Source organism: Homarus americanus, unplaced genomic scaffold, assembly GCF_018991925.1.
Source record: "Homarus americanus isolate GMGI-L3 unplaced genomic scaffold, GMGI_Hamer_2.0 scaffold18884, whole genome shotgun sequence".
NCBI classification, from domain to species: Eukaryota; Metazoa; Arthropoda; class Malacostraca; order Decapoda; family Nephropidae; genus Homarus; species Homarus americanus.
In genome coordinates this window covers 169445-313623 of record NW_024741393.1, presented here as the reverse complement: position 1 = coordinate 313623, position 144179 = coordinate 169445, and the positions used below count along the sequence as shown (strand labels likewise).

Here is a 144179-nt window from a genome sequence, read left to right as displayed (position 1 = left end):
CCTCTTCTTCCTCCTCTTCCTCCTCCTCCCACGCTGGTAAATAGAACTAATACACACGCAACTCTGGTGGTGTAGTGATCTTATACAGAGATACTAGTCTATTCGGTTCTGGTTTGGTATTCCGGTGTAGAAAGCATTGTGTACTGGTGACTATCCGGTGTAAAGCTGGTGGTTATCCGGTGTAAAGCTGGTGGTTACCCGGTGTAAAGCTGTGGTGGTATAGGTGATGGTGTGAAGCTTGACTCTCCCGTCTTGTAAAAACATCAATTGGTTAGGTTAGGATACACCATTTTACCTTAGATTAGGATAGATTAGACATCCTAATCCTTAGAGGTAGAGAGAAGGACAGAGAGAGACTTAATAGAAAAATGACTAGCCAATCCCACAACATAATAGAACAACAACAACAACAACAACAACAACAACAACGCTATTTACCATAATTTCCTCTATTACCCAACACAAAAATGGTGATGTATCTACCAGCGAGGTATTTTAATTAACACCAAAAAAAGTACACCTCATGAAACTCCAACAAAACCCATCACCCACCACACACAATATTACCTGTCTGCTAATTGAATGAAATAACGTCACCTGAATTACCTGGATTTATTTTCATATTGAGAGGTAACATAATTTAGCCACAACAGAAAAATATATAGAGTGTTATTGTAGAGGAAATTGGAATCCCTTTTTTGTGTGGTGGATTGACTGTGGTAAAGTGTGTGTGTGTGTGTGTGTGTGTTCCCAACCCACACACCAACCACCAACACCTACATTACACCACCCATACCGCCCACCTTAAGTATAATGGACTTGGGGGGAGGGGGGGGGGACTTTGCCTTGTAATCCGATGATGTGATGTAATACCACACTCTAGCCCTCAAGTTTGTTGCTCTCTGAACACTCCCTACCACAACTACCACAACCTGCTTACTACCACCACTACTACCACCACCACTACTACAAACTGTTTACTACTATCACTACTTCGACCATCTGATTAGTACAATCAATACCACTACAACCACCACCACCACTATCACCACTATCACCACCACCACTACCACTATCACCACCACCACTACCACTACCACCACTCAAGATCTCGTAATTTATCTAAATACCACTTACGACTGATGTGGTTCTTCCCCTAAATTCAAGGACCCACTATACAACAGTACTCAACTCATGTTCTAGTACTCAGCTAATGTCATTGTTGTACTCTATCAGCCGATGTTTTAGTACTCAACGATGTTATTGTACTCAACTGATGCTCTAGTACTCGGTCGACGTTGGTATCATAACAATATCACCTGGTGTGTTTAATTGATTTTATCCTCACTACACCATCACTCCTCACCCTCCCATACACACCATTATCACCACTTGTTCCAGTTACTTTATCGTTCATCATTCCATTTATTATCTTATTTGCATCTTCACTTATTATTCGGTCGAGTTGTTCATTTATCTGGGTCCATCTAGAACCGGTTTGCTTTGAGGTATGCCGAACCAAATAAGGGAGAGAGAGAGAGAGAGATAAGGAAAGTTAACACGGGAAAAGGGGAAAAACGAAATGAAGGGGAAGAGAAACAGTAAAAAGAGAAAGAGGGAGTGAGACAAAAGGAAAAGAAGTCAGAAAATTAAAAAAAGAAAACAAAGAGGAAGGAAGACAGAGTAAAAAATGAAAGCACTTAATAACAAACTCTTACTTCATGTTGCATATTGCATTAAACAATAACCAAGTGATGATTTGGACAACCTTCCGCTTGCAGCAGTTTTACGTTACATTCATAATAACATTTGGAAATAGCGATATGAAAATTTCAATAATAAATTTGCTGGTGTATTGCATTCGTAATGCTTCCGTCCATGGCAATATGGCATGTCAATTGCATTGTCATCAGCAACAATGGCCGGAGATAATGAAATATTTGGTGAACGCTGCCAGGGTTTATTTCACGAGTGTACTGGCAGAGCATGGAGAGAGGGGTAATATACACACACATAAACCCGAATATACATAGACCAATACACATAATATACATAGGCCAATACACATAATATACATAGGCCAATACATATAATATACATAGGCCAATACATATAATATACATAGGCCAATACACATAATATACATAGGCCAATACACATAATATACATAGGCCAATACACATAGGCCAATACACATAATATACATAGGCCAATACACATAATATACATAGGCCAATACATATAATATACATAGGCCAATACATATAATATACATAGGCCAATACACATAATATACATAGGCCAATACACATATAATATACATAGGCCAATACATATAATATACATAGGCCAATACACATAATATACATAGGCCAATACATATAATATACATAGGCCAATACATATAATATACATAGGCCAATACACATAATATACATAGGCCAATACACATAATATACATAGGCCAATACACATATAATATACATAGACCAATACATATAATATACATAGACCAATACATATAATATACATAGGCCAATACACATAAGATACATAGGCCAATACACATAATATACATAGGCCAATACACATATAATATACATAGACCAATACATATAATATACATAGGCCAATACACATAATATACATAGGCCAATACACATAATATACATAGGCCAATACATATAATATACATAGGCCAATACATATAATATACATAGGCCAATACACATAATATACATAGGCCAATACACATAATATACATAGGCCAATACATATAATATACATAGACCAATACATATAATATACATAGACCAATACATATAATATACATAGGCCATATAATATACACCATACACATATATACATATAATATACATATACATATAATATACATAGGCCAATACATATAATATACATAGGCCAATACACATAATATACATAGGCCAATACACATAATATACATAGGCCAATACATATAATATACATAGGCCAATACATATAATATACATAGGCCAATACACATAATATACATAGGCCAATACATATAATATACATAGGCCAATACACATATAATATACATAGACCAATACATATAATATACATAGGCCAATACATATAATATACATAGGCCAATACATATAATATACATAGGCCAATACACATAATATACATAGGCCAATACACATAATATACATAGGCCAATACATATAATATACATAGACCAATACATATAATATACATAGGCCAATACACATATAATTGTAATGATTGAATATCAGACCATAGCTTACAGCCCAGAGAACCTGGGTTTAGCTTCCTTCAACAGTTATAGCAAAGTAAATCTCTTGAGTTCAGCATTACAAGTCAATTCACCTCATTCAACCACCTTATTGATAGCTACCAGCTCATGATAAGCATAGGATCACCTGAAGAGTAGATAGCCCAATTTAACTCACCCGATGATTGTTAACGCTCTAATGCTATACCTGGTGGGTTAGGTTAGGTTGGTTTACGTTAGGTTAGGTTAGGTTAGGTTAGGTTTGGTTACATTAAAGTGATTAATCTTAAGGTGAAACAACAACTGGGGTGTTTAATCCTCACTTAAACCATCTATCTTACTCCGAGGTTAGAACGACGTGAACTAGTGCATGACAAAGGGACGCTGTCAGACCTGCCTCCTCTCTCTGCTTGGGTACGTCACTCACCAAGAAAAACTACTGTCCAATTTGTTGTGTTTAGGAGGTAAAAACATCTCACCGCCTTCAATAATAATTAAGGTGTGTGGCAAGTACTTCTAAACCGAGTGATTATATTTTGGTCAAGTCACTTATGTGTTTTGTTCAGGCACGTGTATAAGTGTTCATATGTATAAATTTATTCGTTTATGTATACATCCAAGCATATACTCATACACACATGCATACACATACACGTGCATGCACACACACAGACACACACACACACACATACGCGCCAAGTACAGGTATGTGTAAAAGGTTGCGAGCCAAGGTCACGCAGTCAAACCCCCGATATCATCATTGCGTCAAGGTTTGTTTTGTGCGGTGCATTGGAGGAACTAAAAAGGTGGAGTTAACGGCGGCGCTGAAAGGAAATAGTTTTACGGACTTCCTCAATCAGTGTTATAAAAATAGACCCGTAATGCTGAAGATCTGTTTTGTTTACTTCATCCTAAGAGATTAAAATAGCGAAATCCCGGCCATTTTGAAGCCTTTTTGTGCTTTATCTGAAGTGGGATTAAATTAAATGGGATCTTTTTTAATTCTGATGCCATGTTGAACCTTAAATTTAAGTTGTTGTTTTTCTTGCTTGCGTTAACTAGTTAGAGAAGCTCAATCCACCATCAACAACGTTAATCAAACTTACGACCTTTTCAGAATCCTCACCAAAGAACCGGATTTGTTAAAGGAACGTTCGTCATTTGTACGGATTCTCTCAGTTACAGATAACAGCGGGATATTTGAATTAAAGGGGTCAACTGCAGGCCTTCGCTGGTTCAAGGCGAGGCCAGGGAGGGATGCCGGGTTCTTTTTTATTCCGAGATAATCATTAACCAGTAAAACAGGACCTGCTCTCTTCAGTAATCTGCACGTTCAGTTTGTTCTCTGACTGGGTACATAATTTATCTAGTTAAGGTAGAGTTTTAGGTGAGAACGTGTCTAGTTAAGGTAGAATCTTAGGTGAGAACATATCTAGTTAAGGTAGAGTCTTAGGTGAGAACGTATCTACTGTAGTTAAGGTAGAGTCTTAGGTGAGAACGTGTCTAGTTAAGGTAGAGTCTTAGGTGGGAACGTATCTACTGTAGTTAAGGTAGAGTCTTAGGTGAGAACGTATCTAGTTAAGGTAGAGTCTTAGGTGAGAACGTGTCTAGTTAAGGTAGAGTCTTAGGTGAGAACGTATCTACTGTAGTTAAGGTAGAGTCTTAGGTGAGAACGTGTCTAGTTAAGGTAGAGTCTTAGGAGTGAACGTATCTAGTTAAGGTATGGTCTTAGGTGAGAACGTATCTAGTTAAGGTAGAGTCATAGGTGAGAACGTATCTACTGTAGTTAAGGTAAAATCTTAGGTGAGAACGTGTCTAGTTAAGGTAGAGTCTTAGGTGAGAGCGTATCTACTGTAGTTAAGGTAGAGTCATAGGTGAGAACGTATCTACTGTAGTTAAGGTAGAGTCTTAGGAGTGAACGTATCTTGTTAAGGTATGGTCTTAGGTGAGAACGTATCTAGTTAAGGTAGAGTCATAGGTGAGAACGTATCTAGTTAAGGTATGGTCTTAGGTGAGAACGTATCTAGTTAAGGTAGAGTCTTAGGTGAGAACGTGTCTAGTTAAGGTAGAGTCTTAGGTGAGAGCGTATCTACTGTAGTTAAGGTAGAGTCTTAGGTGAGAACGTATCTAGTTAAGATAAAGTCTTTGAGTAGAACCTATCTAGTTAAGGTAGAGTCTTAGGTGAGAACGTATCTAAAAAAAATTTTCGGATGGTCTGAAAAATGGCAGATGAAATTCAATGTGGACAAATGTAAAGAACTCAGTATAGGAGATGTAAACAGGGAAACCAGATACCAGATGAACAACGATGTTATTGAGAAATCCGACTGCGAGAAAGATTTAGGAGTAACGATAAGTAGGAATCTTAAGCCAAGTAAACAATGTGTATTTGCTCGAAACAAGGCTAATAAAGTACTTGGGTTCATACAAAGGAGTGTTAGTTACAAGACTAGCGAGATCATCCTAAAACTATATCTTGCGCTTGTGTGACCTCACTTGGATTATGCAGTTCAATTCTGGTCACCGTATTACAGAATGGATAAAGATTCCTTGGAAAGTATTCAGAGGAGAAAGATAAAACTAATCCAAGGCATTAGGAACCTTGAGTACAGAGACAGGTTAAAGCATCTTAATTTGCACTCCCTCGAGAGACGTAGAGTGAGGGGCGATATGATAGAGGTGTGCAAATGGAAGTCAGGGCTAAACAAAGGGGACATTACAAAGGTACTCAAACTATCCAACCAGGAGCGAACTCGTAACAATGATCTTAAATTAGACAAATTTAGATTTAGACGCGAAATAGGTAAACATTGGTTTGGAAATAGATAAGTGGACAAGTGAAACAAGTTACCAAACATCATCATTAACTCTAATACGCTGGATAGCTTCAAACATAGGTTAGATGGATATATGAGCAATAAGGGTTGGGTGTAAATGGGACTGCCCAGTATGGGCCAATAGGCCGGCTGCAGTTTCCTCCATTCTTATGTTACTTATCTTAAGTACAACACATATAACAGTGAGTGTACAGACCTCGTGGTACCACCACATACCAGGTACACACCTTGGGTCGGGACCCAAGGGACCTGACCTCGTCCGCTAATTACTTGAATTAGCGGGGTACTTGACCTACAACCACACCTCCAAGACACAACAGGGCATGACCACACCTGGACACAGCTGTCCAGATCTAACCAGTTTAGTGTTAATTGGCAGAGGTCAAACGCCGGCTGTTGAGGCCCCATATAAAGGCCCTACAGTCCTGCCCACGAGGTTATTCGGCTCATTCAGATGATTCGGCTGATTGTCATTCTGTCACTCTGGCCATTCTGATTCTCCCGTTCGGGTGGTCATTCTGTTCACTCACTCAGAGGCACGCTCGTCCCCTCCCCAGGTCGGGAGGGAGACCCCCGGGAATGAAATATAACAGTTCCCCTCAGATCATCTCCCGTCCCCTCCTAGCTGAGGGGAGAGTGTAGCTGAGGGGAGAGTGTATCTGTACCTGTATTTGCACCTACACCTAGTGAAGGAAGCGGTTTCACGAAAAAAAAATTAAAAAGTCGATTTATTTTCATCTCTTCATAATTCTCTGGATTATTTTATTGCCAAGTGAGTCATCGGGTTATTCTAATTTACTCTTCATTGTTGATGTTGTAGTGAGTATCAGGAGACAGTCAGAACTACATAGCGTGTGTGTGTGTCTGCGCGTGGACAGGTACAGTGGACACAGTCAGAACGGCATGGTGTGTAATAATAATAATAATAATAATAATAATAATAATAATAATAATAATAAATAATAAATACTAATAATAAATAATAATGAATAATAATAAATAAATAATAATAATTAAATAATAATAATTAAATAATAATAATTAAATAATAATAATAATAAATAATAATAATTAAATAATAATAATAATAAATAATAAATAATAATAATAAATAATAAATAATAATAAATAATAATGAATAATAATAAATAAATAATAATAAATAAATAATAATAATTAAATAATAATAATAAATAATAATAATTAAATAATAATAATTAAATAATAATAATATAATAATAATAATAATTAAATAATAATAATTAAATAATTAAATAATAATAATAATAATAATAATAATAATAATAATAATAATAATAATAATAATAATAATAATATATAATAATAATAATTAACGGTTTATTGAAAGAGCTTGGCAGCCAGAAGGCTGAAAATATACAGTTACATATCTGGGGAATGGGTTTCGAATTACAAATAATATACAAATAACAAGTGATATAAATAAGATATATAATAACGAGATGGGGAAAAGCTCACACTACAGTGCATTTCAACATGGTGACAGTGTAAGGAGTAGTGTTTACTGGGAGTGAATACACTGGTTTATTACAAGTTATTGATAATTTTTACAATGGTTGGACTGGGCTGTTCTTATAGCGATCAGTTCGTGCACGTATGGGCTGGATGCGATTGTGGTGTCGAACAGCAATTCTCGGGCTAGGGATCTCAGGTGGTAGTAGGAGCTGGTGTCGAGGATGGTGTAGAAGCTTCTTACCAAATTTGCAGATGAGGTCGTGGTGATGGTCAATAAGTCGAAAGGGTCAGTGTGTTGAGCGCTTCTTGATATGTGGAGTAGGAAGGGGAGAGAATGATCTTGCATGCCCTCTTTTGCACTTTTTCTAGATGTTTACGTTGTGTAGCATTTAGGGAGGAAGACCAGGTGGGGGAGGCATAGGTGAGCTTGAGAAGTATGAATGTTGAGTAAACACTGAAGAGCTCGGGTGCAGGAACTCCGAGGGACTTGAGTCGGCGGAGGAGGTGGAGACGGAAACTGGAGGATTTGACAACTTCACTGACGTGTGGTTTCCAATTTAGTTTGTTGTCTATGGTGACGCCGAGGAGCTTCGTGGAATCTACAACCTGGAGTGTGTTCGGACCTAAAGTAATGGAAGGAGGTGGGACAATGTCGGAGGAGAGGTTGAAGTGCATAACCATGGTGTTGGTATGGTTGATGGTGACATGGTTGTTGGTGGCCCAGTTTTGGAGACTGTTCAATAAATCCTGAAGGGCGGTATAGTCGGGAGCAGAATTGTTGACGCTGATCCCAATGGTGGAGTCGTCGACATATTTCCAGCGAGCAGGGGTTTCTCTTTGGGCATCATTGATGAGCATAAGGAAGCAGAGTGGTCCCATCTTGGTGCCTTGGGGGACGCCACAGGTGAGTGACTGAAAGGTGGAGACAGCCCCTCGGAAGCGTACAGCTTGGCGTCGGTCACTGAGGAAGTCTGTAAGCCATGGTATAAGACTTCTCCGAAGCCCGAGGTCAATGGCTTTGTTGACTATATTGTGGTCGACTAGGTCGAATGCTTTAGTGTGTGTGTGTGTGTGTGTGTGTGTGTGTCGACAGATGCAGTGGACACCTGGAGACAATCAGAACATAACACAGGTAAGCGGTGAATTATCTTAATGACTCACACAAAAGGTAGATAAGAGAGAGAGTCTCTCTCTCACTCTCTCTCTCTCTCTCTCTCTCTCTCTCTCTCTGTGTGTGTTAATATCAAAAACTATTTTCTAAAATCAAATAAAATCATATTACGTAGAATTATATAATATTAACTAGTCTTACAGTCCCATATTTTGTAACATTAAGCAGTCTTCTATTAACCTTATAATAACGTAATCGCTATAGTAGGCCTATTGGGCCATACTAGGTAACTCTGTCTGGCCTATACTTGAAACTTACATTGTTCAGGTAATATTTCGTCCCTCTCTTTCCATTCCATACTCTTACAACTTTACTATTATTTTTTCAACATTAAATCACGTTATTATTTTTATGTCAGTGATAAAAGTTTTTGTTTTGGTCTTTCTGTAATTTTTTTGTCCTTGTTAGAATTAATTATATGTCCTGTTTTCGTGTTGTGATGGTGGTGGTTGTGATGGTGGTGGTTGTGGTAGTGGTGATGGGTTGTGGTAATAGTGGTGGTAGTATATGGCACAGCAGTTGTGGTGTTAGTAGTAGTAGGCCCTAAGAGGAGATACCATCATATAGTCAATTGAGGGAACTACGCTGGTGGATCCGGTCGCCAAGGCAATGTACGCAATAGGTCTATCCGTGCTCCAACACACAATAAACTATGAAACAACCGAGGTCAAGCAAGTGGCTATACTGATGACCTTATAGGAGCTAACACAGAGCCACATGCAGCTTTTGCAGCATTCACCCATAGAGTCAGACATCGTTGGAACTACCTGATGCGCCCTATCCCTGATGTCGGACCCCTCCTCCACCCTCTGGAAGAAGCCATCAAGGTCGCTTTTATCCCAACACTTGTGAAAAATCCTTACTTAACCCCAGCAGAAAGGTCACTCCTTGCACTACCACCGAGACTGGGAGGAATGGGACTGACTAATCCAGAGGTGCTTGACGCCACAGAACATCAAAAGTCTGGCAAGCTCACGACAGCCCTCACTGAGCACATAATAACTCAGGATGCAACAACTCAGGTGGATACAGCGAATTAAACAAGATTCGACGGTCCATTACGACAGAACGCCCGCACACCCAAAGTGATAACTTTCAACAACTGATACTGCAATTGTCAGAGAACTTGGAAAAAAAAGTAGTTATAGCGCAGGAGGTGGGCGCCTCGAACTGGCTAACAACGTTACTGATAAGGGCAAATGGCTTCAGCCTTAATAAACTAGAATTTACAGATACCATTGCTCTAAGGTACGGTCGGCCAGTAGGTCAGCCTTCCCAGTGCCTGGTTGAGATGTCGACTGTCCTCTCTGCTTGGGTCTGCTTGGCTCTTCCTCAGGGGAATTTTTTTTTTAGTTTAACAAATTTATTGGCAGAGCTTGTAGTACAGTTTGCCTATTCTGAGTAATTCAGTCAGGTCTTGACACTGAGGGTGGTATCACTTCTCACTGTCACGCAGGACAGAGGTTCACACACAAAGAAATACATCATATTCATTAACAACTATAAATGTATAGAGGTCAGATTCAAATGGATAATGTCACTGTTCATTGCCATTCAGGACAGAGGTTCGTACACAAAGAGTTGCATCATATTCATTGACAGTACATATACATATATGTAAACACGCACACACACATATACATACATATACGTATATACATACACATATACACGTACACGCACATATACATGCACACACGCACACATACATACATATACGTCAGTCAGATTCATGTGGGTAATGTCACTTTTCACTGCCATACAGGACAGAGTTCGTACACAAAAGAATGCATCATATTCATTGACACTATATAGGTCAGATTCATGTGGGTAATGCCACTGTTCACTGCCACGGACAGAGGTTCGTACACAAAGAAGGAAATACATCACATTCACCAGTAGCATATATAGGTCAGTGGATCACATACATTGGAGTCATATTCTAATTGAAGACTAATCAGTGTGGGCTAGCAAATTTGGGATAAACAGCAAGAATGTCCTCAAGCACACCTGATTCAATGAAGTAATTACATAGTTCAAGATACAGTAAGTCAGGTGGCCTGAAGTCCTCAGGGGAAGATAGCATCGGCCCCAAAGTCGACAACAGTCGCAGATATCGTCTTTGAGGCAACAGTCATATAAATGCCGCATCGATCTGTGGCTCAACTAACTCAACACGGCTAGGATAGCTACTTATGCATTATGATATTTAATATTAAGGTAATAAAATGGCGGCGAAGGTGTGGCTATTGGGGGAGGCTGGAGGCCACGTTCTAGGAAAGTAGTAGTAGTAGTAGAATTGACATCTCTCTCTCTCTCTCTCTCTCTCTCTCTCCCCCTCGTGTTGTATCTCATCTCTCTCTCTCTATCTCCGTGTTTACATTGTCTTATCTCTGCGGTCTATTAACATATTACTGTTAGCTTCTTGATAATCGTTTCTGATAATACTGACTAGGGTGTATTGAAGCTCTTATCTCTGGCAGTGTGGAGAGGAGGGTATGTGTGCGTGATGTCAGGACAGGCTGTGTTGTGTTGTGTTAGGTCAGGTTGTGTTGGGTCAGGTTGTGTTGGTTCAGACCAGTGTGACTAATACTACCTAGGTTGGGGCCCAGTAGGACTCATACTACCTAGGTTGGGGCCCAGTAGGACTAATACTACCTAGGTTGGGGCCCAGTAGGACTAATACTACCTAGGTTGGGGCCCAGTAGGACTAATACTACCTAGGTTGGGGCCCAGTAGGACTAATACTACCTAGGCCCAGTAGGACTCATACTACCTAGGTTGGGGCCCAGTGGGACTAATACTACCTAGTAGGACTTACCTAGGTTGGGCCCAGTGGGACTAATACTACCTAGGTTGGGGCCCAGTGGGACTCATACTACCTAGGTTGGGGCCCAGTGGGACTAATACTACCTAGGTTGGGGCCCAGTGGGACTAGTGTCTATCACAGCTGGCTTGATAACTTTGTCAGCCAAATACACCACCTTACTGACTTGACTGATTTATGTTATAAACTACCGAGGCAATGTTTATCTCTCTTTATTCAGCATATCAGTGGTTGTATAGAGGCGTGACTCACCAAGATACTTCTCCTGACGGCTGGGTTTCGGTAGTTGAGGTCCGGCTGTTCCGTCAGGTACTTGTGGAGGTAAAACTGCTGCCGCTCCTCCACCCACTGCCACACCGTCCCCCGGAACAAACACAGCTGCCGCACCACATAACGCATTTAATACATTTTATAACATACACCAATATATCAAACATCACGCACAGTTATACACCCTATAATATATCTGTTATGATATACTGTACATCATTGAACACGAATACCATTATATCGTTTGTTCATCCTTAAGTGATCTTCATTATGGATAAATAATATATTCATAAGTCAGATCAAAAACGACTACGGTATAAATAGTCAATTAACATATTATTTAAATTTTCAGACTCTCTCTCTCTCTCTCTCTCTCTCTCTCTCTCTCGGGATGGTTGATACACCCAGTTGTTAGGGGGGATGGTTGATACACCCAGTTGTTAGGGGGGATGATTGACAAATCAGAACCAAAAACAACACAAACCACCTCTCACCCCTCCATCTCCCCCCTCTTCTTACCCTCCCCTCCTCCTCCACCCTACAACCTGGAGGGGAGGGGAGGGGGAACTTGACCATCGCCCCTGTACACACCTTCCCTAAAGTCTGCCTGGATGACCACTGCATGTTATCGTGTCGTTGGTAGCATTCCGTCACCGCACAGCTGACTCCCCCACTACGCGGCCCCCTTCTACGTCCCCCTCCCCCCACGGCCCCTGCCTCGTGTTCACTAACTTCACTCCCTATCAGAGACTCGCCAGGGCAGGACCTACATCTCACGGGTGTCTTATACAAGTAACTGTAGTGAGAGGCGTGTGAGGAGGCCATGTAGTGCTGTAGGCTTGTAGCACAACACCGTCAGTATATGTATAAGAGCGAGGAACGTATATGTGTGTGTGTGTGTATGACGGGTATACAGGTGTAGAGGTGTGACTTAGTATTTGTCAAGAATACAAGAGACTGACTGATCGCTCTGGCAAGTGACGAAGAGAATAAGTCAGTAATTAAATCAAACTAACCCGTGAGTCATGGCGTCAAATGGCGTCTTGTGTGTCTCGCTGTTTTTTCTGTGTTGTGGATCTCTTAACTTGTTCCGCTATGTCAGCACCCCACACGACGACACCACGAAGATCTCAGACGAGGGTGATGGATCCCTCCCTTATAAACGATACCAAGAGATATTTCAGACGAGTAAAAGAAGTGGTGAGAGATATAAGGAAGATCTCTCAACGAAGGGGGCACCGGAGGAGGGCAACCAGCATATGCCCCAAGACCTGCCCCAAGATCTCCTCCACCACGCTGACGATACTCCTGACGATGACCTATACTCCTACCACCAACAACAAACACAGAATCCAGAATATGGTTACCATGATTTTGAGCCAGAAGACGAATCTCTCCACACTACGTTTGTGTTTTGGCGTAATGACGTGTGTAAGTCGACGACACATACGGCGAGAGAAGAAGAGGAGGAGGAGGAAGAAGAGGTAACGAAGGATATAGGAGAGGAAGAAGTGACGAAGAATGGAGAAGACGAGATGGCGGCAGATGGAGAAAAGGAGGTACTAGAGGAGGAGACAGGGGATGAAGGAGGGGAGGAGGAAGATAAGAAGCTAGCGTGGTGGCAGAGGAACATAGTGTATCATTTATATCCCTACTCCTTCCAAGACACTGATGGCTCCGGTATAGGCGACCTCAAGGGTGAGTGTTGGATGACCTCGTGTTGACGGTACAGGTGAGAGCTGGCTGGTCATATGGGGCCCAGTCTTAGACCCCAGTCCTAATAGACCCTAATCCTAGTAAACCTTAATCCTAGTAGACCTTAATCCTAGTAGACCCTAACCCTAGTAGATCCTTATTCTAGTAGACCCAAGACCTAGTAAACCTCAGTCCTAATAGACACCAGTTCTAACATGACCCAACCGAACCTAAATAACCCGACTACTAGGACTGGAGTCGTTTAGAACAGAGGGCCAGCTCTAATAGACACACATACATACAGATAGAGACACACACTTACAGACAGACACACAGACAGAAATATACCATTGTTTGTTGGTGTAAACAACGTGCTTGAAGCAAACGTTTGTAAATACCAAAAAAATAGTGTTAAACTCCATAACATCAATTTTGTCATGAGAATTGTTTTGTCTTTTGTTTGATGTGTGTGTGTGTGTGTGTGTGTGTGTGTGTGTGTGTGTGTGTGTGTGTGTGTGTGTGTGTGTTGTGGACTAAGCTGTAAAGAAGAAGTCATCATCATTAGTTGTGTTGCAGGTATAGCGATGAGGGCAGACTACCTGCAGCAGCTGGGTGTGGCTACAGTGTGGCTCAGTCCTATATTCACCTCCCCCATGGCTGACTTCGGCTACGACATCTCTAACTTCACTGACATCGACCCCATCTTCGGCAACATGCAAGACTTTGACTTCCTCTTGCAGGAGTTCCACGCCAGAGGTGAGTGGTGAATTCCTCTTGATGGAGTTCCTCGCCAGAGTGAGTGGTGACTTCCTCTTGATGGAGTTCCTCGCCAGGGGTGAGTGGTGGCTTCCTCTTGATGGAGTTCCTCGCCAGAGTGAGTGGTGACTTCCTCTTGATGTAGTTCCTCGCCAGAGGTGAGTGGTGACTTCCTCTTGATGGAGTTCCTCGCCAGAGTGAGTGGTGACTTCCTCTTGATGGAGTTCCTCGCCAGAGGTGAGTGGTGACTTCCTCTTGATGTAGTTCCTCGCCAGAGGTGAGTGGGGACTTCCTCTTGATGGAGTTCCTCGCCAGAGGTGAGTGGTGACTTCCTCTTGATGGAGTTCCTCGCCAGAGGTGAGTGGTGACTTCCTCTTGATGGAGTTCCTCGCCTCAAATCACTTGGATAAAATAATAAGTTAAATGATATTGAAGAAAAGTTCACAAAACTTGAGGTAAAAAATAACTTGGTAATTTTTCGTTGACGGGACGTTTGGCAGACCTGAAGGTGGTGCTGGACTTGGTGCCCAACCACACCAGCAACCAACACGAGTGGTTCACCAAGTCTGTCCTGCGGGAGGATCCTTACACTGACTACTATGTCTGGGCTGACCCGAAAGGCTACACTCCTTCCGGCACCCCCATCCCCCCTAACAACTGGGTGAGTCAACCATCCCAAGAGAGAGAGAGAGAGAGAGAGAGAGAGAGAGAGAGAGAGAGAGAGAGTCTGAAAATTTACATAATATGTTAATTGACTATTTATACCGTGGTCGTGTTTGATCTGACTTATGAATATATTATTTATCCATAATGAAGATCACTTAAGGATGAACAAACGATATAATGGTATTCGTGTTCAATGATGTACAGTATATCATAACAGATATATTATAGGGTGTATAACTGTGCGTGATGTTTGATATATTGGTGTATGTTATAAAATGTATTAAATGCGTTATGTGGTGCGGCAGCTGTGTTTGTTCCGGGGGACGGTGTGGCAGTGGGTGGAGGAGCGGCAGCAGTTTTACCTCCACAAGTACCTGACGGAACAGCCGGACCTCAACTACCGAAACCCAGCCGTCAGGAGAAGTATCTTGGTGAGTCACGCCTCTATACAACCACTGATATGCTGAATAAAGAGAGATAAACATTGCCTCGGTAGTTTATAACATAAATCAGTCAAGTCAGTAAGGCAGAGCATCAACCAGAGTCATAATAATCATCACTTTTATGCCCGAAGGAGGTGATGAAGTTCTGGTTGGATCGAGGTGTTGATGGCTTCCGTATCGACGCCATCAAACAGCTGTACGAGGTGGAAGACCTATACCAGGACGAGGCAGTGGACCAAGACTCAGGGCTGACTGACTCTCTCCTCTACAAGTACCTGACTCACAACCTCACCATCAACCAGCCAGAAATATTCCAAGTTGCCCTGAAGGAGTGGAGAGATTTAGTCGACCAGTACAATGACAAGTGAGAGTGTGTGTGTGTGTGTAGGTCATTCTGGGCAGCACTCTACTATACCCACAACGACGTAATAGGCAGAAGAGGTGACTAACAGACTAACTCAGCGACAGCCCACTGCTGAAGGGAACAAGCGAAGATAACTACCAAGAGTCTCTAATGACAATTCTACATGTGGGCGACACAGTGAGATTTAGGCAACTGAGTAATGCATCTAGTTAATGGCGCGTTTTCACGAATATCAGAAAAAATCGAATTCATTTTCATTTCTCCACTCTTAAATATCTCTAATTTCCATTTATATACTAGTTATCCTTCTAAAAATATTATAATGTGGGTAAAACTGCTCTTTAGTTACGCTCTACCACTGAGAGGGGCTTCCGTCATCACAATAAATCTCAAAATTCCGTTTCTAGCAGTGTTTAAAATTGTTAGTTTAGTTACTTGTTCAAAACAAACCATTTCCTATCATATTTATCAACAGAAAACGATATAAACCCAAATCATGGGTAATTATAAATTTATCTATAGACATCATCCGAGCATTTCTATATTGTCTACCACGAAAGGCCTACTTGTTTACATACAAAGAATCTAAAACTTACACCAGTGTTTCTTAATTGTTAGTTGTGCTTACATGCAAAATTTCAGATCTCTATGACAAACACTTCAGAGTTTACAGTCAATAATATGTAGTGACTTTTCAAAGTTCATTATCTCAAAAGTTATTTAATCGTCACAAGAAATTCAAAATCTCCTTTGTTTATTGACCTGTTTGAAAATTAAAAAACATTTACTAATCGTTCTATTTACCCTCCCCCCCCACAGGTTCCTGATAGCCCAGCTGTATGACCCAGACATCAGCGAGATCATGAAGTACTACGGGACCTCCTCAGCGCCTCTCTCTCACTTCCCTTTCAACTTCCGGTTTATACAGTATCTCAAGACCCGCGATGACGTCACGGGCCACACCCTACTGGCCTACATCACCGAGTGGCTGGACAACATGCCGGCTGGAATGTGGCCAAATTGGGTGGTGAGTGTGGCCAAGGTGTTTGGTGGTGAGTGTGGCCAAGGTGTTTGGTGGTGAGTGTGGCCAAACCATGTGGTGGTGACTGGTTAAATATCTATATCACCAGTGAGTACATTTGGACGAGTAAATAAACAAGTGTAGTTTATGTAATTAACAAAACAACGTCATGATATACTTATAAAACTCACCGTGACCTTAAATATTGACCTTTTGACCTAATGAAATGGCAACTGTAGGGAGTGTCTCACTGTGTGTGTGTGTGTCCTATAAGAGGATTCATTATTTACTAAGTGGCACCTCCATCAGCTGAGTAACCATGGCAACAGTCGCTTGGCGTCTCGGGTGGGCGGGGACCTGGTGGACGCCCTCCACATGATGACGATGCTACTGCCGGGGACCCCGATCACCTACTACGGCGATGAGCTGGGTACTGTCCCTCCCTCCCTCCCTCCACTACTACTACCTACCCTCCCCCCCATCTTAAACATTCCATTTTATCCAGTTTGTCTATACAAGATAATTATCCACTACTCATGATGAATATGAATAAGAAGCTGTTTATTATACACCTGTGAGAACTCTAATTAACACACCAGGTGCTCTCCCAGGTATGGAGGACATATATGTGAAGTGGGAGGAGACTCGGGACCCCAGCGGCAAGAACCTGGGACCTGAGAGATACCTGGAGGCGAGTCGTGACCGTTGCCGTTCACCCATGCAGTGGGACGACTCACATAACGCAGGTACGACTCATCTAGGACTCACATAACGCAGGTACGACTCATCTAGGACTCACATAACGCAGGTACGACTCATCTAGGACTCACATAACGCAGGTACGACTCATCTAGGACTCACATAACGCAGGTACGACTCATCTAGGACTCGCATAACGCAGGTACGACTCATCTAGGACTCGCATAACGCAGGTACGACTCATCTAGGACTCACATAACTCAGGTACAATTCCAACAAATCCCTCAGTCATGGCAGCCAAAAGTCAGTCATTTAATCAGTCAATCAGTCAGTCAGTAGTGCCAACAGTGCCAACAGTCAGTAGTGCCAACAGTCAGTAGCGTCAACAGTCAGTAGTGTCAACATTACCAACAGTCAGTAGTGTCAACAGTCAGTAGTACCAGCATTGCCAACAGTCAGTAGTGTCAACAGTGTCAACAGTCAGTAGTGCCAACAGTCAGTAGCGTCAACAGTCAGTAGTGTCAACATTACCAACAGTCAGTAGTGTCAACAGTCAGTAGTGTCAACAGTGCAAACAGTCAGTAGTGTCAACAGTGCCAACAGTCAGTAGTGCCAACAGTCAGTAGTGTCAACAGTCAGTAGCACCAACAGTGCCAACAGTCAGTAGTGCCAACAGTCAGTAGTGCCAACCCTCCTGCCCCCAGGCTTCAGCTCTGCCAACAACACGTGGCTCCGAGTGAACGACAACTACTTGACGATGAACGTGAAGGCGCAGATGGCGGCGCAGGAGAGTCACCTGCGTCTCTACCAGCGCCTGGCGAAGCTGCGTCAGGAGGTGACCTTCACCCACGGGAACCTGACTTTCCCCGTCGTCACCCAGCAGGTGTTCTCCTTCCTCAGGTGAGATGTTACCCCCTGCAGGTGTCGCCTCATGAATCTGGCAACTATAAATAATTAAACTTCTATTATTCTCGGTATATAGACTAATTAAACGAGTTCTATAGTCAGTACTCTTCCTGCCATACCTGAGTCACACAGCCTTTAGTCTCTATGACCAAAGGACCATTGAGTCGAACCAACAACCATTACTCAATCGTCGCCTCAAAAGTGCCAGCCTTCTTTATGTCGTGACTTGAGCTAGTGTGGGGGATGGGAGCTGGGGAGGGAGAGGAGGGATGGGGGAGGTAGGGATGGGGACGGGGCTAGAAGATGTGGGATGGGGGAAGGGAGGGTAGAGGAAGGGTACTAAGATACGTTCTTTCTATCTGCAGTTATGGTGATAAAAAAAGTAAACACAAGAATTCTTTGAGTAACTTCCGTAACTAAAGAAAACAGAAGTTCTACCGTAGTGTTATGGTCTCCCCCCCCTCCCTCCCTCCCCTCACAAGTCTTTGATGTTTATTGTGTATGGTATTTTTCTGTCTGTCTATCTGTAAGTTCTTCCTTCTACTTCTTGTTTATCCTCTCACTCTCCACTGCTCTTCATCTGTCATCTGCCTCTCTCTCTCTCTCTCTCTCTCTCTCTCTCTCTCTCTCTCTCTCTCTCTCTCTCTCTCTCTCTCTCTCAGTAATTACAGGTGTGTTGGTATTACAGGAGCCACCTGAGGTCACACAGTTACCTGGTGGTCATCAACACCTCCCGGCAGCAGCTGTTGGTGGACCTGACGAAGGGCACAGGGCTGCCACCCACCGCCACCGTCCTCCTCCGCTCCGTCACCCACACTACCCCAAGGAGAGTCATCCACACTACCCCAGGGTGAGTCATCCACACTACCCCAGGGTGAGTCACCCACACTACCCCAGGGGGAGTCATCCACACCCAAAGGAAGTCATCCACACTACCCCCAAGGAGTCATCCACACACACACTACCCCAGGGTGGTCATCACACACTACCCCAGGGTGAGTCACCCACACTACCCCAGGGTGAGGTCATCCACACACTACCCAGGGTGAGTCATCCACACTACCCCAGGGTGAGTCATCACACTACCCAGGGTGAGTCATCCACACACCCCAGGGTGAGTCATCCACACTACCCCAGGGTGAGTCATCCACACTACCCAGGGTGAGTCATCCACACTCACCCCCAGGGTGAGTCATCCACACTACCCCAGGGTGAGTCATCCACACTACCCCAGGGTGAGTCATCCACACTACCCCAGAGAGAGAGAGAGAGAGAGAGAGAGGTTCTCACTATATTATATCACTTCAGGTCAGAGGTCAACCTTGCTGTGTTGAGACTGAAGGCCGGTGAGGGACTCGTCCTTAGGCTGCCCACACAAGCTTGAACCCTGATACAACCTGAAGCCTGATACAACCTGAAGCCTGATACAACCTGAAGCCTGATACAACCTGAAGCCTGATACAACCTGAAGCCTGATACAACATGAAGCCTGATACAACATGAAGCCTGATACAACATGAAGCCTGATACAACATGAAGCCTGATTCAACATGAAGCCTGATACAACATGAAGCCTGATTCAACATGAAGCCGGCCCAAGAAGAACGTTCCACACCTGAATCACCTGTCGTCAAACTTTTAATTAAACTTCAACTTTATTATTGATCGAATTTATTATACACGATTTATTATAAAATATATAATAAACTAAAATAATATTAAAAGTAATTATTAAAGATCATTATTTTTATCCTAGAAAATTAATTAACATATTTAAAGTAATTATTTGTTGACGTTCAGAAAAATGTGAAGAAAATTTGAAAAAATAATAATAATAAAAATCATATGAATATAACTCCACTGTTTTGTAGGTCAAACTGTCTTATATTTTCAAATAAAAAAAAAATATTTATATCTCTACTGTTACCACCTCTAAAAAAAAAACTATATCTTCAACACAGTATTACTGTCATGGTCACATTGACGGCTGGTCTGTTTTAGAACCTGATTCTTATTACACTACACGCCCGCAAGACATGAATGGGTAGCTGGTTAGCTACCCCCAAGAAGAAACGCGTTTTTCCCCCTCTTGTTTTACACTCATGATCCCTCCGTAAGCCTCGCCTTTGTGAAGACAGTTGTCAATACATTTTTATTCCACTTTCTACGGGCAAGCTCAATCATGATTAGTTTATGTAAATCAACTTAAGTAATTCGCCAGACCTTTGTCAACTGAGGGTCATCTTTGAATGAGTAACAGTTGGTTTGTTTGTGATTTCTGTCATTGTGTGAGATAGCCACGTCTGGCAGCTCACGAGTATATAACCACTGGCGGGAAGGAGAGAGCGTCCCGTGACGCCTTCTCTCCCGTTGTTCCCCAGATTCAGCAACGGGTTACGAACATCAAGTGTGTGGGCCCTTAGAACACCCACCGGCCGCCTGGAGCCGGTGGATACCTAACAGTTAGCTGTAGTGGCCGATGTCGATGATTCGACATGATTAAAACTGCCAGTCTGCCTCGTGGGGTTGGACCCCAGACTCTCTCCATGTGTCGGGCTTCCACCGATCACAACAGCGGTCGTCAGTCGTCCAGTGTTATACCCTGGGACATGCCTTGAAGTTAGATGGTCCACAGAGTGTGTTGTATTTGTTTAGGGATAATTCTGGGAATAATTATCATATGTTGGGTAGTGAACCCATGTATAAGTTGTTGGTTTCATTAATAACGTGTTGTGTGTTGTGAGTGTATCTCATATGCACTACCAACAGTCTGCGAAGGTATCATATGTAAGTTTGTAATGCCATGTACCACCAGTAAGGTGTGAGAAGTAAAGTATCTGATTGGAGTTGTAATGTGAGTAAAGCCGAGGAGTTGACCCTGGTAACTGTCATGACATGTATCACCAGTAATGTGGGAGAAAGCAGAGTACCCACTGGGAATGGCATGTGAGTAAAGCCAAGGAGTTGGTCCTGGTAAGTGTAATGTAATGTAACACCAGCAAGGTTGTCAGTAATAAGAGTACAGTATCTGAGTAAATTGCAGTTGAGTAAAGCCGAGGAGTTGCACCTTCGAGTTGTATGTTAATGATATCTTTTTCCCTACTTTGATTTCATATTAATAAACCTTTTCTTAGAGTACATCAGGGGTATTCATTTTCCCGCAGTAGTTCACCTTCATTTCCGTCCAAGTGACCCTGATATCAGAATTACAATACCCACGTGCCCTGGACCCTCGCCATGCTACCAAAGAACTGAAGTACGTAGAAAGAACAATTGAAGGAACTAGACTAGAGAAGTGAGGAAGACAAGGGGGGCAGCTTGAAGTTGGGTTGTGAGAGGAATTACCCCCCCCCCCCCTTACATTACCACCGCAAAAATAATTCTCTAACTCTCCATTAGTATCAACTTAAAACATATACGAGAAAAAACAAACCAAACAAACAAATAAATAAACACACAAACGAACAAACAAACAGAGAAACAAACAAAAAACTATCAACTAAAATCTTCTCATTTTTGTCCATTCTAAAAAAAATCGTTTCAATTTTAATTTCTGTAATGGATGGATATAATATTTAACGATAGGAAGACTTAACATAGCTTGTAGTGTATTAAATTTATGACGTAAAAGGGGAGGGGAGAGGAGGGGAGAGGGGAGGGTGATGGGAAGGAGTACAGTTGGAGGTGGGAAGAGGCTTGAAGGAGGGGGAGGTTGGAGGAGGGGAGAGGGGAAGGAGGAGGGGGGTAGGGGGAAGGAGGAGGAGGAGGGGGGGTAGGGGGAAGGAGGAGGAGGGGGCGAGGTAGGGGGAAAGGTGCGTAGGGAAGGGATAAGGAGAATCCATTATACCTCCCTTCCTCCCTCCCAGCCGATAAACTATAAGATTTGGGGATATGAAGTGTAGCCCAGGTCTGTCTGTCTGTCTGTCTGTCCCTGCCACTGTCTGTAAGTCCATCCGTCCATCTGTCCGTAATAACTTCCTCTTAATAACGGATCGTCCGGAAATGAGGTAAGTGCGGTATCCCCCTAATCCATCCTGTCTTTTGATCCAACATATGAAATAGAAGACAGACAGACAGACAGACAGACAGACAGACAGACAGACAGACAGACACAGACAAACAGACACATACATACATAGATCTAAAAGGAATAATGACTTCAGTAATACCGATAAAAATACCAGTACTGATAATAATAATAACAATAACAACTAACATTCGCTACACTACAAAATTTAACCCAACAGGTGTGTGCTATTAATCATTACTTGACACAGGTGAGTGGTGTACCAGGTGTGTTTAAATTACAAATTCACCTGATACTTATTTCACCACCTATTAATTGTTACTTCAGTCGCTTATATAAACTGGATATACTGTTTGATATAGGTAGGCATAAATAGTGCTTGTGATATATATTTCCAGGTATAGGGTGACGTGATCTGTAGTGATGAGGCTGTCAGTCAGATATGGACAGGTATATATTTTTTTCAGGTGTGTATCGACGTCAGTTCAATCCCAGTAATGGATGTCACGGGTACAGGGGAGACTAGGCAGGTGTACACAAGGGTTGCAGGGGAAGGAATGTACACACAGAGATGTATACATGCGTGTGTATTTATCTAAAACAAATAAACACACACATGTACAAACACGTAAACAGACAAACAATTGTATTCTAGTGCATGTATGTGCCTTGTAAACCTGTGTATACATGTATGCATCTATGTACGTATCTACGAGGATGTATACATGTGTACCTTGTGTGCGGCCATTACAGCAATACTCTTAAGTAAACAACCCTCTTATAGCGACCCAACAACCCTCTTATAGCGACCCAACAACCCTCTTATAGCGACCCACATCATCATCCCAGGGCAGGGTTCATGTTTTCCCAGGACGACGAGGAGCTGAGAGAGCTGGCGAAGGGACTACCGGTTACGAGGAATTTACAAATACATTTATTTGTTTTTATTTATTTACACAAAACTTAGGCTTAAAGAAAATAGCGCCCCCCAATAAGAACTGTTTGTCATGAAGATCTGAAATTTTGCATGGAAGCACAACGAACAATAGGCCTTTCGCGGCACAGAATGTAAAGATTTCTACAGGACATCATTAGATAACATTATTATCTACCCTAAATTCGGTCTATGTCGTTTTCTTTTAATACACATAATAGAAAATGTTTTGTTGTAAAGGAGTAACTATAATAAAGTTTCCAAATTCTGCTATTAACGTTATTTCAATATTTTTGTGATGGCATAAGCTAGGACTGAGGAGGGTGGTTAATTCACTAGGAGGAGGGGGGGAAGCTGAGAAATAATGAGAGTCTGGGTAATGTAGAATAAGATGGGATGATCAGATGCTGGGGTGAGCTGAGAGTTTGCTGAACGTGGCTGAGAAGTGGTTTATTAGGAGTCAAAGTGATGTTTAGTTACTTAAGATAGCTGAGATTGCGCCGAGTGCTGAGAATTAGTCGAATTCTGAGAGTTAAATTAAAACAAAAGTGGATGCTTATGATCTGAGAAAAAATTGACACTTCTGAGAGACGGCGAGTAACTGTGAACTTAGTAAATTTTGTCAGTCGTATGATTATAAAAGCTGGGAGAACTGAGAGATATCTGCTGGATGGTGAGAGTTGATTTGATGGTTCCTAGGAAGCTGAGAAGAAATCGCTGAGAGATATATGGTTAACGTCTCCATGGGTGGAGCTAGGAGTAACATGACTGCCAAGTGTTTATGTAAGTTAGTCTCTTCAAGTCCTGGGGTCTTATGAGCGTGTTTCAGAGATCAAATGCTGCGGTAAACTCATCTAACTGTGTCGACGGAAGTCAGGAGACCAATCAAGTGGACAAGAGAGAGAGAGAGAGAGAGAGAGAGAGAGAGACCTCCAATTCTTCCTTCTCTTTTCTCACCTACGTCAACCTTAGCTTTGCATTTCGTAGTTCTTAATAGTTGATTATTTCACTTTTATTCATTAAAAATACTTTCATTAAGTGTTTAGTTCTTTAAGCACAGTAATATAATGTAACAATCCCCAGTCTTTCCTACAGTTCTCGCTTATTTATTTTCCCGAGTTAGCCCTTAAATTTCACCGCGGTCGTCCGTTTTCTGTCACATACCTACAGTAGTCGCATTCATCTTTGAATGTTTACATGGAATTTTTCTAATGTTTTCTTGTACTCTGTTTTATTTACGTTTAGGAATGGAAAGTTTCCTTTAAGGCAAATATTAGAGAGATAAAATTAAAACGACTACAATGAAAAAAAAAACGTATTTACAATGTTTATATTACGTGTATTATTTGTATCGGGTTTTTGCCCAATAGATTCCTATCAAATCAACGAGACTATGTAAACAGAAACGCATCGAGAATTGTACTGCATTGTGAGATCTAATCGGCGATAAGGAGAGTTATATCCTGGTCACTATTCCACTAACAAATAGATAGATGATTTAGTCCGAATATTAAGGTATCTATTGTTTGTTTTTAACTAAGGTTTACAATAACTCTTGATCCTATATAACAAGTCGGTACAGCGATATAAGAATCATTAATGTGGATTATATTTCGCTTTAGCAGTACTGTTCCATAGCCTCGTAAAACATAACAAAACACTTCATAAATACGTAATAAATTAATAAACTATCAATTTACTTTACCTCCCATATACTGAAGACGTGATATAATTCCATCGACATCTGTGTGATCGTTAGACGTGAAGAGACACTGTTAGCTGCTTGAGTAGGATAATATATCACCAATTTCTTGCACACCTCACACCACCACCTCACGTGTCCTGAGGGAAGCGACGAGTGGCGTCTGTGTGTCGTAAGACCTATCGCCCACTTGGCCTTGTCAACAACACTTCGATTGTTAAACGACCTAATGGGTAGTTTAAACGTTGTGATTATGTAGTTAAGTCATTAAATAATTGAAAATATATTTATTATACAGTATATTGGTTGTCATAGTGAATATATAAAGGATTTGATTATACACACAAGAGTCTATAGAATTTAATGTGACCATTGTATACAAATTTTACGTGTATGCTGTGTAGTCTATGTTGTATGTTGTTTATGTTGTATGTTGTGTGGTATGTATGATGCATGTTGTGTATGGTATATGATGTATCTAATTCATTGTTCATACACCTTACTCAAACATCATAGACAGGTAATTATGGGGGGAGGGGGAGGTAGGTATAGTAATTAGTGGCAGGTGATGGCTATGACCGGCGACCTGTGACCTTTTAAATCCTCATTAACACAGCAGCTCTGAACTCTACCACAGCAATAATAATTAGACGCAAATTGTAAACACTCTCTGCTTGTCTTTGTCTGTCTGTACGAGTCCCTCTCTCCTCTCTCCCCCCATGTTTGACTGGAGCCACCGGTCTGTGAGGCAATTAACTATGAGGTGAACAGAACATTTAAATATTCTCATGATGTGTTAATAAGACGGTTCTGTCACTCAAGTGTGTGTGTGTCAGAACCCGAGGTGTAATTGGTGGGGTAGATAATGACAGACGAATGAAAGGAAATATCGGTAAGTAAGTGAGTCAGTCAGTCAGTCAGTCAGTCACCTGGTTGATTTACAGTCCATTAAATATATTAGTCACCTATAAACTGTTTTACAATTACGTGTAAACAGTGTAAATAATAAATCAAAGACCCCCTCATTATTTTACGAACATGACTATTTACATCACACACACACACATACGTCAAAGTTAATTGGAGATGACTAATTAACTAGGTAGTCAATTAGTCTATTCTGGCGACTCTCTACAACGCTTAATTGAAAAGTAATTATGATTTAAAGTGGAGGCAGACTCAGAGTTAGTGGAGGTCAGATGAAATAAAAATATTCACTGTCGGAAGTTCTTGACTCGAGTTAGCAAAATGACTTCTTATTTTAGCGTAAAGATGAGGAGGTGATGGGGGAGGGTTGAGGGAGGTGAGGGGTGAGGAGGGATGGGGAGGGGGGCAGGGATGGGGGAGGGAGGTGAGGGGTGATGAATGAGGGGTGAGGAGGTGATGAAGGATGGGGGAGGTTAGTTTAGGTTAGGTTAAGGTGGCTAGCGAGGAGGGAGGATTTGGCGTTTCAGTAGAAAATTTAACCAATGGATGAAAATTTATGCAAAATACCGTGATTAATTATTTATTGTTTGTTAATGACCTGATGATGACGTGGTATAACAAGGAGGAGGAGGAGGAGGAGGAGGAAGGGGAAAATTAACAAAGAGGAAAATAATTAAGACAAAATTAATGACAGCAGAGTCGGAGGAAATTAATGGAGGGAAAACTGAGGATGACAAGACGCTTCTGATGTGAGGAAAACTATGAGGAAAGACGGTGGACCATGACAGCTGAGGGGGGACAATTTTGACTCCAGGGGAAACAAGGTGGAAAATGACTCCTGGTTTTTGGTTGAGTCAAGTTTGTTGTGGGAGTTTGAACGACAAGAGACTATCACACACTGTCTGTCTTCCTCATCCTCTTTCGCTTTAATTCTTTCCCTCTCTTTCATTTTCTATCTCTCTCTCTGTCATAACTCCCATACTAACAACATTGAAGATTCACCCTTAAGGACAAACCCATTAACCACCTCATTAATGGGTCATGCTACCATTAGGCAAACGACGCACTATTTTTTTTTCTTTTTGCATTATTTTTGACGTAGGAGTTTTAAAGAGTCATCGTTGTCACTTGATATACTGAGAGGTTTTTCTTTTGTCGTTTGTGAAGAGAAATGGAGGAGATGTTTTGCCTAAGGTTCAGGTTGTTGTGGGTGAAGGATCTCTTGTGGGCGTGAGTTGGTAATACCTTTTTTGGGGTGTTTTTTTGAAGGTGTTATTGTTGTTGTTGCTGGTGGTGGTGTTGTTGTTATTTTTGTTAATGTTATTTTGTTGTTGTTATTGTTAATATTATTTGTTGTTGTTATTGTTATTATTGGTTGTTATTTTTATTATTTGTTGTTGTTTTTTATTATTTGTTGTAATTATTATTGTTCTTGTTGTTATTACTATTGTTTTTATTGTTATTATTATTCATATTGTATATTTTCTTATATAGTTTCATAGATGGGCTTGTAAGTTTTAAATCACCTTTATATACATAGTCTTAAAGATATAGACTATCTTCACTATATCAGCACGTTATGAACACGTCAGTTCCCACTTTCCAAAAACAATATCGATTTAAGTAAAAAATGCGCTTGACCTAATTACCTTGGTTTCCGACAGTTGGGGTCAAAAAAGTGCTTATTTAAATTTCATATAAAAAAACTACTTTACATGCTGATTATGGATCTGGGGTCACAATTAAAAAAAACGAGTAATTATTGTGAATTAATGACCTTTGACATAATTAAAGATATTTAAGCACCGTTCACCAGACCAGATCTATCACGACTACCTCTCTGTGGGGTCAGGCATCAACAACACCCACCATAACACTCACTGCACCACACTTTCACCACACTACACCACATCAAAGGCTCATAACAGAAGAATGGTTACAGGAAACAAATATATTTGTTTTATACTCCAGGTAATTGAAATATGAGACTATCTTAATTACCTTGTATGTATGTATGTATGTGTGTGTGTGTGTGTGTGTGTGTATATATATATATGTATTTATGTACGTAATTAAGTTATGGGGAAATTCTCTCTAAAAATTATTCCAGTTATTGGACACCCATTGATGGGGGGGTGGGGGGGGAGGTGGGAAGGAGGAGGAGGGGGTGGTAGAGGGAAGGGAGAGGGGGTTAGAGGGGGGGGTTAATTTCATTTCCCAAATTTCGTTATGATTTCATTATCAATTTGATATTTCACTAAAAATAGCAAAACTAATGAAATGCTTTTTCTTTTTTTTTCAAAGAGCTGTATTTGATTTTATATTTGTGAGGGAGGTAAGGAGGTAGGTAGGTATCCTAAAGGACTACAGACTTACCTGCCTACGTTAACTCAACAAAGAGAGAGAGTACTTACCCCTACAGTAGCCAGGATCATACTAAATGGACCTCAGTCGCAGCTCTAACCAACACGTCGACTTAAGCCCACCAAAGTGACGAGTCATTGACCAACACAAAATAATCACCAACAAAGTAACTTATTAGTCTCTATGTTATTATTATTTCAACATAAACTACCCAATTAAAGAAATGTATTTAATATATCCTTAAATTAAATCATAAAAGGTTATTAAAGATATTACTGTACAGTATATGACAAATTAATTAACTCGAAACAATATGATGTTATCGACCCGCTTCGAGGCTTCATTCATCTGCTTCATCCACAACACGAAACAGTACTCATAAACATTGATCACAAGTGAGTACATCAAGTTTATAAACATTCAACTAAATGTTTATCCTGTTGTCAGCTGAGTATAATGGTCGTAGGTCTCTCGCGTCATTAAGTTACATGTGAACAACAACAACAACAACAACAACAAAAACAATCTATGAACGGGAATTTGACTCAATACAACTAATTCCAGTTGACAATGTATTATCAACATTCAGGAATATACACCCAAAACATTTCCTTGTATGACTAATTACACTTTCTGTCAGTATAGTGAAGCTCTTTAATATACATCCCACAATAGTATAACACTGACATATTAGAAACCCTTGTAACCACTAGCTAATGTAGTCCATATTTTAAAACGTATTATAGATTTTATTAAACTATTCCAACAGGTGACTTAGTAAACCATATTGGAAACATTATATTATATCGTTAGAAAATTTTTAGTCTCCATTTAAACTTTGGAGAATTTCATGGTCAGTTTAATAGTTTGCTTTTAAAACACACTGGACCTTATAAAACACTAGAGGGTCTATTTATATACAATGTTTCAAACCCACACACACATTACAACACGATTCTGTTAACAACGTATTGGGAGATTCTGTATTTGCAACTAGTAGTAAGGCTTTAGAGAGAGAGAGAAAGAGAGAGAGGGAGAGAGAAAAAGACAGACAGACAGACAGATTAAGACAGAGGGAGAGAGAGAGTTCTGACTACCTCCCTTTCTCTCTAATATAACCTTGAAATAACCCTATGACTTTCTCCTTTTAAAACACAACTTTCTCCTCGAATAGAACTTTTACTTTTTTAATTAAGTTTTTTATCAGGTAAATTATCAAACACGGAAATATTTAATTATACAAAATTTTTCAAATTGATAAAAAAGAATAAACCCTCTGGTCTTTGTTCATTTAACTACTGGTTAATAATTAAATTCTTTTCATTAATAGTAAATTGAGATCCAAACTTTCTTCAATTAATGGTGGAATTAAACAAAAAATGCTTTAAATTAATACCTCAATTATGATTCAAATATAATATAATTGTCAGGTAGTATTGGTCCCTGTGGTTACTGCCTGCACCTATGGACCTGTAATTACTACCTGCACCTGTGGACCTGTAATTACTGCCTGCAACTGTGGACCTGTAATTACTACCAGCACCTATGGACCTGTAATTACTGCCTGCACCTGTGGACCTGTAATTACTACCTGCACCTGTGGACCTGTAGTAACTTATCCTGTCGACAGACCCATACTTACATAGTTGGTAATACTGTAGTGGCGAGATAGATTTTTTTTAGGTGGCAATACTGGAGAAATATAAAGGATTTTTTTTAAGTTGATAATATAAGATTTTTAGACCTACAAAAACAGTGAAGTTAAAGACATGGGATTTTATGATTTGGGACCTTTTTTCACAATTTTTCAGAACGTCAACAAAAAATTACCTTAAATGTTAATTAATTTTCTAGGATAAAAAAATAATCAACTTTAATAATTCCTTTTAATTTTGTTTTACTCTTATATAATTTATAATAATAATTCGTGTTTAGTAAATTCAATCAATAATAAGGCAGACGACAGGTGACTCACAGGTGTGGAACTTTCATGTTGTATCAGGCTTCAGGTTGTATCAGGCTTCAGGTTGTATCAGGCTTCAGGTTGTATCAGGCTTCAGGTTGTATCAGGCTTCAGGTTGTATCAGGCTTCAGGTTGTATCAGGCTTCAGGTTGTATCAGGCTTCAAGCTTGTGTGGGCAGCCTAAGGACGAGTCCCTCACCGGCCTTCAGTCTCAACACAGCAAGGTTGACCTCTGACCTGAAGTGATATAATATAGTGAGAACCTCTCCCTCTCTCTCTCTCTCTCTCTCTCTCTCTCTCTCTCTCTCTCTTATCAGTGTGGGTGACAGTGTGGATGACTCCCCCTGGGGTAGTGTGGATGACTCACCCTGGGGTAGTGTGGATGACTCTCCTTGGGGTAGTGTGGGTGACGGAGCGGAGGAGGACGGTGGCGGTGGGTGGCAGCCCTGTGCCCTTCGTCAGGTCCACCAACAGCTGCTGCCGGGAGGTGTTGATGACCACCAGGTAACTGTGTGACCTCAGGTGGCTCCTGTAATACCAACACACCTGTAATTACTGAGAGAGAGAGAGAGAGAGAGCAGATGACAGATGAAGAGCAGTGGAGAGTGAGAGGATAAACAAGAAGTAGAAGGAAGAACTTACAGATAGACAGACAGAAAAATACCATACACAATAAACATCAAAGACTTGTGAGGGGAGGGAGGGAGGGGGGGGAGACCATAACACTACGGTAGAACTTCTGTTTTCTTTAGTTACGGAAGTTACTCAAAGAATTCTTGTGTTTACTTTTTTTTATCACCATAACTGCAGATAGAAAGAACGTATCTTAGTACCCTTCCTCTACCCTCCCTTCCCCCATCCCACATCTTCTAGCCCCGTCCCCATCCCTACCTCCCCCATCCCTCCTCTCCCATCCCTCCTCTCCCTCCCCAGCTCCCATCCCCCACACTAGCTCAAGTCACGACATAAAGAAGGCTGGCACTTTTGAGGCGACGATTGAGTAATGGTTGTTGGTTCGACTCAATGGTCCTTTGGTCATAGAGACTAAAGGCTGTGTGACTCAGGTATGGCAGGAAGAGTACTGACTATAGAACTCGTTTAATTAGTCTATATACCGAGAATAATAGAAGTTTAATTATTTATAGTTGCCAGATTCATGAGGCGGCACCTGCAGGGGGTAACATCTCACCTGAGGAAGGAGAACACCTGCTGGGTGACGACGGGGAAAGTCAGGTTCCCGTGGGTGAAGGTCACCTCCTGACGCAGCTTCGCCAGGCGCTGGTAGAGACGCAGGTGACTCTCCTGCGCCGCCATCTGCGCCTTCACGTTCACCGTCAAGTAGTTGTCGTTCACCGGGAGCCACGTGTTGTTGGCAGAGCTGAAGCCTGGGGGCAGGAGGGTTGGCACTACTGACTGTTGGCACTACTGACTGGTACTACTGACTGTTGACACTACTGACTGTTGGCACTGTTAGCATTACTGACTGGTGACACTACTGACTGTTGACACTACTGACTGTTGGCACTGTTAGCATTATTGACTGTTGACACTACTGACTGTAGACACTACTGACTGTTGGCACTGTTGGTACTACTGACTGTTGGCACTGTTGGTACTACTGACTGTTGGCACTGTTAGCATTACTGACTGTTGACACTACTGACTGTTGACACTGTTGGCACTACTGACTGACTGACTGGTGCCAAATGAACCTAACCTAGCATATTTGATGATTAGGTTAGCTTAGGTTAAGTTAGTTTAGGTTAGGTTAAGTTAACTGGTGGTCAAAGCAAATACATTAAAACACAGAACATAGTTAAGTACTACATAAAATCCCTAAATACACAAAATCCCTTTAAAATAATGAACACAAACTAATATAATTTTGTATCTGAATATCATAATGTGTTCTATGTCAGACGTTTGATAATTAAGTTAACTTTGGAAAAAAAAGTACGAAATAAAAAATAAAAAATTGTGGTAATTCAGAGGAAATGTCGACAGCTTTAATGATTTAATATATTACTAATTAACTAAAAGCCTGATCGTATCTGTGTTTTATGAGTCTACCTGTATAGTGAGTCATAGACGAGTCGTACCTGCGTTATGTGAGTCATAGGTGAGTCGTACATGCGTTATGTGAGTCATAGGTGAGTCATACCTGCGTTGAGTCATAGATGAGTCGTACCTGCGTTATGGGAGTCGTCCCACTGCATAGGTGACCGACTGGGGTCACGACTCGCCTCCTGGTATCTCGTAGGGCCGAAGTTCTTGCCATAAGGATCCTGCGTCTCCTCCCACGTAACATATGTGTCCTCCATACCTGGGAGAGCATCATAGGTGTAATGTGAGTCTATTGCATGGTATGTGTTATGTGAGTCTATTGCATCGTATGTGTTATGTGAGTCTAATGCATCGTATGTGTTATGACAGACTCGTGTACCGTATGTGTTAGCAGCGAGTCTTACGCCCTATGTACTATGCGAGTCACTTTACATCATATGTGTTTTGTGTGTCTTGCACCGTATGTGTTATCTCACCGTCTCACAAGAGCACCTCGGCTGTCTCTACATGAATAATGGATAAGGTCCCTTGCTTAACTCTCTAAGACACTCTTGTAAGACTTCTGGTGTTTTGTGTCGAAAACTGCTGAAAAAATACAGTGGGGGGGAGGGTAGGTAGTAGTAGTGGAGGGAGGGAGGGAGGGACAGTACCCAGCTCATCGCCGTAGTAGGTGATCGGGGTCCCCGGCAGTAGCATCGTCATCATGTGGAGGGCGTCCACAAGGTCCCCGCCCACCCGAGACGCCAAGCGACTGTTGCCATGGTTACTCAGCTGATGGAGGTGCCACTTAGTAAATAATGAATCCTCTTATAGGACACACACACACACAGTGAGACACTCCCTACAGTTGCCAGGTCATTAGGTCAAAAGGTCAATATTTAAGGTCACGGTGAGTTTTATAAGTAGATCATGACGTTGTTTTGTTAATTACACAAACTACACTCGTTTATTTACTCGTCCAAATGTACTCACTGGTGATATAGATATTTAACCACTCACCACCAAACACCTTGGCCACACTCACCACCCAGTTTGGCCACATTCCAGCCGGCATGTTGTCCAGCCACTCGGTGATGTAGGCCAGTAGGTTGTGGCCCGTGACGTCATCGCGGGTCTTGAGATACTGTATAAACCGGAAGTTGAAAGGGAAGTGAGAGAGAGGCGCTGAGGAGGTCCCGTAGTACTTCATGATCTCGCTGATGTCTGGGTCATACAGCTGGGCTATCAGGAACCTGGGGGGAGTAGATAATTAGATCCAGATAAATATATAGGTAGATAGGTAGGTAGGTAGGTAGATAAATTCTGCCTTCAATAGTCTCGGTAAACAACGGGGAAGTTTTAGTGGATCTCTCGTTACCGTTGATTTCGTTGTCTATGGTTCGTACGGTGCGTTAAACCTTTATTTTAAGTAAGCAAACAACGGGAAGCTGATTGGTCGACGGGAAACTAGTTTTGTGACCAAACAACGAGCACTGGGGCAGCCACCACCTCCTCGCCAGAATAGATCACAGCTGGGTCGAGTGGGAGCGCCTCACATAGTGGCCTGATGCGTAACTCGAACTAGCGATCTTTGGCTCAGGAGACTAATGCATTATCCACTCAACTGCTGAACCACAAAACAAGAAATTCTGATGTCTAATTAAGTTACCGTAAGCTGAGAAAGATTAAATTCGGTCTAGATAAGTAAAAAATAAGGTTATGTTCGGTAATAAGTAGAATAGGATAAGTTATGTAAGATTAGGTTAAATTCAGTTCAGGTAAATTAGATAAAAATATGACCTACCTGTCGGGGTACTGGTCGATCAGATCCCTCCACTCCCTCAGGGCAATCTGGAACACTTCCGGCTGGTTGACGGTGAGGGTGTGCTCCAGGTACTCATACTGCAGAGGATCACTCACACCTGACTTGAGGCTCACTGGTTCGTCCTGGTACAAGTCCTCTGCCTCGTACAGGTGTTTCAGGGCGTCAAGGCAGAAACCGTCAACACCTCGATCTAACCAGAACTTTAATACCTCCTGCAGATGTGTGGAGAGAGAGAGAGACGAAACCCCGTAGAGATATTGTATGACTAGACTAAGGAATGAATGCACGAGTAAGTAAGTAAGGGAGAGGAAGGAAGAGAGAGAGAAACAAACAGAGCGAAAGAGAAGCAGGGCAAGAGAGATAAAGAGGGAGGATAGAAAGAACGGAAAAGAAAAAGAGAGAAAAAGGTTATTGGGTCCTTTTCTGTTCATATGATATAGATGCTTCAGTCATCTCGCCGCTAGGGATAAAGTCGACAAGCGTCTGTATTATTCTTATACTGGATCTGTCAGTAACATGATGGTGGATCGTGGTGGGTTATGGTGGGTTGTGGTGGATTCTGGTGGCTCGTGGTGGGTTCTGGTGGCTCGTGGTGGGTTCTGGTGGGTCGTGGTGGGTCAATAGTGGATGAGTTATAATTGGGTCGTGATGGGTTATAGTGGATCGTGATGAGTTATAATTGGGTCGTGATGATGTTATAGTGGGTCGTGATGAGTTATATGGGTCGTGATGAGTTATAGTGGGTCGTGATGAGTTATAGTGGGTCGTGATGAGTTATAGTGGGTTCTGGTGGGTCGTGGTGGGTTGTAATAGTGGTGGTGTTGCTTACCTCTCTCAACTTGTAAACTTGTCAAACATTTTTATTTACCTTCTAACATCTTTCCAATCAACTATGACTCGTCTTTCAGTAAACCCCTTCAAAAACAAAACGAAAATACAGAGTGAGCCATAAAAAAGCATGACAAAACAAGAGATACCCTAAAAAAAACAGACAACGGAAGAGACAAAAAAAAAAGAGAAGAATTTTCCCTTCCAACTGAAATTTCCGACGAACAGATCATGACAGGAGAGAGAATGAATTCGGTTCACTCTCTTTCAGAATTGTATACGTTTTATCGTTGAATAGTCACGGCAGCCGTCAGTGAACACGAGGAAGAGAAGGGGATGGGAGGGGAGGTGGGTAGTGAGCATTCAATCAGTCAGGCAAGCAAATAGTCATTCACTCAGACAAACAACCAGTCAGTCAGTCAATTGAAGTACTATTACAACACCATTCGCCAACATATCAACTTCTGGTAATCAATATTATGTTCTATGAATCAATATGTCACCTGTTGTCTAAGGTCTTAAACACACATCAACAACACATATAAACACACACCTCCTTCAGGAGCACCACCCTGTTGACTCACCTTCATGTGGCTCCTGACGGCGGGATTACGGTAGTTGAGGTCCGGCTGCTCCTTCCTGTACTTGTGGAGGTAAAACTGCTGCCGCTCCTCCACCCACTGCCACGCCGTCCCCCGGAGCACACTCAGCTGCCCCACATCAATGCGTACATCACCTTACAAGTCAAATGGGGTTCCTGTCCTATTGGAGCCCTAATCTATTGGGGCCCTGATCCAATGGGGCCTGTTCAAATGGGGCCCTATCCATATGGGCCCTTGATTAATGGGACCCTGAACTAATGAGTCCCTATTCTGATGGGTATAGATGGAATAAGTTGGGTTAAGTTACATTAAGGACATATGGTTGAGTTAAGTTCCGGGTTAAGTTATGTTAGGAGACATATGCTCAGTTTACGTGCCTGGTCCTGCTTCAAGTCTGGATATATTGAGCCCCGTTACCTTACTGTTTAAGTGGTCTGGACATGAGTCAACAGGGAACAACAGGGACCAGAAGCACCCGAGTAAAAGTTCTGTCCGCCATTGCGTTGTGGTAATATTTGGTGGCAGCGCTCCCAAACCCCTCCCATTGTTTTTATTAATACTAACTTTGCTCGTAACTCTGCATCAACACCCACAAGTTACCGCACTATTAAATTAACTGGGATCACTAATTCGTGTTTTTATGGTGTAATAAAGCAAAATATTGACGTGTATCTTGCATTAATCCACAAGCAATTCCAGTAAAAGTTGAATAATGAAATCAGTGTTGCTTTTTTTTTTCATTATATCATCAGTTTTATTTTTGTTTTATATCAATTAACTTATTGATTAACTTTTTTTTAAAGGAATTTTTTGTGGGTAATTGTTTTCACTAGTTTCCCCTTAAAAGTCTCCAGCCTTGGTTTATTTTCTTATGTTATGTTTACTGCCTTTGATGCATCTAAAAACCTGCCTCTTTGTTTTTATGCTTAAAGTTTATATCACAAGAGTCTCATAAAGTGTCAAAGATATTTCCGTTATCTTATTAAAAGTAGCAATTCATTAAGCTCCGGTCTATAACTTATATCAAAGAAATTTAAGCTTTAATAAATAAAGAGAATGTAACATCAAACATAATCATAAGCTTATGAATTAATAACATTCATAATTGGGCGCACATACATGTTTTCCTTTGTTTTAATTTTAATCTAAACTGCCTGTACATATACGACTAAGAATACAAATTCACGTTTCACCTTACACTGGTGGCAGCGGTGGGATACAAGCTTTATTTACCATAACATATACAATAGTGGATCAACGCAGCACTTGCTATAAGATATTTTCTTATTCAAGTTTTGAGGAAAAAGTGAAGGAATACCTTAGATAGTGTGAAGGGTGGTTGACTCACCCAGTTGTTAGGGGGGATGGTTGACTCACCCAGTTGTTAGGGGGGATGGTTGACTCACCCAGTTGTTAGGGGGGATGGTTGACTCACCCAGTTGTTGGGGGGATGGTTGACTCACCCAGTTGTTCGGGGGGGGGGATGGTTGACTCACCCAGTTGTTCTGGGGATGGTTGACTCACCCAGTTGTTCTGGATGGTTGACTCACCCAGTTGTTTGGGGGGATGGTTGACTCACCCAGTTGTTGGGGGATGGTTGACTCACCCAGTTGTTTGGGGGATGGTTGATTGTTAGGGGGATGGTGACTCACCCAGTTGTTAGGGGGGATGGTTGACTCACCCAGTTGTTAGGGAGGATGGTTGACTCACCCAGTTGTTAGGGGGGATGGGGGTGCCGGAAGGAGTGTAGCCTTTAGGGTCAGCCCAGACATAGTAGTCAGTGTAAGAATCCTCCCGCAGGACAGACTTGGTGAACCACTCGTGTTGGTCGCTGGTGTGGTTGGGCACCAAGTCCAGCACCACCTTCAGGTCTGCCAAACGTCCCGTCAACGAAAAATTACCAAGTTATTTTTTACCTCAAGTTTTGTGAACTTTTCTTCAATATCATTTAACTTATTATTTTATCCAAGTGATTTGAGGCGAGGAACTACATCAAGAGGAAGTCACCACTCACCTCTGGCGAGGAACTACATCAAGAGGAAATCACCACTCACCTCTCGCGAGGAACTACATCAAGAGGAAGTCACCACTCACCTCTGGCGAGGAACTCCATCAAGAGGAAGTCACCACTCACATCTGGCGAGGAACGCCATCAAGAGGAAGTCACCACTCACCTCTGGCGAGGAACGCATCAAGAGGAAGTCACAACTCACCTCTGGCGAGGAACTACATCAAGAGGAAGTCACCACTCACCTCTGGCGTGGAACTACATCAAGAGGAAGTCACCACTCACATCTGGCGAGGAACGCCATCAAGAGGAAGTCACCACTCACATCTGGCGTGGAACTCCATCAAGAGGAAGTCACCACTCACCTCTGGCGTGGAACTACATCAAGAGGAAGTAACCACTCACCTCTGGCGTGGAACTACATCAAGAGGAAGTCACCACTCACCTCTGGCGCGGAACTCCATCAAGAGGAAGTCACCACTCACCTCTGGCGAGGAACTCATCAAGAGGGAAGTCAACACTACCTCTGGCGAGGAACGCCATCAAGAGAAAGTCACCACTACCTCTGGCGAGGAACTACATCAAGAAGGAAGTCACCACTCTGGCGGGAACTACATCAAGAGGAAGTCACCACTCACATCTGGCGAGGAACGCAATCAAGAGGAAGTCAACACTTTCACATCTGGCGGAACCCATCAAGAGGAAGTCACCACCACCTCTGGCGAGGAACCCATCAAGAGGAAGTCACCACTCACCTCTGGCGAGGAACCCATTAAGAGGAAGTCAACATCACTCTGGCGTGAACTACATCGTCAAGAGGAAGTCAACACTCACCTCTGGCGTGGAACTCCATCAAGAGGAAGTCACCACCACCTCTGGCGTGGAACTCCATCACCACATCTGGCGTGGAACCCATCAAGAGGAAGTCAACATCCTCACTTGGCGTGGAACTACATCAAGAGGAAGTCACCACTACATCTGGCGAGGAACGCCATCAAGAGGAAGTCACCACTCACATCTGGCGAGGAACGCCATCAAGAGGAAGTCACCACTCACATCTGGCGTGGAACTCCATCAAGAGGAAGTCACCACTCACCTCTGGCGTGGAAATACATCAAGAGGAAGTCACCACTCACCTCTGGCGTGGAACTACATCAAGAGGAAGTCACCACTCACCTCTGGCGAGGAACTCCATCAAGAGGAAGTCACCACTCACCTCTGGCGTGGAACTACATCAAGAGGAAGTCACCACTCACCTCTGGCGAGGAACGCCATCAAGAGGAAGTCACCACTCACCTCTGGCGAGGAACTCCATCAAGAGGAAGTCACCACTCACCTCTGGCGTGGAACTACATCAAGAGGAAGTCACCACTCACCTCTGGCGTGGAACTCCTGCAAGAGGAAGTCAAAGTCTTGCATGTCGCCCAAGATAGGGTCGATGTCAGTGAAGTTAGAGATGTCGTAGCCGAAGTCAGCCATGGGGGAGGTGAATATAGGACTGAGCCACACTGTAGCCACACCCAGCTGCTGCAGGTAGTCTGCCCTCATCGCTATACCTGCAACACAACTAATGATGATGACTTCTTTACAGCTTAGTCCACAACATGCACGCACGCACGCACGCACGCACGCACGCACGCACGCGCGCGCGCGCACACACACACACACACACACACAGTTATAATACCAGAGGGAAAATGCTGGTGTCATAAACTTCTTAAAAGTCACAATTTAACAATATTTTTCCATATTTAAAATCAGTGAAATTATTACCCCCAAAAATACCGATTGAATTTTATCTTTACAACAATTTCCTGAATAAGAGGAAAACAATAATATTTACTACCTCTGTTATTCCTTCCGTCTTTTTATTAGTTTATTTTGCTTTTAAATATTATTGATTATTTTAAGTTATTTGTACATTCAGTTTTCACAGGAAGTGAGTTTGGTCTATTTTGTTTATGTCAGCTATTAGTCAATTGACTCATCAGGTTTACTTTAGTGTCTATTAGGTAAGATTTGGAGTCTATTATGACTGGGGTTTACTAGGATTAGGGTCTACTAGTACTGGGGTCTAAGACTGGGGCCCATATGACCAGCCAGCTCTCATTCGTACCGTCAACACGAGGTCATCCAACACTCACCCTTGAGGTCGCCTTTACCGGAGCCGTCAGTGTCTTGGAAGGAACGAGGGTACACTTGGTACACAATGTTCCTCTGCCACCACGCTAGCTTCTTATCCTCTTCCTCCTCTGCTCCCTTCATCATTTCCTCTTTTCCTGCCCCCTTCTCCTTCTCTACGGACGGGTTACACTCGCCGTTACCACCTTCAGAAGTAGAGAGGGAGATGGTGGTGTTATGCAGGTCATCAGAATTTGTGTCTTGTTGAGGGTCTTCTTGAATTCCCTGCAGGTGTTCTTGGTTACACGAGGAATTGAGGATATCCATGATGAGCTGTATATCTTGTGGAAGGTTCCCCCCCTGCAGCGCCTCCTTCAGCCCGCCTATAAACACGTTGATCTGCACTAAATGCCCCACTCCGCCTCCTGCCATTTTGCTAGGGAGTTTCACCACCACCGTGTTTACATATTCCACTTCGTCGTCATCGTCCACCTCGTCGTTGACAGGTTCTGAGTGGGTGACGTCTTCATGATGGGCTTCTGTCCTGAGGGCCATGGGAAGTAGAGGGGCAGGGGTCGTAGTCGGTGTCGTGGCGGGAGTAGTAGTTGGTGTCGTGATGGGTAGTGTGGTGGTCGCGGTGTCGTTGTTGGCGTTAAAAGAATCACAACACAACAGTAACGACAACCCACTAAACAGATCTATAGGCGGCATGACTCACCTCTTCAGAATCCGTCCCTCGCTATACCTTACCACCGTCACTCGCTATAACTTACCACCGTCACTCGCTACACCACACCACCGTCACTCACTCGTCTACAACAGTAAGTTCCTCTTCCCTGACTATCTCTATCACCCCACCGAGACTGTAAAAACCCGCTAGTCTTAAGAACTCTCCTGACGACCCAGTGGCAGCGTGTGAGCAGCCTTCGGGAGGTGGAGTGTGTGGGTTTTATAGGACAGGTGACGCGGGCTTGTCCTTCACCTCGCGAGATGACGAGCGCTTCTTGTCAAGGTCTCTTCGTCGCCTCCGTCGCTTCGCTGGTAAACAACAAGACTTCACCCTGAGATCAACAACCATTTTGCTTTTATCTTTTCCATCTATTACATGAAATTTTACCAGAATCAATATTCCATTAGTAATTCTATAAATGTAGGTTATACAAGTATACCCAATCTTACATTATATTATTGAGAATTTAATTTCATCTTTTATTTATAATTTATTGGTATTAAAGATTAAGTTCTACTCAAGTTACACTAACCTTCAGACTGTCATGCAGATCACCACGAGAAAAACTCCATTAAACCTTCTGAGGCTTTGAACTGTTGGAATGAGACTCCGAACCGCTTGGCTATCCAGTGCAGTGTCGCATTTCAGGGTTTGCAACAGCTTCGAACAGGAGTGTAATGAAACTTATGCCTGGAAATATCTGTTGTAATCCACCAATGTTTATAAATGTTAAACACTGAGAGCCGGAGATGTTAACATGACTGTCTGGGTGAAAGAAAACAAGTTTATTATTTGTCAAGATAGTTTTATTAGTTAGCTTCTGTCATTCTAACACAGTGTTAACATACTTGACGGTGTGAATCAAGTGGGTCCCCGTGCTAATAAGTCTTACTTTAACCTTATCAAATTTAACCCGAAGAAACCTAACCTAACCTATCACCGAACATAACCTAACTTCATAAAACCTAACCTCACCTAACCTGAATTTAACCGAACAAGACCTAACCTAACCTAACCTAACCTAACCTAACTTAACCTAACCGAACCTAACCCATTATAATCTAACCTAACCAATCAAGGGTGAAATACCTTGGGAGATCACTAGGACTTAAACCCATTAGGAGTGTGGACCTAGCCCTAATAGTATGGCTGGGTCAGGACCTATTAGAAATGGGGGCCAATTGGACCCACAACCTCTTAAAGAGCTAAAAGGAAATTACCCTAAGAAAATACATTATTTATTATATAGAGAGAGAATATTATCTTTGTGTTAACTGAAGAGATGGTAATAAATGGTAATAAATCAACAACAATCCTAACCTGACCTGACCTAACCTGACCCCCCCCTAGGTAGATAGATAGTGACTCATCTCTGTGGATACATTTGTTTAGTATCAGTAAGGAGGAAAATATTAGATGTGTAGTAACTCATTGTGGGGCAAGATTAAACTTGGTTCTATCCCTCCCCGTTCCACCTTCTCTCACTGCCCCTCCTCGCTCCACCTTCTCTCACTGCCCCTCCCCGTTCCACCTTCTCTCATTGCCCCTCCCCGTTCCACCTTCTCTCACTGCCCCTCCTCGCTCCACCTTCTCTCACTGCCCCTCCCCGTTCCACCTTCTCTCATTGCCCCTCCTCGCTCCACCTTCTCTCACTGCCCCTCCCCGTTCCTCCTACTCTCACTGCCCCACCCCGTTCCACCTCCCCTCACTGCACCTCCCCTCAGTGCCCCTTCCTCCCCCTGCTCCTCCCCTCACTGCCCATCCCCACCTAAACCTCTAACCACATAACCTTCCCCTCCATCAAAGAGGTTCCCCTCCCCACCATAACACTCCACCCCATCCTGAACCTCCATATCCGTCCCCATCAACCTCATCTCTACCCCAACATCAACCTCTTCCTCATCATCATCCCCATCTCCTCCTCCTCCTCCTCCTTCTTCCCCTTCCTCCTCTTCCTCCTCATCTTCCTCTTCTTCCTCCTCCCCTCCTTCCTCCTCAGGGGTCGTGAGAGTAATTGTTTGTGTTGTTTCCTCCTGTGTTGTCCTCCTCTTCCTCTCCTCTTCCTCTTCTCTCATCCTCTGCAGCTCAGCGAAGGATGGGACGGAGTTCTTCTTTGGTCTGCCTTTAGGTTTGGTGGGCGGTTCCTTGCTGCCTTCCAACATTACCTGAGTGATTGTGATAATTATGTTAGTTACCTGTGTGTGTGTGTCTGTGTGTGTGTGTGTGTGTGTGTGTGTGTGTGTGTGTGTATGTGTGTGTGTGTGTGTCCGTATATGTATCAGTATGTAAAATAGAGTGAATTTATAATCTTGAATACATACATATATATACATACTGTACACACACATGTCGGTTGGAGGGAGGGAGGAGCTGTGAAGGAAGGGAATGGCAATCAGACGGAAGGAAGGAGTGGGAGGGAAGGAGGGAAGGAAGGAAGGAAGGGATATCGGTCGTACCCTCCACTGACTCCGACGCTTCCACCAGCAGGAGAGAATAACTTGTGTGTGACCCTGAGTTAGGACCCTTCAGTTGGACATAGTTCCGGGTCATGTTCACAAACTATTACACTAAGTTCAGTCATGATTAGTCGGCTTGTAAGAGGGTAGCCGCCTCATATGTGTGTCTGTGTCTGTCTGTCTGTGCAGGAGTGAGTGAGCTGGCGAACGTGTATTTAGCAGTATGTGTGTGTGTGTGGGTGGAGGAAGGGGTGGTGGGGAGGGTGAAGGGTGGCGTAAACGAAATTTGCTACATCATGATGACTCGGCATATTACGTATATATTTGTTTTCAATTTAGGTGTACCTGTTAACTCGTCCTTGTCATCCACGATTCTTCACTATCGTCTAAATCACATCTGCCTCACTATCACAACACCATCATTCTCACTATCATCATCATCACTATCCTCACCATAACTCCCTCAGTTTAGGTTAGGTTAAGCTGTATTAGGTTAGGTTAGGTTAGGGTGTTTAATCATCACGTATAATAGATTTGGGTGTCTGGTCTTCAGGTGATTCATTAGGTCTGGTCTGGTCTGGTCGTTTTATATCTGGGTCCGTCCGTTTTGTGTCTGCGTACGTCCGTTTTGTGTCTGCGTACGTCCATTTTATATCTGCGTACGTTCGTTTTGTGTCTGTATCCGTCCGTCCAAACAGAGACTCGAAACAGATGATATACAGAACTCAAAACACCGTATCAACTTCTCCCGTCTCTACCGCTGTATCCATAATGTCACTGTTAAAAAAAAAACAAGGAAATTCAGCCAATCACAAGCCAGGGTCATCAGTACTAGGTTTGAAACAGGTAATCTGATTGGCTACATTATTAAGTTGATGTTTCATTCATTCGTGTTAATGGAAACAAAGTGGAAGGAGGTTTTGGGTGGGGGGGGGGGGGGGTATTTCGAGGTCACAAATGCACTATGAACTGTGTCAAAGGTGAAGGTTAATGAGGGCATAGAGGGAGTGAGTGAGAGAAAGAGGGAGGGAGGAGAGAGAGAGAGATGGATTTTGCGTATTAAAGATACTTAAAAGGGATTAAGACCAACTCTCTCCCCTTAGCCCTCACCTCTTATATTAATTCTCTCCTCCTAACACCTAGCACCAATAATACTAGAATAATCAACACCAATAACACACACACACACTAACACCAATATCAGGGAAGACGTCTCGGCATCAACCCTCACTGATCATATTTCCCTCCGAGACAAAGCGGCTGAACCAGAGAGCGGATCCAATCCCCTTTGAATATGACAGACCGAGACTTGATGCTCCATTGTTTTGGTGGGCCAATTTCAGGCATTTATACTCGCCTCAGAGACTGTTTCATTGTCGGGGGCGTAAGATAGTACTGGATACACGATCTAATCTTATTCCCGCGGTCTTGTATTCAATTTCAATCTCTTCTTAGATACTGATTTATGTAGGATCTGATTCCATCCAGTTGATAGAGTTTATTGTGTTTTGTTATGATTCACGGAGATCCTCGTTGCTTATTGGTCAGTGTCGATGTTTTTTTACCCAATTAGAGAGGTGTTTATTTTTCATTACTGTGGCCCGTAAATATGTGTTAGAAGTTAGAGAGGAATTTACTACAGTTAAATGTGTCTTGGTGGGAGTGATTCTTTAGCTCGCGGGATTGTAAAGTGTGATTCGCTATTCCCCGGAGTTAGACTGATCATGGTTTGTGGTATAACATGACATAACGTAACATAACCAAAACATAACCTAACCTAAACGTATTTCTAACCTAACCTACATTAATTTTAAACTAACTTAACTCCACGCACCGCTATAGCATATACTAATCACCAAACCTAACCTAACCAAACACCCTCCGTTGTTATAAGCTAATCCCGTTCTGAGTCCACATAATAGGTTCTGGTCGGTGTGGAAACTGTTTGGTCGACCCGTCAGACAACAAGAGAGCCTTGTTGATCCCCTACGTCTTAAGAGATGTTCCCACCCCTCCCCTACACCTACCTATACCTCCCCTACACCTACGCACCCCTCCCCTACACTTACCTGCAGTATACCTCCCCTTACACTTACCCACCCCTCCCCTTACACTTACCCACCCCTCCCCTTACCCACCCCTCCCCACATGGACAACCTTCGTGTAGTAATTGCCAAAGTAAACCATCAGTAAAGGGAACCATCACTTACTCCTGACGGGGTGGCAGCCGGTGGGTGAACAAACGCACTCGGTAAAAGACGTCGTAAAAACACACACACACACACGCACAGGATGTCCCTCTCTAAGCCGAGTGTTAAGAGCCGACCCGACACTTCTACACCCCAGGCTGTCTGTGTTTACGTTGTGGGTGTAGTTGTTGTTGTTGTCGAAGGGGTGGTACTCTCTCTCTCTCTCTCTCTCTCTCTCTCTCTCTCTCTCTCTCACCTGTTTCTTCCACTTCATCCGGCGGTTCTGATACCACGTCTTCACCTGTAGCTGCGTCAGGCCCAGAGATCGAGCCAGGTCGACTCGATCCGGTGTGCTCAGGTACTTTTGGGCTTCGAACCGTCGCTCCAAACCAACCAACTGAAGCTCTGAGGAGTCGAATCTTTATCAATGGGAGGGTTGAAATAGGGGGGGGGGAGAGGGAGAGAGAGGAAGATAGTGAGGGAGAAGGGAGAGAGGAAAGGAAAGAGAATGAGAGAGGGAAGGGAAAAAGAAAGAGAAAAATAAAGCAAATCCAAATATAATCAAAATAAATAAATAATTCTACCGTACAATCTTAATCACTCTTCTAATTCATTATCTACTAATCACCCAACCTAATTACCGTATTCAAATGTCCAAGTAATCACTCCTATATCTATCACTTATATATGTAATAATTCATATATCAATATATTTACCTACTTAATTATTTATCTACGTAATGTATCTATGTATTTTATCTAATTAATTATTCATATACCTGTTTCTCTTATCTATACCTTTCATTAATTTATTACACTTTTTTATTATCATCTATTTATTCATTTATGTATATTTTTATTCATATACATATTTAATCTCTTTCCCTCTATCCAATCATTCATTTATCAACTTATGTATTAATTCCCTCATTTATTCATATATCTCCACGTATAATTATCAATCATTTTATCTGTTCCTCTTCATTAATTAGCCTATCTACTTATTCATCCACTTATTTACGTTATTATTAATTTATTCCCACGTGGCACTGTTAGTAGAGTGCCAAGGGACAGTGCCAGGCAGCCCTTACCAGTGAAAACAGTACGTGATCGGCGGCACTTCTTGGTAGAGGTGTCAGGCACGGCAGAGGGTCGGGTCCTTACGTACACTGGCACGGGAACAGGGACTGGGGGGCTGTTACTACGTGCTGGCGTGCTGGGGCTTGTAACCTCGTAATCTGGGGGAGAGAGAAGGGGGAGGTTATTTTGGGGAGAAAGAAGGGAGGTTAGTCTAGGGAGAGAGAGGGAGGGAGGGGAGGGAGAGGGAGAGGTAGGGAGGGGATGGTCTGGGGGGGAAGAGAGAGAGAAAGAGAGAGAGAGGCGGAGGGGGAGGTTAATCTGGGGAGAGAGAAAAAGAGAGGGGGGAGGGGAGAGGGAGAAGGATTACAGAAAAATCCCAAATCCTACATACAAAACACTCCCCAAATCCCACAAAGGGAGTTGGTAAACACCTTGGGGTTGGCTCATTAAAACCCCTAGTGCATGTTTACCTGTATATCCCAAGGTGTGTCTACCTGTAATTAAGAGTTGTAGTCGTATTTATCATCATGTATTCAGAATGTATCATGTGTGCGCGTGTGTGTGTTAGTGAGTGTACATGCCTGTCTGTCTTTCTGTGGGTATCTGTGATGTGTATGTATCTTTGTGTGTGTATAAACTCTCAGTCTATCTCTGTGTAAGTATGTACGTGCGTGTATGTATGTGTATCAAAATATGTATACCCTTCCCCCCCCCCCCACGAGAGGTAGAGAGGGCGAGAACCTAAAGGCACAACTCCAAAAGGTCGGTAATTGGACAAGGTATCAGGTGTCGCGGTTTAGCACTCTCTTGACCCCAGGTTGTAAATAGAAGAGGAAATATCGATCTTTTCATGTCCGTCTGAATGGCAGGTTTGAGTCCATTTCTGTAAGGCAACGCGAGTGTGTTGTTTTTTCTGTTTTTCCTGTTTTTTTTCATGTTTTTTTTACCGTTTTTTCTGTTATACCTGAATTTGTTTAAATGTGTTGTTTCTACTTGCTTTTTTTTTCTCTATTTACGTTGTTTTGTTTGTTTACGAGTGTTTGTTTTTCTGTTTGTTTTTTGTTTTTTTTTATCACGTGTTTTTTCTTTAGTTATTATTGTAATATATTGAAATTATCCCATGAAATACACACACACAGACACACACACATACACACACACACACACACACACACACACACACACCTGCTAACTCGGGACCGTAAATATCATTCTCACTGTGGCTGTGCGCATTTGAGTGGGTTAAGCCCCTTACCCAATTTACTAGGACGGAAATACCTATCTGAATTGGCAGAGGAAATACAGTGGCGTGTTTTTAAGTGAGAATAAATGATAAGTAAAATTGCTTTGCTCGATATACTGGGTGGAAGTTGGATAATGTGACGTATATGAAATTGAATATATAAGTAGGGTTATTAATGGTGTAGTTCATAATACTTTGCTATATTACGTTATATTATTGGGTAGGAGTAACTCTGGGTATATTACATTGTAAGCTAGAGCGGCTATTTTTATTTTCTGGGACGATTCGTTACATTTCGTTGTATTTTATCATTTCGTTATACTTTAGTTATATATTATTCCGTTACAAACTTACCCGGATAATCCATACACATAACCCAATTCAAGCTAGTTATTAAATTACCAAGTTAATGGAAAAAAATTTAAATAGTAGTATATGTGGTGGAGTTCAGTGGAAATTAGTTTTGTTACCCCCATAATTTCATCCTTTTCAGTTCCGTTTTCTGTAATTGGTTCATGACCAGATGCTCTAGCTTAAGCTGTCGTGTTACATCCGCTGAAACACACATTTACGGTCGAGTTACACGGCTGATTACTCTCTGCCCCACTACCAATGACTGGGAATGAATTAGCAGTACCGAAACCCTCGCATCATGGTGGTGGTGGTGGTAGGCAAGAGAACTAGGCTTCGAAATGAGTGATATTTGGGAGGGTTGAATTCTATTAAACCCCCGAACTCTGGAGCTGAACACGAGTATTTACATTTTCATTCTCCACCTCTCCCCCCCACCTCACTCTACCCACTCAAGAGGGAGAGTGTGTGGGAGGAGGAGGAGGGGGAAAGTTGCGTGGGAGGGTGAGGGTAGAGTGAGGCAGAGTGAGTGGGAGGGTGAATAAAAAAATGTTGCGTGGGAGGAGGATAAAGGGGAGTGATGGGAGGGGAGGGAGGGGGGAGAGGAGAGAGGGAGGGGAGAGGAAGGGAGGGGGAGGAAGGAGAGGAAGGGAGGGAGGAGAGAGGGAGGGGAAGAGCAGTACTTGTTGACATTCCCGCGTCGTGTTAGTTGATTCTGAGAGGATGCCACACACCCAGCCGCCTGCCCTTGTCACCCTCCCCACCTCCCTCAACCCTGCCCTCCTCCTCCCTACTCCCTCCCTCTCTCCTCCTTCCCCTCTCTACCCCTGCACCTCTCTACCCCCTTCCCTCTCCCTCTACCCCCTTCCCCTCTCTACCCCCTTCCCCTCTCACTCCCCTTCCCCTCTCTCTACCCCTTCCCTCTCTACCCCTTCCCTCCCCACCCCTTCCCCCCTCTCTCCACCCCCTCTCTCTACCCCCTTCCCTCTCTACCCCCTTCCCCCTCTCTCTACCCCGTTCCCCTCTCTACCCCCTTCCCTCTCTACCCCTTCCCTCTACCCCCTTCCCTCTACCCCCTTCCCCTCTCTACCCCTTCCCCTCTCTACCCCCTTCCCTCTCTCTCCCCTTCCCTCTCTCTACCCCCTTCCCCTCTCTACCCCCTTCCCCTCTCTACCCCTCTCTCCTCTCTACCCCCTTCCCTCTCTCACCCCTTTCCCTCTCTCTACCCCCTTCCTCTACCCCCTTCCTCTCTACCCCCTTCCCTCTCTCTACCCCCCTCTCCTCTCTACCCCCTTCCCCCTCTCTACCCCCTTCCTTCTACCCCTTCCCTCTCTCTACCCCTTCCTCTCTCTACCCCCTCTCTACCCCTCTTCCCTCTCTACCCCTTCCCCTCTCTACCCCTCTCCCCTGTGTAATAACTTTATCCAAACACTACCATTTGTTTTAGCAATTTGTACTTAGACAATTGAATGGACTTAATTGTTTTTCTCTAATAAAATCATAACACCCTCCTCCCCCTTTTCTCCCTCCTCCCCTTTCTCCCCCTCCTCCCTCCTCTCCCTCCCTCTCTTCGTACTCCTCCTCGTACTCCTCCTCCTCCGTCGTCTTCTCCTCTCTTTCCTCTTTCAAATATAGTTACAGAATCATTTACAGGATTTAGTATAAGTCTGTCTGATCTGTAAATATTGTCTGTCTGTCTGTCTGTCTGTCTGTCTGTCTGTCTGTCTCTTACTCTAGCCTTCATTTCTTGTCTTTCCGGTGGATAGACTTTTCATTACTCTCTCTCTCTCTCTCTCTCTCTCTCTCTCTCTCTCTCTCTCTCTCTCTCTCTCTCTCTCTCTCATTACACAACCACCACACCCAATCAGGATACGAACAGTACTCTCTAAACCAATCATAAGCAGAGAGATAATTTCACCAGCATCAGGTACCATAACACGAGTCAAAATTCAGTGGGATGACGGGCGGTTTAGTCGTAGCTGAAGATGTGGCAACTAGAGTGAACATCGGCCCAGATTAGAACGGAAATTGTGTGGATTCGAGCGACAGATCACTAAAGAAGGAAATTGAGCCGGAAATTATATTATGTTGTAGCGTTGGTGATGGTGTTTGTGATGTTGGGGGTGGGGGAGAGGGGTGTTGGGGGAGAGGGTGTTTGGGGGGGTGGGGAGAGAGGGGTAAGCAGTGGTGGTGGGGGAGAGGGTGTTGGTGGTGGAGGAGAGGGGTGTTGTGATGAGGGGTGGCTGGGGGGGTGGGGAGAGGGATGTTGGTAAAGATGGGTGATAAGTTGGTGTTGGTGAGATAATAGTGGTGTTGGTGACATGTTGGTGTGATGAAGATAACACCAACAAAAATAAATTAATCTTACACGGATATAAAAAATATCTTGATCATCGTCTCTGTTATGGTGTTGGTCAGGCTCGTGTAGATAAACACAACGCGCGTCCACCAGCTTAAACAAAATTGCGTTCTGCGTCATATACTAAATCCTTAATGCGTATAAAGACTAACCACTAATGCGTAAAATACCGGATTTATAAATTTGTGTATATGGGAAATATAAATTATGCGTTCATGTAAAGGACTTTGTGATTATTATTTAATTTGTTTTTTATTAAAAGTAATATTGAACGGAACTTGATATCTAGTGTGTCCTGTGTGTGTGTGTGTGTGTACGTGTGTACGTAAGATAATCACGACTGAATAATAACTGTGATTAAATAAGCAGTAAATAATGAATAGTAATAATAATAATAATAACACCTCCAGCAACAACAACAATAATAATAACAACAATAACAACAATAATAATAACAACAATAACAATACCCCTCGCCACAGTGAACAAGTTATCAACATAAATAACAAAATATCCCTCATAACTGACAATATTCCCGGGTATTAACATAACTATTTCAGAATATTTCAGAATTCATGTGAGTCTGTAGTCCATGTAATTCAATTTATGTTTTACCCGGGACAAAAAATACAAACTTTATTTTGTATTTTGTATTTAAAGTCTAATTCTAAATATACTTACAGATTATATACAGTGGTATTTTGGGTAGGTTTTGTAAACTGTATACATTAATTTATACACTAAAAAGAGAAAATATGATTAAAGATTTTTTTTGGGGGTGGGGGTAGCCTCGTTAAAATTCAGGATTGAAATTTTTATAAATGAGTAGAAAATATGAGTTTTAATATTAATTTGTGTGTGGAACATTTTTGTGTTTTGTGTGGCATTTTGTTTATTTATAATGGATTATTTCTTTTGAAGGCTCTCTCTCTCTCTCTCTCTCCTGAAGGTGTTCAGAGACAGCAGCAAGCGACGATGTTTACAAATAGCTTCAGATAACCTTAACGTCACTCGCCCACCTGTCCTGTTAATTACTTCCCCGACCAAGAGGGTTTTAAATTACCTTCTGTTACCTGTTGATCGTGTCACTCTGTTGGCTCTACCTGCTGTGTTGTGGCCCTCTACTGGCACTATACTCTCACCCGGGCCACACACACCCCTCACACACTCTCCACCCGTCCCTTATTACACTAAACTGAACTAGCTAAAAGGAGGGGGGGCCGGGAAGAGGTGAGGCTGGGGGCTGGGGAGGAGGCTGGGGGCTGGGGAGGAGGTGGGGCTGGGGGAGGTGAGGTGGGGGTTGGGGGTTGGGAGGTGAGGTTGAGGGTTGGGGAGGTGAGGTTATGGTAGGTTGGTAGTGCATGTGTGGGGAGGGGGGTAGAGTTGTAGTGGAGGGAAAATGATGATTGTGGGGGTAAGTGGGGGTAGGTGGGGGGTGTGGTTGATGGGGTGGTAAGGAGGGGGTTGTAGGGTTGATGTTTCTAGGCTGAGCAGAATATCAAGGTCTCAAGGGGTTTGGATCGAGTCCCTTAACGCTATTGTGGTAAAAAGTATAACTCGCTTGTGGCTTACATATACAGTGGTCCCTGATCCTAGCCAATTATATCACTGGGATATCACAATACTGACGTCATTTGTTACGTCCTCCCACCCCCACAACCAATCACCTCGTACAGGATCAACAGTGACGTCATTTGTTACGTCCTCCACCCCCAACCCCAAGGATCAACATGAGTCATTTACGTCCTCCCACAACCAATCACCTCGTACCAAGGGATCAACAGTGACGTCATTTGTTACGTCCTCCCACCCCCACAACCAATCACCTCGTACCAAGGGATCAACAGTGACGTCATTTGTTACGTCCTCCCACCCCCACAACCAATCACCTCGTACCAAGGGATCAACAGTGACCTCTACTGCATCCAATCCGGTTGTAACACGCCGAGGCCTGACAGTGACGTCTTGTCAAAGCTGGCCAATTCGATTGCCGCCGAGAATACAAAGTAAGCTTGACTTGCGGGCCCGACCAATCATCGACGCACACGGAAGGTCATCAGTGACGTCAGTAAATTGTTGGTCTCACACGGCCAACTTATCAAAACAGAATTTTTATCTTATTTTTTTCCCGGGTGAGTCGCCCGAGCTTGGTTGTTACGATAAGAGGCTTTGATACTGGTGGGGCCTGAACTACACCTCCGCACTGCAGACTTGTTTAAAGTTCGGGATCGTGAAGCAGCGCGGCCTGGAGACCAATTTGACTCAGAGTACGACGTGATGCTATCAGGAGTGTATGTGTGTGGGGTGTGTGTGTGTGTGTAGGGTGTGTGTGTGTGTGTGTGTGTGTGTGTGTGTGTGTGTGTATGTAGGGTGTGTGTGTGTGTGTGTGTGTGTGTGTAGGGTGTGTGTGTGTGTGTGTGTGTGTGTGTGTGTGTGTGTGTGTGTGTGTGTGTGTGTGTGTGTGTGTGTGTGTAGGTGTGTGTGTGTGTGTGTGTGTGAGGGTGTGTGTGTGTGTGTAGGTGTGTGTGTGTGTGGGGTGTGTGTGTAGGTGTGTGTGTAGGTGTGTGTGTGTGTGTGTGTAGGGTGTGTGTGTGTGTGTGTGTAGGATGTGTGTGTGTGTGTGGGGTGTGTGTAGTAAACATATTTGCCTTGCTGTCTGGTGCACATTTTATGTAATATTGTACCAAATAAATTATATCCCTGAAACCTCTCTTTCGCCTTTCAGTGATAAACGTACCTACTATAATATCTATATAAGTACTGTATATATAAATAATATATTTCCATTACATATAATAAATTACAATATAACGCACACACAACATAACAACAATAATAAATATATAATTTGTGGCTTAATTAAAATAACAAAAACCAAGATTATTTTTTCTCAGATTTTTTTTTCTTTCTTCTTTCGTGTGAATTTTTTTTATGAATTTGGTAAAAATTTTGGAATTTTTAATTCTTTGTCGAGACTCCGTTACATACATACATACATACATACTCATACACACACACACACACACACCATTCCATAGCATACATACATGCATACATACATACATACATACATACACGTATTCCTTCCCCTAAACTGTATTTAGTTACTATTTCATATTCCCATTGTTACTTTACACTTACAATACTGCAGACAGACATTCATTCACCTTGTGTACTTATAAAGTGTAGTATCAGCGCTCTTAAGTAGTGAAGTAACTGTATTTAAGTACCTAAATACTAGTAACCTTGATAATATCGACTTTTTAAGGAATAACTATTTTCCGCTCTACAATAACTATTTTCCTGTCACCCACAACTAGTTTCCACCCAGAGTATTTTTCCCTCGTGTTCATTTTATACTCATCAAATTTCCTCCTCCTTTCCTTCCTCTTTCCTCCCTCCTCCCTCTTTCCTTCCTCTTTCCTCCCTCTTTCCTCCTCCTTTCCTCCTCCTTTCCTTCCTCTTTCCTTCCTCTTTCCTCCCTCTTTCCTCCTCCTTTCATCCTCCTTTCCTCCCTCTTTCCTTCCTCTTTCCTCCTCCTTTCCTCCTTCCCTCTTTCCTCTCGGGTTGACTCGTCAGCTGGATGCATCGGATAGATTGGTCAACTCTCTCTATTACTTACAACTGAACTGACTCCTTTCTTATACTTGGGAAAACGGAAACTGTATATTTTTTTCCTAGTCGATTGGTACAGCTGAGATATTTATGTTTACATGTGTTTGCAGTTATTTACAGGGGGGTTTCTAGTTATTTACAGGTGTTTATAGTTATTTATGGGTGTTTCTAATTGTTTACAGGTGTTTACAGTTATTTACAGGTGTTTCTAGTTGTTTATAGATAATTACAGGTGTTTACAGATGTGTCTTGTTGTTGCAGTTGATTACAGGTGCTTACAGGTGTTTATAGATGCTTATGAATGTTTAGTTATTTACAAATGTTTACAAACGTACACGTATATTTACAGATACATAAAACGTCTCACTGTACTTGATTTAAGGACGTAAAAGGTGTAAATCAATTCAATCATTTACAATCCTTAGAGATTTGTGGTTTGCAATTCGTCGAGTGATTAATAATTATCTTATTAATGTTTTCTAGAATTTTTTCGCTATTTAGTGATTCTTCTCTTAGGTAAAATAAACTAGGGTGTTTAATTAGCATAATATTCAGGTGAGTTTCTTCAGGTAAAATAAATAATACTAATTACTTAAAGTATTATTAATATCATTAGTTTGGTGCTCAAAGACAGGGATTATCAGAGAGTATTAATCCGGCTTTTAACTCTATCTTGGTTTTGATCGGGGTTTAAATTAATCTTGTTATCATTACAGTATAAATTAATATTAGTTTTAATCCAGGTTAAAATTAATCTTGATATTTCTCTGGGATTTAACTTAATCTTAGTATCAACCCGGGGTTTAGTTTAATCTTGGTTTTAATTCACGTATAAAATATTGGTTTTAATCCGGGTAATAATTAAATTTTGGTTTTAATCCACATCTACCCTACTCTTGGTTTTAATCCACGTTTACTTGGTTTTAATTCAGATATAAAATAATATTGGTTTTAATCCGAGTAATAATTAATCTTGGTTTTAATCCACGTTTAACTTAATCTTGGTTTTAATCCGGAATATAAATTAATTTTTGTTTAAATCCAGGTATAAAATATTGGTTTTAATCCGGGTAATAATTAATCTTGATTTTAATCCAGGTGTAAATTAATCTTGGTAAACACATTCTATTACCAAAAATTAATCCGGCTTTTCTATTATTTACATCATATTAAATCTTTTATTTTTTTATAAATATTAAAACCTAAACCATCCTTAATAAACCTCACTATTAAACCATCTAAAATAAACCATGATTTTTTTTTTTTATATTGAATGTAGATTATTATAAGGATATTGTTGTGTGTCTTAAGACTGATGTGATGAGTGTGTGTGTGGATGTTACTCTTTGTATGCAAGTGTAGATACAAGTCGTGGGTGTACGAGTGTTGGTCTATGGGTGTTGTGTTAGTAAAGTGGTTGGTGATGGATGGTTGGGTGTGGTGGAGCATCACGTACCTTGCAAGGGGAGGGAAGAGAGGAGGGAGGAGTACTGTGCCGCCCATAAGTAGTGGTGGTGGTGGGGCGGCACGAGAGGCACGCCGCCGTACACGTGCCGCCCGCCGCCGCCGTGTAGTGGAAGGAACCTCCTCATATCACCGAACCCGAGGCTCTTGTCGGGTCTTAGGAGTTCCCTAGCTGCGCCATAAGAAGGACGAGGAAATCCGGGTAATAGAGAAGGACGTGTTGACCCCATGGTGGACGGCGATGGGGTCTGCCGGTGGATGCGTAGTGACGGAGGCGAAGGAGGAGGCGGTGAGGGTGATGGTGGTGGAGAAGGTGCTGGGGGAGTGGAGGGGTCAGCGGCCCTCCAGGTGACACACTCGCCGCACTTGTGTGTACAGGAGTCATCATCGACTCGTGGGCTGGAGGTACAGGGTCTTGAGGACTCCCGCGGGTGTTCTTGAAGGCCGTCATCAGTCGCTCGGCCAGCTGAAGGGCTCTTAAGGTGGTGGAGGCAGGTGTGTTGTGGCACTGGTGTGGCGTCGTAGTCATCACCATTACCCGCGGCCTGGACACACGCCTCACACCTGCACGCCTCTGATGAGCCCCCCCGAGCCTCACACGTCCTCGGGTTGACCTGACAATACGTGTCTGTGGCCGTGTGAGCCTCCGACCTGGCCTTAACACCTGGCTTAGCGGCGGCGATAGGATGGATAGGAGGAACTGAGGTTACCTGAGTGTCTGGCTTCACCTGGGTGTTTACCTGGGCGTCGAGGTTTACCTGGGAGCGGGTGGTGAGGTCAAGACCCACCACACTACTGTTGTCGGTCGACGCCGCTCCTCGACGGTCGTGACCCCACAACAAGTCTCTGATGAGGAAGGAGCGAGACATCCTGCTGGGGGAGGAAGGTTCTCGGGGAAGAGATCGAGATGTCTAAGGAAAAATCTCTTCAGTAGTAACTAATATCTCTCAGTCAGCAGGAGAGACACACGCTGGTCTCCACTCCTGAGGGCGATGTGATGACGACCATCCTGACGATACAGGCAAAGACCCGCCCACAGACGCAGTTGTTGGTACAGATGTTTTCCTGGACCTGAATACGTACTTCCAGGCGGAGGAGACTCTAACATTACATACAAATCATAAACGAAGATTCTACTTAACAGTGAAGTTCTTGGGATCGTCTAAAACGGCGTAAATTACAACATTATTCTTCCACCACCGACATTTTGTGTTCACCGTCCACGAGTAACACTGGACCCGCCTCACCACAAATACCTTATTATTATTATTATCTTCACGCTGATGACCCTCACGGCCTCACCAACTAGAGAACATAATTTACCATCAACAATATAACTTCCACGCTGTATATTAACTACCAGTTGGAATTTTTACTCGGTTGGGCGGTTATGATGGGCGGCGTAAGATGGACTGTGGGTGGTGGAGGGTGGCCCGCTTACTGGCACTGCTGGCACCTGGCATCATGAAGCCCCGCCCACATACCCCCCCCCCGGCTGGCCCTGAACCACAACACAACAAAATAATATAATCCAAAACACATTACAGTCTTAATCATATCCTTGTAAACAACTCAATTTTCAACACAACTTTAATTAAACTGTTTACACTTTTATATAATCATACTATAAACAAAAGCACCAGATAGACATAAACACACGAGGTAAACATCTTCCTCCTGGCACCTTGTTTATATTTCGGCATTCCGTGTACCGTGATTGGTCGTCCGGTGCCACAAGTCCCCACCCCCTTGGCACTGTGGGCGGCGCCTCACTATACCCAGTTCGTCACAGGGTATTTAGACCATAATTACATTTTAAGTAGTTGGCCAGGGAGGTAAAGCCGGCGACGGAAATCTAAGAAGTTTAATGCAGAAAGAAAATAAACTTCAAGGGCCTCGGGTCTAGTGAGTGTTATGTCAGGCTGTTCACTCTGGCTCTCTCTTCAAGTGTGTTTTAATTAGGGGATGATTGGCTCTATGACTCACTTAAAACTTCATTACTTTCCCGAGGATTCCAAACTTTCCCGAGGATTCCAAACTTTCCCGAGGATTCCAAACTTTCCGAGGATTCTAAACTTTCCGAGGATTCTATCGTTTTGTCTCTAAGGGGGGGGGAACCATGATGGAGACTTTATTATTATTATTATTATTATTATTACTTAAAAACCTAGATAATCAAACGTATCTTCTTCAATGTATTCTCCATGTATTCTCTATGTATTAAATATTCTCTATGTATTAATGCCAGTAGTGTTGTTAATGTGAGACTGGATCAAACTCTCCTCAACTCTGGCAGAAGTCAAGTGAAGAAAGAAGAAAACATTGAGGAAAATGTCTTGGATCTCTTCAATACAAGTTCTTGAAGAAAATAGGGCATACTTTCTCAGCCACCATCCGACAGGTAACAACGGACAGGTAGCAACGGACAGGTAACAACGGACAGGTAACAACGGGCAGGTAACAACGGACAGGCAACAACGGACAGGTAACAACGGACAGGTAACAACGGACAGGCAACAACGGACAGGCAACAACGGACAGGCAACAACGGACAAGTACTTACCGTGAACTTCTGTTGGGGTCCTTAATCACGTACCACATATAAGGTCGAGTGAAAGGTTTAGACCCGACGCACATGATGCGTATGTTGAGATTTGCTGCACACACACACACACACACACACACACACACACACACACACACACACACATTAAACCCCAGATATAAACTTTTAAACTTCTTATCACTCTTTCAATTACCTATTACCTCTCACTAAAACACGGACTCCCTCCTCCCTCCTCTCCCCTCTCCTCCCTCCCTCTCCCTCCTCTCTCCCTCCCTCTCCCTCCCTCCCTCCCTCCCCTCTCTCCCTCTCCTCCCTCTCCCGGGTGTTAATTCTCACCTCTCACCTTCTCTTCTTAGTCTCTCCACCTCTTCCTCCTCGTCCTTATTGTCCAGTGCCAACTACCACCACTACCTACCAACCACCACCACCACCTACCACCACCCACCACTACCACCCACCACCACCTACCACCACCCTACCACCACCTACCATCCACCACCACCACCTACCACCATCACCACACCTACCACCACTACCATACCACCCACCACCACCATCACCACCACACCACCACACCATCCACCACTACCACCACCATCACCTACCACACCATCCACCCACCACCACCACCACACCTACCACCACTACCACCCACCTACCACCACTACCATCCACCTACCACCACTACTCACCACCCACTACCATACCACCACTGCACCACCACCACCATCCACCTCACCATCCACCTACCACCACCATACCCACCACCACCTCCACCACACCACCATCCACCTACTACCATCCACCCCAACTACCACCACTACCACCACCTACCTACCATACCATCCACCTACCACCACTACCATCCACCTACCACCACCTACCATCCACCTACCACCACTACCATCCACCTACCACCACTACCACCACCTTCCTCTCACACACTTTCTGAGGTCTGTCCGCTTAGGAACCTTTCAGCAAGTGGATTCAGTAGGCGCCCAAGCAAGTTTAACATGCATGTATGTATGTATGTATGTATGTATGAGTATGTATGAGTATGTACGAGTATGTATGTATGTATGTGTGTGTGTGTATGCACAGTATGTGTGTATGTATGTGTTGGCATTTTCTATAAATTGCGTGAGGTGTGACGCACTCGCTGATTCGTCAACGCTGTACAGGTATCATCCAATCATATTCCTCAACACACACTAGGTACACACTCGCTGATTGGCCCACGGTTTCAGGCTTACTTCAGATTTCAGTCTTGTGTCGAGAGAGAGAGAGAGAGAGAGAGAGAGACGGGAGAGAGAGAGGAGAAAAACAGGGAGAAGGGAGAAGAGAAGGGGTGGGTGTACAGTTTCAGGGAGGGTAGTGGGTTGCTTCCATTAGTGGGTATTATGGCCCCTGTGTGATGTATGCCGCCCACCTCTACACGTGGGGGGGGAGGAGGAGGGGGTGAGGGAGGGAGGAGGGGGAGGGGGTGAGGGAGGAGTGGAGGAAGCGATTTTAAAAGGAAATAGGGAGAATGGTGTGTGCGTGTGTGTGTGTAGTGATATATCAGATTTTATACCAATTAAGCCTTTGTTTACACCAGTCAGTTAAGAGAAAGAGATGGGGAAGAGGAAGGAAGGAGAGAGGAGGAGAGGAAGGAAGGGAGGAAGAGGAGGAGGGAGAGAGGGAGGCGGAGAGGAAGTGTCAGGACCAATGCTCAGAACTGTCAGCGGAGAAGGTCGACGTCAGCTGCCCACACTCGCTCCTCTGTCTTTACACTCTCTCTCTCTCTCTCTCTCTTTCTCACCTCTCTCTCTCTCTTCTCTCTCTCTCTCCATACTTTTCCCCTCACTCCTACACCACACCGCATCAATATTTCTTCACAATACAACAATATCCCGTCGGCTTGTCGGGTAAACTGATGTTACTTCGGGTTAACTTCAACTTGTCGGGTATTCTTGCCTGATTCTCTTGTCCAATTTGAGTATTTTATCGACTAGAATCCCTAACCTGACCTGACCTAACCTAACCTAACCGAACGTGACCTGACCTAACCTGACCTAACCTGACCTAACCTAACCTAACCTAACCTAAAAATCACGTTTATTTCATTCACTTGCATATAATAGTCACACTTGTTGCTCTTCCTTCCACCTCCTCCACTCCCTCAGCCTTCCACCTCCTCCACTCCCTCAACCTTCCACCTCCTCCTCCACCCCCTCAACCTTCCACCTCCTCCTCCACCCCCTCAACCTTCCACCTCCTCCACCTGTTTACTCTTCATCAGTCTTCCACTTCCCACTCACTGTACCATATACCTTCACTACTACATAATACCTACTTTATACTCAACGTAATTCACTCGTATCAATATATAAATAATAGTTATACTTTATTATTCATTGTTCTGATGGTCGTACATCGAACGTCAGATACTTTAACTTAAGACGAGTTAACCTGTCCGAGTATTTATTTTTAATTCTGGTCAACTCGAAGTTTGTATTAAATTAGTAAAAAAAAAAAAACTTATGTAACTCAACACCGCCAGAGCCTCATTGTGTTAGGAAGAATTTGAGAGAGACTAGAGGCTTATGTAGTGGTGTAGGAGTATGCTAAGAATATGCTACACTGACAGGGAAACAAGTGAGAGTGTCGCTCGGGCCCTGACAACGCGCGCGGATGTCCCATGTTTTTTTCGATGGAGTGTTTATGGTAAATAATTAATTTCTTCACGTACAAAACATAATTTTTGGTGTTATATGATCAGTGTTTCACCGTGTTTTATCCTATAATTTCCCTCACCCTTCATGCTCTGCCCACTATACGTAATTTGTGATCAAAGTTGGAAAAAATATAGAATTAAAATTAAATATTGTCATCGTTTTTATAAGTTCCTATCATTAAGAGAACATCCATGGAGAAAAAAATAAAAGAAATCAAACAACTAGAGATGTTAGCCGTCTGCTCTAATCTTTACCTTAATTGTCATCTATAAACTTCATAATCGAGTGACTTAACTCAGAAACTATACACAATTCCTGATATATATTTATACATCTACCCACGAAACAACAGTGTTTTATTGTAGTCCACATATACAAATCCTCTTATTTAATAACTATATATATTACCTGTTTCCAAGTTGTTTTCATAAGAAAGATCTAGACCCCCGACTCTGACAGGTGCTGATCCGCCATCTTGTTACTCATCTGCAATCTTGTTACTCATCCACCATCTTGTTACTCATCCACCATCTTGTTACTCATCCACCATCTTGTTACTCATCCGCCATCTTGTTACTCATCCGCCATCTTGTTACTCATCCACCATCTTGTTACTCATCCACCATCTTGTTACTCATCCACCATCTTGTTACTCATCCACCATCTTGTTACTCATCCACCATCTTGTTACTCATCCACCATCTTGTTACTCATCCACCATCTTGTTACTCATCCACCATCTTGTTACTCATCCACCATCTTGTTACGCTTATAGTTTCCTTTCTTATCGTATCGTAACTTTTTATGAAATTTATTGGGAATGATTTTGTAGACTCACTATCATGAATCACCATCACTTCACCATCACACCACCATCACTTCCCCACCATCACTTCCCCACCACCACCATCACTTCCCCACCATCACCATCACTTCACCACCATCACCATCACTTCCCCACCACCACCATCACTTCCCCACCACCACCATCACTTCCCCACCATCACCATCACTTCCCCACCATCACCATCACTTCCCCACCACCACCATCACTTCACCATCACTATCATCGGTATGAAGCTGCAACAGACAGTCAGTAGAGGCCCCGGGAGCGAGGTGTGCCAGCCCGGCCCTGCAAGAGGTTGGTCTAGGGAGGTGTGTTGTCTAGTGACCGGACCTCCCAGCACCGCCCTGATTCACTAAGTCTATTAAAGAAGAGTCGAAGCGCTTCACTCACTCACCTACTATAAACTGAATTACTTCTATACAAAACAACATTATTAAGAGATGATAATTTGCGTCATGGAAGATATATTACAATTTGTGGATCGTTGTGTTTTCTAAGATAAATATATACGTATTTTGACAAATTGGATTACCAGCTCAATGACGTGTGATTTGGAGCTTCGTTCGTGAGTGTTTCGAATCCCTGATGTTTCGTGGGAATGACGTCACTAGTGAGCAGAGTTTAGAACAAGGTGTTGGGTAATGAACTGATCCTTGTGTTTGTATTGACCAATGACACACCGAAATGATAATAATTAGATACCAACATTAATTAATAACTTAACCAAAAATCATTGAGTTTATTTGTCTATCTAACCGCTCACAACCGACTTGTATTGGGTCGTTCAAGAGGTTATTTTGGTTAACACGGCATTGGACTGTACCTGAGGATGGATTACCTGGACACGATGACCTACTCTGCCAGGCGTAACTTAAGGTGACCATTAAACTTAACCGAAGGTGAATTTTGTACATCATAGTTGAGTCAATATGATAATCTCAAGTGCAAAAATAATACACCAGTGGAAATAATTATAACTGATATTGTTTAAGTGTCATAATTTGGATACTTAACGGATGATTATAGTCATTAAACACACTTTGTCTATGGGATAAGATCTCACTTAACAGGGTGATCCAAACTCTGGTTCACTGAGACATTCCGGATATGTTTCTGTAGTAAGTTACTTACCACAGAAACAACCGGTATGTTCCAGTGAACCAGTGGGTTTCAGCGAGTCTCAGCGAGCTGCGTCACATGTTGTACAAAACTGGTGAGAAGTTTATCTGAAGGATGTGTTGACAATGTTCTCGACAGGATGTGGTCACGTCCAGCAGCCTGGAACTCACACACACGCTTCTACGATTACTTTGCTGTCACTCGGAATCGAGTATGACGATCATCCAGCTATGAAACAATTATACGAGTTATTAAGGATGTTACCTTCGTTGGTGAGCTCTGAGGTGATTAAAGAGGCCGATACGGGACCGACAGTGTCGTCCACAGATGTTGCACGTGTGGAGGGCTACGTCTAGTGCGGGAAGGACGGCGACAGCGTAGCTCCTTCTGGCGCTGGTGCTTGTCCTCCAAGAGTTACGGTGTGGAGTGATCGTCTCCCAGGTGAGGGGGTCGATTTGGCACTTTTTTCAGGTTTGTCTTAAGACTTTCCTTTTACCATTTAAGTTGCCCGCCAGCGTTACGTTTACTATTCGTTGGGTGACTGTAAAGTAGCTGCTTTGGCAGTCTACTGTCGTCCATGCGGGTAACATAGCCAGCAAGAATACTGGCATTTGTTCTCTTGTCTTCCCAGCGAACTCAGAGGATGGAACGTAGACTACGTTGGTGAAAGTTTTCAAGTGCCTTGAGGTGCCTCCTGTATGTGACCACTGCTCGATATACTTGCATCTTTTTAGATAATTTCAGCTCCCTACAGCTGAAGACACGGGTACGGAGTCTGCCAAAGGCTTGAGATGCACATCTGATCCGATGCTGAATCCCTTCATCGGTGGTGGACAGGTGGGAGCCGAGATACCTTAAGTGGGTAACATTAGAGAGGGTAGTACCGTTCACCTGGATGGATGGTGGAGGCATGACTGAACCAGGGGCAGGCTGAAAGAGAATCTGAGTTATACGTACATTTATTTCAAGATCGAAGTGTGCATACGCAACTGCGTAGGTGTTCAGGATCTCCTGTAGATCGCGTTCAGTGTGAGTGACGAAGGTGAGGTCGTCTGTATAATGAAGTTCAGTGATGGAAGCGGCCGACACCTTTGTTCCTGCCGGGATTCGTCTACGTTAAAAAGACCCTTCATCCGGCACTGGATGTCCACCCTGCTGGCAAAATTGGCACTGGCATGAGTAAGGAAGAACTCTGACTGGGTGCCATTGTGCACGACACTGCCGTTCATGCTATCGTGGAGTTGCCTCACAATGACGATGAATTTGGGTGGGCAACCCCTCCCCCCACACACACACATTCCTGACATCAACCATCATAGTTTTAACAGCTTTTAAAGACAACGGTGTTTATATTGAGTAAATCATTATCACTTACCTGAGTATTGGATGATAATCACAAGGCCTTAGAGGTGAAATAATACTCTTATGTCAAAATCAATATATATTTATTTTTTACAAGTTATGTGGGTGTATTAGAAGATAAACTTAACGTTATTATCTATATACATGATAAGTAATGAAAATTTACCTGTAGTGAAAAACATAAGTCTTGTTTGAGATGCAGTGACTCGATCAAACTAAAGAATGGTAGATCAGGTTTGGTTAAATTAAGTTACGTTTAGTTTAGTTTGGTTACGTTAGATTACATTAGCATAGGTTAGGTTAGGTTTGGTTAGGGTAGATTACATTAGCACAGGTTATATAAAATTGGTTTATCTCATTTCGCGTGACAGGCAGTTGTTATTATTTTTCATAATTATATAAGACTTAATTAACAGATAAACTTCAATTGTAGGTTTTTACACCGATGATTACACCGGTATTTCAAGAGACAGAGAGAGAGAGAGAGCGGGGAGAGAGGGGGTTCCTAGTTGTCTCTCGTCTCAGGAAAGATAGGATTAATGACCCCTTAGAGACTGTTGTTACTGAAGTATGATGATCGTAGGTTGGCAGGGGTGTCTTCAGGCTGAGCAATGACCCCATAGAGACTGTTGTCACTGAAGTATGATGATCGTAGGTTGGCAGGGGTGTCTTCAGGCTGAGTAATGACCCCATAGAGACTGTTGTCACTGAAGTATGATGATCGTAGGTTGGCAGGGGTGTCTTCAGGCTGAGTAATGACCCCATAGAGACTGTTGTCACTGAAGTATGATGATCCCTGCCTGCCCCGGAGCTCCCTCAAGTCTATATTGTCATCCACTTCACTGCTCAGAGGGTCACATCCGACAGGCGCTTCAAGAGAACGTGCCGACTTATCTGCAACACTTCCTGTAAAACGAGTGTCTGTTTAACATCTTTCCCACTTACCATAACCACGGAATATTAACCTACCATGTTTTTCGGGTTCACTATAATATAAACAGTAATTGTTGTTCATAAATCGTAAAAAATTTAATAAATAACATGTGTATGATCTTACTTTTCCGGTAACAGACTAAGCATACCACGACCACCAACACCACTATCACTACTACCACCGCTACCACCAACATCAGGAGTACAAAACGTGTCACAATGGGAGGGTTGCTTGTGGTCATCTGGGTAGAGTTTCCCTCAGTAGTGGATGAGACAGGCTGGGTCGGGTTTGTCTCAGTAGTGGATGAGGCAGGCTGGGTCGGGTTTGTCTCAGTAGTGGATGAGGCAGGCTGGGTCGGGTTTGTCTCAGTAGTGGATGAGGCAGGCTGGGTCGGGTTTGTCTCAGTAGTGGATGAGGTAGAAGGTTGAGTGAGACAGTTATCATCCGAGTAATGTTTCCTCCAACGGGAAGTGCCTTTTGCCTGTACCTTCATCCCAGATATATAGTTAAATGTATAATATGAGTCCGTATATAATAATATTTTTTCAGGACAGTTACACTTTACATCAACCCCCCAGTACCCGCCCCCGTCTGCCCTGATAGAAACATTATACCCTCGGTCTAACTCTCTAACACAAAGTTTCTCTTTATAAAACCATAATATTGGGTCACTAAAGGTAAGGCTTAACGTTATGCTGATATACTCAAAGTCTCTCCCGGGAACGAAGTAGAGAGTCATATATTTTCCTTCACCAGTTATTTCATGGACTTCCTTTACCTCCCGAGACTTGACCGTAACATCGTAAGAACAAACACTTTTTTTCCTCCTGAGCAGCGGGAGGCTTGTGACGGGAGGCTTGTGTGACGTGACTCTCTCTATCTTAGGAACCAATGACCACTGCCTCTCTACCACCTGGTCGTTACTTGGTAGTTGTAGGTCTCCGGTGTTAACAACCGGCGGGAGCGTCGTGAGGGAGGAAGCTGAATCACCTTTGTGGGAGTGTGACGAGGAGGAGGCCAGAGACGTGTTGGTGTTGAGAGCTGACGAGAGCTGTGGTGGAGACGTGGAGGGTAGCGAGAGCTGTGGTGGCGACGTGGAGGGTGAGGAGAGCTGTGGTGGCGACGTAGGAGACGAGTAAGACGCCCCTGGGGAGAGGATGGTCGTCTCCAGGGCCACAAACACACACAGGAGTCGTCGCCACTCCATCTTACTTTGAGAGACACAAGACGCGTACTGAGTCAGGCAATCCTACTGTGGCGTTTAAATTGTTCTGATAACACACACACAGGATACCGTCCCCCCTTCCTCTCTCTCTGTCTCTCTCGTATTTTTTTTCAGGACGCTGGCTGGCTGGCAAGTTGTCTCGCAGGTTGCTTGGCTAGTTGACAGGTTAGCTGGCTAGCTGTCTGGCTAGTTGGCAGGTTGGTTGGCTAGTTTGCTACTGGTTATGTACTTTTACTTTAGCTGGATGGATGGATGGTTGTGTGTCTGGCTAGATGACTGGCCACTTATGTAGGTATAACTGTAGCCGGATAGAATTTACCATGACTTCTTATACACTTATGTGTTGACAGGATATGTTGTGAGACTTGTAAACGAACGCACACTCATAGAGATGTCGACATAGAGTTTGGCTGTTGTTTACCTAACACTAGCACCATCAAACACTGTATTAACCCTTTGAGGACGATGGTTTTTGGTCCACCTCCTTCCCGACACGGCGACACCCCCTTCCTCCTCCCCCACATCCTCTCACCCCATATCACCCCCTCCCCTCCAGTACATAGTGTTGGAACAAATGTGTCAGCAAGGAGACTGATCCCTCGAGGCACAATCTATCAAACTTTTACAATGATTCCCAAGTTTTGTTAAATTTACACATTCCAAGTCACTTAATGACCACGTCCTGAAATATACAGACACCAACTGAACTGGTTAATATCAGGACAAAAAATATTTACATTAAGTTACACGAATTAAATAAATACTCAAAATGGGTGGTTACCTTAAGTAGCCATCATAACATCAAACAACGTACAAAGTATAAAGTTAGGCGACAGATACTCAAGGTTTGTTGATGTGGATGGAGGTCAGGAATTCATGGTGGAGGCCAGTTGGTGAGCCCCTCCATGTTCGCTGGTATTTACTGGAGGTGTTGTGTGTGTGTCGGGTCACGATCGTCAAGGAACTGACGATGGCAGGTAATATGACATTCAATGGTAGCTAGCAGGATGCGCGCAGACAAAGGAATGTAGACTCGAGCAAGACTATTACTTAAATCAGGAGTAATTATTTATAATTCGTGTAATTATTAAATATTTATTTAACTAAGTTAAATGCAACATGTATATAACTCCCTAAGTTTCTTACATTATTTCTATCGTTTTGCTCTCAACATACTAGATTAGCAGTTACAATAACTACAGTGAGGGTATGGGGTAGATTTAGTTTAGTTTAACAAATTTATTGACAAAGCTTGTAGTACAGTTTGCCTATTGTGAGTGATTCAGTCAGGTCTTGACACTGAGGGTGGTATCACTTCTCACTACCACACAGGACAGAGGTTCATACACAAAGGAATACAGCTATATATGTATAGAGGTCAGATTCATATGGGTAATGTCACTGTTCACTGCCATGCAAGACAATGGTTCATATACATTGGACGTCATGTTCTAATTGAAGACTAATCAGTGTGGGCTAGCAAATTTGGGATAAACAGCAAGAATGTCCTCAAGCACCCCTGATTCAATGTAGTAATGACAAAGTTCATGATACAATAAGCCAGGTGGCCTGAAGTCTTTGACAGTGTCACATTCAATAATATAGTGTTCAAGTGTATGCTTTAAAGGTTTATCACAACGTTTACATGCTGAGTGTTCCGGTATGGGTACAGCGTTACTAACTTGCCAGATGTGTCTGTATCCTAGCCTAATTCTGGCCACGACTACATCACATTGTCTGGTTCTGTCCTTATGCTGGCCATACCGGTACCTCTCGTCACAATTTTTTTTATATTTACTCATGCTACAACAGCCAGGTCTCTCTGCATTTCTCACATACAGCTTTAGACATAGAACCTGACGGGCTGTTCATTGATTTCAAAGCACTTTGGGAGTCACAGAATATCACCCCACCTCCATTTTCTTTAATGTAGTCTGTAGCTAAGTAGATTCCAGTTAGTTCAGTTTGTGTTGTGCTGGCCCAGTTGTTCAGCCTTTGCTTGTTTGACACTATCATCTCTTTTTCTTTATATATTACAATTGCACAGCCTGTTCTACCTGTGAGGGTGAGGAAGGGAGGGAGGCATTGTGTTGTCAGTTATTATGAGGGAAGGAGGGATTGTAGCGTCTATTATAGTGCTGGAGGGGGTAACTGCTGTCCGTTATAGCGAGGGGGTGGTTGAGGGGGTGGTTGAGGGAGTGGTTGAGGGGTGGTTGAGGGAGTGGTTGAGGGGGTGGTTGAGGGAGTGGTTGTGGCTATGTCGGAAATAGCGACACATAATGTTGTTAATAGCGTCGTGTAGAGAACATAACATAAACTCATCTTGCATCATAAATTGTATTTTAATTATATTGTTTTGAATTAACTCTAAAAATAAAAATAAAAAGTTAAATCTGTATAAATTGACTTTGGAATTAACATTTGGCAATACACGGGGTAGTCTAGGAAAATATATAATGGTAGTTGTCATAAGATCCGCCAGATGGCAGCACGTTCTTGACCCCTTGTGTAGTATATAAAGAAAGAAATGTATTTAAAATGTTACGGACATGCGCAACTTGTTAAAAATATTATCGGATACTTGCAGCGTGCTGAAATAAGCCTTCAAAATACAGGAAAAATTTTTATTATAATTGCAGACTTAAAATACGGTAATACGATCCTCTCATTGACACAATACCGGGCCGGATATTGAACCCAGAACATATTTTGAGAGGCACTAAGCTTATGTGTAAATAAGTTTAGTCATAATTTATGTAAATATCATAAATTATAAAAGGAAATAAATTTAATAATCAGAAATAGGTTAATAACGTTGATATCAGATTTGTTTATGGGTTTTAGAAGTTACAGCTGCTTCATCTCTCTCTTTTACATATATTTGTGCAAACTAGTATATATGTGAATAATGATAATCATAAATTATATAACTGTAACAAATCATTAGGAAATACAGCAGGTGTGTTAGTATTAATATGGTTTTGTGTTCGTTGTTCATACAGGTGATAATGACTGGAGCACCCAACAAGTGTCAACACGGAGGGGTTTAAATGAGGGAGTCTCTTGTAATTTACGATTATGGAGAACCAGGAGAGACCCACATCTAATTTAAATGTACTGGTAAGTAAATGAGTTATTTATCCCTACTGTAGATCATATTAGACAGGTAAATAGGTAATACTTTAAATAAACTTGAGGTGTGTGGAGGTGACGCTGGTGGGAAGGAAAGAGTTTTACCTTGTTTCACTTTTATCATTTTGGTAAATTTATAGAAAATACCCAACTCATCGACTCAGCAACGCAATTTGTTTTTTCTAGGGTTTTTTTTTTGTATAATCTACCTCATGTGACCACAGTTTCTTGTGTAAATGTTAGATCCACAGGCTGATGAAGTGAACTATTGCCTTTACATATGTACGTCTACCTTATGTTAATCTTTCATCCCCTTCACTACAGGGACGCCAATTTTGATATTTTATTTGTCTAATACCAGAAGATTTTATCCAGCCTTTATAGTACATTGTCAGTGTAATATTTCCTCTTAATTTAACTTATGAGTTTTAACACTGCATTTACCCACGCCTTCAAACCATGTTTATTTGTATATATATAATTTGGTTGTTAATTTATTTACAGGTTCTTCTTATTCATCAGCAGGTTGGCCTTATGATACTATAATCGGTATTATCGTTTCGATGATGCAGCAAATTTTATGATTTTAAGTTTAGATTTGGTTAGGTTAAGTTAGGTTAGATTCAAATTGTGGTTTTTGATGTCTTTGAATGACTTCCAAGTAAGTGTATGACAGAAACGAAAATTTTACCCTTTAGTTTTGTGAGTCTTGTAGTATGGAGTGTCTGTACGTTGTACCATATATATATTTCGCAGATCACGGATCGTTGGCCTCTGTCAGAGTATGTGCATGATGAGAGAGCCGACTGGAGTATAGAAGCAATGAGAACAAATTTACAACTGATCTATAGAGATATTCACCTAAGAGGCCTCCTCAGGAGAAGACCTAACATTCCTACCGGCTCGACTGAAGTTAAAACTGCTCATGTGACCTCAGACCGGCCTCAGACTGTTCTCGTCAATGATGCCGCCAAACACCGCATGGATGGTCTACTAGATAAGGCTATTTGTACTGATAGTCTCCCTAGAAAGAATCTGAAAAGGAAAGGGAAGACAGTGCACAAAATTCAACAGAGGGAACCCAAGGATGTGAAGAGGATAAACAAACACACGAACATTGTCTCGGCCTCATCCAACACAAAGGTACAGTACAGTAATAACAACCTAATTAACACTAATTGTTGACAAGTCTGTGCAAACCTAAGGATTTGTGTGTTGGATGCTGTAGTAACAAATTATTTTTTAAAGATTTAATTTGTCTATTTTGGATCAATTGATTAATTATTAGCCCCATTCCTAACTTACTTCATGTGATGATTAAACAACCTAATACTAACTAACCTAACCTAACCTAACCTATCTAGTAATTGTCGTATTTATCACAGTACAAACTGGGGAGCTGCACCGGGGTCTTGCAAACTGTGAAAAGAAGATAATTAATATTAATATGTTTTGGTTTATACAAATTAAACATATCGGTTCTTTGTTATAAGTTTTGAATCTGGTACTAATTTACACAGATTTGGTTTACCTGAAGAACAACTTACAGAACAGGTGGAAAGCAGAAGATTTACCGACCTGTTGTTTCTTTTCTAAATACACAATTGAGTTAATTAATCAAGTTTAAAGGTTTCTCACGTACTATACTGTGCAGGGTATTTAATGTTTTCCTGACTCTACTGAAACAAATTACTGTAATGATTGATTCTTTCTACTGTAAAGGGCAAAGTTTGTTTTAATAATGATAAGTTAAAACCTGCATTCTGGTTAATATATGTATATATATATATTTTTTTTTTTATTAGAGCCCACAGGTCTAAATGCAGCCTTGCCTCCAGGTGACATTAGGATGTTTGATTGACCGCTAAAACAAGCTGGGATGCTTGAGCTTCATGTGGGGTATTTCTTTCCATGCTAGCCATAAATGAGGGCTTTGTTTACAAATTTAGTCCATTCTTTATTGACGTTTTTAGACGAGAGGAGAATACTCCTATTCATTCAACCTGTTTTTGTTTTTCTTGCAGGGAGGAAAGTGTCAAGGCAAAGTCACCAAAGCTACTGGTAAACAAGTTTGTGTGACATTATCTACCTCTTCATCATCATCATCATCTACATCATCTTCATCATCTTCATCATCATCATCTACATCATCTTCATCATCTACATCATCTTCATCATCTACATCATCTTCATCATCATCATCTAAACCGAATTGTACATCATCGCTGAAGGGGACTACAGGTAAACAGCAAGCTAGACTCCTCCCTAAACCTAAGACGCCAAGTTCATCTGGCGTTGGTTTGAGCAGCTCTCCGTCCAAGGTATATACATTATGTAAAAGGGTTGTACGTCTTAAGAGAGGTGAAGTGATGAAATTAGTTGGCAACACATTTATTATAGAAACGGATGAGCCAAGGATAGAAAAGATCAAGCCAAAGATAGAAAAGATCGAGCCAAGGATAGAAAAGGATGAGCCAGGGAAACAAAAGGATGAGCCAAGGAAACAAAAGGATGAGGCAAGGAAACAAAAGGATGAGCCAGGGAAACAAAAGGATGAGCCAGGGAAACAAAAGGATGAGCCAAGGAAACAAAAGGATGAGCCAAGGAAACAAAAGATCGAACCAAGGATAGAGAAGGACAAACCAAGGATAGAAAAGGATGAGCCAGGGAAACAAAAGGATGAGCCAAGGAAACAAAAGGATGAGGCAGGGAAACAAAAGGATGAGGCAAGGAAACAAAAGATCGAACCAAGGATAGAGAAGGACAAACCAAGGATAGAAAAGGATGAGCCAAGGATGGAAGAAGCAGACATGGCTAATACCAAGTCGAACACAGACACGCCAGACTTTAGTACTCAAACATATGTGACTGCATGTTGCGACAGTTCCAGTTCCTCTAGCAGCACTGAAATGTTGGAACCTATAGGCATGAACTGCATGAAAGATATAATTTATGTGAGTACAGGTATTATAAATATTGTAACCATAATTTTGGCTTTTGGTTTTTTGAAGTAATTGTTATATTTTTTGGTTCAGACATTATGTGCCAGTTAGTTGCGAGGTCTTGAGAGGATTACACATAATCTTTGCTCAGCAGATGCCTTATTTTCTGTTTTTTTTTTTTTTTTGGGGCACTCCCCTACATCCTTGTGTAAGGTGAAGCGCAGAAGCATTTACAGCGCCCAACAGGGAAGCATGCTAAGTTCATGCTTGCCTTTATGTCTCGTGAGTTAAGGGCGTAGAAGCCTGAAGAGTCAGTGGTTTATGTCATCAAGTTATTGGAAGCTCCAACAACTTTCCCTGAATACGAATTCGCAACTTTCGACTTACACCAGGTACCTACTTTACTGCTAGGTGAACAGGGACTAATGGGGGCTAGGAAGTAAGTCCAAACAACTTCCACCGGCCCGGGAATCGAACCTGTGACATCCCGCTTGCGAGGCAAGAACGGTACCCCTTCTACCACTGATCCCCCTTTTCTGCCATTGGAATAAACAGTTTTAAATTCTGGTGGTGGATTACTTGATAAACAGCATTGTGTCTTATCTTGTTTCACATCAGGGACTAGGAAATGTAATGCGGTAGAACGAGGTAGTGGAGAAGGTTACGGATATCAAGCACTTGGGTGTCTTATAAAGTGTGAATGTTTATGACGGAGATTGATATTAGGGAAAGATTAGTAAAATACACAGGAGACTCGATCGATTTAGGAATTACTCTACCAAAGGAGGGAATGTAGATAAGCTTGGAGGTAAAAACTTAACTACCTCAGAAACACTACAGTACTTTAATTAATACTTCAATTCATAGCTGTTTAATAACTTTTCAGTCAGATTGGCTTGGGGTAGGTCCTTAATGGGTAATAAAAGAGGTTCGACCGATTCTCGGCACTCATTCAATTTGGAGGGTAGTAAAACAAGTATATATGGAATGTCTGCCTCATAAGAATTATTTAGCATTTGTATTCTTTTGTTATTGAGTTCTAGAGTAATGGTCTCTTTAAAAATACTTTAGGGTATATAAAAAAATCAAATAAGTGTAACAGTACAGTATGTTGATTTCTTTGTGTATCCTCAGTTACTCAGTCATCGGTTTGGAGGAACACAGATGGATAACTTTGAGGTATTGAGGAGGAACAGCTTCAACATTCTCAGAACAATCCAGGAGCTTCAGTACCTGCAGCTAAATAAAACATGTGCCCAAGAAAGAAAATGACGCTGGCAGCTGAGGTTAGCCAGACCCTGAGGTAATTACTCTTAGTACAGTATACAACTCAAAGAACTGTGTTTTGTGTGGGTGTTAGGCTTTGTGTTGTTAGTAAGTATGCACAGTACAGTATATTCAAATGAAGTTTTGTGATTAACTTCGTATACCACATGTGCACATTGATGGTAGAAGCAAGTAGCTACTGGGTGTGTGCTTGTTTTTGTTGCACTTTCCAATTGCCTTCAGTTTCTTGCTGCCACTACTCTCTTCTACCATTACCTCACCATCTTAGATAACCTTTACTCAGAGAGGAGTAAAGAAAATAGTTTTATACATTAATTTGTTTGTTTAATTCTTTTGTGGTAGTTATATCACTGTGTACAGTAATGAATGTCTCACTCTTTCTGCAATTGGTCTTAATCATGTTAATATATACCATGTTATGTAAATTACTGTTCATGCATTTTTTAAGGGTACCTTTTAGTTTGCTTGATATGGTCACAAAATGACTCCCTCTCTTTTTAACACTGTAATAGCCAGTCAAGTGTTACTAACTAAATTGCCCAAGGTGTTTGTTTAATGATGGCTATTCTTCCAAAGCTCACAACATTTAAGTGTAAATTAATAGTTGTTGTTCATTATTGGAAGTTACATGATTGTGAAATCCTTGCATGTGGTTAACACAGTTCTTTATTTTTCTTTGAAACACTTGCCTCGAGTTGACTTGCTGCATGGTTAGGCAATCAGCCTTGGTAGCACTTGCACACATCTTTCCATTGCATTTTCAATGTTCCTTCACCATTGGAGACACACCAGCTTCTGGAATGAGTTCTTGGGAAAATTGGTCCAAGGGTTCATGAAGAGAAGGTGCAAGTGAATAAATTATTGCATGTTATATTGTCACCTCCCATAGAAGTGCATCTTCCATTCTTTAAGGAAGTCATATGGACTATTTTTAATTTTGGATTAACTTTTTTTTTTTTTCATAAAATGTACTTGAAAAGAAAAAAAAATTCCTCAAATATGGAATTGTGAATATTGAATTACACAGACAACTTCAAAGTACCTTTATATACAGTAGTATGTGCTTATTAAGCTTTAATTTTTACAGCATTACTACAAGTCCAAACTAAAAAAATTTTTGATGCCTCCAGATACGTACTTTCCTTGTGGAGTCCAGTCGGCTCCCATGCATTCTCCCAAAGTCTGATGACCACTGCACCTGATATTCCAAGAATTTTCCCGTCGCTATCTGCAAAGGTTTGCACACTGTGACCAAGGTCATTTATTTTTCTCCTGTTATGTTTTATGTTACTGTCAATACAATACAGGAAGACAAAGTAGGTTTTAGGAATATTATTAAAATCCAAAAATCAATTCCATTTAGGCACATTGGTTTTCACTTTCCAGTAAAGAGACATTAGTTACCCTGAAACGCTTGATGTATTTACCTTGCGTTTTAGCACAGGAGGTCATGATGTAGGTACAGTACTCTTTTACTTGCCAATTAAGGATTTGGATTCAGAACGTAAAAATTGGAGTAATTGTGTAGCTCATGTTCAGTAGTTATCACCTGGTAGTCAATGTGTTGCTTGTATAGTTTGAAACAAAGGAAGGACATTTTCTAATTCATTTTGAAAGGAGTGTAAAAAAAAAAGGTTCAATAAATGTTTATTAAATTTTATTGTAAAATGTCATTTACATACAAAGCTATTCATTAAATAAAATCATAAGAGCAGCCATAGCAAGCCTTCTTTCAATTGTGATATTACAAATTATGTTTATATAAGTACAGCTGCACTATATCTGGATTTTCATGACTTTATACTCATCTGTTTATTACACTGGGAATCATAATTTAGGATTCTTGGTAGTGTGGGTTATCCAGACCATAGTGATTCTTCGTGAACCTAAAACTTCAGATAAAAATATGGTTTCCACTCTGCACTTAAGTAAGCCTAACTCTTTACTACTCAACAGTAGTTCCATTTGAGGTGATTAGGTCACCCCCAATGTAAAAGTATTTTCCAACCATAGTTATCTCAAAATACAATACTTACCTTTGCTTTAATTCTACTTTGCTTCTCACACAGAGTTATCACAGATAGTGTAGTATTAAAATATCATCCTACTAGTTACAATGCAACAATTTGTATGACTATAATGCACTACACTGCAGATCTATTTCATAAACTATTTTGTCAGCTCAACCAACTGTAGTATTATCAGTTTGATTGCTCTATCCAATTACAAGACTTTTTTTTTCTTATATATATCACATGTTGGTTAAATTTCTCAATAGGTATTTATATTAACTCCTTCATTACCACAAACCAAAGGCGTGGCCATAACTTCTGGTTTGTAGTAATGAAAGAACAAAGTTGGAAAATAATGTTAATAATTCCAAATGGTTATTTAGAAAGCAAAGATCAATTAAGTAGCGTTTACTAACCATACACGTGTAAAGTTCTAACTCAAAACCCTCACCTCAACATTTGATGAAAACAATGAGAACATCTTATATCTAAACTTAAACATCTCTTGCTCTCAGAAAATTTTACATTTACTGGACGATTTTGTTCATTAATTTAATTTGTCATGTAATATTCATCTGAAAAAAATTATATTGGGATTCTTATAAGCATTCCATGAACTTGTTAAAAACAGGTATTACACATCTAAAAACTGTCTCCCTCAACACAATTATAATGCTTCGTTAATTTGTTTAGTAATATAAATCTCATAAAAATAAACTCCATCACTACTGTTACTACCAAAGTATATTATTGAGGCAGTTATACAAAAACCAAAGCAAACAAAAGCAAAATTTGAAAACCAGCAAATTTGTTTACTTAGTTTTGAGCCATAAACAAATTCTAAGAAACAGGTTTATGGTTTCACCACTTTACCTGCAGTTTAGAAACTCATTGCCTGTAAGTACATAAACTTAGGCATAACCCAAAGAATAAAATGACACATGTATAGTGTACCAACATATTTTCTTTTAGCCTTGACAATCACTTCTATTAAAATATTCTTTGGGTAGAACTTTTCTTCTTGTTTACTCCATTTTGATAAACAAGATATGTAGGTTTTTATTTTTTTTATTGACACAGAATTCTGTCATTTTACTCTATTCATATTTACAGAATAGTAGACAGGAAAAATCAAGAAACTTTTTCACTACGGTACCTGTCTACGTCGTCCTTTCTCTTAAAAATTTTTACCTCCTTCGACCAGCGGCAGGCTTGTTACTCTGAATGGATGCACACTTAGGAATGTGCCTGTCTGCCGCTGCCTCTGCAAACTTGCGTCCACAATGGGGACATTGGATATAATCTGAATTATCTGTTGGTGGGGGTTCTGCACCTGTTTTTGCTGCTCGTATTGTTGCAATGAAGTCTTCGTGCTGCTTCTTCCAATCTTTTTTCTTGGGCTGTAAAACAAGTATGAATATTACTACACATCATCATTACTGTATCACAATTTAGTCTTGGATTACATCCAAGACTAATGCCTTGGTCACCCAAGACTAACACCTATCCTGCCTAAAACAAGGGCTTGCAGTAAGGGGAGTTTTATTATACGAGTACAGTAGGTTTTAAAGTTCAGACAACAAAGCATATGTACAGGAACAGCTTCTAAGCTACTGCTTCAAACTATATCTGCTGAATGTATGTATGAGATATTTGCTGAGATAACATACCTTAGGCAATTCTTCCAAATGCTTTCCACGGCTAATATACTTTTCAGCTTCAGTTCCCTTTGTCCTCATTTTAACAGGATCAAATACCTGTAAGATATTGGTAATCAGTATTTGTTATAAACAACAAGAAAACATACAATATAAATAAATTTTATTGTTCTACTTTTCATTCTGGGTGATTAGTTTCTTCCAGTTACAAATCCATGATGTTTTCAGGGGAATTGGGGGATGTTACCAAACTCCCACTGACAAATCTGATAAATAAATTTCTACAGTCTTATCTTAGTTAAGACAATTATGTTATGTAAGGTGATCACAATGATTGAGATCACTGTTATAAAAAGATGCTCAGAATAGACACTATTTATGACTATAAATAGTGTCTGAGCGTCTATTACCAATACGTGTGTTATATAATAGAGTGCAGTGACCAATATTAAGAACATGCAATAGTTCACATAAGACAGATGATTATTCCATATAATCGTTTACAATGTCTTGTAAAACCAATAGAGCAGACAGCTAATTACTACTCAAGTCCAGGGCATTCTGAATCATGTGGTCGCTCCACTTCTCAATCAAACCTCTTTTCATGCATTTCATATTTTGAAAATGAAGAGAACATAAACAATCACTTCTGCCACTGTTGAAGGAGGCCACAACTCTGGTACGGAGGATTTTATGTAGCAAGCTATAAGAGACTTGTTCAGATAAGTCAGCCTTAAAGTTCTTGTCCCTATCAAGAGGAGCTCACATGGGGAGTATGGTGTCAGACTAATTTTGTCTTGCATTCAAATTGAACATCTTTTCACAAGTTAAAAAAATATATTATTTGAAAAGTAGGCATGATTACTCAGCAACCTATCGTGATAGTTCAATTTCCTTAGACCTCGTAAATATGTGCAAACTACAAAAACAAAAATATATTGATATAATACTTTTTCTCTTATTAAAGCAATGAAACATGCTGCAATAAAAATGGTACAGTAATTCTACCAACCTTATTCTGTCCCAGGGAGAGAAGATGAAGTAAATTAATAAAGAATAGTTGCAAATTAAACCTTAATTTCCTAGCAAATATTATACACTTCACATTCCTGAACATCCCTTGTTAATGGATGATGAAAATTGTTCATTATCACATAGGTTGTTGTTCTTGCAGTGAGCCAAGGACTTCCCCTGACCACTCCCAGATATATCTAGAGATTAAATCGAAGAAATGTGTTTTGTGTCGTGGATTGTCAACTCACTGCAAGGTGATTCATGGTGTGCAATGCCGAGTAGCAATTTTTTGGATGAGTTGGATTGTGTCAATAGTAGATGAGGAAAGGGTGATGGTGGCTACTGACCAGTCTCAACAGGATAATGGTATTTGGTTATGGATGTGTTTGTGGGTCTTCGTGATCAGGGAACGGAGAAAGTTGTTTAGGATATCTGTTTAGTAGCAAGCTGGTGTTCCTTTTGTTGGGTCTCTGTGGAAAACGTTTGGTTGGGGTCGAAGTTGTAAGGATGGGCTAATGATACTAGTCTAATGTTTCTCATGTTAAGGTAATCCTACTGAACGAGATATTTCTTTCTACGTGATGATGGTTCAAATTTGTGGTGTTCGTACTATCCGTTATAAGAGCCTTATTTTATGTTCTTTGGAGTTTTTACAGAGAATAGATTTTAATGCTGTCTGGGCTGGCATATTTTATAGTGATAATTAGATATATGGTCTGTATTCCAGTTGGTTATTCAGAGTGAGATGTGAGTGGGGACCAGAGGGTATGATCTGGTAGGATGGAATTGTGTCTACCACTGGGAACTAAGTTATGATTATTTCAAATGGCGAGGTCCCGAGCGAGTAATTTTATTTTCTGATAAATATATGGACAAATTACAAAGATGAAAAGAATGGTTGTTATAAAGAACCCTTGTTTGTTCATGATGCAAGACATTATTTATCAACATGGAAGTAGTGCTGTACGGTATAGTACTGGTGCTACACAACAGCTCAAATAACAATCAAAAAAGTTTCAATATATGTGTGCCCTGTTTAGGTACCCACATCACTGCTATAACAAAGATATTTGGGTCTGTAAATCAAAAAAGAAAACAAAGATTTAGCTTACCTTACGCTTCTTGGACTTGGCCTTAGATTTTGCACAGATAGTTTCATGTTTTTCCAATCGATCCGTGGCAAAGTTGCGACCACAAACCTTGCAGCTGGAGAGCCCAGGGGGTGGTTTTGAAGATCGTGCTGGAGTGGCTGGTGTTGTCTGTAAAACACACATTTATTTGATAGGCAAATTTTATTATAATATTAAGTTCAGAAAGTATTTACTGCAAAAAAGAAAGATACTGTATACAGTACAGTATAATGATACAGTTCAGGACTATGAAACAAGGGCATTTATGATATATGTCTCAAGCACTGACATTACTGTTTGTATAAAATTTTACTACATACTTTCTTTCATCCTGGAATGCAATTATGCATACAGTGACATGAATATTTGGATATGATCCAAGCCTAAATGGGTTCCACTCACAAATAACGTTAAGTGCTTCTTAGGAATGGAGCCCATTTAACTTTGAACCACATTAAATACCCCATCCATTATCACTGTATGACGTAAGGAAAATTTACAGAAAATTCATTCAGATAAATGTGAAATTTACATTAACCTAATGTATGAGTTTAATGCTTGCTAAACTTTCAAGAATTTTTGGTTACAGGCATCACCACAAAGGGTTTAAACATGTGGGTCTGCCATGCTTGTTTATTGCAATTTTCAAAGATGTTGATAATAACTTATGATAATCACTCCAAATTGCAGCAGTATTTACCACCAGGTGGCTGCTACAATGTCAACTAATATAACTAATTGTGTAATCTTCTTTACGTACACCCTGGAGTCCTTTTTATATGGTGATGCCTTATCCTTGGAGTGCCAAAAATATTGTAGTGTCTTGATTTCAATTAATCTATACCAATATCTTTTTTGTAGTTACTGCAGAGAACTGGGTAATGACTGTTTACTTGTGCATACCGAGATTAATAACCTGACATACGAGAAGTCAAACAATGGTTCGTAAGCTGGTGAGCTCTCGAATTTTGGAATATTGTACATGCAAATACATTTTTAGACTGGCCACTAACTGGTCAAAATTTGTAAGAATAACAGAAATAAAGCTGTAGTGAAGAACTACTTTATTCTAACAAGCATTTACAAGTTCTTTTCTCCATGCTGTGAGTGACACTGGAACTACCAGGCATAATGATGGTGTAGTCATACACATACCATACAAAATATCAGAAATATTACAGGTACACAGCTACATTAAGAATGTACTACAAATTATCTTCAAGTTATGTGATGCATCAGTGAATGTGATTGCTTCAGAACTTCTGCAAATGATTTTACAATACAGGCGACTATCTTTTATACAGGCAGACATAAAGATGGAAGACAGCTAATGTGAATGGTAGCAGATCTTCAAAGGGGTTACCTCTTCAAATTCCTCCTCAGTGTCTGCACTTTCCCACTTGGATGGGTGAAAGTCAAATTCTGGTTAGTTAAGACATACTTGGGCAACAACAGGTCAAATTCTGGTTAGTCAAGACATACTCGGGGAACAACAAATTGAAGTTGTATGGATTAGTACAGTACATTATGCAGTACATTCAAGCCATTTTGATTTGGAAAAATAAAGTGAACTTTTATTGACTCGCAACAGTTGGACAAAATATACCTTTCACTTACGCTAGTTTGATTGTGATTTACCCGATATCTTCACTAGATAAGTTTCATTTTAGAAGTGTGACATCTTAGGGTAAATTCCACATCATAAACTAAACATGTCCTTCCATCCTTCTCATAAAATTTACTTTACTATACTGTAATGTACTTAACTCCCTCCACCACTCAAAAATACCATCTAAAGGGAGATTACCTCACAGAAAATCCCCTCCATAGAGAAAACTACCATTCCCCAGAAAAAGAATCCATAAATACAATAAAATACCTTGGGCTTTGGTGGAGGCTTGGGCTTGGACTGAGAAATGGGTGGGGAATTCGCCTCACTCACTCTGGTGATGGGAGGAACACCGCGGACAGCTGGCTTACTCTGCAAAAATTATATCAAATTAAATAGAAATTTATTCACAACTTATGTTTCTCAGCTAGAAAAAACTACACACCTTAGTGAAAACCATAATACTACACTAATAAATAAATTTATGAATTTTTTATTTTTACAAGTTAACAGTTACCAATTTCTTCCTGCAGGTGGCTGAACAAACAATTAACAGTACGGTATCATTTAGAGTGAGACGCTACAGCTGTGGATGATGCCTCAGAAGCTGCTAGAAGACAAAGCCAATGTTTTGTTTCAGCAAGACTGTGTGTCTACTCCACTTTCACAGTGAGGTACAACATTACTGAATGACCAGCTGCCTGATCCTCGGGTTGGTTGTGGAAGACTCATTCTTTGGCTGAGCCCCCTTGACTTTTTCCTCTGGGGTTATCAGCATCTTTAGAAAACTTGAAGGAAAGGCTATGTAAGGGTGTTAGAAAAATTCAGTACAGTATGACTTTGAAAATTGGGAACATCATCTATAACTATCCAGAACAGGTGGTACATACTTGCAAGGAAACATAACCTGTTATCAAAAAGCACATAGAGATCAAATTACAAAAATAAAATTACCCATGTTATATACTGTACTGTAAACACATCACTTGAAACCATGATGAGTGTTGGTGGCAGACAATACTGTACAGTACCTGGCATGTAACCACTCAAGTTTGTGAATTGTCAAAAAGAGTCAAATACTGTCCTGTATTAGGTAGGATCTAGTTGTCTCCATTATGATTTCAATATACCGAAAATAAAGTCTATTGGATGTAAGCCAACGGCAGCAGCTCCGAGTGATGAACATCGAGACCTGATGTCAGAAGCTCCAACTTATGACAAATTGTGTCATAAAATTATCTTTGTAAATCTATGCAAGAAATGCCTATAAAAGGTGAGACTTGGGAGTCAATGGGCCATCATGAATTTAGCCTCCCTCGGTAGACCTTTCAAAGACATCTCAAAAGTTATTACGTAATAAATTATCAAAGCACTGTACTGTTCTGCAATACATAGAACCTTCACTTAATAAAATTTTACCCAAATTAATAGTTTTTGAATTACAAGACAATGTATACACTATCAGTTTGCTTAACATCCAGAATAAAACTTTTACATTCATTATTGTACCAATACATACAGACAGAAAATTGCCTACCATATCCCAATTCAATGAAATTTTCAAAAATCACTGGATTCTTTCTTCCAGTGTTGATCCTAAACCATACAGTATAGCTTTTCTACAGCCAGTCCTTGTCCTCATACTGACTTAATTACAGCATTTTACTTATTGTCTTCATCACCTGTAATCCATTCTGATGGTTGATCATCTCTCAGACCCAAACTATCAGCAGGAACCAGATAATGTCAGATGCCAAGGCCTGTTTAATACTTGGTCTGTCATGATGTATGTCACTCAACAGAAAACACTCATCACCTAATGTGAACTCTGTCAAGGTTATGGCTAGGCCAGTATTGATGACATATGTTCAGGTACACAATAAAACAAAAGTAACTTTCCGGACGGGCCAGAATCTCTGATGATTTTCAAAATGAACACTGCGACGACTTTTGTCTCGGTGGGTTGTCAAAATTCTTCGTCTGTTGTCATGCTATCAAACAAAATTGTAAAGCTAGCATTTTGACTGTGTACATAGAAGACTACTTTGAGTACCTGCTAATAGTTACGTCCAAGAAGTGAGTGACCTTCTGAATGACTAGTATGTTAACAAGATGAAGAGGATAATTATATATACATTAGGTCAGCAGCTCACCGGTGTACAGCCCATCCTAGGTTGGTGACAGGAGAGCTATGATGTGTCACTTGCTATAGCTGAGGCACATCCTCTGTGTTGGTGGTGCTTGGTAGACTCCAGAGGACGTACTGTACTGCTTTCCTCAATACTCTCACTGAGGGCCTCCTGACACACTCACATACCATTCATATTTTGTTGTGTCTATACTGTATCTGGTGTTGTTTCATATCTTCCAAACCATTAACATCAGCATCTTATATCACTCATCATTTCATTGTTTCATAAGACATTTTAACTAATGTATGTATTGCAGTATATTATTTCTTCAGTTTCTTTAATGTCACATCATTTTCTTCGATCTTAATATGTTAAATATTAAAAGGCGATAAGTAATAATAACGCTATTATTTCTTTTTCTTACTGTTAGGTGGTTCAAAACATCACGATAGTACAAACTTATTGAAACACCAACCTACTGTACCTGTGTCATCCACCTATTGTACCTGTGTCATCCACCTATTGTACCTGTGTCATCCACCTACTGTACCGGTGCCACCCACCCGCTGTACCGGTGCCACCCACCCGCTGTACCTGTGCCACCCACCTACTACTGTATCTGTGTCACCCACCTACTACTGTACCTGTGTCACTCACCTGCTGTACCTGTGTCACTCACCTGCTGTACCTGTGTCACCCACCTACCACTGTACCTGTGTCACCCACCCACTACTGTACCTGTGTCACCCACCCACTACTGTACCAGGCCACCCACCCATTTCACTGTACCTGTGCCACCCACTCACTAATTCTGTGTACCTGTGTCACCCACCTTACCACTGCACCTGTGTCAATCTACCACTGTACCTGTGCCAATCTAATCTACCATCACTGTACCTGTGCCACCCAATCTACCACTGTACCTGTGTCACCCACTCCACTACTGCATCTGTGTTACCCACCCACTGCTGCACCTGTGTCACCCAATCTACTACTGTACCTGTGTCACCCAATCTACTGCTGCACCCAGTCAATTCATCCACCACTGCACCCTGTGTCAAATCTAATCTACCACTGTACCTGGTGTCACCCACTCCACTGCACCTGTGTCAATCCACCCACCACTGCACCTGTGTCACCCACCACCACTGTACCTGTGTCACCCACCCATCACTGCACCTGTGTCACCCAATCTACCACTGCACCTGTGTCAAATTCAATCTACCGCTGTGTATCTGTAAGCTCAATTCACTCCACTGCTGCACCTGTGTCACCCACTCCACTGCTGTACCTGTGTCACCCACTCCACTACTGTACCTGTGTCACCCAATCTACCACTGCACCTGTGTCACCCACTCCACTACTGCACCTGTGTCACCACCCACTACTGTACCTGTGTCACCCAATCTACCACTGCACCTGTGTCACCCACTCCACCACTGTACCTGTAGCCACCCACTCCACACTGCACCCGTGTCAAATCTAATTCTACCACTGTACCTGTGTCAACTAATTCCACCACTGTACCTGTGTCACCCAATCTACCACTGCACCTGTGTCAATCTAATCTACCATCAGTACCTGTGTCACCCACCCACCACTGTACCTGTGTCACCCACCCATCACTGCACCCAGGCTCACCCACCCACACTGTACCTGTGTCACCCACCTACCACTGCACCTGTGTCACCCACCTACTACTGCACCTGTGTGTCACCCAATCTACCACTGTACCTGTGTCACCCACTCCATTACTGTACCCAAGCCAATCTTAATCTACCACTGTACCCAGGTCAATTCAATTCCACTACTGTACCTGTGTCAATCTAATCTACCACTGTACCTGTGTCACCCAATCTACCACTGTACCTGTGTTCACCCACCCACACTGCACCTGTCACCCACCCACCATCACTGTACCTGTGTCACCCACCCACACTGCACCTGTGTCACCCAATCTACCACTGCGTGTACCTGTGTCACCCACCTGACCACTGCACCTGTGTCACCCACCCACACTGCACCTGTGTCACTCCACCCACCACTGCACCTGTAAGCCACCCACCCACCACTGTACCTGTGTCGCCCACCCACTACTGCACCAAGTCACCCACCACCACTGTACCTGTGTCACCCACCCACTCACTGTACCTGTGTCACCCACCCACTACTGCACCTGTGTCACCACCTACTACTGTACCTGTGCTCACCACCCACACTGCACCTGTGTCACCCACTCACTACTGTATCTGTGCCAATTCAATCTACTACTGTACTTGTGTCACCCAACTAATAAGCCGTACCTGTCCTACTACTGTACCTGTGTCACCCACAACTATCTAACCTACTACTGTACCTGTGTCACCCACCTACTGCTGTACCTGTGCCACCCACCTACTACTGTACCTGTGTCACCCACCTACTGCTGTACCTGTGCCACCCACCTACTACTGTACCTGTGTCACCCCACCTACTACTGTACCTGTGTCACCCACCTACTACTGTACCTGTGTCACCCACCTACTACTGTACCTGTGTCACCCACCTACTACTGTACCTGTGTCACCCACCTACTACTGTACCCGTGTCACCCACCTACTACTGTACCTCTCAAACTAAATACATTATTGTAAACAAAAAGAAATCTGACGTGTTAAATGCATGAATCTTCCCTTCAAGTTTTCTATTAATCAGTTTGTAATGGCAGACTGAAAAAAAACCGGGAATCATAACAAGGCGTGAATTATGAACTGAAACCAAACCACAGAAACCTTGAATAAAATAGAGATAAGACAAAGGTATGAAAGGTACAGTATGGATGGAATAGAGGAAAATAAAAACAACTAAATTTATCTCAAGTCCAAAAGGACAAAATTCTCCCAAGAAATTTAAGTCTGTGCAGCAAATGATTTTGTAAAGAGAATTAGTTCCTCAGAGATACAGAAAACCCCAGGTAACTTTAGGTTAGACTTCTACTCAGACTTAAAGGAAAAGCTAAACCTCAAAAACCATAGCTTATAGGTCGTTGTCATGAGTTGTATAATATGCGGGCATCGAGGGGGGGGGGGGTCGTGATGCAGAGGTCATTGACACAACAGTCTGGCCAAGTCATGTGATGCTCACCAGGTTTTATGGGTTGTTGGGGAAGAAAACAATGGTGTGAACTCACTCGTGTGCTGCTCATCTCTTAAATCTCCCCCCACACGACGCTGGATTTGTCATGTGTGGAATCCATCTCGCGTGACACGATCATTACGTAATCTAGCTTATCCGGATTTCTCGAGATTCGCAAGCAAAATTTTTCCTAGAATTAAGAATGCATTTTTTTTTATAAATCTGTTCAATACTTGAGCTACGACACCCAAGTCGCGGCCAACACGGTGTAAATATTGACAGGATTACATCTTTCTCTTCTAAGCTGGACGTCGAGTTTGTGTTCCTCGTGACGCAACGTGTGTCAAAAACGAGATGTATCACCCAAATCCCTCAATCAATTCTCAAGGACTACATTGCATCTCATCAAAAAATAAGTTCCGAGCTCTCTGGTGTATCACTGTCGAGTTGTTACTAGACGCTGATAATGCCTGCAGGAGTTACGAAGGATCGGACATGAACGTAGGTGGTGGTAAGGGGTGACTATCGCTGTAACATCTGTAGCTCCCACTAATAACAAGATAACCGGGTCTCTTGAACTATTTACTACGTCATACACAGGAACTACGGTGCCATATATATATATATATATATATATATATATATATATATATATATATATATATATATATATATATATATATATATATATATATATATATATATATATATATATCAATTTAGTGTGTGTGTAGGGAGAGGGAGGAGAGTAGCATTGCCGGCTGGAATTGGGTCCTCAATATTGTTAGGAACTTAATTACGACACGATACCCGGCCACTTACAAACCAAATTCCTAGCCACCTAACAGTCACGTTATTACGCCACCTTCATATCAATGTCTGGATTATATTAAGTTCAGTGATCAATTTATTTCACCTAATGATTCAACACCCTAACGGTACCTTGTGGGGATACAGATTAAGTTGGGTTAGTTTAAGTTAGTTTAGTTTACAAAAGTTAAGTTAGATTAAGTTAAGTTAGGTTTAGTTAAATTATATTAGGTTTAGTAAGGTCAGCGTCAGGTGAAATAAGATTAGGGTCACCAGTTGTTTTTGTTCGCGCTATCATTGTGAGGTCAGCGCCCCCCGTCTCACTCACTCCTGTTCCCGTTCATTATATCACAATAATTACGACAAGCCCTCGCTGGGACCACATGAAGATTCGACACCCCAAGCTTATTTCACCCAAAGATTAACTCCCAGTTTATTCACCTAAAGATTAACCACCCTAACGCAACCTAGGGAGTTAAGTTAAGTTAGATTACCATTAAAGTGGTTAATATTCAGGTGATCTGATTTATTTACCTGCTGAAATACACAAGTTAATCTTCACTAGGCAACTAACCCCCATCACGCACTGGAGGACTCACACCTACACCCTCCCGCACCACACACTATCAGTTTCTTAAATACGTCATTTCTGAATACATAAAGGATGTCTTCATTATATTCATGTTAAATAGAAATGCACGCATATCTCTCTTTCACCGCGTAGATATTTTTAGCGTAATAGTTGTGTTTTTTTAAAGAGATAAAGATCTCGTGAGATTTATCGTGGGTATGTCTGTCGCCGGTCGCTCACAACCACCAGACTGCGCTGGGTTTTCCTCACAAGTGTTCAGCTCTGGATATCAACCACTAAATTCACACCGAGTAAACCTTCAGCCAAACAAAAGCGTCAGGTTTCTAGGTTAGATTTTCGGTTTATATCTGGTACAGTAAATCCCCCGTTACCTCTTGAGGGGTCACAACACCGGTATATCAAGCGACACATTACTCTGCGCCAGGATAAGCTTTATAACATACAGGGTTATTTGTAATTATTGTCATTTATGAGGATTTCCCGTATCCTGTGTAATGTCACTCTTCCACGACACTTCAAAGCAACGTTCTCACAAACAACCCGTTTCAAAGGGAGGGTCGCGGCCAAATATTAGCGAGATGGAAAGCTGCAGGTGTGCGCATGACACTTGTGGCCGCCAGGCTGCCAGTCATCAGCGGTGATATGAATAATATACAAATTAAATACAGTTTATTGGTTAAAATTGTACTTCATAGATCTGTTCTCAACATTGGAATGCGTACACGATCGATCATTGTAAATATATAAAAGTGGCCGAGTTTTCGAAACTAAAAACACGAAACAAAAGACGAACGCCAAACACCTGCGGGTCATGGGCGCCGCCGTCGATTTCATCTCTATAGTAACGTCCACAACTCAACTCTTAGGGTTTCATATACCTGGCTACCCCCCGTTAATTAAGGCTCATGTGGTAGTATACACCGGCCCTTTCATAAAATGCTTCCTCGACCACGACAGAAAATCAACACAGATGGTGTATGGTGAACAGTTATGGTGACAAATACTGTATCCAGGAAACATGGCAATAATAAGTATCCAACAAACACCTGCCCGTGGTAACACGTGACAGGAGGGGAGGGTGAAGCTCCTCCTCCACCCACGGGTTGTTCACCATCATTCAGCAGCTATAATTACTGTACATATCTTGACTACAGAGGGACCTTACCCAGTACCCTACAGCCAGACAAACGTGTTTAGTATTTATCACTGTCACAAGCTACTTCACGTGGGTCACCGTCTCGTTAACTTGTGCCAAACCTAAAACGGGCGATTAGGGAAAACAGACAAATACAGCGATAAACAGAAGATAAACAAAGACAGATAGCAGAGAGAGGGGGGGAGGGGGGGGGGGGTTAATATGCAAACAAAACCTGTCCGTGGAAGGAGTATCCCTCTGTTTTCTCACAGAAAATAAGGTAAAAATAATAGTAATTAATAATAAACACCTTTCACAGACTTGTAGGTATTGACAGGTGGGCAAAAGGTACTGGTCGGTACGGGTAGTGGTCGGGGGTGCTGGTTGCTACCACCACACACACCACAACACGATTCTCCTGTTTTATATCGAGGTTACTTGGGTCACGCCATTCGTCAATTTCTATTTAATTTTTTGGTCGACCTAAAATATATCCAACCTCAAGCAATGAACGTCAATTGTATCTTAGTTTATTAATGCAACATTTTAATTCACGTTTTAATGTGTATAACAGTTCATTAAAACCTATGCTAAGTTTGATTCAGTAACTTACGTGGTTATTTTAACTATGAAAACTGAAACAGACAGATTTTCAATGCCTAAGTCTTTACAAAACACAATAAGTCAGGTGTTATTATTGATCACTGGGGGCTTTTGTTATGTAAACAGTAGTGACGTCACAAACAAGTGAGGGTCGGGGGAGTGTTTGCCACGTGTGAAAACTGGCGTCAGTCGGTTTGTTTACAGCGCGACATGTTCAAGACAAGATGCCTACCTATGGAGTTTTCCTGGTTATTGACAGAGAGAGAAGAGAGGGGGAGGGGGGTGGGTAAAATATTCATAGATCGTTGAAAGTGGAACCCATTGGCCTGAGAACATATAATTATTCATTCTCTCTTATTAAGCTGAAGGAAGAACACAAGCAACGTGTCGCTCAACAGACTGATAAATGACAGACTATCCATGTGGGTCTGTATTATTATTATTATATATCACCATTATAGTTATGCTGCAGCCATTGATCGCTTTGCGTGTTTTTGGCAAGTACAGCAGGACGCCATCTTTGTTTATCCGCCGCTGTAAGGCGAGTTGGCCCATTTTCAGGCAATTATACCAGATTATCCCGCTAATGAGACTTTAATCTAAGATTCATTGGTCTAGTCACTCGTAATGTATTTATGAATATTTCCTCATGAACGTTCGCTAAGTCAAGGCTTTTAACGGGTTCAGTATGATGCCAACCTCCTGAGTACAACATCGGTATCATGCCCTTGTTTATGATTTCACACCCCCTGGAGAACGATGTTGTATCCTTTGACATACGATGACCTACTCTTCTGAGCTGGCCAGATTAACGGGACCCGGCTATAACGAGGTATTCTGTAAAGCGGAAGAAAACAAATGGATCCTTCCCTAAAGTGAAGATTATCAGCGTGACCTGGTGACGACACTATGGTCTTACCTTGGGGTTGGCCAGTGGTCGCGGGGAGAAGAAGGCGGAGTTGTCGTTGTCTGCTGGAGGAGACGGCTGTCGTCTGGGGGGCGGCTGTCGTGCTGGGGGTTTTCTTGGTGGTGGCTGGGCTGGTCGTTGACGGGGTGGCTGGCTGGGGGGTACAGGGGAGCGTCCGCCGTCAACCTCTTCGTGTTGTCTGTGGTTGAAGGTGTTGGTCCTGCGGGGGGATGCCTGAGGTCCTCTGGCAGGAGAGCCGTTCATAGAAGGGGCGGGTGACGGTCCTCTTGACGGAGTACCACGGAAGCCAAAGCGATTAGCATTATTGTGTGAGGGGGAAGGAGCGGGTGAGGCGTCCCTGGAAGGCCCCAGACTGCCCGTGGTGCCCCGCCCGTTGTAGTTCTGGTTGGCGTCCAGGAGAGAGGGGGTGGACTTGTGGTGGACGGGCGGGCGTGTCTGTGGGGGGCGGAGGCCTCTGGCAGGGGAGCGAGGTTCGTTGTTGTTATTAGCGTTCTGCTGGAGGGCGGCGTGGCTCCTCGACCGTCTCATCATTTCAGGGTCGTAGTTGTTCTTGCCGCGGTCAACACTCACCCCGCGGTTACGGATCACACCCTTCACGGGCTTTACCGGCGGACGTCCTCCTCCCGTGCTCCCAGTGCTGCCGCCCCTCACGGGCTCCAGCGGGTAGCTCTTGTCCCTCCCGACGGGGCTGTGACCGTACCCATTAGTCCTCCGCTCCTCGAACAGTTTCCTAACGCGCCCCTGACCGCCGGAGGAATTGAGGGAAGAGGAGAGAGAGGAGAGGGAGGAGGAGAGCGTGGAGGCGGAGGACTTGGTGACTCGCTGGATGGTGCCCTCCCGCTCAGCCTCCTGTCGGGCCGCCATCTGCAGCAGCCGTGACTCCTTCTCCACCATCAGCTGCTCCCGCAGTCTAGCCTGAAACACATGACCACATATTAGTCTACACTGTACAACATGACCACATATTAGTCTACACTGTACAACATGACCACATATTAGCATACACTGAGCAGGACTGACAACATGGTGTTAGTCTTCACTGCTCCCTTAACACAAAAATGTACAACACATTTTGACACAGTTGGCAGCTTCCAGGCAAAACTAGGAATTAAACTGCTGTGCGCATTTTTGGAATACTGCGAGATACCGGAAACTGGCAGTAGAGTTTAGGGGTTCTGGACATGGCTTATATACAGGAGTTTGTACGATTTCAGACATATGGCTTATATTATCCGATATTTCACTCCTTAAACTAATTAACTAGCCTAACTAACCTAACTTAACCTAACCTAATACTAACCTAACCTAATCAAACCTAACCTAACCTATGCCTGGAGGAGAGAAGGGGGACATATGTCTTCGTTATTTATATTTACAAATCTAATGCTGTTCATCTTTATTACCTGGTCTTACTCCCTTACCTGTATACCTGTAATCAATTTAATTTCACGCAATCACTTCCACGTCCTCACCCCCTTCCCGTTATTGTTAGTAAATCAATGTAGTTTACGTAATCACAACCCCCGACCACACTGAACCACAGTAAATTAACGCCATGTCTAATCCATTAAAACCAGATGCGATTATGTAACAAGAGTAGACACGAATATTCATAAACCACATAATGAGGAGGTAATATAATGCTTTGACGTGAGTTTATGTTTTATAGCCATAATTACTTAATAATCATTGGTACTAGACATTCCTTATATTTCAGGTTTATATACTTAACATAATCTACCTCTACAGTGATGGTGAACTGGATATACCGAGTCTCTTAACCTAACCTAATTTAACTTAACCTGACCTGACCTAACGCTAACCTAATCTAACCTACGCTCCGGGTAACAAAAGTACAGGTAGGAAATGAACTCCAATGAACAATAATTAGTGACATAGGTAAATAAAACACCTGAAACAGACAGCGACAACAAGGTGTGTGTGTGTGTGTGTGTGTGTGTCCTCGCGTGTCTCAGGTCAGCATTTTCATTGTGTTTTATGATTTTTTGTCGTCTGAGTGAAGGTATCTCGGTCAGGGACGTGTGTATGTGTGTATGTATGTATATGTGTGTGTGTGTGTGTGTGTGTGTGCGTGTGTGCGTGTGTGTTCCCCTGTTCCATCATCCTCCTAATTATTATCTCTTCCTACCCCAGACTATTCCTTTCCTCCCTCCCTCCCTCCCTTTTCCTTCCTTCCTTCCTTCCTTCCTCCCTCCCTCCCTCCCTTTTCCTTCCTTCCTTCCTTCCTCCCTCCCCCCCCTTCCTTCATCTCTCACAGGAAAAAATAGCTAATTATTCCTTCACATTACCATTGACCGTCCGACACTTCAACCTGATATACAGTGACACGCCTCCAGCCTGCATCCTTAATATGAACACCCCTCTTCCCTTCTCTCCCTTCCTTCCTTTCCCCTTGTCTCCCGTTTCTTCTTTCTTTCTCCTCTCTTTTCTTCCCTCCTCTCCCATTTCTTCTCCCCCCTCTCTCTCTCTTCCCCCTGTCCTTGCTCTCCCCCCCTCCCTTCCCTCCCCCATCACTTACCAAGCTTCAAGTGTTACTATTTTAGCCTTCCATTGTAACCTTGGCTCTCTGAAGCAACCCACTGTGTCCTTGTAACACTGAAGTCACCCTACCAGTTGCTGAAGTGTGCGGAGACAGTGTGTGTGTGTGTGTGTGTGTGTGTGTGTGTGTGTAAGGACGTGAATGCTTGATGAGTGCGTGCAAGCAAACGGGGGAGGAGTGGTTGAGTGAGTGAGTGAGTGAGTGAGTCAGTGTAAGAACCACGTACCTCCCCTCCTCACCCTCTTTCCTAACCTAGCCAAACCCTCCCTCCTACACCCCACCCAGGAATAGCTTCAGTATGACCTTCCCATCGCCTCAAGTTATCACCCCCTTTCATACTTCAACACGAGGTCGATGATGCTTGCAAGTCCTACCCTTCAGTTAATGGAGGTTAAATTTAAACCTCTCCCTCAAGGATCACCTCCCACTAGCGTATTTTACCCTATGATTATACCCCCAAAAGCTATCTGTGAAGGTAAGGTTCTTCACGCAACTATAACAAAGACAGACGACACCCAACCTAACTAACCAAACAAAATCAAACGTAACGCATCCCAAACCAAACCTATGGGGGGGATAAATAAACTTCCTAATTATCGGTAAAACATAACCTCTCTCTCCTTATGTATGTTTAACAATATTATTTAAGTCTCAAAGGTGTTTATCAGGTATGGAGAGTCACTGATAAGAGAGAGGAAGAAAGTTAAATCAGAAGTTATAAACATTTGTCGACTCGATTTGCTACCTGCACTGTCTATGTTTATTGTACAAGGTATCTATACACTCATAGTAATGTGGTGGTGGTGGTGGCGTGGTGGTGTGGTTGTACTGCGTATGACCACTTTATTAACGTTATGATTCACTATATACATTATTCACGCGTACTCCAGGAAGCACAGCTCAACAAGGAATGCGTATTGGCTCACTGAGAAGGTCTTGTTCAGGAACCTTTTAAGAAATACCATAACCCAACCATAAGCTAACCTAGACCTAACCTGACCTCCCACGACCAAGTATGCCAACAATCTCGACTTTGAACGTAATGCGAATGGGAAAAACAAAAGATTAGGACAAAAAAAAACATCGACTAATACTCATTTCGGACTGAACCGATCGCTCGCTTTAAAACATTAATCATTACGGAGAGGAAGAAAATGTCAGGCCAAATATCATGGGGGGGGGGGGGGTACGAAATCAATAAGTAGGTGTTTGTGTTAAGTAGGTCACATAAGTAGGCGTGTGTGAGTTAAGTAGGCCAGATAAAGTAGAGGTATGTGTGTGTTTTTTAAATAAGTCAGCCAAAGTAAGTTAACGAAAGAAAACGTTAATGTGAGAACAGAGATTAGTTCAACATAGGTTAATGGTTATTCAAGTTACAGTTCAAAATGTACAGATAATTATTCAGTTAAACGGTACATAAGAACGTAGCGTTAGGGTGTGTAATCTTCAGGTGATTCAAAAACCAAATACTGTATACAGTAAATCTTTAAGACACACACACAGCTACTTACCATTGTTCGGAACCTGCAGTAATGCACACGATTATAATAAGTATAACGTTATTTATCACGTAAAGCTCCTTCTTCGCCCATACTAATCTTAATAAACAGTTTAATTCACATCACTGTCACCAAACTGGGCTGTGTGACATTACGTAGTCATTTGTTATTATCTCACGTACAGCCGCCACATCATCTATGTTTATCATCACCGTAAACAACACAGCATGAGGAATGTGTACACTAACTCTCTATGTAAAGTGGCAGCGACAGTGGAGAGGAGCAGCGACAGTGGCTCCCTCAACACGGACTGTTTGTTACTGGTATGCTGACACACACACACACACACTCACTCTGCCTCACCTGCAACTCAAGGGTGATGGACGCCTTGTTATTACTGTTGCTGTAGCAATCGCCACGAGTGGCCACTCCAAGCGCCTCCTCCCCCACCCCTCCGCTACTGCTCACAGGCGGCAAATTGCTGTGGTCGCCTCCCAGAAATGTTCAGACAGGAATTTTTTCCATCACGTTTGAAAATTCAAGGACGAAATTACCACAGAGGGACGGACACTCCAGCAACGAGTTCACAGTGTCACCGGTACATTCAGCTGTGCATTTTACCATCATACACCTCAAGTCTGTTTACCTTTAAGTGAAAATTATAAACTTTTTTACAATTAATTCCCAGTGAACAATGCCACTAGCGTTCACTCTTAGGTCGCCCAGTCGACGCGCGCATCAACTTGTGTTTTCACAGTAACCATGGTAACCCACATCTCGTTCCAACACTCGTACACCTCACTGACTTCAGCTTCATACACCAAACAATCACTGCGGTCACCATCATGAACACAAGATACAAGTAACATGAACTTCTCTCTCGTTCTCTAACCGACAGACAGAGCAGAAGGAGACGCAGAAGGTGTAATATTTCGATCAGTAAACACGTGAGCTCTGTACCGACGGGAAAAAAAAACATTCAACAAGGCTATGAATTATACACTAACCATGAGTAGACAGGTGTGGGAGTGGAGGGAAGAGAGAGGGTCTGAGTTCCTGGAAGGGTGTGTGAGTGGGAGGAGTGTGTGAGAGTGGGAGGGAGGGTGTGAGAGTGGGAGGGAGGAGGATTGTGAGAGAGAGGAAGAGAGAGAGTGTGTGTGTGTGTGTGTGAAGAAGAGAGTTTGGGTGGGAGGAAGTGTGTGTGTGTGTGTGAATGGGTGGAGTGAAAGTGGGTGGAGGGGAACAAAAAAAAATCAAATGTTGCCAAAAATAATATAAATACACTTTTGAACACGAGGGAATTTTAACTCCTTTCGTGTCTGGCCATAACAGATCTTATCATTAATGACCTTTATAACCCGTAATTAAATAAAAACAGGTCGTTAGCGAGAGTAAACAACAGGGGGCGACCTTGATTGTGACTGTCAATTAGTGAAAATTTATAAGAGTTTGACTTGTTTTAGCCAATGGCATCTGTAGGTTAATAATACTAATAACGTAATAATAATAATAAAAATAATAATAATGTTACACTACTACTAACAATTGTAATAATAATAATAATAACGTAACAACAATAATAAATAATAATAATAACACTACTAAAAAAAATCATTATCGTAACAGAATCATAAACACAATACCGTACAAAACAATACATTCCACCAACAGACGCCTTATAAGGGATCCAAAACAAAAGAGCATCAGGACAACTCCACATAACACTGACGACGTTGAGTACGAACCAGCTGTCCCTCGAGTACACGGACCGATACATAAATCAGTAATCAGTTTCGGGTCATTGGCCGGAGCCTTCCAAGTACGGGTTTGTATTTTCCTAGAAGTATATAACATTCACTCTACCTACATTATACCCGTATCTATCTATCTATCTATCTATCTATCCCACGCTTGAACGTCAAATGGGCCCCAGTCCTAATAGACCCCATCAGAACAAGGGAATATCAACATCGGGGCCCAATGCTTAATGTTTAGGCTTGACTGGGGCCCGGTAAGAGTGGGTTCTATTAGGACATAAGGATCACCTGAAGATTAAACACCCTAACGCTATCTTGAGGGGGGGTTAGGTTATGAGGTTTCTAATCTTCAGGTGATTAGTGACGGCTCAAATCAGCTGACTACGGGAAGATCATCACAAACAGTCACGGTGTTGGAATGTCCTCGTGTTTACCTGTATGTATGTGTGTGTGTGTGTGTGTGTGTGTGTGTGCGGGCGTGTGTGTGCGGGCGTGAGAGATCTGTTTTTCTACGTTGTAAACTCTTAATTTATAAAAAAATCAAGCAATATTTCCCAGTAATAATTAAAAACAACAAAATTCGATATATAATTACTTTAGCAGAGTTAACCATAAAAAATTCCCACTTTCTATCTTTCCAATTTCAGGGCAGACTAAAACAAGAGTGTGACGGGCATCAAAGTTTTAGGGAGCGACTATACTAACCTGCATCATAGCCAAGCGGGAAACACCGTTGTTGCTCGCCATGCTGCTGCTGCCTGACGAGTGATACTGGGCGCCTAATGTTGCCATCACACCAACGTCCTCTGTAAACAAACAACATTATATTAAAATGGGTCACACAGCATCAACATACCATTCAGATATCATCTACTTACGTGTCATAATACATATTTAATTGTTTCCATAAGGAACTGTGGGTTAATTCACTTACCCATTTATAACTGTACGTCTAAATTCCTGTTACGTTAAATGTTTATTTTATTTCAATTAACATGTAAAAAAATCTAAATATTTTACTAGTACACAAAACGATAGGACCAAACTTAACATAATTCTATATTTCATTTTGTATTTATTTGAGAGGTTAAGTAAATTATCTTGAAAAACGAATATTAAAATAGCTGTCAGGGTGAAAAATGTTGAAATTATATCATGGTTGACAGTACCGCCCTCTCTCCCTCCTCCTCCTCCCCCCACACACACACTTCAGACGCCGCACCACAGCAAACAAACAAACAAGCAAACAATCTCTCTCTCTCTCTCTCTCTTTCTCTCTCTCTCTCTCTCTCTCTCTCTCAGGCACGGACTGGCGTTAAACAACACATCGATCAATAATAAATATGAGAAAAAGTTGCGTCATCAACAACAGTGTCTTGAGCTGGCTATTGACACACATGGAGACGCAGTGCAACACAACACAGTGATACTAACAGCAATACACAACACAGCACACAAACATAATACAACACGTCACACAACACAAAACGTCTCAACACAAGTCACAATACACCACACACCAGCATCATCGTAGTCGTGAAGGAGAGAGGGGACAGAGGCGCTCCTACTGACAGAGCTCCTGAAGTACTCGTAGCTGTAGGAGAAGGGCAGCTTGGTGGGCACATCCAGGTGGTCTTTATCCTCCCGGTGTAGCAGAGGAAGTTTCCCGTTGGTCGAGAAAGCAGGTCTTGTGCTCCCCTCCCGTGAATCCCGGCTGACGAAGTGACCTCTGGGGGGGACCTCGGTGTCAGAACTGGCCAAGGACCGTCGAGTGCGGGGTAAATGTGTGTCAGAACTGGCCAAGGTCCGTCGAGTGGGGGGTAAATGTGTGTCAGAACTGGCCAAGGACCGTCGAGTGGGGGGTAAATGTGTGTCAGAACTGGCCAAGGACCGTCGAGTAGGGGGTAAATGTGTGTCAGCACTAGCCAAGAACCGAGGAGTATAAGACAGATGGAGTTCCTCATCATCCACGTCTAAAAGGGACTTTTGGCTACTGAAGAAGGGGCGGCTTGGTGGTGGTAAATCCCATTCCTCGAGGCTGCTGGAGAACTGGAGTTTCTTGAAGCGCTGTTTCCTGGGCACGTCGCACTCGTCGCTCCTGATGAAGTACGGAAGTTCCCTGCTGGGGACGGCCCCCTCCCTGGTAGCGGGGACTGGTCTGGTCCCCATCACCCACCTGAGGAGACGTGTCCTGTGTGGGATAGGGGTCCTCCTTCCACCGACTCCGGGATTTCATACATGGGTGCTAAAGAGTCAGTGTTTGTTTGTTTGTTATTACTGAACACTGATCGACTCTCTTAGTTTATAGGACACTGACGATCATTCTGCAACACAGCCGAGGCTCGCATCACAACCTCTCTAACAGCGTTCACTTCTCCTGTACTTGTTCTTAAAGTTATGTAAGAACACACCTTGTCTATGTAACATTCCACACTGAGATAAAACACTGAGGCCTCAATGTATGTTCAGTGTAATTCTGATCATCTGGTTGAGCCATTAACAGAGATTTAGAAACACAATTCGATATTAATGATCACTTGTAAACTTCCGCTCTGTGGTCTCCTTGGACAGGTGACCATATCGATATGTTTCTCAAGAGCTGTGAAATGTCAAACCACACTCAGTATTTATAACGAGTGACAGAGGTAAGTAGTAGCGACTGTCCCTTATATTGTACAAGGAAGGACTGACACCACTACCACCACCCGCACAATTCACGTGTCACCTTCACCATCCATCACTATACAAGTCCTCTAATCAGTATACATGATTGTCCTACGGCACTACCAACACCATCATAACAATTCGTCTTATAAGTCAATATATGGCACTAGTACGTCATATATCCTGAGCAACAGCTGTATACAGTATATCACAACCTTCCTGGACCACATGAAGATCAGCCCTCCACACAGAGTTTATTTCACCTTAAAGAGCAATCATCCTTATGTTAAAGCTAACTTAACTTACCCTAATCTACCTTAACCTATGCCTTAATCTTACCAAATGTACTTTAACCTAACCTAACTAACAACAGCTGTCAAAATAACGAATGACATTGGAATTCGTTCTTAGGACTCGGGAAAGCCAGACTGAAGGGGAGGGTGTGGCGAGACTGGTATTAGGTCCCTCGGGGTTCAAGCACACACGTGATCATTTTGACAGCATCGAAAGGTCATGACAACATCCAGTGCATACCTGAATACACCTTCACCTATGTAGTGTACCCTCACCTGTGTAGTGTACCCTCACCTGTGTAGTGTACCCTCACCTGTGTAGTGTACCCTCACCTGTGCAGTGTACCCTCACCTGTGTAGTGTACCCTCACCTGTGCAGTGTACCCTCACCTGTGTAGTATACCCTCACCTGTGTAGTGTACCCTCACCTGTGCAGTGTACCACCTGTAGTATACCTCACCTGTGGTAATTTCACCTGTAGTGTACCCTCACCTGTGTAGTGTACCCCTCACCTGTGTAGTGTACCCCTCACCCAGGTAGTATACCCCTCACCTGTGGTGTACCCTCACCCAGCAGCACCACCTGTGTAGTACACCCTCACCTGTGTAGTGTACCCCTCACCTGTAGTATACCTCACCTGTGTAGTGTACCCTCACCTGTGTAGTGTACCTCACCTGTGTAGTGTACCTCACCTGTGTAGTGTACCTCACTGTGCAGTGTGTACCCTCACCTGTGTAGTGTACCTCACCTGTGTAGTGTACCTCACCTGTGTAGTATACCCTCACCTGTGTAGTGTACCCCTCACCTGTAGTATACCTCACCTATGTAGTGTACCCTCACCTGTGTAGTATACCCTCACCTGTGTAGTATACCCTCACCTGTGTAGTATACCCTCACCTGTGTAGTATACCCTCACCTGTGTAGTGTACCCTCATCTGTGCAGTGTACCCTCACCTGTGTAGTATACCCTCACCTGTGTAGTGTACCCTCACCTGTGCAGTATACCCTCACCTGTGTAGTATACCTTCACCTGTGCATTAATCACCTGAATGAATACCTGACTGGACTCTCCCTGGCGGTAATTAATGATGACCCAGACAATATTTACAACTCTGGCCTGCATACCACAACTCATTACGATCATTTCTCACAACCCATAACTCACATCCCAATGAATAGAAACTAGGACAAAAACATTAAAATCAATACCAGATACTAACACTAACCAAACCCAACCAAACAATAAGAGTGACATATCAGTTGAAGTTAAGTGAATCAATCAACTCGTTGCACACCGATCACGTGCAACGAATGCAACCTGACAGCTTAAGTGAGGCAGTCAAGCGATAAACACGAGGATATAGACTGAGGAACACGACTGAGGAACATGGATGAGGAACACGACTGAGGACTAAACCAAAAAACACGACTTAGAAATACAACCGAGAAACATGACTGAGGAAGATAAATGAACAAGATCACAAAGCTATATTGATCGACTTGTGTACCAATCCGACACGAGCAGAAGTCGACACGTTAGTTTGTGACTGATGATCCATGTGTTGCGTCGTGTCGTTGTGTTGCGGTGTTGTGTCGTGTTGTTGAGTTGTGAATGTTGTGTTGTTCCTCTTATTGTTGTTGTTATCGTATTGTTGTTATGTTATGTTCTATTGTATTGTTGATATGTTGTATTATACTGTTGTTGTTGTAGCATCCAGGTTATATACATTACAAGCCTTAATAAATACGGTTTGACCAATCACCCACCGCGATACACCATTAAACTGCAACATACTTGACCTTAATGTATACAAACTAACTCTCCTGAATATACTCTGAATATACTGTGAATATACTCCAAATATACCTTGAAAACACTGTGAATATACTCTGGATATACCCCGACTACTATCACCACACCATAAAATATTAACACCTTTTTATAAATTGCCTCAGACGTGACTGTACACACGAGAGGCAGCGGTTCTATCACCCCCTAGAGCAATTACCCTAAAGCTGACTGTTTATAAATTTCTCCATGCTCTATTCTTTGTCACAATCCAGCACATTCACTTTCACAAACTCGTATGTTCATTTTCAGTTCGTTATTTTAGTACCATATGTGTTATCAGTAACTTGTATGTCCATTTTCAGTTCATGGACGAGTTATTTTAGTACCATATATGTTATCAGAAACATCTAGATTAATTTTCAGTAAAAGCACAAGTGCCTTTAACACCATAATCCATCAGTAACTCGTAGATTCATTTTCACTTCAAGTATAAATAATTTTCTAACACCTTCGTCATTAACCTGTACATTCACGAATTATATTTTCAACAACACGGGTAAATCCATCACCCCTTTCCTTTCCTTCACACAAAACATTATTATACACACGAACACACTGGAGTCACATAGCCCATACGTAAGGCAGTACAGGGTGTGGGTGTGTGTGGGGGTGTGTGGGTGGGTGGGTTTGTTTGGCCGGCCGGTAGGGTTAGGTGGGTGTAGTATGTGTGGTGAAGGAGAGGTCGCCTGCAGCCCTCCTTGCCTCCTAAGTGTGTACTAACTTGTCTCTATTAAGACTTGTGGCCCGGTGTTGAAACGAGGGTGTTCGTGTGTGTGGTGGCGTGCAGGTGTAGTGGGCTGGGTGGTGGTGTGAAGGGTCGTGGAGTATAAGAGGGAGGGAGGGAGGTGTTGGAGTAGAGGGAGGGAGGTATTGGTTGGAGGGATGGTGCTCTCTCTCTCTCTCTCTCTCTCTCTCTCTCTCTCTCTCTCTCAGGACAAATAAATCAATTTCTTTTTTGCGTGTTGAAGAAATAAACCAGCGGAAATCTACACAGTTAACGTGAATTTATTATCTTCCGAGACTAATACTTGGACGCCATAAAAAAACACAGAAAAAAAAACAGACTGACACAAAGAAGTTGACAGACAAACAGATATAGACAGGCAACAAGAACACAGAAGCAGACAACAAATAGACAATAAAACCGAAAGACAGACGCAAGTAAACAGACGGATAAACAGAAACAGACTCACGAAAGTAGACAGACACACAGAGACAACTCTAATCAGGGAGGCTCTAGTTATGTCAATGGTGTTGTAGTGTGCGTGTGACCCTTCCGCGACACACACGTATACATCTATTACATAAGCAACAATTACAGCATTTAATTCACATATTATAACATACATAGATAGGTATGTGTGTGTGTGTGTGGGGTGTGTGTGTGTGGGTGTGTGTGGGGGTGTGTGGGTGTGTGTGTGTGTGTGGGGTGTGTGTGTGTGTGTGGGGTGTGTGTGTGTGTGTGTGTGTGTGGGGTGTGTGTGTGTGTGTGTGTGTGGGGGTGCATCGCCACCACTTAGACCAGGGCAGGAAGGGCGTGTGTGTCAGGGGGGGTGGGGGCGCGCACGTGCATGCGAGTACGCGCGCGTGCGTCACAGGACGTCTGTACTGAACAAGAGTGTGTTAACCAGGCCATATGGCAGTCGAGCGCACGCGTCCTTACCTCGTTATCCCTCCTTAATCACCCTTAACGAGCGGCCAGGTAATTAGGTAGTTGGTTGGTGGTAGTTGTCGAGTCATTAAATACTCTCATCCACAGCCTATAGCATATGAGAGAGAGAGAGAGAGAGAGAGAGAGAGAGAGAGAGAGAGACGCAAAATAAATACAAAGGACAGACAGTAAGAAAGAGGTGAAATAAAGAGAGAAGAGAGACAAAGAAAGAGCAGAAATAATGAGAAAGATAAATAATAAAACCCCACCACGAAATATACACAAGTTATCCCTTTCAACTGTTGGTTTTCTCACAGTACCCAGGCACTGCCGTTTTCTGTGATGACAAAATTAACACGACAACTCAAACATTACAATAACATCTATTTGGTAACATTGTCATAAAATCTATCTATCTATCCACCGTACAACTTCATTAATAAGTATAACAACAGGTAAACATCCTGTATTGAACAGTTCTTAGGGTTTCGAATGAGGTACTTAAGAGAGAGATAAAGAGAGAACTTTGACAACCTCTCTCTCGAATTCAATGGCTTAACCCCTCTCACACACACACAAGAGCCCGCACCGATAGATATAAGAACAGCACCATCCCATCTATTGTTAAAATAATAAACAACTCCTGATTTATGTACTGTACAGCCCTGTAAATGTATTGAACGCATATTATATCATTATGTCTAAATCAAATGTAAGTCTGTATATTTTCAGCCACCTGCTGCAACTCTATTAATAAACCGTTTATTATTATTATTATTATTACCACACACAACTAAAATACATATATATAAACAGACAGCCAGACACACACCAATTCTGACCTGACCTAACCTGACCTAATCTAACCCAATGTTAACCAAACCTAATCAAACGAGTATACAGACAGGGCAGACAGGTATACGGTGTACCTCGACAGTGCAGGTAAATAACACAAGTAAACAGTGAAACACTGTGACCAAGGATAACTCGACAGCATATGATATTCTTTATGAAGCCAAACGTTTTTAACATTGTACAAAAACACAATGAGTGAGTGAGTGAGTGAGTGCACCAATCTAGCCAGCAATGAAAGCTATACAATGGGCGGCCCAGTTACAGTTCAGACATTTTGTGTGTGTGTGTACCCAGTTACAGAAGGCGGGACCAAGGCGGCGCCCACATCCTTTACATATGAGCGTAACGTCCATCACCAAGGACATACATACGTACACCACTCCATACGTACACCAGCCCCACACGTACACCAGCCCCACACGTACACCAGCCCCACACGTACACCATCCCCACACGTACACCATCCCCACACGTACACCACCCCCACACGTACACCTCTCAACACAACAATGATCCTCGAGAGACAACTGGACAAACGCTGGGTGGATCAAGATTCATTTTATTTTCCAGTGGTTCACAGAGCTTGGCACACACACACAAGGCTGGATAACATCCACTGACCACAGCAACGCACCTACCACAACACCACGCACTTTATCAGGATTACGCAGCTAAGTTTTTAGGTGTAAGACAAATGAGGCAGTTTTTTTTTTTACATTTTTATACAGTTTATCCAACGTAAGACTGAAATAACGTGTATGTGAATAATGAATGGTGTTGGATGGGATGTAAAATATAATAATAATAATAATAATAATAATAATAATAATAATAATAATAATAATAGTAATAATAATAGTAATCTTAATAATAATCTTCAGGTGAAATAAGCTAGGGGTGTCTATACTTCATGTGATCCTCTCCAAGTACAGTGCTGAATTTTTCCCTTACCTCTACTCCTCCTCCTCCTCCTACTCTCCTTCCTCTTCCTCCTGACCAGCGCTACATCATTAACTTAAGCTGTCAGCCGTGGACAGTCAGCCAAGCGAAGCTGGTCTGTCAGCATACTTCCTCCACGGCTTCTACACTTCCTCCATCACCCCCCCACTCTCCTCACCATCCTCACTCCCTCACCATCCTCTCACCCCCACCATCATCCTCCCACTCCCTCATCATCCTCCCACTCCCTCATCATCCTCTCACTCCCTCACCATCCTCCCACTCCTCACCTCTCTTTATCACCGCACACTCATCATCACTATTGTCATCGATGGGCGTGTCTGTTTACTTAAAAATATCTTCCTCCTTGTCAACACTGCCCGATTGTCTTTTGTCTTGACGATTATAATCAACGAGACCTTGGCAGCGGTGAGGAGGAGGTAGTGAAGGTCATTAGGACACAGGTGAGGAGGCAGGTAGGTAGGTGGTGGTGGGTGGGTGGGTGGGTGGGTGGGTAGGAGAGTTAAGAGACAAAGTTTAAGAATATACCTTAACCGACTACAGCGACACGGGGAGTCCTAGCGGCTGATGTGAGAGTTACAGTTACTAGGAGCCTATGACGTCATGTACTGTCACGAAGATTCTATGACGTCATGTACTGTCACGAAGATTCTATGACGTCATGTACTGTCACGAAGATCTATGACGTCATGTACTACACCCCCCAATACAATGAAAGGCCTAAAAGGGTTAGGTTAGGTAAATTAATCAAGATCAGATAACTATAGGTACATTATACAAGACACCTTACCTTCATAATACTTGGCGGGCATGATGATGGTGGAAGACTGATTACTGTTCCTGTTACTCTGAAGAACTACCTGGTACTGTATATATGTTACTTATACGGTACGGTAATTCAAGTAACTTTCTGGTTAATGTATCACTTGTTACTTAAGAAGATACTTAAGTAACTTTCTAATTAATATTCCACTTGCCACTTATGTACTTAAATAACTTCCTGCTTAATATTGTATTTGTCAATTTCTATGTCACTTATACGTCATGGAAAGTGTTTATAAGTAATGACAACTTCCAGCACTTTACAGACAGTGGAAGGTGTAGACACAGGTAAGACGTGGATTAATGTAGTTCCCTTCAGGTGAGGTCTGTCATCACTACCTACAGCAACCTCGTGTAGATGTAGAGACCTCCTTTCAGACCATTAAGTTATGTAGTTAGTCTCTCTATGTTCCTTAAGATTGTTTACTTTCGGTGTTTACAATCGTTCGTCTTTTGTTTCAGTTTTTTCCGTCTATTATTAAGGTTCATCTGTACGACTCATGTTCATTTTGTTTCAGGTGTTCCATTTACCTGGATCGATCGTTCATCTTTTATTTTTTTTTAAGTTTCTACAATATAATAATTACCATCAGGCTCTTATCTCCACACTTGAACAATCTTAAACAATGGTCGAAGTAGTTCTGTAATTAATAAGACATTTAAATCACGATACCATTTTTATTACGATTTTTTTACTCGACAAAAAAAATTCACAACACGACGAAGTTCTTAATGTAATAAATGTTTTTGTGCTTCAATAAATAAAGAAATTCAAATAGGTGGTGATAAAGATGAGAGTTGTGTTTACCGCTGATCGATAGACGTGTTGATATGAAGGTCTGTTAATGTGTTTCAATAGTTAATGGTAGTGAGTTAGTACATAATACAATACTCTCTCTCTCTGCATTACTTCACACACACACACACACACTAAGCCAGTGTTCCTGCAGAAGGTGATCTCCTGAGGGCACTACCACAGGGGGGTCTCCTTGGTTGGACGCCTTCAGAGAGGTGGATGACCCGCCCTTGTCTGCTAAACCACCAGACTGAACAAACATCTCGAGACCTCACCTGAAGCTTAGTCTCCCCAGCTTAGTTCACCTGAAGATTTACCAACCCAATCCAACCTAAGCTAAGCTAACCTAACCTGAAGCCTAATCTCCCCAGCTTAGTTCACCTGAAGTTTAACCAACCCAACATAACCAAACACAACTTAACCTAACATAATTTAACCTAACGCTAACTTAACCCAACTTAACCTAGTTTAACCTAACATATCGCGTCCCTAATTCAACACTCACCTAATCTAATTCATTGTTAACTTAACCTAACACACCGCTAACCTAAACCACCATTAACTTCACCTTACCTCAGTTAACCCCCCAGGTAGCGTTAGGGGGTTGAATCATCAGGTTAAATAAACTGGCCAGGTGGGAGGCTAATCTTCAGGTGGTTCCAAGTTTGTACCAGAAATGTAAGTCCCAATAATTTGTACCATTCCTTTGTACCAACCAACTTTACGTCATACTCACTCGTGTGTGTGTGTGTGTGGACGAGCATGACTCAGGCCAATGTTCCCTCACAAGGTCAGAGGTCATTAGAGGAACCAGCAAGAAGTCCTTCACACACACACAGAGAGAGGTCAGTTTGTTGTGGGATGCTCCACACACACACACACACACACACACAGAGGTCTGTTTGTTGAGGGATGCTCCACACACACACACACCCTCACTGTGTAGGGGAGAAGGATCCGCCTCGGTGCTAAAAGAGTAATAATTACCTTCAAACATTTCACCAGTTCCTTCAAGACTTAACACTTGAAGAAACTTTATGTAATGAAAGAAAATGGCACCACCTGAAGAATACACACCCCAGCTTATTTCACCAGAAGATTCGACACCCCAGCTTATTCGACACCACCAGCTTATTTCACCTGAAGATTAAACATCTCAGCTTATTTCACAACAAAAACATCACCTACAACAACAAAACAAACAAGACTCACAAGTGTCATAACAATCACATGACAACCACAATTCCTGTCATCACCGCCTGTTAACACAATCCAAGCTTCCTCGCGATAGACAGACAGACACAGACAGACAGATAGACAGACACAGACAGATAGACAGACACAGACAGACAGATCCAACATCCCACCCAACCCCCCACACACACATTCCTTCATAAAATGCCAGAGACTTTCACAATAATTCACACGGTCTAAATTTTTGTGTGTGTGTTACAATATACAACCTAACATCATACACGATAGAGACCCACATACATACATACATACATACCACACCACACACACACACACACTTCCACGAACTTAAGTACCTGGTCTACAATGTTATCGGGAACATCTATCGCCCAAGAAAGTCAATTACAGTATTATTTTTAATGTGGATGTTGAAGGTCAAACCACGACCTAGATTCTCCTTAACACGGACGGAACGGACGACCAGCCTTCCCACGTACTGTACTGGCACACTTAGGTGTAGGGTGTCCGTGTCCTTTGTAAACACGAACGTACGGAATGTAGATGAAACTTACATATAAACTGACACACACACATTTGACACACACATATTTATGCACGTACATGCATACAGGCGCGCGCGCGCGCGCGCACACAATATAATGGTTGTCCGTGTAACGAGGATGGCCGGCCCAAGGGCCACCAAGGCATGAGTTTGTTTTAGGTGTAGCTGTCACCAACACAACAACCACACCCTGAGTTAACGAGTTGCATGACCCAGTGTCAAGGAATAGTCCGAGAAGACCGGACAACTCGCCGACTGCACTGGCTAACCATTAACATTCAGGTCCCCAATTACTTGCTCATAGTTTCACCTTGCCCAGACACACACACCAGCGGCAAGACTTGGTGAGGTGAGGTTAGGGTGACGTTCACAGGGAAAGCATCAGAGCCTCGGTGAACAATTGAGAGAGATTGATTTACTTCTCAAATGTCAGGAGGCCATCCATTCCATCCCATCCCTACCCCATCATTCATCCCTCTCCCATTACTCCCCCATCACTACCCATCTCCCTTTCACCCCCCATTATTTACCACATCCTTCATCAAAACAACACCTCACAACACGTCCCTGTGGAGGAAAATCAACACCAATCATCATCAGTGTTGCATTATCGACTCCTGGCAACACCTCATCCTCACTGCTTAGGTTAAATTACAGGTCGTCCTCCAGGTTAACTCTACATTAACATGATCTTACAAGTTATGGAAGAGTTTAAGAATAACATGAGTGGATGACGTGAGTTGAGTCGAGGCGGATTGTTATGGTGTAATTGGGATGGTTAATGTAACTAGGGAATTCAAGCATTTAATTGGTTCAGGATTTTGTAATTGTCACTATCAGTTAACTCAACCTAATCTAACTTAAAGAAGTCCAATTTAGCTTAAAGCTAATTCTTCTTTCTGAATTTAACTTAACCCGATTATATTTTGACCTGGCCTAACGCCATCTAACGATTCTAACCAAAACTAAATTAATTCAAGCTAAACTAAATTAAACTAACCTAGCACAGCTTAACCTAACCAAATTAACCTACCCAAACCCAACTGAACCGAAACTAACCAACCCAAACTAACTTAACCAAATCTATAGCCTAACCGTTAACATTGGGGTCCACATGTGTGTTTCTCTTACACACACACACACACACACACTAAAACAACACCTGTGATGGCTTAACACACATCACCACACTTTACCTCTCTCACTCTAATCTGATGAGGCCTCGCACAGCACTAGAACAGCATTAACACAGACACGACACAGTACAGACATGGCAAGGTCATGTATCACAACAACGAATTTAACACAGCAACGATCATAGCACAGCAGCGGAGTTAACACAGCAGCGGAGTTAACACAGCAGCGGACACAGTAATATAACAGAGGACGAGCACAGCATCCGTGTGTGGTTAACAGCGCGAGAACAACACCTGTAGGGGCGTGAGGTACAGCCCGGCACAGCACAGTACAGCGTCCGTGGTGGTTTGATAACACCGGCCGGCAGACTGAGACTGTGGGGGGACGCTGAGAGAACACTGACTCACTCCCAACCCTCTCCCTCACCCCCTCACCCTCCCTCACCCCCTCCCTCACACTGCCTCTCTCCACCACTACCCTTCCTCCATCCTTCCTCCACCACCTGCCTGTTAACTCCTCCTGTAGGGGGGGCTGAAGGAAGAGTGGGGAAGGTGGAGGATGAGGTACAGAGGTAAGGATGTGGGGTGGGAGAGGTAAGGGAGGATGAAGATGACTGGGAGGGAGGATGGAAAGAGGACGAGGAGGAGATAGGGAGGAGGAAGACTGGAGTGGAGGATGGAGGGAGGAGGAAGACTGGAGTGGAGGATGGAGGGAGGAGGAAGACTGGAGTGGAGGATGGAGGGAGGAGGAAGACTGGAGTGGAGGATGGAGGGAGGATGGACGGGGTGAGGAGTAAGGTTGTACTGGTTGACACCGGAAGATGACGTCACATTGGCCCAAGGCAAAGAGGAGGAGGAGGAAAGGATGTATAAGAATATGGGGGGAGGAAGAAATGAGATAAAGGAAGGAAGGAAGGAGGGAAAGAAGAAAGGAGGGAAAGAAGGAAGGAAGGAGGGAAGGAAGGAAGGAAGGAAGGAGGGAAAGAAAGAAAGAAGGAAGGAAGGAAGGAAGGAAGGAAGGAAGGAAGGAAGGAAGGAAAGAAAGAAGGAAGGAAGGAAGGAAGGAGGGAAGGAAGGAAGTAAAGAAAACAAGGATGATGTGAAGTCAAAATACACAATGCACGGGAGCGAACGCCAGCCACTGTGTCAACATGAATATTTTCTTAAGTCACCCCCAAGTGTGGTGGTGTGGTGTGTATGGTGTAGTAATAGTGTGGTGTAGTAATAGTGTGGTGGCGTGGTGGTGATGATGGTTAGCGTTAGGAGGGGGGGGGTTAATCTTCAGGTGAAATAAGCCAAGGTATCTAATCTCCGGGTGATCCCAAGCACCTGGCGAGCAGTGAACATTAATCTAACACACAAATAGTGGTCATACTTCACTGGATTATATTTCTCTAGCTTCTACCACCACACCTAACAACGGTCGGGGGGGCGTGTGTGTGTGTGTCGTGTTCAGAGGAGAGAGAGAGAGAGGCATTAATGTGCTGTGTGGCTCTATACAAAGATTAACTGTATACAAACTGACTGTACAGGGTGTCACAACAGATGCCTAGTCACTTCCTCCTCGTATAGATTGTTCCAGATCCCACGGTGGCTGGTCAAACGGGCCCCCCCAGGTCTAATAGGCCCCTAACTCAACTTAACCTAACCATCAGAATTGGGATGGTCCAGTCTTAAGGGGCCCGATCCTAATGGTTAGATTAGATTAGGTTGGGGCCCGTTAAGACTTGGGCCCATATTAAGTTGGGTTGGGTTAGGTTAGGATACGTTAAGTTAGGCTAGATTAGGAGTTAGGTTAGATTAGGCTGGATTAGGTTAGGTTAGGCGAAATAAGTGAACGTTTGGCTGTAGAAATTTTGCTTAGGTCAGGTTAAATAAGCCAAGGTTAGGTTAGGTTAAGCTGTGGTAAGTCAGCTTTAAGTTTGGTAGAATTCCGTCAGACTCAAAAGATAAAAAAAAAGCCAGGCGATGAGGGACGCCTGGCGAAGAAAAGAGACAAGCTGTTACATCCCGAGGCAGAGACACAAACACGCCACTTCCTTCCCTCGGGTCAAACCAGGTCAATGACAACAAAGGTTAACTCGTTTTCTCGACTCGTAAATAGAGAACGATTATTGTGGGTGGTGGTAGGGAGTGGTGGTTGGGAGTGGTGGTGGTATAGGGTGATAGTGGTGAGGGGTGGTAGGAGGAGGAGGAGGAGGAAGAGGTCAGATCGTGATAGCAGGTAATCGCTGACACCTGGATTAACACTCAGAGAAACGTGACAGAGATATATACACGAACCTCGAGCCTGGGGAGAAAGTCAACAAACACAAAGGTCAACAATATATATACTCTCTCTCTCTCTCAACAGTCATAGGTCTAACAGGGAAACTATCTACAAACAACTTCCAGGAAACATTGAGTCATGGAAACACGGGAAGTCTTCAGTCACAGCTTCCAGACTCTAGCGAATTTCCTCAGACTTCTGAGTTTAATTATCAGGTAACTTGTGTGTGTAGTTTCCATGTATAAAGACAATTATTCATGAACCAAATATGTACAGTGATTAATATTAAGAGAGCAGACAGACCAACGAACGTCACAACACTCGTAAACAATAAACGTTACGTCACAACACTCGTAAACAATAAACGTTGTCTACAATGTTATGATTGGCTAAAATTCGTGACGTCACACCACGTCATCATGCGTCACCTATACGGTCACGTCTTGTGGAATGAGTCAGCGGAAAAACTGCCATATTGTGACTGGCTCAGCTCCATGACGTCACACAAGGCTACATGTGATTGGTTATCATGTTTCCCCCTGTTGAGCTGGCGGGGGAAATTGCAACACTAAACTACTTCGCTACAGCAGGATTGTGGAGCCGATGCGTCAGAAATAACTACTACCACACACACACACCTCTGGCATGGCTATTACGAAACCTAAATGTAAGTTCTGACGTAAGATAACTGTACATTACGGTGTTACTTAACTCGTGTGCTCGTTCATTAACTAAATGTTTAAGGCGCTGCATCATTATATGCTTCACTGCTTCATATAACGAGTGAGACTAATGAAGCAATGACGCAACTCTGTGTTCATGTGTATTATTATTATTGTTAGTAGTAGTAGTTATTGTTATTATTGTCGTTGTTATTAGGAGACTAGAGTGGGTCAGGTTGTCAATTCGTGCTCATAAGGACAGGTACATGGCCATGGCCTGTGAGGAATACAAATGACCTCAACACGCACTAGGCCAATGGAACACACACACAGCATGTGACATAGTACTGACCTATCCTGACCTTTAATCGTTAGGTTAGGTTTGGAGGGGGAGGAGAGGGGAAACGGGAGGAGAGGGGTAGCGGGAGGAGAGGAGGAACGGGAGGAGAGGAGGAACGGGAGGAGAGGAGGAACGGAAAAAAAATACTGAAATTCCTCTGTACTATTAGCCAGAGTACTGACAACGCCCAGGACTCTTTAAGAAATTAGTTGATTACTGTTTTCCGAGTACGATTATTTGTGAATTGTAAGATTATCGATGGTGTAGACTAGACGGTAAACCATGGCGGGCAGACCCAGACCCACACGTAACGGAGGGAACAGAACGGTGAATACTAATTTACACAGGGGCGCCAGTACCATAACACCTAACCTAAAGTAACCTCTATTACACCTATCAACCAGTAACACCTTATTACCCCTCACCTCAAACACACCTTTAATTAACCCCCTACCTGTACAAGTGACATAACACCTGACCTGACCTGACCTGGCTGCCATTATACATCTTGAAAGGAAACAAACCGATATTTTTGTTTTTACTCTACGTAGGAAAGTGAGAAACATTGATCATGTAGACGGGACTATTTGTGATGGTTTTAACCCTGGGAGGTGAGAGAGAGGGTGAGAGAGAGGTGAGAGAGAGGTGAGAGAGAATGGGAGGAGGTGGACAGAGGATGGGAGGGAGAGGAGAGAGAATGGAAGGTGAGATGAGAGTGTGTGTTGTTTTCATGGTCGTCAGGAGGTGAACCAGTCTTCTGCCGCCTCCTTGTCTGAGTCACTGTCCTCCTCCTCCTCCTCCTCCAACGTACATCTGTTACCCTCTTGGCTATCACATAAGGAGGGGTGGGGGGGGAGCACAAAATAAAAGAAAATACTAAATAAAATGATAATATTGTACAATCTTGTCGACGAGATAAACATACCATCAGTAGTTTAGACTAAGAGCTCGCTGGCTGTGGTCTGACCTGAACCTGGGGGAGAGAGAGAGAGAGAGAGAGAGAGAGAGAGAGACTGTCAATGTTAAATACCTATATGTATATTCTCCGGCTCAAGTCAGGTCAGGGCAGTAGGGTTGAGACGCGCTGCCGGTTTTAATGGCAGTTCGGTAGATGCTGACGGAGGAAACTGTCAATGACTCTCCCCTACCTGATGGCCCACCAGGTGATGCCTCAACGGTCACCAAGATTAACACCCCCCAGTTTATTTCTGAAGATTAACTATTAACTATACTTAACCCAACCTGACGTATCCTAACCTAACCATCCTGCCTTAAACTAACAAGGAGAGAGAGAGAGAGAGAGAGAGAGAGAGAGAGAGAGAGAGACGTATAGGGAAGTGGTCAACAGTAACAGTAGCAGGCGGGGGAGGAGAGAGGGAGGAAAGGGAGAAGGGTGGTAGGGGAGAAGGGTGCAGGGAGGAAGGAGGAAAGGGGGAGAAGGGAGGTAGGCTTGCCAGCGGTCACCAGGTCATCGCTCCAGACAACCCTAGGCTGTGTGCTTCCCTGCCTCCACCACTAACATTCCTCCATCACCACCACTAACATTCCTCCATCACCACCACTAACATTCCTCCATCACCACCACTAACATTCCTCCATCACCACCACTAACATTCCTCCATCACCACCACTAACATTCCTCCATCACCACCACTAACATTCCTCCATCACCACCACTAACATTCCTCCATCACCACCACTAACATTCCTCCATCACCACCACTAACATTCCTCCATCACCACCACTAACATTCCTCCATCACCACCACTAACATTCCTCCATCACCACCACTAACATTCCTCCATCACCACCACTAACATTTCTCCATCACCACCACTAACATTCCTCCTCCATCATTATCCACCCCTCCCCCTCCACCATGTATCATCCAATCTTCTGTGAATTCTTACCCATCTATGTATAATCCAATGTTAAACAAGTTCTGGCGTATACATGTATCACCACAACGTAACACCCATACAAGATACATCTATTCATACATGTATAACTATATGTATAACCCCACCTCCTCCCCTCCTCCCCCCACCCCACACAAGCAATTTCCAAGATCAATCACTCCCCGCATTCCATGAGCATTATCCTACCCTCATCAACGTGGATTTTCGTGGAAGCAGACAGTGCTGTAATTCCTGACAGGTGACAACATACAGACATTTTTGGCCAAGTAGGACTCACCTGATGATTAGTTACCCCAGATTATTGCACTTTAATATTAAGCACTTTATCGCTAACCTAACCTAACTGAACCTAAATTAACCTAATATGACCTAACCTACTCTAATATGTCCTGACCCCACAGGTAGCATAAGGGTGTTTATTTAATCAACAGGTGAAATAAGCCTGAGAGAGGAAGGGAAGGGTGGTCTAATCTTCAGGTGATCCACTGAGTTATGAGAGATTTGACTCATCACTAAAACACGTGGATCAGGTAGAGAGGACAGGAGCCGCTTTACCTGTTTTCAAGGCTACTGTGTGTGTGTGTGTGTGTGGCTGTGTGTGTGTGTGGCTGTGTGGCTGTGTGTGTGTGTGGCTGTGTGTGTGTGTGTGTGTGTGCTGTGTGTGTCTGTGTGTGGCTGTGTGTGTGTCTGTGTGTGGCTGTGTGTGTCTGTCTGTCTGTCTGTGTGTGTGTGTGTGTGTGGCTGTGTGTGTGTGTGGCTGTGTGGCTGTGTGTGTCTGTGTAGGGAGGTGGTGTAGTGGTTGAGGGAAGTGTGTACGTCGCATTCTCCTGTTCTACACTGTAACTTACACGCCGTTATGCACACACGCGCACACGCGCACACACAGTCGTTCAGCCATGCGTACGTACGGAGGTGTGCGTTGGTGACTGACGCAAAACTACTATACACCACATGCGTCACACCTCCTACTCACCCCCCCCCCTCCTGCTTAACACCCTCTCCTCCTTGCCCTACTCTTCATACCCTTTGCTTCCTCCTCCTCCTCCTGTTATTTCTCCTCGATCATTGGACTATAGCTGTAGTTATGGTGGTGGTTGTTAATTTACCACCACTACCACCATCAAAGACACCTAGACTACCATCAACAACCACAATTCATCACCATCACCAACCACAATTCACCACAACGCCAGGGAAAGTGACACGCGTCCTACCGTGATCACCAAACTTCAGCTCACTCCTGTAAGTGAGAGGGAGGCAAAGGGTGTATTATTTCCGCTCCACCTACTGACTCTCTCTCTCTAACGCACTCTAACCCACTCTATTGGTCGAACTCGGTCTAAAGCACTCTCATTGGTCAAACTCACTTTCTATTGACCCTCTCTCTTCTTCCCTTCCTTCCATCCTACCTACCGACCTCCCTCTCTCTCCTTCCTTCCTTCCCTCCTTCCACCCTACCTCCCTCCTACCCCTCTCTCTCTCCCTTCCCTCCTCCTCACCTCCCTCTCCTAGTTGCAGGTGTTCACCACAACCTCACACCTGTACATATAAGGTTCACTACCTCCACCAGTGTGTTAGCTACACCACCACACCCTGTCCGGCCACCTCCGCCTCACCTCCCCTAACCTAACCAAGCCTTATCTCACCCAACCTAGCCTACCCCAACCTGCCCTAGCCTACCCCAACCTGCCCTAGCCTACCCCAACCTGCCCTAGCCTACCCCAACCAAGTCTAACCTAACCCCAACCAACCCAAAGTAATATAACCTAACCTTTACTAGTACCTGTAGTCTACCTGCACCTGTACCTTGGGTTTGTGAATTAATGAAACCCAGGTAACATACGGGACAAGGCACCAAGATACGAGGCAGCAGGTGGAGGGAGGAGAGGTGTAACGATCACAGTAATCATCATCTAGTTTCAGAATGTTTCGTTACGTGTAAATCCTCCCCCTTGCGACATATATTCGGTTACCACTATGATATCAGGGTTTAGATAATGATTCATCTATACCTTTACTAGATATGTTTGTTTACATTCGGATTAAGGATAAAAACAAAACAAGATCGCGTACGAATCTCTGTGAGGCGGCAGAGAGGCTGACTAACACGACGATAAATCTCACAGGGATGGAGCGCCCCCTAGTTTGACGTCACCAGATGGTCACGCCTAGCGCCAAGGCGGATGGATAGATTCAGCGGTACTTAGACCCTAAATGCTACATCACTGATAAACAAAACTGTAGATCACCTGAAGTTTCGCCCCCCCCCCCTCCTCCCATTGTTTATTTTAGGTGATGTAAGCTTAGGTGGGAGGGATATGATTGGTCAGTATTAACCTATCCAGTGCCTCCGAGCCGATGACGTCAGACTTCATAACGAGACAATTTGTAGGTGTCAACAGACTAACATCGTCTCTCTCTCTCTCTCTCTCTCTCTCTCTCTCTCTCTCATATCTTCTTCATCATTGGTCAGGTGTAATTTGGTCGCCATCTTTGTGTCAGTAGTGGTGGTTGCAGGGACCCCTCACCTGATGGGTCAGATTGTTAACAGGATCACCCAGGATAGCCCAAGATGACCCAGAACTATCCAGGTGAAGGGAAAGTGTCGGCTGTGGGTGGTGTGTTTGTGTGTCGGGTGAGTCAGCACACCTGTACACCTGCTAGGGATAATACACTGCTCAGGTATGTCAACCAAAGAACTATGGCAACCAACACTACCGCGATGTCAACCAGGTAAACACAACTCTGGCAACACAAATTGGTTGAGATACTTTTTTTTACAGGTGACACAAGACTCAAGAGGTACAGTAATAAGGTGAAGGGATTACTATCCACTCTAGGGTAGGCTACAGACCGTGACTCTAGGGTAGGCTACAGGCCGTGACTCCAGGGTAGGCTACAGACCGTGACGAATTACACACTTATCCAACACGTGTTACGATAGTTGGGCGTGACGCGGGCGGCTGTTGAGAGAGAAAGGAACCCATGTATGTATGTATGTATGTATGTATGTATGTATGTATGTATGTATGTATAACCAGAGCAAAATCAAGCTCCTTCACATATGGTAAATTCTCCCCTCACTAAGTCAATTAACCAAACCTTACAAGTGCTAAGAGAAGGATGAAGGAGGAGGGGAGTGGGGAAGAAGGAGTGGAAGGGGGTGAGGATAAGGAGGAAGGAAGGAAGGAGGAGGAGGTGAAACAGACACAGTACAGGTATACAAACAATTACTTAACATATTTAAATATATATACGAGTTAGTTGGATTAAACCGCATTATAATCAGTGTAACAGCGTAAGTACACACACACTCAGTAGTGATAAAACGCCTCAAAACATACCACTCGCTCATCCCCTCTACAAGGTGCGCGCGCAATGGTAACCCAACCCGGAGATACGTCACAACAACCGGTTATACCCAAGAAACACCTATTGTCGCCAGATCCGGGTCGTGAAGAGGTGCTCGGGAGGAGAGGTGGGAAGGGGAGCAACATACACTACTGTAGCTTTGGTCCCAACTCTTGCTTTCCTTGGTGGTGTTACTTTACATAGTGTGAGTGTTGTTATAATGGCGTTTCCTTTATAGACGTTGGGAGTATGTGTTGTGTGTGTGTGTGTGTGTGTGTGGAGGTGTGTGTGTGTAGAATCATTATGCCGACACACTTCCTTCCATACACTCACAAGGTTGAACAACTACCATCATGTGTTGTGCATCTCGGTGCCTGTGCATGGTTCTCACACACACACTAATAAGAATAATACCGACAATAACAACAAGAATAACATCAATAACAGCAGCAACCATTAACAACAACCACACTCAGAGACAGTTCCTTACCCCTGCAATAGTTTTATTTACACAATCCTACAGACTGGTGGTTAACTTTCCCCCGGCTGCATTTACTGAAGAAAAAATATAAACTGACAAAACATACACCCCCCCCCCCTCTCAAGGCCATTATTAGTTCAGTGTTGTAACGGAGGTGGAACAATGGGCAGTGACTGAACAAGATCTTATAACGAACTGAGGTCTTTTTTTTCACGAATTAGGGTCTAAAAGTGTTCGTTATACAGCGCTAAACATATATAATTATTTAAGTATAAGTAATATATTTCCAAGTATATCATTTTATCACTTTAAGTGTATAGATAAGTGTGCCAACCACCTTAAGGTTATCCATCTATTAACTCAATCCACACTCCACCCTACCCACACCCCCCCCCCCCCCCCCACCACCACACCAAAACGGGTTGAATTGTATACGCCTCACGCCCACACTAACAATCTCTCTCTCTCTCTCTCTCTCAATAAAGACTAACTTACACGTTCTGGGGGAAAGGATACTAAAGACAGAAGATGGAGGAAAAAGAGAAGAGGGGGAACAGGAGGAGATGGTGGAAGAGGAGAAGGAAGAAACTGGAGGAGGAGAGGACAAGATTGTCACAACGTCAGACAGGTTATAAGCTGTTAGGTCTTGATACCATATGTGTACACCAGCTGTGTGACTCACCCCTTGTGTGTGTGTGTGTTTCCTAACCTCACCTGAACTACTGTATATATAACTCACGAACAGAACACACACACACACACACACACACACACACACACACACACACGATCCTTCTTCCCGCTGTTCTTTTGTTTTTCTACCTGATTGAGAGAACCCCTGGAGGTGATCACCACAACCACCCCTTCACCACAACCATCCCTTCACCACCACACCACAACCATTAACATAAACCCACGTCCTTCTACACACATTAACATCCTCCACTATATCCTACCATTACCTCCATTGCGGGATCCTACGCCGAGCTGTCAGGACTCAGGACCCGCCTACAAGTGTCGACTCACATACATATAAGGTCCAGCAGGATAGAAATACGATTGACTCATCAGCGTCGACCGGTAAAATGAGAATAAATGCTCCACAAACTTTTCGTCATGAGTGCAGGCAAAGGACGATGATGTGAGATGGTAATGAGGAACAGGGAGAAGGAAGAGGAGCAAGAAAGAAGAGGAGGGGAGAGAAGAAAAGAGTAAGAATGGAGAGAGAACAGACAAAAAAGCATGATTCAATACACACACACACACACTTCCTGGTATACCTTACCATGCCAAGAGACCATTGGTGCAACACGGAAACTTTTGCAACAATGGACTGCATTAGGTAAAGTGAAAATATACACGCCCCAAACACACACACACGTACATGTCACCCAATACACTCACATGTCACCCAATCCCCCACTATTAAAAACATCACTTTAAACACCACCAAAAACATGGAGGGGGGGAGACTGCGCATGTGGGACCATAAATTAAAACCATAGGCGGCAAGTAATTAGCGTTTAGTTTAAATCGGCCAACCTTGCCTTAAACAGCCTCGTCCACCCATTAAAGACACATACAGGGCCACAGACTCCCACTAGGGCAAGCAAGGTCGTGTCCACCCACACACAAATACTCGCGTGCTGTATAATAACGAAGGGTGTGGCCAGGGTGGGGCCCAGAGGCGTCAACCTGTGTCATATGGGAACTAGCAGGTGTTTTCATTTTTTTCGTCGAACTTTGTCAAGGTTGTCAGGTGATGCATTACGTTATTAGGAAGCAGACTAAGAGGTGTGATAATATAGTGTTGGAAAATTACCATAAAATTCTCTAATCTATTTATTAATTTACATTTTGAAAGCAGTTGACACGAGACAATCAAAACAGTCATTGATAAAATATAATAATGTTCGTGGTGCCTTCTAACAATGTCTGTCTTACTATGGACGTCGACATATCTCACTGTAAATCAGATACCATTTAGGAACATTATATTTAATATGTTAATGCATTAACTTTAAGACCAAATTAGGTATACTTTCTACGAATTAAACGTGAAGTAAACCAATAAAAGACACATTCTAACATCTAACGGACCTTTGAAAATCCCGGTCGCGCGCCGTATGAGAGAGAACTGAGTTTTGGTTGACATTCTCCCTGACGCACTAAGGCTAGGTTAACTGGTACGTGGCAGCTGTCAGGAGTTATTATTATGAATTAGGGTGTATCTGGGGAAGGTGTGAAGGATACTGTATGTTTTGTTGGTCTCGAGACAGTGAAGTCCTTGGTGTCTTTGATGAGGTTTTTGTGCGGCAGATAGACGTTTATATATGTACATAATATACGGTTGAGATAGAGTGGTTAATTTCGACCAAGATATTCGTTCTGTTTAGTCTTCTTCTATAACAGCCTTAAGATGACAAATAATAATAATAACAATAATACTTCAACACTAAAAATACTTAAAATGAAAACAACACGAGAACAAAAATAAAAACAACAAAAAATAATAAGAAACTCGCTTTATAGTGGAAAATTGAGCACAAACCATAAAGATCTCGGGTTACAATATACAAGGCAGTATTAATAGAGCTAAAATTGTAACCACCACTAGTCACCCCCGTATGTACGAGTTCTACGCCTGTATAACCAAGTGTTGTTAATATTTACTTCACATCGAGTAGTGGCGAGTGCATTCGAGTCTGTCCTCCGTCTCTAGTGCAGGGGAAGGCTGACGACAGTGGACGCCAGGAGACAAAGTAACGGAAATGCCGCCAAGAGACACAGGACGGCACACCATAACACCCGTCTTCCTGTGTTCACAAGCCCCCGATACACCTGCCGCCTCCCTACACCCAACAACAGCCACAATGATGAATGAAAAAGGAAGGAAGGAAAGAAGGAATGAATGTTGCCTTTGATGTAGTGATCGTGGGCAATACCCAAGATGCTGGTAGACAATTAGCCAAGTGATGGAACAAAATGGAGAGTATACTTGAAACCTGACCTAACCATAATCTAACTTTACTTAGCCTAACCTATCCTCACACATAATCTAACCACTCTCTCAATTCTACTTTGCAAATTATTGTTTCAAACAGAACTCCTGAGAGAGAGAGAGAGAGAGAGAGAGAGAGAGAGAGCGCGCATGTGAACAGCAAATGCATTATGTCATTGGGTCCAGAATTTTCCGTTTTCTATACTGCTCTTATGTCATCCATTCTACACGCTTTGATTCCTCAATTATCCATACTCCTCAATTATCAATTTACGGTATCTAATAAGAACGTGAATTAAAGTATATTACCAAATTACATTCCCAAAAATTAATGATCAGAACAGGTTTTGAAGGAAATAGCAGGTGGTGGTGGTGGGGGCGTGTCCAGTTACCTCAGCTATCGGACTAACACTCGGCTCCTCTCATATATTATACAATGACACTGACGTTGCATGTAATACAATATGATATATATTAAGTATTAAACATATTTACACTATATACACAGAAGGTGAAAATAAAAGTACATCAACTACTGTACAACTGAGAAACAACAGCTGGGCCAAAAAGACAAGAACCTCTATCTTACAATTAACACCTGGAATAAGTGTTACCTACCACAATATTATAATCCTAATCCATAAACAGATAAAACCTAGCTGTGAGGTGACCACTCAGTAGCACAAACACAAAACCCCCAGAGACACAGAATACCCGTACATCTCAAGTCAGAGCCGGTCACCGCGTCAGGAAGCCAGGGGAGTGAGTCAGTCACAGCTGAGCTACCAGTAGGCCTACCAACTAACCTCACAGAGTTGCCAGGTTGTTTATTACTCACTACAAGGATGTAAACATAAGACATAAATAAGACATAATTTACAATACAACAATATACTATATAACCTACAACAATACATAACACTTGTAAGATGACAGAATAAACAAGCTGACTACCTAGTTCCTTGGTTCCTGACTGCCTCGTTCCCATCACAAACTACACTAACCTAATCTACCTTACCCCTATGATGCTCTTAGCTTTATTGTGAACGATTCGATAACAGTGTTCAGGGTATAATACACAAGGGCTCAAAGTGTGTGTGGGTGATGGAAGGCAGGAGGCAGGTGGAGGAAGTCAACCACGGATGACTCGCCCCCACTAATGGCTTCCTTACCTGCCGACCCACTCCACTCCCTCCATCACTCCCATTTCTACCATTATACCACACAAAATAATTTCCCCCTATCACTCCATTTTTACCCCCACTAATATCATTTCTTCAATGTCATCTTTACACAATATATATAATATGTTATAAGACGCTATAAATGCTCATATATCGCGTCTCTGATTTTGTTCTTACATTTGACTGTTTCTAATTTACATTCATAATTAAAAAGTTTAAACTACAATAATATATACATAAGACAATTATAATTACTAAAAATGGAATACACAACTTCCTGTCGGTAATAAATGATGACAGCTGCGATAAAGAGTGAGGACTTGGGGGTGTGGAGACCGCGCACGACTGCCCTAAGTGAACGCGTTTTTTGCAGGGTTAGTTCCTGTGTGTTTGAGGACATGAGCTAGAGCGGAAAGCTGAATAAACAGTGTCTGGCCTCCCTACCTATTATTACCAGCATACTAATATAACTCTAATTACCTCACTGACACTAAGGCAGGTTCCTTAATGTATAATAGCTCCATTTAAAAACCTTTCTCACGTTAATAGAATATGGTTATGATTTAATACATTCCACTGGATAAACAAGACCCAAATCATGTGGTAAATTAATTTTATAGCGTACTACACAACCTAAGAAGCTATGGTCTTTTTAAACGAGTATTCTAGAACGATACATACATTACTCATCAATAATTAAACAGATAGATACTTCTTTATAACTTAGATAATTAATAGGAAAGTTCAAAGGAATTTCTCGAACGGTACCAAAACTTACGAATTCATTTATAATTCACAGAAGATAAGAAAAACAAACATACCTTGACTGGGTGTGAGAAGTGAGGCGAGGTGGGCGGTAACTTCTTGACACACTCCTTACTAATGTAGGATTTTTCAGTATATCCTAGGGTCCTTCTCTGTAGCTGGTATAGCCTGTTCAGTAGTTATAGGGCTGTCCTCAATAGCCAAACACACTATTCCAATATTCTAGGGCCTGGTGTAGTAGCCAAGAACACTCACCAAGACACTCCTCAGTAGTCTTAACACAGTGATAGCCTTGGACACACCTTAGCAGTCTAACACACACTCAGAGCCAAAGGCACTCTTCAATCCATGGCCTGAAACACACACACACACACAGTTCACTAGGCTACTTATCCCCTCAGGAGACACAATTCACCTTTGGTTATAAAAGTAATCAGAAACTTTTACTAAGAAGAATTCAACACTGCCACACACACCAATGTTTCTGCGTCACGTCCATTCCACTCTTAATAATTCTACACTTGTGTTTGTTTTTTAAGCTTTCCACAACACTTCTCAGAGCCTCACTTGGGTTAATGTCATTTCGTCAATCACCTCATCAATCACTCATCACATCAATGCTGAAATAAAAAAACCACAATGAACAATAACTGGTTTCATTGATAACTGTATTTACAATCTTTATAATGTATCACGTAAAGATTAAGCACACCAAGTTTATTTCACTTCATGATTAAATTACCCCAAACGTTACCTGGGGGAGTTAGGTTAGGTTAGGTTATACTTGGTTTGTCAATGGATGATTCACGAGGGAGGGCCATCGAACACCACCTCAGCCCCCCCACACCACCACAGCCCCCACTCCACCACAGCCCCCACTCCACCACAGCCCCCACTCCACCACAGCCCCCACTCCACCACAGCCCCCACTCCACCCCACACACCTCCCCCACCATGCTTGAGACAACACCACAACTCACGATCCCGGCAGCGTTGAAATCACCATCGTGTCGAATTTTACGGTCTAATTTCAAGCTCGATAGTCTATCATGACCAGGTGTATAAAAAAAATCAATTACCTTAATGATCAAAGCCCAAACCTTTGAGATACTCCGTTACGAGTTTTGTTTTGTCGTTTTTATTCCGGCCGACCCTGTATTGACAACGCTTTAAGCTACGTGTGACGTCTTCAAGTTGACTGCCAGGTTTAATAGGAATAGCACAGTTAGTGAAGCTTGTTCAATAGGACCACTGCCAAGTCAAATAAGGTGAAGTCGGATATGTGTATGTGTGTGTTAATGTGCGTATTGTATATCCAGTTTTACAGTGCGACACACACACACACCGTACACACGCACGAGAACGTCAAACTTCACATCAATTTCCTAAACAACTTCCATTTCACTTAAGCATAATTATGACTCACTCCAAACATCATTAAGTCGCTGGGAAAACTACCTAAATGGGATCATTAAACCAGCGACCTTCAAATGGGAAATCGTCACGTATAATGAATATTCCCCCAGAAAGCCTTCCTAAGTAAAACGTTTATCACTCCGGAAAGGAAGTCACTGGGGGTAAACTCCATATGGGCGTGACGCGGGTTTTATTACGCATCATTATTATTAAAGGTAGTCTTGTGAATTGTTGAGATTAAATGCTCGGACTTCGGAGATGATAAACCTAAGAGTAATAAAGACGGAGAATGGTGGACTGTAGGCTAGTCGCCAACCCTTACAGACGAGTATGGTAATGTACTGTACTATATTATAAGAGTACCAATGATATACTGATGCTCACAACTTCCAACTGGGAATAAAAATTATAGAAATCCGTTATTGGAAACAATTTGATAAAACTCGCTCGTGGAACGAATACAAGACAGTGATTACTCCTGCACTTAAGTATACACCAGTCTAAATTTTCAATAAAATAGAAATATATCGAAATATTATCTAACACGCACAAGATACCGGTATATGTTTACATAAATATTCTGTGACAATTAACAGGAACATTGCATGCACATTATTAACAAGAGACAAAGGACGTAAACATCAACAACACAATTATCTACGATGACAGACGAAACACACACTAAGAACACTCGGTAACACACTACACATCCGCTCACCGGTACAGCTCAGCACAGACTAAGCCGAGCCGCTTGGAGTCGGCTGCTCACTGCTCGTTACACCCCAAAACAATCAGTTATCAAACGCCGCTACATTGCAAGATTTTAAAAGATTTTTAATAATTTGTTTTCCCTCATAACTAGGATTGAGATATCACATGTAATTAAAGTCCATGCTATCGGTGTAATCTGAGAGTATGGCCCGTCATATTTATGCCATGGCTTAAATGAGGCAAATATTGATACGTTCTCACAACACCCGTAGTTCGGTAGTTTGGAAATAATCTATCATAGTACAGTACCATTATTTAGGGTTATCTTTCGAATAACAAGTTTCCAGAGACAAACAAGGAGATAGAACTACTGATCACACCTAGATAACAAAAATGGAGCCAATTTGCGTAATAACAGGTTTATAAACACCGGAGTAACATTATCCTCGACAGATCGTAAACATATGCTTGACGTGTTGTGATCGAGTGTTTGGTATACTCTGCTTACTAAACAGCTGGTAAGAGTCACGTGCATTGGAATGTCTATTGTTCATATTGGGAAATAATGTTACCAATAGTGTGTGTAACAGTTTATAATGTGTATATTTTTCTCTCTATATATGTAAACCGAATCATATAGCAACTCGTATAATAATGTACACAAATGCGTCAAGCACGTGAGAGTAATATTGCTTTATTCTATCACCAATAAAACGCCCTAAATCACTATTTATTGAACCATACTACCATCACTATACTGTACCTAGCTTTTAGATTAACAGTTAAAGATTCCCGAACATTTTTAACTTAAACATCACCACCCCCACCCACCATGGTAACTGAGGGGGATCTCTTGCGTCTTATCTTGGGGAACTTTCCCATAAAGTTTTCCCCAACAACATCGTCTTATGAATTCTATCCCCACACTCCCCAAATCAATTTCAAATTCACCTTTAGTAACAAAAATTAAAAGGCTCAGTCATGCTTTAAAACCGACTGGGTACCGCTATTCACTCTACAATAATTCACACATTTACCTGTGCTAACTTCAAAGCCGTGAGTTCAAAGTTCCATCTCAGCCTTCACTCTACGAACTTGTGAGTAAATTGATCAATTCACTGGAAGTACAACAGGTGTCTCATTAACCAGGCCGACTCACTCTGTAGTAAGGCAACATCTTATAAGTGTATCCTAAGATCAGAATAACGTGAAATACACAAGTCAAACCAAATGGAAATACAGAATTCTTGAATCCCTCTATACATATCCTGATGAAATACGAAGTCTTCTGGCTACCCGACCAGTAAAGGTCTCTACATTTACTAAAGAATCAGGTTTTACATTTCAGTATTGTGTTTGTTAAAAATGAATTCAAACTGTGACAAAACTCTTACATTGTTTTGTTTTTTACTTTCTTGACTGTCGTCTCTTTTGCTTCAGTTTATATCACTTCTAGTTGCACAATAAATAACGATGTTTATAACTGCACTGGTTCCTCATCATACGAATATTTTCTTACTTCAACATTTTTTGTACCACCAAAAACATCTCTCTCCTATGCTTGTTCACCTTCCAAAATGGTTTTCTTTTATGGCTGAAGTAACATTTCTCCATCTTTCTAAAAAGCATGAATCAAGCCGTAAATATAACTTTATGGCTAGAAAGGTTAGAAACATGATGCAAGATTGTCCTTGAAGTGCATCTGTAGTCATCAAACATGCGCACTACTGTAGTCATATTGTTGCTAGTCTTGAGTTCACATCAACAAAACAAGTTCAGTGAGGTAACGGTGTGAATTTAACCATCTACAGTGTTATCATATCACCAAGAGAGAAAGCTCTTGTGATTCCAACCTCAGGCTTCAAACCTCCTCACCTATAGCTATGCATCATACTCATGTGGCCATTCTCATTCCCCCTTGGTGATCAGAAGACACCAGGGAGAGAGTCAGGTTTAGATGACAACTTCATCCATTAGCAGCTACGAATTACGGCTTCTCAAGTTGTACATTTTCTATGGCTGGTATTGGACATCAGGTGCTGCAGTTCCAAACATTCTAGTGGAGTCCACAGCTCTTGTTGCTTCAGTTCCAATGACTACACAGACATAATGGAACATGTAGTGTTCACTTGTTTAGGGCGACACATCATATGACAAAAAATGACCCTAGAAAATCTTTTAGCCTGAGGAGTCTAACACAAGGGAGAGACGATGTACTGCACTCAGAGTTGTATCCCATCTTACCTCATCTTGTTACTCATGGTTCGAGCTGATGAGTTTAGTTTGACACACCTCACAACAAAAGGCTACACCAAGACCATTCAATTTCTCAAACACCCCAAGCGTGTATGATGTGAACAGTCTAATTTGGTTTCCCAACAAAAAATATAATTTCAAAGTTTTTAAGAACTTTGCTGTACAAAAGAAGTAAGTTATCTTGGCGGAAATCCTATATCTTGAAACTTGACAAACAATAAAGAACACAATTTATTTATTTGTACAAAAAAATACAGGATGTACATTATGTACAAAATAGGGGTAGGGTGTAAACGGGACTGCCCAGTATGGGCCAATAGGCCCGCTGCAGTTTCCTCCATTCTTATGCTCTTAACATTGTATATACAGAAGATTTTCTTTTGTCTCTCCTACACATCTTTTCTTCATTCTTTCATGTCCTTTCCCACCACGATGCAGGGAGTGAAGCAACAAGAGTACACCCAGACTCTCCCTTTATCTGTTGTTATGGTACTGTCCTTACAATCACTAACAATATTTCTTGTTTAGCTGATTCATCATACCAGACATCACTTGCTAAACCGTCCACCCTTTCCATCAACTTACGAGCAATTCGGGCGAAAAAGACAGGAAAGAATGAAAATATATCATTAAAGTAAAACGCCATTTCCTGGAGGTTGAAATTAATGATATCCTGACTTCCACCTCTCTCTTTGATCCTTCAAGATTTAGTAAAAAATATCAACAAGAGAAGAAAATAAGTTGCAGTTTCAGTGGCCAGATGTTACTTGTCTGGGTACCTTGTTGTGTTAGTGGCAGCAAGAAGAGCTCTGTAATATTCTCTTTGTATTTTTGTATTTCCATGTACCTGTCCTGTACTCCTATTTCTGCCCAGTTTCATGTAATATCCAATTCTCCATAAAAGGCTTCCCTCAACAAGTCAACAGATGGTGTTTGACTATTATTATTGTTGTTGTTGTTGTCATTATAACCATTTTCAGTACTACAATACTCATACAAATACACCAATAACAAGAGGATAAATATTTTACTATAAATGTGAAGTAAGAAGCCAGGTTTATATTACCTACATGTAATTATAGTAAATAGCACACAGAGTTATTCAGGCTATTAACAGTCCATCCATCCTGTTTCTCAATTCTTGGCAAATGGATTTACACGTGAGATCCAGCTACCTTCAGATGGGCTGCAACAAACAAAATCAACAGTCATTTCTTATACCATAAAATATAACAGCAATATATTTAAATAAAAGCCTAACAAATAGTAGTAATAGTCTGGTATACATGCTCAAAAAAATATCTTTGTAATTTTGTGTTAGAAAGTACGACACAATGGACTAGTGATTTTGACAACCCTACCGAGACAACAGGAATCACGACGTTGGTTTTGAAATTCGTCGGACCCCTCCATAAAGATACTTTTGGAGCGTGTGCAGTACATATAAACGAAGAGCTATGGTATAACACATTTTATACCAATCCCATTATAGTGTAGCGTGGTAACCACAATGAGAGATAGGTGGTAACGTGGCTGGTGGTCAGGTCAATGCAGTCACAACAGAGTGCGGTACTGCCTGGCTCACGGGTTCCAACTCCTGAGCTGTATCATCCCAAGAGTAATGACTAATAATAAATGATATACTTAACCACTTGTGTATAGATAGAGAGATAGATAGATAGATAAATGTCAAATAACTCAACAGGGACAAAGAATTGAGACAAAAGTGAGGAAAGTTTAAGCGTCATTCTTACCTTTCTATCTTCTTCTGCTCCTCCTCCTCTTGTTTTTCCTTCAGGTACTCAATGAACTCTGCTCTAAATGAGTTCTTGAGAGGCTGAGGGACATTGGCTCTGTCTTCAATAAGTTTCTGTTTAGTAGCCGCTTCTTTAGTTGTCAGGCCAAACCAATCTGCTTCTTCTTCCTAAAAAAAAAAAATGTAGGATCAACAACTTATCTATAATTGTGTTTTTGTACATTCTAAAATAAAAACAAATGAAGAATTAAACAATAATAATAATGTTATAGTACTGTACAATATTTCCAATTTATATATATACTGTATGCACGATATCAAGTTTATTTATAATCAACAAGGAGGGGATTACCATAAGAGACCTCATCTATCATTTCTGCAAACACCCAATTTATGTACAATATTTCTGATTAATTATAATTTTTTCCATTTTTTTTCCAAACTTAATCAACAATTACTCTCTAGATATTTCTAAAGTCAATCAAATTCCACCAAATTTTACAGAAAAAACACTAAAATTCCATAACATACAATTCATTACAGTTTGGCTGATGGCCTAATCAAAAGGTAACTGACTCAGAACACAACAAAGGAGATCAAATAAGGTAGGATCCATCCCCTCCAGGTACTGTACATCTACTCACAGGAATAATGTAATCTTTATACTTGTCCAGTATTTCCTGCTTTTTGGCTGGGTTGTTGGGATACAGTGTCCCTCTCACCAACGCTAAGAGCATCTCTCTCCTTAGCTTGAGGGCCAACTCCGACATTAAATCAGCTGGAGAGGTCTGTAAAATAGTTCAAGTCACTATGGCAGCATAAAACCCAATATCAATCCACAGAAAAAATTAACACAGGTACAGTAATACATCTACGAGTATCTCACAACTCAGTTACAGGTTGGTTAGCTTAACTTAGGTATAGTATCAAGGAAAGGAAACTGCACATGGATATAGTTTCATAATACATTGTTATTTACCTGTAATATATAATAATCTAATCCATAATGTTTGTCAATCAGGGAGAGGGCTCGTTCTGTGACGTGAACATTCATGTAGCGGTCGAGGATTTCCGAGTAAACCACCGATGTCTTGATGGTGGGAACCCAGTAGTGGGGAACACGCCTCCTGGTCCTGCAGAATTATGAATGGAAATAATACAAACTAATGCCCAAAAAATGCCATTTACCAAGGTACAACTACTGTACACTGTAGATTAAGTGATGAAATTAATAATGGCCGAGAACTTTGTGTATGAGTTACAGTGTGTCAAACTAAATAACTCACTCACTCTAACAATGCATAACATAAAAATGAGTAATATATAAACATAAATACTGTACTTTACAAAGACAAATATGGTACAGTACTTCAATTACAATTGCACATTCTAACTGCTTTCTTAAATGTATTCTGGCATGTCGTTCTTTTGTACTAAATTATAATCAAGAAGTAACTTACGGATTCCTCTTAAGAAAGCCCTTGACGATGGCCTCTCCGCCCCATATACCCTCGTGGAGTTCCTTGGGCTGCAACAGCAAAAGTGGAACATTTTGCACCGCTTGTCTGCAAATGGTGAAAGAAAAGATAATAAAATTGTGCAAAACAGAGAGAAATCATACACAATACACGAGGCCCCTGTGTAAATATGGTGGCAAAGGTTATCAGTATAGCTACCATCCTCTTACCCACCTCATTCTTCATCTTAAATTAGCTAACTTTATCATCACGATTATACTCATGCATTAAACTGTTTTTATCCATTAATAAATTACAGTATATGTGTCACTTACACTGATCCATTTCCATATCTCCTAAACAAGCCTTTTCTAGGAACATAATGAACCGGTGATTTGGGCGCACACTTCCACTCCCAGTAAAACTTCTTGTAGTGTTCTGGGACTCTTCCAATGTAACTATCCAATTGAAAGAGTCTTATAGCGTTCCATGGCTTGGTCAGGCTTTCACGGATGGCTGCTGCTGAGTATCTTGAAGCCATCTGAAAAATAAACAAATGAATTAATATAAAGAACGAAAATTCCAAAATGTGATAAATGCATTCCTGGGTAACATGTGGACACTCAAAACCATAAATACTTGATTAATGCAACTTAGAGGAAAGATATATGATGATAAAAGACACCCTTCAAGGCTTGTGAGTTTGTAAGAACCTATTTTTTTTCCTAAAGAGGAGTCAATACAGTACAGTACCAGGTAACTAGTACTGAACTGTATAATCACCTAAGCCACTTAGTTTTGACTGATTTTCTGAGAAAACAGCATTTTATGTATATACGTAAATACCACAAGCATTACATTTTTTTTCACTCGTGTTTTTCTTCCTGATAATAATCTACGTCCATCCAATGATATTTTTGTGCTTAATCTGTTGTCATTTTCTACATATGATCTCAGCGACGTTTCTAAACAACTGCTTACAGCAACTGATAGTGTAAAGATATCATTTATCGGAGGAAGGATGAATCAACGGGTCCGACTAATTACCCAAATGTAGCCAAATATAGCCGGAATGAAGTCAAATAATGGTCCTAGATGAATAAATCGGACTGCCAATCACTTCTCGACTAGTATTTGGTGTCAGAAAGTCACAAAAAATTGGTAAACTTAATTTAATCTGAGTTAATAGATCGAGTGCATGTACCTAACCTAACCTAACCTAACTTAACACAACACAACTCAGATTAAATTAAGTTTACCAAATTTTTGTGACTTTCTGACACCAAATACTAGTCGAGAAGTGATTGGCAGTCCGATTTATTCATCTAGGACCATTATTTGACTTCATTCCGGCTATATTTGGGTAAGTAGTCTGACCGCCCTACCTACCCTGGTGGTGATACTTTAGGGTTATGCCATCCTCAAGTACAAGTCATATACTAAAACGATAGTCCATAATAATAGAAACTTACATTATATTATTGTGTAAACTGAGGCACTAGTCAGAGCCTCCAGCCGTCCTCCCTGACACAAGGCTCGGCCGGTCGGCACTTAACCCAGGATTGATAAAGATAGATGGATAGATTATTAATTATTCAGTATTAGTCAGTAAGATCATCACATAAGTTAATATTTATTTCTAAAGTATATGGTTATATAAGGATTAAATTAACATAAACAATAGAACGTTTACATTATAATACCTTTAAAAGATGGTCTGTGTAGGGGGTGGAACTGAACCTTTATATCTAAAACAAATAATTATAAAACCAATAAAAAATAAATTTATTATAATCAATAAGTTAAATATTAACAAACTTAAAAAATAGACAAAAATAAAAGACTGTAAACAAAGATGACTAATTCATTCACATCTGGCGAAGACAACAATTATATTCCTCTAGTTGAATCGTTTGTGTCGAATTCACGGTATTCAAAGTAAATTATACCAAAATTAGGTAATTATTAGTTAAATTTATTGTTAATATTTGACTTCACAGATTTATTTTCTTTATTCTTGAAAAAAATACGAAGTAGCTTTTGGGAGATAGTAACAAGGGAAGGAAGATGATTCATGTTGAAAATGTACTTCGAATTTGGCTTCCTTTTTATTTTTAAAGATAAAATAAACTTAACCCAACTTAACTTTCCATGGCATTACCTAATGATTCTAAGAAGATTTTAGGTTATATTAAGTTAGACTATATTAATTTATAACACTTGAACAAACTAAGAGTAGTGGTTCCGTTCGTAGTATTTCTTCAACAAGGATGACTCATGGAGGGGAGGGTCGACCTGTAGGTGTCAAGTGTTGTTCAACTTAACTATTCAATAATTATGGCTGAAGAAGCGATGTTTGACTTTATTCACATGGAAGCTGTGTCTTATGTCTTTCAAGGAGGTGAAAAAATATCAGAAGTGAGTTTCTTTGTGTTGTTTTTAATGAGAAATAAGTGTTGAATCATAACTTTCTTTAACCATATTAAACTGATAATAAGTCTCATTAAATACTGTTCCGTAAAATAAAAAAAGTAGGATAGAAAGAAAAAGTTATAGTAGAGAATAGGTGCATGGCTCAACGTACTGTAGGACATATACTAGAATATAATGTTTTATAAAATCAACTCATCTAGACTATTACCAGAGAAAAGTGATCATAGGTGTGAGTCATGGGAAGGCGCCACGGTAAAATTAAACTCTCAGTCATCATTATGTTTATCCGATGGTTTTTGATGTATTTTGAATGATTTTGATCTAACCTAACCTAACCAAACCAACCTAGCCACAGAACCTTTCAATCCTGGGAAGTTTGGTCAGATAAAGGTAGGTTTGGTTTATCTTAGCTTTAACAAACCATTTATGTCACTCGGAGAAAAAAGTATTTGTAGCTAAGATGCAAAACGCTGCTTAAGCAAAATGACCAAATTAATGGTCCGAAAATTATGGAAAATCATCGTTATTATTTGGTGTTTTAAAAATTATTACTGATAATTTCATATAAATAATGTAAGCTGCTGCCAATTTTTATTTTTTTATTTTCTGGAAGTGTTAATGTTCGTGATATATCGTTTGTCTCTTGCAGCACACAACAGTACCGAGGATAAAACACGTGAAACCAAAAGTAGGAAAATCTGCAGTTCCTCCACCCAGTCTGTAGATAATTTCCCTAAACTAACTCCTTCCCATGAGTCTGACATCTGAAGTATTACTGTGGTTATATACAGCGGCACCAGTAATGGTTTGTTTATAGAACACTTGTGACTCAGATGCTAAGTTTAAGGATGTAAAATGTATATAAACAGTGACAAAATTATGCAGCTCCATTTTTCTTTTGAGACTCCCACACTTTATCGTGATGACATCAGAAGACACAAAACAAACTCAAACCTAACCTTCCCAGTATTAGGGTGTTTATTCATAAGGTGAAAGAAGCCTGGGGGTAATTATAAAGTGAGCTGCTGCTTATATAATTTTACCTTTGTCTAAATATAGCAATGAGTATTATTTTCTGAAGAATAAAGAATCAATTTTTACATTTATCACCCACTTAGGATGAAGCCATCTCAAAATTGGAACACATGGGTTTTGCCACCGGCTATAGACTTGTTGAAAGGTAGGTCTATGGAGTATGAACCCTTGTTGAATAGTATATATGTGTCTGTATATTTATGTTCATTAAATAGTTTCTCTCTTAACTTTCACAGCAAGATGGCTTATTTAAGTAGCTACTCCAGGGTCTCGGTGACTAGCCATATGAGCCACACTCCTAGATGGTTCCAACTTAACCTATGGAAAGTTATCGATCTGAAACCAAATACCTTAACTGTCGTTGGTGTTAATTATGGTACAACTCATTTTATCTTTCATCTTGATGTGAGTTTTGAGAAGCAACTTGTGTATATACCCACTAAAGCCCACAAGTTTGGGAGCTAATGAAACTTTAACTCAGTGTCTGGACCAACTCAAAGCTCACCTAACTAACCCACAGCAACCTTAGCCCTTAAAATATACAAGTATTGTAGTCCCTGGTTTACGAAACATTGGTGTACGAAAATAGTTATGAAAAAATACCAATACCTTGATTGACGAAGAAAAACCTCTATATATATATATAATTTTTTTTTACACTACTGTATATGAATTAATTGATGTAGATAATGAACTGTGCATGAAATATAAATTCACTAATATAAAACCTTCTCACCCGACAGACTAACGAGAGAGTCAGGACGGTACAAAGATGAGCTGGACATCATGAAGTATATATGTAAGGACCTCTGGGTAACTGTATATAAGAAACAGATCGATAATTTACGAACGAATCACCAGGGAGTTTATGTCCTCCATGACAACCGATTCCGTTTTCTCTCACACATGGCAGCAGGGAAACAGTATCTTCAATATGCTCCCAGAGTAAGTGGAAGCATTATAGATGTACAATATCTTCTGGAGAATAGTGATAGCTTAGAAACTTGGAGTAACGAGGCATTTTCAGGGGCGACTTTCGGATTTTTTTTTCTGGAAAGTGAAAACTAACGTGCTTATGAAAAGTTAGAAAATATATATAAATGGGGGGGGATTAAAACCGACGGGCACAAATTAATTAACGTTTTAAATATTCTAAAGGGTTTTTTTATTACAGGGGTCATTAATAAACTAGATGTATAAGTTTGATATATATTTTATTATTTATTAAAGTTTTCCCTTACAGTATCTCGCCTTCACTTGTGGACTTGTACGAGGGTGTCTGGCTAACCTTGGGGTCACGTGTGTGGTCACAGCAGAGGTCACACAGCTCCCGGCTTGCAAATTCCAAATTCAAGTTCAACGGGGATGAATCCTCGGTGGCGGATATTATTGTAATATATTATGGACTTAATGTTATTCTTTGTACATGTATTGACACTTTTAACTTGTATGTTTAAAAAAGTAAAGGAGTATTGTTGTATTCACCGTCTTTATATTAAAATATATAATTAATGAAATACCCATCATTGTTTTTATATTCTCCCATACAATAGCTGATTCTATATGGGTCTAAAAATGATTACTAGAAGCTTGTGGCTCTAGTCAGGTGGTATGTAACCTTCATGGTCAGCTGGATGTCCCTGTACCGTACTGATGGTCCAAGGGTCATTGATGAGATACGTAACTTTTGGTGCATTAGCAAGGAAGATATTGGGATGTGGTGATACTATGATTTATTAGTATAAGATAATCTGCTTATAATCCAGTTATAACAATTCCCAGCTTCCACTACATGAAGCAAATTACTTTTGTGAAACAAATGAAATATCCACTCTGCAATGATCAATGAATCACAAAATACTGTTTTGTAACTACTCAGTATATTTACTAGAAACTCTGCTAACTAACACTTAATTATAGTGTACCTAAAATTCACACACTAAGAAAATCCTCGCCTTTGTTTTTCTTATAACATCCATCAGTTTTATCATCCCATTATAAATATATCGGTTCTGGCTGGGAGACGCCTCAATCAATAGACAGAACAACACATTAATTATCTAGTCTTTCCATTTTTTTTAACTTATTTTTACACACAAGACAGAGAGAAGTTAGCAGGATGAAAATGAGGTAATCAAATATTGTGAAACTTTTGTCTACATTCATTGTTTTATTCATACATAATAGTTTACAAAATATTGGTATAACTTTTGGCTACTAATTTTTTTATTACTTTATGTAAATATCACTTCATGTACACAGAAGCTACAGTAATTACAGTAGTGTGGTCAACATGAATACTGGGGTAAGAGGAGGCACAGTCTGAGGAGTGGCTGTGATAGTGTATGTTTAGGGTTGCTGTACAGTGTTAGGCCAGAAAACATATACACCTTACACAATAAACTTTAAGAAGCCACTTTATCTGTGTAGTGTAAGTTGGAGGTAATTTTCGCTTGCCCAAATATAAACCATATTTGACCCACAATTAGTAATACAAAATAAAAGTTTTACTAACAATTATGTACAGTACTATGTTCTTTAATATTTGTAATGGATGAGAAATCACATTTTGGAGTTTGTATTTGCCTTAAGCCTAATTTTGGAGAATAAAGATAAGTCATAGTATTTACGAAAATACCATTTGCTGGTTTCCTCTGGAGGATGTACAGTTTAGTTAACCTAAAATAGATGTATCTGTGATCAATATTAGTGTCTACTACCTGATGTACTATGCTGTACAGTATATAATTTATCCTTACCCACCCAATGCTGTACTGTATAGCCTAACTTAGTTCAGATTAAGTTGGTTTCACTAGCCTGATAACGAAGTTTGCAATATCTGCTAAACTGTCTTGTCATTGCAAGATGATAAACTGCTTTTACATTTGGGGTAGTAGCAGAGAGCATCTCAGTCCCTGTTAGTCATCAACTAAAACAGTTTACAACTGTACGTCACCAATAATCCTTTCCTCACTTCCAGTTTCTTCCTTCTCTACAGTTTAGCACTATATACTGTAGTACTGTATAATACACCTTGTCCTTAGGCTATGTTGGCCACATATGGGCCTCTAACACTGGCAAATCAAATTTTTCTTTGACAAGGTGCAAGGATTTCATAAAGCATCAAATAACCGTTTTAGCCAAATTTATGTGTTTTTATTGCTAACAAATGTATATCTCCTTTTACATAAATATAACATCAGAGGTGTGTGTGTGTGTGAATCAATGCATAGTAACTACTTTTTTCTCTGTTCACAGTTTAAGCAGTTTACTAATATTTTAAAATAAAAGGTATTCCTATGATATAAACTAATAATAAACCGTATTGTATTCATGACAATATTAATAACTCGGATACAAAAGTAATTGTTACGTAACTCATGTACAGGAAGAACATAAATCTATCCAATAATAATTATCCCTGATTCCATACACCCAGGCAATCATTTTTAATCCACTGTTGTTAAAACACCTGAGAACAGCCCAGCACCTCTGTTATAATGGTACAGTATACGAAGGCCCGGGTGTTCAAAACGAGATCATTTTGCTCTGTTAGTTTGAACTGGGTTACCTTAGTAAGTCATGTTGAACATGACATTAAATCATGAAGGTTTTTTTATGCATACTGAAAATTTTATATAAACATCACCAGTCACATTACTAAGACATCAGATCAAGTGCTTTTTATGTCCTGCCAAAGGGGTGCAAAGTTTTTAAGTTGTGTGTGTGATTAAGTGTATTGGTGTCCAGAGTTGACACCAGGAGGGAAGGACTAGATCTCTTGCTCTCCAAGTCTCCAGCCATTATTTTGTAACAAATTTATGGATGTTCATCCTGAAACACTGAGTCATTAGGAAGGTCTGCAGACCATCATGTATGAGTGACTTTCTTCGGCATTCTCCAGTTTGACATGTCAAACATTTTCTGTTCATCACCTCCAAAATAATTTGATGAACTCCATTCATACTGAAACTATGTGGATACAGTAACTAATTTCCAGGAACCAGTATCAAAATACTTTATTAATTTTCTGTAAAGTTCTGAACACTCATTGGGCACAGTCTGGCTAATGTCTCTAAATCCATCAACAGATCTTTAAACTGTGTTCAATGACCACAGTTCTAGTTTTATTGACTACTATGTACTGTACTGTACTGTAGTCTACTTCCTACATTTAATAGAAGATTGCCATAATGTCATTAAGTGCGACACCTTATAATATTCAATACATTTGCAACAGAATACAACAAATTACTTTGGCCATGATGACAATGATCACATTACTTGCTTGCAAAAACGAATGTGATTAAAAACACGGAACACACCCGTAAGTTTAAAACATGCCAGTACAGTATGTGAACACCAACAACAAAGTGCATCTCTGACGTGGCTCCAACACAAGACTTAACATTGATGCAGATATTGAGGATAGTAGAACAGTTCTTCCTCCACAATCAGAGAGAAGCAGGAAGTGGTTAATACTCTCAAAACATGACAGAGTTTGAGACTAGCAGACCAACAAGGTGTTAAGAGAACAGCACAAACAGAGATGCCAGAATGGAGAAATGTCTTTCTTCCTCATAAACAATTACAAGTGTAACATAAGGCAAGACAGCACGATTGTAAGAATCTGCTAGGGAGCCTCCCCTGAGAAAAAGAATAGGATGCATTCTAGCATATGATTGGATTACTACAGTACAGTATAAAGTAGAGTATGTCTATTAAGAAGATAAAGTTGTGTTGAACTCCCAGTACCTCCATAAAATTTGTTAAGAAAGCAATCATTTTCCTTTTCATAAAACAACTTGGTTTCAAATAAATTTCGTGACTGGTTGTAAAATCAGACATGTATTTTAACCTACAGATAAGCAACTCTTTATATGTATACAAGATTAGTCCTCCTGTATGTATGAAGCCAAATAGAAATCCAAAAGTGAAAGAAAATTATATAAAATATGAAAGGAAGATAAATTAATACCTGGTAACATAACATTAATCCTCTATAAAAATATATAAAGGAAACACCTGCCATACAAAAACTTTTATTAAACAAACACTGCAAGCCATTATTTCATATCTAAATTGGAGAAGCTCACACACACTGTTTTTGATGAATGGGAACAAGCTTTGCATATCACAAGTAGTAATTCATATATGGAGAAAAACAGCTGGAAAATCTCTGGGTTAAAGCTAACTTCTCTATAAGATAAAATGGTCAACATTGAGAAGTGAGTCACATTGATCTGTAATCAAACTTCTAAATGTTTCTTCAAATGAAACTGTTCCTTTGCCTCTTTCCATTCACCTACATATCTGATCATTTACTTTTAAGAAAACTGGAACTGCTCTATTTTGCCTGCTTCTTTCATCAATCCAACACTAAATTTAAAAGATTTAAGTTTTTAAGACAAACACATCAAACCCACATTGGCTGAAGTTAAAATGCAAAAGACTTCAATACATTATCATACAAGGTTAATATTACCATTCCCTGATTTCAAAGTAATGCTGACAATAACATATTGGATCTCATGGCTTCAAGAACTTCACTTGAGGTTCTGACATCTGGAAAATGGCAAAAAGGAAAAGGATCTTTTAATATACCCTGAAGTTACCCACACATTTAGTAAATATTGCTTCTATTATCCTTTTACAAAACTATATACACGGTGTAATGGATATATGACAAAAAAAGTCCGGAAAATGACTAAAGCTAGTTTCACAGCACCATTTGCTTCCATATAACTTGATTCAGCTATCATGGTGTCTGATACTGTTAAACAAAATGAATCAAGCAGAGTTCCTGTGATATTAAGTGGCCAGTGTGAGGTGAAGAGTAACTACCTTCACCACCGCCAAACTGACCAAATAATGTGATGGTTAATCTGTTATGTTAAACACCGGTGACTCGTCTAGTTGGCTTCACTCCACTGTGTCCCACTCCTAATGGTTAAGAAAGATTGTGGTATTCTTACACTCAAGCCCATAACACCTGCAACCACGAACATTAACACACCCAACTTCAAGACACGTGTGTGGCAAATGCTAGCAGTACAGTACACAGAGAATGGTATATTATTGTCCTAAGCTGCAACACTGTAAGGGTTTATTGCCAAGCACTGCAATTTTATTCAATAGCACTGTGTACAATGATGCATCAAGCTACAAAGTCAGCTCTAACTCAGGAAGTTCCAATTCTGTACATGAAAATCATGTCTAGTTAGCTCTATATATATCTAGCCTTCTGCATTATAAAAAGATACAATGGTTATGAACAACATTATGTGCAGCTCTCATACCGCCGCACCCAATGGCATCAGCTGCATCATAAAACAATCACTCTGTCCCCAATGATTATATTTAGGATAGCTAACTACAGTACTACAGCTCAATATAGGTGTGTTAGTCTACCCAACTTAAAGTATCATCAAAACAAAACAAAAAATTCAGGTCCAAAAATAATACGGTAATGGGGATTTAGAGGTGCTCACATCCTCAAGCTCTTGGTCGGTCATACTGTCATGGCTCACTACAGTATATGATTATGATAAATAATCTTTTAATTAGCTGATGATCGCATTTTTCTTGCACGAAGTAAACAATGCTAATGTTCCCAAGAGGTCCCTATATGAAACCAAGAATCTCTCAAACAGAAAACACCAAAAATTATAAGACAAATCAGTATCAAAGTTCACTCACAATATATACAAAGAAAATGGAGGGCAGGACAGCAAGCTCCTCCCAGGCTAAGCACATCACTTCCTTTTTTGTTCCTCATAATAATTTACATTGCACAATACCCTTCATCTTCAAAACATCATCAATTAAAAGTCCTTCAGTTCCTCAAACTAAAATAATTTATATGACACCTTAAAGTCCGTTATGTTGATAATTAATGATATGGCCGAGCATTGAGCATGCAACTATGAACTTAAAACAGAAAGCAGGAATATATACTGACATTGGCACAGAGGATTGTCAATAACCTTCAAGTGCTAAAAATCCTCCACAGAATGAAACATGTCTTCATCATCAACAACAACTTCCCTCTGCGCCATCGGGTGGGAGGACTCCAGAGACTCGGGTTGTACGACGCCCGGTAACCCAATCACAGTGCACCATAACACAACACTTAATAAATACAGAGCAAAATCTTCAATGAAACACTTAACAATGGTGAGTAAATGAGCATAAGCAACAACTGTACTCTGGCGGACACCACACAGCATGAAAGCAATACCCATGAGACCGGCTCCACTCCTAGAGCAGGCATGAATGGCATACCTCTGACACCAAAGATGATGAGCCTCCCAGAGTATGAACGGGATCGAGATGCTATTTGACACGATATACCCAAGGTTGAATGACAACAGAGTGCACACTAATAAGGCGAGTACAACAGGTACCATGGAGGTATAAAGGGGCTCAACGGAGGCAACTGGCTGGACGTCTTGCTGGGGTCTTCCATTCTGCACAGTACTGGGACTAATGCCACCATTGGCAGTTATTAACCTATTTAAGTTCATCAGCTGTTCAGTTAAGTCAGGTATAGAACCATTCTGAATTCTGCTAGAGTTCGGAAGTATTGTCTGATTAACATGAATACTTTCTCTAGCGTTAACATGGATACTTTCTCTAGCGTTAACATGGATACTTTCTCTAGCGTTACCATGGATACTTTCTCTAGCGTTAATATGGATACTTTCTCTAGCATTAACATGAGTATTTTCTCTAGTGTCAACATGAGGACTTTCTCTAGTGTTAATATTAGTACTTTCTTTGTTGTTATCATAAGTACTTTCTTTGTTGTTATCATTAGTACTTTCTTTGTTGTTATCATTAGTACTTTCTGAGGTGTTATCATTAGTACTTTCTGAGGTGTTAACATTAGTACTTTCTGTCTTGTTAACATTAATACTTTCTCTTGCATTAACAATAGTACTTTCTCTGCTGTTGTTGTTTGATGTTGTAGCATTGTCCAGGTCATTGTTGAGTGAGGGAGATGAGTTGATGCAACAAGTCTTATTGGTAACCGCTTCCTCATTACTGTGTAGCTGAGGTGCTAAGACGCTGTGTACTGTTGGGTTCCCAGGTTCTTCTGAGTCTGTAACACAATAATAATTAACAGACACTTAAGACACAAATACGAGCAGTGAAATGTCTTAATGATAGAGAGATGCACCCAGAGTTCCACACGTACCATTAATTTCGTCACCATGTCCGAATAATTTCCCTTTTGGATCACGAGGTGGAAATGATCTCGGGAATGAATTACATTTATCATCTGGTAAGACCTTTCCCACTATATAGTGCAGGCTGGCCGCAATTAAGAGCAACAAACTCACCCTCGTTTGCCGTATTTCACGATGAAAGAATACTACAGTAAAATCCCCCACCCAAATTAAACAGTAAGTCTCTGAGAGCACCAATTTTTTGAAAGGCACAAGAAGACATGCATTAAATAAAAAATTCCTCTCACAGTAATTTGAAAATCCAGCTCATTAAGAACTTTGTGTTTACTGGGAGTCCTGCATCTAGCTGCTACCACTGACTTGCCTCACCAATACGACTGTGTCATTTGTAAACAAAGAATTAGACACTACTTTTTGTCTTTGGCTGTGTTAAGTGTATTTGACCAGGTTATATTTTTGTAAAGCATCACATTAAGTTCCCCAAAAGATAGGAGTTAAGACATTGCCAGCAGTGTCTACCTCTGAACAAAGAATAATTACTGTCAGCCTGGAAACACTGATGTGAAAGTGGTCACACATCTTAATATATTATTACTATTATTAAATGTTAAGCTACAGTATGTTAGGTTAGGGTTATAGGGAACAGAAGGCAGGTCGCTTGCTGTCGCTTAGCATTCAGGGTCAGTTAGTTGTTGGGAAGTGTTTGTCAATGGAGCATCTTAATCTACAGGAAAATCTTGGGGATAAAATCTAAATATATAAACCGCTATTCCTTTATCTGATGTGCTTTAAATTTGAAGGTAAGTTCTACAGATATTTTTTGTTAGGTAGCTCGTCAATTCGTGCTATTGTGCTTAACTATTTCCAAGTAGTCTGGCAAAATATATACAAGATAATCCTGCCCAAATTATCTAGCTTATCCTTACCAAAATAATGGTGTCATATATAAAATCAAGGCGAATATAACCTTAATCTCACTTAACTATCACTCACACCCTGAGTTATCAATCACGTGATAATACTTGACTACAGTTTATTAGGTCCAGTAATGTATCCCAAACCTAGCGTCATGAAACACTATGTCAATGATAACAATTATAAATCTATGAGGTAAAGTTAGGAAAATAAACCCAGGAGTTGTAAGAGAACTGCCCCATAAAGAGTATTGTCATGGTACACCCACCTATGGTTACTATCTTCCCCAGCCCTAACAAAACTCATCCACTCACTCTGTAATTCATCCGTAACTGTAGTGCCATTAGCTGCGTTACTGACACCAAATATCTTCCTCTTCCTCTCCTCGGCATTGTCTAATATCCTCCTCCTCCTCAGCTCACGTCGCCTGGCAGCTTCGTCTGCCATGTTTACAAACTACTTCCCCGGTTCCATCACTCGGGCCCACACACTGTCGCAGTCCCCTCACACCAAACACTTGTAAAGATTTATTTTTTCTTATAATTTAGTTATTAGTTTAAACATAGAGGTAATAATTTATATATATATATTTTTTCTAGGTCGAAAGATATTTATGGAGCAGTAAAATAAACTAAGAAGCTTATTTTTCGTGAAAGTGAGCCCCTAAAGTACTATAAGAATGCTTATATTAATAGATATTTATTTAGGATAATCGCCATACAAGTTCACATTGTTTCAGCATGTATTATACACAGTGTATATATATAATGTGCAGAGAGAGTGAGGTATTAAACAATTGTAAACACTAAGTCGACCAAAGGAAGTAAACTTTAACCAAATCATTTTAAGCTATTTCCATAAACGTCATTTACAGTACTTAGTAGGGTGAGAGACTATTCAGTAACATTAAATGTATAAAAATAAACGTATGATTTGTGGCTACAGGTAACAAGTATTACATTCCTTAGACTATTCTAGACTTATGGATCAGCTTCACATTTATCAGTCAATACGTAATGCGGATATCACTCTTGTCTCTTGCCGGAGCTTCATCAGTTATTTGCTTTTTGATATAATTTTAAAATGTTTGATACGATTATAATTATTAGGTACTTGTTCCAGCCTTTAAGCCGTAAATAAAAACGATATTTGCTTGACTATAGTATACACTAATCACAAGATCACACCCACTAGGACTACCAATGCCTAGACGTTTCACATCCCTATTCCTTATAAAGTCTGTTACAGGATATCTTAAACACAACCACAAGCCGGTGAGTTTGACCAGCATAGTGTGTAATAAATG

General features: G+C 41.7%; 8 protein-coding genes across 24 annotated transcripts; 3 read left to right on the top strand and 5 right to left on the bottom strand.

Moving 5' to 3' along the window:
• Positions 1-12605: 12605 nt before the first annotated feature.
• LOC121875884 (maltase A3-like) lies at positions 12606-20227 on the top strand. The gene is made up of 11 exons (XM_042380617.1): positions 12606-13577; positions 14151-14330; positions 14831-14991; positions 15302-15427; positions 15571-15803; positions 16623-16830; positions 17134-17254; positions 17436-17570; positions 18228-18423; positions 19118-19279; positions 19738-20227. The coding sequence occupies exons 1-11, from the start codon at positions 12905-12907 to the stop codon at positions 19811-19813; spliced, it is 2271 nt and encodes a 756-aa protein (XP_042236551.1). The 5' UTR covers positions 12606-12904; the 3' UTR covers positions 19814-20227.
• Positions 20228-30255: 10028 nt separating this feature from the next.
• On the bottom strand, positions 30256-40699 carry LOC121875883 (maltase A3-like). 2 transcript variants are annotated; one of them, XM_042380615.1, is made up of 11 exons: positions 39797-40699; positions 39029-39208; positions 37355-37515; positions 35627-35752; positions 34194-34426; positions 33435-33642; positions 33061-33181; positions 32535-32669; positions 31536-31731; positions 30714-30875; positions 30256-30583 (listed from the first exon to the last, which is right to left on the bottom strand). In XM_042380615.1, exons 1-11 carry the CDS (start codon positions 40482-40484, stop codon positions 30508-30510), a joined length of 2286 nt encoding a protein of 761 aa, XP_042236549.1. In that variant the 5' UTR covers positions 40485-40699; the 3' UTR covers positions 30256-30507. The 2 variants fall into 2 exon arrangements, with proteins under 2 accessions (XP_042236549.1, XP_042236550.1); XM_042380616.1 differs by having other exon boundaries at positions 30501-30583; positions 30690-30875.
• A 426-nt stretch (positions 40700-41125) lies between these two features.
• On the bottom strand, positions 41126-56129 carry LOC121875887 (homeobox protein Hox-B1-like). The gene is made up of 4 exons (XM_042380619.1): positions 55253-56129; positions 46240-46386; positions 45405-45553; positions 41126-41203 (listed from the first exon to the last, which is right to left on the bottom strand). Exons 1-4 carry the CDS (start codon positions 56127-56129, stop codon positions 41126-41128), a joined length of 1251 nt encoding a protein of 416 aa, XP_042236553.1.
• Positions 56130-63937: 7808 nt separating this feature from the next.
• LOC121875882 (location of vulva defective 1-like) lies at positions 63938-66967 on the bottom strand. Of its 4 annotated transcripts, XM_042380612.1 has the most exons (3): positions 64929-66512; positions 64632-64777; positions 63938-64559 (listed from the first exon to the last, which is right to left on the bottom strand). In XM_042380612.1, the coding sequence occupies exons 1-3, from the start codon at positions 66010-66012 to the stop codon at positions 64419-64421; spliced, it is 1371 nt and encodes a 456-aa protein (XP_042236546.1). In that variant the 5' UTR covers positions 66013-66512; the 3' UTR covers positions 63938-64418. The 4 variants fall into 4 exon arrangements, 3 of the variants coding, with proteins under 3 accessions (XP_042236546.1, XP_042236545.1, XP_042236547.1); XR_006090690.1 differs by lacking the exon at positions 64929-66512 and adding an exon at positions 66871-66967 and having other exon boundaries at positions 63938-64777; XM_042380611.1 differs by having other exon boundaries at positions 63938-64777; positions 64929-66508.
• A 1884-nt stretch (positions 66968-68851) lies between these two features.
• On the top strand, positions 68852-82242 carry LOC121875877 (uncharacterized protein DDB_G0284459-like). The gene is made up of 6 exons (XM_042380602.1): positions 68852-69150; positions 69919-70305; positions 71187-72116; positions 73239-73407; positions 74522-74627; positions 81348-82242. The coding sequence occupies exons 1-4, from the start codon at positions 69109-69111 to the stop codon at positions 73374-73376; spliced, it is 1497 nt and encodes a 498-aa protein (XP_042236536.1). The 5' UTR covers positions 68852-69108; the 3' UTR covers positions 73377-73407; positions 74522-74627; positions 81348-82242.
• On the bottom strand, positions 75032-124838 carry LOC121875875 (protein transport protein SEC31-like). Of its 9 annotated transcripts, none has more exons than XM_042380601.1 (10): positions 124822-124838; positions 122759-123322; positions 96650-96750; positions 90120-91043; positions 81085-81186; positions 80569-80604; positions 79188-79334; positions 78074-78079; positions 77074-77160; positions 75032-76803 (listed from the first exon to the last, which is right to left on the bottom strand). In XM_042380601.1, the coding sequence occupies exons 3-10, from the start codon at positions 96734-96736 to the stop codon at positions 76591-76593; spliced, it is 1602 nt and encodes a 533-aa protein (XP_042236535.1). In that variant the 5' UTR covers positions 96737-96750; positions 122759-123322; positions 124822-124838; the 3' UTR covers positions 75032-76590. The 9 variants fall into 9 exon arrangements, with proteins under 9 accessions (XP_042236535.1, XP_042236534.1, XP_042236533.1 ...); XM_042380600.1 differs by lacking the exon at positions 124822-124838 and adding an exon at positions 124801-124815; XM_042380599.1 differs by lacking the exon at positions 124822-124838 and adding an exon at positions 124790-124805.
• Positions 124839-127301: 2463 nt separating this feature from the next.
• LOC121875878 (39S ribosomal protein L28, mitochondrial-like) lies at positions 127302-143369 on the bottom strand. Of its 3 annotated transcripts, XM_042380605.1 has the most exons (8): positions 132002-132126; positions 131771-131848; positions 130634-130839; positions 130302-130406; positions 129821-129974; positions 129486-129629; positions 128840-129009; positions 127302-128271 (listed from the first exon to the last, which is right to left on the bottom strand). In XM_042380605.1, exons 3-8 carry the CDS (start codon positions 130837-130839, stop codon positions 128220-128222), a joined length of 831 nt encoding a protein of 276 aa, XP_042236539.1. In that variant the 5' UTR covers positions 131771-131848; positions 132002-132126; the 3' UTR covers positions 127302-128219. The 3 variants fall into 3 exon arrangements, with proteins under 3 accessions (XP_042236539.1, XP_042236538.1, XP_042236537.1); XM_042380604.1 differs by lacking the exons at positions 131771-131848; positions 132002-132126 and adding an exon at positions 143188-143346; XM_042380603.1 differs by lacking the exons at positions 127302-128271; positions 128840-129009; positions 129486-129629; ... (3 more) ...; positions 131771-131848; positions 132002-132126 and adding exons at positions 135914-141870; positions 143188-143369.
• On the top strand, positions 132561-135287 carry LOC121875880 (trafficking protein particle complex subunit 6b-like). Of its 3 annotated transcripts, XM_042380606.1 has the most exons (5): positions 132561-132716; positions 133381-133419; positions 133850-133911; positions 134510-134711; positions 135010-135287. In XM_042380606.1, the coding sequence occupies exons 1-5, from the start codon at positions 132636-132638 to the stop codon at positions 135133-135135; spliced, it is 510 nt and encodes a 169-aa protein (XP_042236540.1). In that variant the 5' UTR covers positions 132561-132635; the 3' UTR covers positions 135136-135287. The 3 variants fall into 3 exon arrangements, with proteins under 3 accessions (XP_042236540.1, XP_042236541.1, XP_042236542.1); XM_042380607.1 differs by lacking the exon at positions 133381-133419; XM_042380608.1 differs by lacking the exon at positions 132561-132716 and having other exon boundaries at positions 133394-133536.
• Positions 143370-144179: the final 810 nt, after the last annotated feature.

Coding starts and splice junctions, on each gene's coding strand:
- LOC121875887 (XM_042380619.1), bottom strand. CDS start 56,129: ATGTCTCGCTCCTTCCTCATCAGAGACTTGTTGTGGGGTCACGACCGT. Junction 45,554..46,239: donor ATCACGTACTGTTTTCACTG/GTAAGGGCTGCC, acceptor TCGACTCCTCAG/AGCTTCAGTTGGTTGGTTTG. Junction 41,204..45,404: donor GGATGAAGTGGAAGAAACAG/GTGAGAGAGAGA, acceptor GGATTACAACAG/ATATTTCCAGGCATAAGTTT.
- LOC121875875 (XM_042380593.1), bottom strand. CDS start 98,113: ATGGGGACCAGACCAGTCCCCGCTACCAGGGAGGGGGCCGTCCCCAGC. Junction 91,044..96,649: donor CCCGCTTGGCTATGATGCAG/GTTAGTATAGTC, acceptor CATGTGTTTCAG/GCTAGACTGCGGGAGCAGCT. Junction 76,804..77,073: donor ATTTGGAAGAATTGCCTAAG/GTATGTTATCTC, acceptor CTTGTTTTACAG/CCCAAGAAAAAAGATTGGAA.
- LOC121875878 (XM_042380603.1), bottom strand. CDS start 143,320: ATGGCAGACGAAGCTGCCAGGCGACGTGAGCTGAGGAGGAGGAGGATA. Junction 141,871..143,187: donor AGTTACGGATGAATTACAGA/GTGAGTGGATGA, acceptor ATTGTGTTACAG/ACTCAGAAGAACCTGGGAAC.
- LOC121875877 (XM_042380602.1), top strand. CDS start 69,109: ATGGAGAACCAGGAGAGACCCACATCTAATTTAAATGTACTG. Junction 70,306..71,186: donor CGGCCTCATCCAACACAAAG/GTACAGTACAGT, acceptor TTTTTCTTGCAG/GGAGGAAAGTGTCAAGGCAA. Junction 72,117..73,238: donor GCATGAAAGATATAATTTAT/GTGAGTACAGGT, acceptor GTGTATCCTCAG/TTACTCAGTCATCGGTTTGG.
- LOC121875882 (XM_042380611.1), bottom strand. CDS start 66,012: ATGGAGTGGCGACGACTCCTGTGTGTGTTTGTGGCCCTGGAGACGACC. Junction 64,778..64,928: donor CTTAGTCTGTTACCGGAAAA/GTAAGATCATAC, acceptor CTCGTTTTACAG/GAAGTGTTGCAGATAAGTCG.
- LOC121875883 (XM_042380615.1), bottom strand. CDS start 40,484: ATGCCGCCTATAGATCTGTTTAGTGGGTTGTCGTTACTGTTGTGTTGT. Junction 33,182..33,434: donor GAATGTGGCCAAACTGGGTG/GTGAGTGTGGCC, acceptor CACCTCCATCAG/CTGAGTAACCATGGCAACAG. Junction 31,732..32,534: donor GGACGACTCCCATAACGCAG/GTACGACTCATC, acceptor TCCTGCCCCCAG/GCTTCAGCTCTGCCAACAAC.
- LOC121875880 (XM_042380606.1), top strand. CDS start 132,636: ATGGCTGAAGAAGCGATGTTTGACTTTATTCACATGGAAGCTGTGTCT. Junction 133,420..133,849: donor TAAAACACGTGAAACCAAAA/GTAGGAAAATCT, acceptor TCACCCACTTAG/GATGAAGCCATCTCAAAATT. Junction 133,912..134,509: donor GGCTATAGACTTGTTGAAAG/GTAGGTCTATGG, acceptor CTCACCCGACAG/ACTAACGAGAGAGTCAGGAC.
- LOC121875884 (XM_042380617.1), top strand. CDS start 12,905: ATGGCGTCAAATGGCGTCTTGTGTGTCTCGCTGTTTTTTCTGTGTTGT. Junction 14,331..14,830: donor GCAGGAGTTCCACGCCAGAG/GTGAGTGGTGAA, acceptor GACGTTTGGCAG/ACCTGAAGGTGGTGCTGGAC. Junction 14,992..15,301: donor CCATCCCCCCTAACAACTGG/GTGAGTCAACCA, acceptor GTGGTGCGGCAG/CTGTGTTTGTTCCGGGGGAC.